This window comes from Mobula hypostoma, chromosome 8, assembly GCF_963921235.1.
Source record: "Mobula hypostoma chromosome 8, sMobHyp1.1, whole genome shotgun sequence".
Classification (NCBI taxonomy): domain Eukaryota; kingdom Metazoa; phylum Chordata; class Chondrichthyes; order Myliobatiformes; family Myliobatidae; genus Mobula; species Mobula hypostoma.
In genome coordinates this window covers 43,790,664-43,934,842 of record NC_086104.1, presented here as the reverse complement: position 1 = coordinate 43,934,842, position 144,179 = coordinate 43,790,664, and the positions used below count along the sequence as shown (strand labels likewise).

General features: G+C 39.4%; 2 protein-coding genes across 2 annotated transcripts; both read left to right on the top strand.

The window, feature by feature from the left end:
• The first annotated feature begins 27,184 nt into the window (after positions 1-27,184).
• Positions 27,185-66,155, top strand: rrp15 (ribosomal RNA processing 15 homolog). The gene is made up of 5 exons (XM_063055039.1): positions 27,185-27,271; positions 31,708-31,952; positions 36,466-36,563; positions 39,975-40,176; positions 65,911-66,155. Exons 1-5 carry the CDS (start codon positions 27,217-27,219, stop codon positions 66,037-66,039), a joined length of 729 nt encoding a protein of 242 aa, XP_062911109.1. The 5' UTR covers positions 27,185-27,216; the 3' UTR covers positions 66,040-66,155.
• Positions 66,156-68,020: 1,865 nt separating this feature from the next.
• Positions 68,021-140,125, top strand: tgfb2 (transforming growth factor, beta 2). The gene is made up of 7 exons (XM_063055749.1): positions 68,021-69,036; positions 83,229-83,392; positions 118,695-118,827; positions 118,958-119,068; positions 126,677-126,851; positions 134,674-134,827; positions 136,170-140,125. Exons 1-7 carry the CDS (start codon positions 68,691-68,693, stop codon positions 136,326-136,328), a joined length of 1,242 nt encoding a protein of 413 aa, XP_062911819.1. The 5' UTR covers positions 68,021-68,690; the 3' UTR covers positions 136,329-140,125.
• Positions 140,126-144,179: the final 4,054 nt, after the last annotated feature.

Here is a 144,179-nt window from a genome sequence, read left to right as displayed (position 1 = left end):
TCCAGTGAGATGGAGGAACTGAGCGAAATACATGTTAGTAGGGAAGTGGTGTTAGGTAAATTGAAGGGATTGAAGGCAGATAAATCCCCAGGGCCAGATGGTCTGCATCCCAGAGTGCTTAAGGAAGTGGCCCAAGAAATAGTGGATGCATTAGTGATAATTTTTCAAAACTCGTTAGATTCTGGACTAGTTCCTGAGGATTGGAGGGTGGCTAATGTAACCCCACTTTTTAAAAAAGGAGGGAGAGAGAAACCGGGGAATTATAGGCCGGTTAGCCTAACGTCGGTGGTGGGGAAACTGCTGGAGTCAGTTATCAAGGATGTGATAACAGCACATTTGGAAAGCGGTGAAATGATCGGACAAAGTCAGCATGGATTTGTGAAAGGAAAATCATGTCTGACGAATCTCATAGAATTTTTTGAGGATGTAACTAGTAGAGTGGATAGGGGAGAACCAGTGGATGTGGTATATTTGGATTTTCAAAAGGCTTTTGACAAGGTCCCACATAGGAGATTAGTGTGCAAACTTAAAGCACACGGTATTGGGGGTAAGGTATTGGTGTGGGTGGAGAATTGGTTAGCAGACAGGAAGCAAAGAGTGGGAATAAACGGGACCTTTTCAGAATGGCAGGCGGTGACTAGTGGGGTACCGCAAGGCTCAGTGCTGGGACCCCAGTTGTTTACAATATATATTAATGACTTGGATGAGGGAATTAAATGCAGCATCTCCAAGTTTGCGGATGACACGAAGCTGGGTGGCAGTGTTAGCAGTGAGGAGGATGCTAAGAGGATGCAGGGTGACTTGGATAGGTTGGGTGAGTGGGCAAACTCATGGCAGATGCAATTTAATGTGGATAAATGTGAAGTTATCCACTTTGGTGGCAAAAATAGGAAAACAGATTATTATCTGAATGGTGGCCGATTAGGAAAAGGGGAGGTGCAACGAGACCTGGGTGTCATTATACACCAGTCATTGAAAGTGGGCATGCAGGTACAGCAGGCGGTGAAAAAGGCGAACGGTATGCTGGCATTTATAGCGAGAGGATTCGAGTACAGGAGCAGGGAGGTACTACTGCAGTTGTACAAGGCCTTGGTGAGACCACACCTGGAGTATTGTGTGCAGTTTTGGTCCCCTAATCTGAGGAAAGACATCTTTGCCATAGAGGGAGTACAAAGAAGGTTCACCAGATTGATTCCTGGGATGGCAGGTCTTTCATATGAAGAAAGACTGGATGAACTGGGCTTGTACTCGTTGGAATTTAGAAGATTGAGGGGGGATCTGATTGAAACGTATAAGATCCTAAAGGGATTGGACAGGCTAGATGCAGGAAGATTGTTCCCGATGTTGGGGAGGTCTAGAACGAGGGGTCACAGTTTGAGGATAGAGGGGAAGCCTTTTAGGACCGAGGTTAGGAAAAACTTCTTCACACAGAGAGTGGTGAATCTGTGGAATTCTCTGCCACAGCAAACTGTTGAGGCCAGTTCATTAGCTATGTTTAAAAGGAAGTTAGATATGGCCCTTGTGGCTACAGGGGTCAGGGGGTATGGAGGGAAGGCTGGGTTCTGAGTTGGATGATCAGCCATGATCATAATAAATGGCGGTGCAGGCTCGAAGGGCCGAATGGCCTACTCCTGCACCTATTTTCTATGTTTCTATGTTTCTAAAAGCTAAATTACAGCTGTTTCTCAACATTTAAAGTTCTATAAAAATAATATAGACACTTAAGTTTGCATCTAACCTATCAACACTAGCCTTTAATACCTGCGTAGAGCAGAGGGAGAAATTATGAAGAGCCACTCAGCATCGAAGAAGTGTCTCAGAGCGTCATTAGAAAATTACATTACAACATTATTCACTTCCATGTTCACAAATTCATCCAAGCCTTTCCCATAATTTGTGTCTCAATATTTTACCATATCCATCTCCTGTAAATTGTTTCCTTTGTAACTTCTAAGGCTGTCCATTATGCTCTACCTAGAAATTAATTTCCAATAATTTAACTGAAGGTAAATGTTAAAGTGTACAATATTTTTCTATACGAGGTGAACTTTATCCTCAACAGGGTCAGTTAGTGCAGTAAGTGAAACTTTCTCAAGTTCATGTATGGCCAGGTCATTTACTGGCATGGGAAGGAGGAGAATTCAGCTGGTAAGTCTGCCACAGAGCCACTGCTGAAGTAAACTCTTAAAAGTGCAAGAGCAGGAATCTGGGAAAGAAGGCACGCAGCAGCCAGCAATGAATAGTAAGGGTCAGGTGAAACTTCTGTTCGTTTTGAAGCATTAGGAAATGGCTCAGAAAAGTGTAGTAGCAATTATATATAATATAATTATGAATTTATGTCCTGATGCTTCTAATAAAATTAAAGCTGACTGGGAAAGAGAACTTGAGATTAATATACCAACTGAAAAATGGGAAAAAATTCTTCAGTTGGTGAGTTTATCCTCAGTAGGTGCTAAGCATAGGTTGATACAGTTTAAAGTAGTGCACAGGGCTCACATGTCCAAAGATAAACTATCTCGTTATTACTCTTGTATTAATCCAATATGTGACAGATGTCATTCCGAGATAGCTTCTTTAATCCACATGTTTTAGTCATGTCCCTTGTTGGAGAAATATTGGAAAAATATTTTTGATATTATTTCAACGGTCCTAAATATAGACTTACAACCTCATCCAATTACTGCTATCTTTGGATTACCAATGATAGATTTAAATAATTTAACCTCTTCATCACGTAGGATGATTGCATTTCTTACTTTAATGGCTAGAAGGTCCATTTTGTTGAATTGGAAAGAGATTAACCCTCCTAATGTATTTCATTGGTTTTCACAAACTATGGTGTGTTTGAATTTGGAGAAAATTAGAAGTACGGTTTATGACCCTTCCATTAAGTTTGAAAAAACTTGGAGGCCATTCATTCAGCATTTTCATTTGATGTAATTTGATCATTTCCAAACTTGTTTTATCTCTCTGTACTGTTGTTGGAGAGGAATGGAGTCGTCAACACTAAGGTTTTCTTCTTTTCCATTTTTAAGGTTTTAGTTTTGCCCAAGTCTTTTAGTTTAGTTGATTAACTCTGCTTTTCTTTGGAGATGGGGTTTGTTTTTTTTTTGTTTTGTTTTTTTTTCTTTTTCATGTCTTTTTTTCCAGTTTTTTTGTTTGCTTTGTATTATCCGTTGTTAGTTCTACATGATTGGGAGCTTTGTTAATTTATACTATTTGGTTTTGCAATTACTTTTTTAAGTGTAACAATATATCTCCTACTATTTGTATTATTGTTATGTTTTGCTTCTATATTTTGAAATTAATAAAAGGATTGAAAAAGAAAGAAAGGAAATGGCTTCCAATAGTTGCATTAACAGATTCATTAAAATAATAAATTGTATTAGGAGTTCTATGGTGAATGCAGGATGCCAATTCAGACATTTCAGTGAGTTGTATAAAAATGAGTTACAATTGCCATTACAATACCCAGGTAAAAATCGGGTCAGGCATATATTTGACAGAAGATATTTGCCTACCCCTATTCGTCATGCCATTGAGTGAGTGGCAAATCAAAATAGCCACATGACAAATGTTAAATTCAATGAGCATCTTACATGAAGCATTATTTCTTCAAAATCTAACAAAGTACCTCAGAAAATCAGAGGCTGCGTATTTTCATCAATGCAAAATATTTACGGTCAGGATTTGAAAGGTACTAAATTTAACTGTTGTGATGCACCCCTGCACAATCCTTTTCCTAACACAGGATATTGTATGGCATATAATCTCAATGAAGTTTGGAAACAGTTTTAACATTCTAATCTGTACTTGGACAACCTATTAGTTCAAGGCTTAGAATCTACACTGTAAAGGAACCTATAGTGTGTCTGTTGGACTGCCAGTTAAGAGAAATATTACATGCACAAATATTTCTAACCACCAAAATATTTACACAGTTCAGTATATTTACTATATGCAGTTTCAGCGGTTGTTCATGAGCCACTAACCTCAGGGTTTAAGTTCTTAAAGTGGTTTTTAACTGGAACTGCCGCTGGAAATGATGAATTATCCTAGGAAGTTTCAGAATGAATGCAGCAATAATGCCCCATTTTTTAAAACACTAGATTGGAGGTTATAGCCACTGAGATGGATATCAAGAGAGAGGAATATAGGACTAGTCAAATAACAGTGTAAAAAGTCTGATCTACTTACTAATAAAAATCTGATCTGTTTCTTAATCAAAGCAGAGTCCATCTGTGGCTGCAATGAACAGCCCATCAAAGACGAAAATAATGTCTCTTCATTTAATTTGTGCATCAATAGGCCTGCTTCTTTCTGTTAACACCAATAGTTTGTTTGTGGTCACACTGTTCTTTAATAACATAACTGAAATCGAATGTTTCTGCAGAAATGTCAATAAAACACTGAATGCTGATTAACATCATTACCCTACACCTGGCATCCCATGCGTGTACATAGGAATGTCACATACATGACAATAAATAAACTAAAGTTTCAACATGAATCATGGGCTTGAAGGTCCCAGACTACATTTCAAATATTGAGTACCTTAAAAATAAAAATGAAGCTGATATGATTACATTTCCAACCAAATGACCTTCTAACATGTCAATGTGTACAGAAATGAAAACAAAACTTCATCTGGCTTCCACAATGTAAAAATGACTGTGCATTGCAAACACTACAAACAAAATTGAAAGAGGTGAAATTAGGACTTCCAACAGGCACCAACACCCATTCCTTCTTCCCCAGTATGCATACCCAGGAAATAACACATTTGGTATTTACCTTCTCCCTCTCCACTATCTTGAATGCCAAATACTCATTCCAGTACATGAGTCATTTACTTATATTTCTTTCAATTTATTATATTTATTTGCTGCTCACATTATCTTCTTGTCTCTGTCAGGGAAGCCATTCTGCACACGAAACGCCTTTCAGTCTCTACCCTCGGATGTTGTTTGAACTCCTGAGTATTTTCTGTTATTTCGATCCTGATGAAGGGTCTCAGTTTGAAACATCTTCTCTTTACTCCCCTCCATAGATGCTGCCTGATTTGCTGAGTTCCTCCATTATTTTTTGTGTGCTGTTTGAGATTCCCGACATCTGCAGAACTGCTTGTACCTTCTGTCATTTTCTGTTTTTTTATCACCACAGTATTAAATTATGTGCTGTACCTCATCTCCAGGTCTCAGGTGAAACTCAGGGATATTATACTCCATGATATAGCATGTGAAAAATTTCTTTCAATTATTTTATAAAAGAACTACCTCAATTGAAATAAATAATTCAAATGCTCAATTAAAAGAGAAGGCAATTGAAGTACACATACAGTACATGAATATACAAATCTGTCTCTTTAATTAAAATGCACGGTGCAATTTAACCCCACAAGTGTCATTGAAGCCTTTTCTAAAAAAATCACAGACATTCACAGTTAACACTACATGATATATATTCCATCATTTTCAGTGACTAGATTTCTAGACCTTTTTAACGTAATGCTCCAAGAGTCTCTGAAGGACACTCCAGGCATCCCAGCTCGAGAATTTAAAAACTCCCCAGTGAATACCCAAGGTGTTATGAATCAAGTTCACGATAGGTATCATACGCAAAAATCCAATGCTTTTTTGTGAGTCTTCAAGAATGCAAGGAACTGGAACATGGTTTTAGCCTTTGTAATAATAGGAACAGTGTTACTGTTCACTGCTGTTGTATTGGAAAACTGGAGTATGCATGTTCATCCCCTGCAGTACTGAAGTTCTTGCACTTTATAAATTGTCAAGGATGTCAACACCTAACACTTTATGCTCGCAATTAAAATTCTTTGAAAACATTAAATTGTTTGAATGAGTTGTAACTTTTAATCGTGCAATAAACTGTAATTTCTGCTGAATACCTCCCAAGCCTTGAGAAACTTAATTTTTTATAGTATTTATTGCTTTCATTATTCAAAATTCCTGCTTTTTACAATTTATTTGTTTGTTTGTAATAGATTTAGATACTGGATACTGGGATTTTGCGGGATTCTGCTCATAGACGTTCTTGTCATATGCTAATGACTTCATTGCAGAGCTGGGGATCAAAATGAATGAACTCTTTTCAGGTTTCCAGCTGGTTAAGGGTGTTGATTTTAACCCATGTTTTGATGATAAACACTGCTATCTTCATCAGGGATGATGCCTGGGCATGTCTTGTCTGGTGGCACATATACCCCTGTCATCCATCTCTCCTCGTTGGTTAGTCCTCATCCAATTAGGTTTCCACTGTCCCACCTTGTTTACAATCAAATTCCAGTTATTACTTAAAGTGAGACCTTCAACTTTGTTAAAATTCTTTTCCACTAGCTTTATTTCAATGGCTTCTTTTACCAGATGATCCCAAAAGCCATTCGCACAGCACAGTAGTTTGGGGATCAAAATGTTTGCCAATGACACCAAATTTCAGATGATGGCTTTATTTCATCCATTTACTCATCCCAACCTATTACTACCCTCTTTCATTGCCATTACCGGTTGTGCAACTTCTTTTACAAGCTACACTTTTGTGTTTTTTTCTCTTTTGTCCTCTTAAGCTATTCTCCATATTCTGTATTTTAATGTTTGTTTATCTCCACTTTCTCCCAGTTTTAAAGAAAGGTCACTGATTTGAAATGTTAACTCTGTTTCTCCACAGCTGCTGCCTGATAAATTTTATCAGCACTTTCTGTTTTTAACGTTTCCTTGTTATGCACTCTTGTAACTCAGCCATGCGTGTGTTTTCAATTGTATTTAATGGCTAGAAATAGAGAGGAATATAAAGTATGTAAATTGATGTCTTGTCATATGTCTACTGTTATGTTTTGCAACTTCAAAGCATTAAACTAATCCAAAGGTAGACACAGGAATCCGGGAATGTGGGTCTAACTTCATATTTACTTTAAGTGAAGTGTGCTTGTGTCACGTGGCAACATGATGACATATGCAATTCTCGTATTTATACATGTGTAAGGGGGCTTCGTCTTTAATGTTACTGTGTAGGCTAATTAAAATGGCTTCTTTGTTATGTTATACTTCGGAATGCTTCTTTGTTATGTTAAACGCTGAGAAAGTTCTTGCACTAGCAGCTTATTTTGGGTTAGAGTGTGATAAGAATATGTTACAAACCAATTGGGATAGTTGTTATGTTTTTGGTGTATTTGAAGATATTGTATGCGCAGGGTTTGGGGGGAGAAGGCGGGAGAGAGAGACAGAGGATGGACCAGGTGCTGTGATGTCCGCCAACGGGGTCGGACCCTGAGCAGAGCGTTTGGCGAGGAGAGGAGATGGAGACGGACTCGTGTGGAACGTCTGGTCGACCACCGTTGTTGGTCCTAGGTGGCCGGTCGAGGTGGTCCGAGGGGTCGCAGGGTGAAGAAGAAGGGTCCTGAGCTCCAACTGTTTGTGCACGAAGAGATTGAACTTTGATAAGTGTGGCGCCTTTTATTTTCCTTTTATATTTTATTCTCTATTAATTATATAGTTCCAGTAATATCTATAAACTGTAAATCATTTAATCGTATCTGGGGTATTGTCTGTTATTTGGGCGGGTTGGGGTACATCACACAACATCCACACAAACTAGTTAACCAGTTTGGCGGGGCCGAGGGCTATTTCCCTAGACGACAGCGAGCCGAGCAACTCTGAGGCTGGCCAGGGGGGTTACTTTGTGGGGGCTCGTCCGGGATTGGATCTACTGGTATGCTGTGTGGGTGCCCTGTTTAAATCAGTAATGTGTGTCTCTGTGCGTTATTTGCTGGTTATTGTATGTGTGGTGGGTGAGGTCTTTGTTCGGGTTCAGACTAGCATTGATGAGTTGGAGGTGGAACTCGGGGCTGTCCATGCTGTTGGGAGAGAGAGGAAAGAGTGGTCTGATTTGGAGGTAGTGTGTGCGAATAAATGTTCTAGCTCTGGCAGGCTCTGCCTGGCGTTTGGGATAGTGTCCACACCAAGAAGGGCGGAGACTTGCGAGACGTGGGCAGAACGGATCTCTCAGTTGTTAGATGAGTGGCAGTGCTCGGCTGAGGGAGAGCGACAGGGAATGGTTGAAAGTTTAAGTAGGCAGGCTGGTGACGGTGTTAGAGCTGTCAGGTTCACTTACACCATAGTGACAGCTGTCAGTTATTTGAAAGAGGGGGGAAAGTTTTCAGTGTGTCTTCTCTGGCTAGAAGGGCAGCTAAGCTGCTTGCAGTGCCAGGAGGATCATTTCAGGGGATCATCCCCTCCTTCAGTTGTTCAGCTGATCAGAGTGGTGTCGGGAAACTTAGTGGAGGCCCAATGGGGAAACGGCTTGGGGTCTCTGGGGAAGCACGTTCCCAGCAATGTACCAATGAACTTCCGAAAGGAAAAGACCCTATTTCTGAAGGCTTAGAGGGATCACGCCCCAGGGAGTCATACGGATAGAGGGAAGCGAGGCTAAAGCCATCCTCGACCCTAGGGCGCAGGTCAAGTTGTTGTACAGTTCATTTCACAACCAGTGTCTGAAGTATTTACGCTTGACAACTGCAAGGGCACCGGAGATTTGGGGTACCAGTGCCAGTAATTATCCAGAAGACGATGATTGGTCAGTGACCCTGGCATTCATGGGGGCATTGTCTGGGCACCCAGCCTGTCGAGGTGCTTCTGAGGACGTGTGTAGCAGCCTTGAGCCGGTACCGAATTTAAACGAGACCCAGCGGTGGTACGGCCTGGGGAAAGTAGCTGAGGGTGAGACCCTCTTAGTAGACGCTCCAAACTACCATGAGGGAGGGGAGTTGACTGCTGAAGACACCTCAATGAGAAAGAGGTCATAGCAACTGGACCCTGGCGCCGTGGAAGATGTAGGCAGCGTGTGTGTGGGTTATGCAACGTGATTTAATGTGCTGGATCTGAGGAGTGGATGTTGCCAGATCCCGAGGAATGTGGCTGTTGAGCCGAAGACGGCAGTTATTAGTTCCCTAGGATTCTTCCGATCTGAAAAGATGCCAAAGGGCATATCCAGAGCCCTTGCATCCTTCCTGCGAGGCATGAGGAAGACCATGGGGGAAGTGAAGGTGTGTGGAGTTTTGGCGTATGTGGATGACCGCCTAGAGCTTGGATTCACCTGGGGGGGGGGGACTATGAGGCGAGGCGAGTGGCTGAGCCCTGGCGACGGAAGCGAAGTGTCAAATGTGGAGGAGTTTTTGGCCGGAGGAGTTTGGTGCGATGCAAGAAAAATGACCCGACATACCAGTTGAACTTCCTGGTGTTGGAACAGATGGTGGTGGACCTGGGGATTGGAAACCCAGGTCGTCAATCCGAATGAGACACAGTGGGGAGAGGGGATTTGCACCGCTGAACTGAGTGCTCAGAAATGCTGGCCGGAGAAAGAGTGCCGCACTTGCGGGACGACCATTGCAGACTTGGAATTCACGCTCGACAACGTGGAGAAGGAGCAACAGAATTCCGAACCGACACTGTGGTCATGTACTGATGAATTAATCCAGTGAGAAGAAACAAGTGACCCACCTTCGAAGGGATCAGCAGTGACATAAAAGACGAAACCCCCTTACACATGTAACTCGTAATTAATTATTTAAACAAAGAATACTTAATCAGCTAATATATATATATATATCAGAATCAGGTTTATTATCACCAGCATGTGACGTGAAATTTGTTAACTTAGCAGCAGCAGTTCAACGCAATACATAATCTAGCAGAGAAAAATAAATAAATAAATAAATACATCAATTACATATATTGAATAAATTTTAAAAAAACATGCAAAAACAGAAATACTATATATTAAAAAAAAGTGAGGCAGTCCAAAGATTCAATGCTTATTTTGGACTCAGATGTCAGAGGGGAAGAAGCTGTTCCTGAATCGCTGAGTGTGTGCCTTCAGGCTTCTGTACCTCCTGCCTGATGGTAACAGTGAGAAAAGGGCATGCTTTGGGTGCTGGAGGTCCTTAATAATGAACGCTGCCTTTCTGAAACACCACTCCCTGAAGATGTCCTGGGTACTTTGTAGGCTAGTACCCAAGATGGAGCTGACTAGATTTACAACCTTCTGCAGCTTCTTTTGGTCCTGTGCAGTAGCCCCTCCATACCAGACAGTGATGCAGCCTGTCAGAATGCTCTCCATGGTGCATCTATAGAAGTTTTTGAGTGTATTTGTTGACATTTCAAGTCTCTTCAAACTTCTAATAAAGTATAGCCACTGTCTTGCCTTCTTTATAATTATATCAATATGTTGGGACCAGGGAAGATTCTCAGAGATCTTGACATCCAGGATCTTGAAGCTGCTCACTCTCTCTACTATTGATCCCTCTATGAGGATTGGTATATACATACCAATGTGTGTGTGTATATATATCAATTGTTTGCCATCAAAGTATAAGGATCAGTTAAAATGCACATTTAGTTAAGTGGAAGGTTTACTGGTAAAGCCTGTCACTGTGGCAATGTACAGACAATATTACAAAATTCATTGGTGATTTAGCAGCAGTTAATTTAGACTGTCAGGATGTAAACCCTTGGCATTCCCTAAATTAATAAATACTCAAAACAGCATTTCATCTTTCAATGAAAATAATTAATTATGTCTCAGCTGACTCAGCAGAGTAATGGTGAGAGAGAGTCTCACAGTTGGAAATGCTAACTTTTACATAAGCTACCATATGTGCTTTTATATTGACATAAATGGTCCTGTCACTGTGTTTTCAATTTCATGTTAGGACACAGAAGAAGGACGTTTAGTCCATCAAGTTTACGCCAGTTTACAGAGCAATCCCACCAATCCTATTCACCCCCTCCCTTATTTTCCTCTTAACAATTCTCTCTCATGTGCCAGTTAATTTCCTCCTAATTCTCTTATCACCCATTTACACAAACAGTAATTTACAATAGACACAGAAGCGTCTCCAGATGCTGGAATCTGGAGCAACAGACAAAATGTTAGAGGAACTCAGTTGGTCAGGCAAAGTTCAAAGTTCAAAGTGCATTAATTATCAAACAACACACATCAAAGTTGCTGATGAACGCAGCAGGCCAGGCAGCATCTCTAGGAAGAGGTGCAGTCGACGTTTCAGGCCGAGACCCTTCGTCAGGACTAACTGAAGGAAGAGTGAGTAAGAGATTTGAAAGTTGGAGGGGGAGGGGGAGATCCAAAATGATAGGAGAAGACAGGAGGGGGAGGGATGGAGTCAAGAGCTGGACAGGTGATTGGCAAAAGGGATACGAGAGGATCATGGGACAGGAGGTCCGGGAAGAAAGGCAAGGAGGGGGGTGGGGGGAACCCAGAGGATGGGAAAGGGGTATATTCAGAGGGACAGAGGGAGAAAAAGGAGAGTGAGAGAAAGAATGTGTGTATAAAAGTAAGTAACAGATGGGGTACGAGGGGGAGGTGGGGCATTAGCGGAAGTTAGAGAAGTCGATGTTCATGCCATCAGGTTGGAGGCTACCCAGACGGAATACAAGGTGTTGTTCCTCCAACCTGAGTGTGGCTTCATCTTTAGAGTAGAGGAGGCCGTGGATAGACATGTCAGAATGGGAATGGGATGTGGAATTAAAATGTGTGGCCACTGGGAGATCCTGCTTTCTCTGGTGGACAGAGCGTAGGTGTTCAGCAAAGTGGTCTCTCAGTCTGTGTCGGGTCTCGCCAATATATAAAAGGCCACATCGGGAGCACCGGACGCAGTATATCACCCCAGCCGACTCACAGGTGAAGTGTCGCCTCACCTGGAAGGACTGTTTGGGGCACTGAATGGTGGTAAGGGAGGAAGTGTAAGGGCATGTGTAGCACTTTTATACAACTTTAAGATACACCTCCTTACAGAAAGCCACAAAACAAAGAAACATCAAAAGAACCCATTAAAAAAGATGTCTATCAAACACTCAATGTGCAGAGAGGAAGAAAAAAACAAATCATGCGAACAATAAAAGTAAGCAAATAGCTTCAGAACTGAAGTTTTACAAATGACGCAAAGCCAGGCGTCACTGCAGCTGGAGCAGGGCCCAGCCTCAGTTCTCTGCGGAGCTGAGTAAACGTTATGGAGCAGCGAGCAGAACCAAGCAAAACCAGCCCTCGCCTCACCTCTGCTTCTGACAACTTGACCTTTTCAATCTGGCCCAGAACTTACATCGTCCAAGCATGGGGTCATTCCTCACTCTCAGACCGCACTGGGGCCTGAACCCTGCTGCCACAGTTTAGCCCATACGCGACCTTTCCAATTTGGCCAGGAAGGGGAGAGAAATGGATAGTCAAAGCTGGATAATCTACAATAGCTATTCAGACTAACAATCAGCGTATCAGTGAGTGTGAGAGGAACCTGAAGCACCCTCGGAAACTAAAGAGATACAGGTAGATTGTGAAACAGCAAAACTATATTTTGAAGAGAAGGTGAATTGTTCCTGTGTACTATTTAATATGTAATTCACACAGCAACTTTTTAAAAGCCAATGTTTTGATCATTATCACATCATCGTTGTAAATATACAAAAATTGGCTTCATTATGTACCTTTCTACATTTCTCCATTGACTATAAAGTCCATTGAAATTGAGTTGTAATGAGATACATAACTGCAAGTATTTCTTTCCCATTGTTAGTTCTTTGTGATTTATTATTTCATTGACAAGATCAGATAATTGATCACAAAATATCAAAGCTTTGTTTTAAAGATTAACTAACTTATGTCATTTAGTGTAAATCATAACAAATCAATTAACGTTCACATTTTTTATCTTAAAATATGGGTATTCTACAAATACACATTGCAGAAATATAACCAAACTGAAGACACTTATGAATTCCAGAGTTACAATTTAGTGCTCAACCCACTGAAATCTTTATTAGCCACAAATGAATACTAAAATGCATTTAGCAGACATTAGTTTCTAATCTCCTTTAACTTGCATATCATATCATAATGATAGAATCTATCCTGCAGCTAGAGAGGGAGAAGCTAAAATCAAATGTATTGATACCATAGTTGAGCAGCAATGGCTGGGGTTTCTGAGAGTAATTCAGAAGACACAGGTTTGGTTCACCCCAAAGAAGAAAAAGCATTGTCAACAATCGCGGCTGACAAGGGAAATCAAAGACAGGAAAAAAGCAAAAGAGAGGGCATACAATATTGCAAAAATTAGTGGGAAATTAGAGGATTGGGAAGCTTTTAAAAAGCAACAGAAAGCAACTAAAAAAAGCAATAAGGAAAGAAAAATGGCAGACAAACTGAATAAGTATTTTACATCAGTCTTCACTGTGAAATATACTAGTAACATGTCGGAAATTCAAAAGTTAGAGAGAGGAGAGGTAAGTGTAGTCACTATTACTAAAGTGAAGATGCTTGGGAAGCTGAAAGGTCTGAGGGTCAGTAAGTCAACTGGACCGGATGGACTACTTCCCAGAGTTCTGAAAAAAGTAGCTGAAGAGATTGTGAAGGCATCAGTAGTGATCACTCAAAAAATCTCTAGATTTTGAAATGGTTACATAGGACTGGAAAATCATAAATGTCACTCCACTCTTTAAAAAGTGAGAGAGGCAAAAGGCAGGAAATTATAGGCCAGTTTGCCTGAAGTCAGTGGTTGTTAAGTTGTTAGTCTATTACTAAGGATGAGGTTTCTGGGTACTTGGAGACAGATGATTAAATAGGCCAAAGTCAGCATGGTTTCTTTAAGGGAAAACCCCAACTGACAAATTTGCTGGAGTTCATTGATCATAAAAATAGGAGCAGAATTAGGCCATTCAGCTCATCAAGTCTGCTTCGCCATTCGATTATAGCTGATGTATTTTCCCCCTCAACCCAATTCTCTATCCTTCTCCCAGTAACCTTTGACATGATTACTATCAAAGAACCAATCAACCTCCACTTTAAATGTATTCAATCATGTTGGATTAGACTGTATAACTTATTTTTATACAGTTTAGTGATATATGCCTATTTGTCTTTCATAAAATTACCTATACACATGCAACTATTTAATGGATTTCCTAGTAGTTACAGTATGTATATGAAATTCTTCAGTGTATTCCCTAGTGGTTACAGTTATTTGCATTAATGTAGAAGCATTTTGCTATCACATTTTTTGAATAGGAGTTGTATGATTGTTTAACTCTTATCTACAAATCTGAATGGAATGTTTCATATCTATGGAGTATAAGAAGATCAGAATGTGTTGCCCTGCCATCTTTAGTTTTTTTTCTGAACTTTGTTCTTAGCTACTGGACTTTTACAACTTTACATTTCTGATTCTCCTTGTTCTATTAGTGCTTAATAAAACAATTGTGAACTAGGTTTTGTGCCACTTTCTTGACTTCCGAAATGACATTGGATCATAATAATCATAGTCAAACAATTTTTGGGATCGTTGGCAGGATGGTTGTGAAAATTTGATGTCTTGGAAAAATCCCTAACGAAGTGGATTTTTTAGCACCCAAGCAGAGGAGGTAAGATCTTCTTTAAATTCCAAATGGTTTGAGACGAAAACGGACTAGTTCTGGCTTTAATACACCATCTGCTGGAAGTGAAGGATTAAGGAAACTACTATACACTACTATTTTGAAAAAAAAACAACAGATCTGTAAAAATTAGATGAACACTGAAATTAATATAGGGCTCGGATTAATTTCATACAAGCCAATATAGTGTGAAGAAAAATCCTGGTTGTAATCTAGTGCTTTAAAAAATCTAGATTGTAATCAAGTGAGAGAAGTTTGCAAACCAAAAAAAAAGATTTCTACTGCAGCTCTATAAAGTTTTAGATGCAATCCTACAATATTTCTGTTGCTATCTAATAATATTTTGAGATTGCGGTCAAGGTAATAAAAAGTATGCTTAAGTTAAGTGTTACACGGGATTGTATCAGAACAATGGCCAAAGTCATGAAACTAAGCTCTCATCTGAATAAAGCATTTGAGTTTGATAAGATTAATGAAAAAATCTGGATGAAATATACCATTAATGTTATTAAGAAGGTGTGTAATAAGATCCATGGTCAATCACATGGCTTTTAGCCCACATCTGAGGAACCTACCAGCCATTGATTCAACTATTATACAATATGTGGATGATGCTCAATTGCACCTGAAGCTACAGACCAGTATGAATTTGCTTTATTTGCTCAATTATCTATCCTCCAAAGGTCACAAAACAAATCTAGACAAGGCACAATTGCAACAAGAAGTAATTTACTTGGGACAGAAAATTTCCCAAGGTAATTGGGAAATAACTGAGGATCATGCAAAAAACATGAAGTCAGCAAAGTCACCTACAAGAGTCCAGCAAATCTGATCATTTCTAGGCTTGTGTAACTATAACAGAGCATGGTTCAATTCAAATGCTGAGATTACTCAGCCACTGAACAATCTGCTAAAATCTTAAAGGCGACATTGTCTCCTGTACCTGCATTATGAATCCCTGATACAGGTAAACCAATTACTATGGATGTTAATGAGAAACACATGATGGCAGTCTTAACTCAAAAACATGGAGTCTGACATTGTCATGTTCATTATTACTCTACCAAAAGTCTGTACTTCGATGGCTCATCAACGATTGAGATAAGAATTCAAACGGCTGGATGGGCTGATGATTTTGAGACTGAAGTGCTGGCTTTAGGAAGCATGGCTGCTGGTACCTCTGCACAAAAAGCAGAACTGAAAGCTCTGATTGAAACAGATTGAATAGTAGCTAATATTTACACCAATTTTTGATATGCTTTTGGAATTGTTCAATATTTTGGAAGCTTATGGAGACCAAGGGGATTTCTTATGACTGTAAGAACCCCAATCAAGAATAGCCAACTAATATAAGAACTCATGAATGTCTTACAATTGCCATCAGAAGTGGCTGTTTTAACATTTAAAAGCCTTTCCAAAATGGCTACAATGGAAAGCCATGGAAATGCATTTGCGGATGAAACTGTGAAAAGGCAAGTGTGGAAAGTAAGAAGTTAAAAAGGTCAAAGAATTGGAAGAAGTACTGAAAACATACACAATTAATCCAATAACTAAAATCACGGAAATGGAGATGGACTCTGTTTCACAGAAGAATATATGAGATATTTGAGAGATGCAAGCTCAGTGCTCCGGAAAAAGTGATTCTGGATAGAGAATGATGGGAAGTTAAACAGTGATGGAGCATGGAGATATGGCACTAGTCATAGACTAGCAGCTCCAACTACATTGATCCCTTATCTAGCACAGCAGATATACTCACTAGGACACTTTGGAGTGGAAAAGATGACCAACAGATTCTCCCAATGTTGTTGGAATCCAAAGTTCAATACATTAGCTCAACAAATATTTGAGGATGCCAAAACATGAATCCTGAAGCAGCAGAAAGGCTACCACAAGTAAATGCTCCTGTCCCACCTTACACTTACAAGTGGACTACATTACTTTGCCAAAGTGTTAAGGATACTCAGATTAACTAGTAATAGTGGACACATTTTCAAGATGAGTGAAAGCTATTCCAGCAAAGCCACTGACAATACAGAGCAAAAACTCTGATCAAGGACTATATTCCTAGATGGTGATTGCCATGTCGTATCAACTCTGACCAAAGAGCACTAAGAATGATTGTCAAGAATTATGTTGACTGATGAACATTGAATTCTTTTTCCATTGTCTACATCACCCAGGGTCATTGGGACAAGTCAAGTGAATGACTGGAACCATCAAACAACAACTGACTAAGTGTCATGAAGAAGGTGTACCATGCTTATGCTTTTCCTATGGTGTTGCATAGCATTAGAGCAACCCCAAATGAGAAAACTAAATTTAAGTCCATTTGAGATAGGAACAGGATGTCACTGACGGGTGTTCTCAATCTCAGAGCAGCTGATAAACACAGTGTAACCAACAGTTGAGATTACAATTGTGTGAAGTTAACCCGAGCTGTCGAGTCTGCTTCTCAGTAGGTTTCTGCACTGGGAGTGATCCAACAGAAGGAGGATACACCCTGATTCCTGGTGAGTGAGTCCCTGATTAAGAAACTGCATAAGAACCATTGAGAGCTTGATAGGTAAGTCCTTACCGAGTTAATTACTAACCCAGCAGTGAAAGTAGAAGGTAAAAGTAAGTGGATACACACCAGCCACTGCAAGCAAGCTAAAGTGGTATCCAACAAGGATGACAAACACAGTGATGATTGTGCTAGTAATCTTTGACCCATGCCTATGTTGCTGGGCTACAGTGAGCAAATCACCAACCAGCCAGAAGACTTCCAGCAGAGTCAACAGCTACTGAACATTATGAAGTTTATTCCAATATTATTTGTTGCTATATTTTTGTCAATTATCCCTACAAACAATGAGTACTAATATTTGTTCTAATATATTTTATCATAATTTACATCATTATTACTTGATGATCATTAACAGATTAGTTTAAACTCACATGTGTGCCTAAACCTACATGTACACCTGTCAATATTTCTATAACTAAGGTAGCTTTTTGATTATTTCATACTTAACTAAGATACTACCAGTTATCATACTACCAGTTTTTTCTGCCTCTAAATTTTCAGATGTAATGATTCTAAATGTGTGATTTAGAATCAAAGGGGGAACGTTAGATTGGGCTGTATAATTGTTACTTTCTATGCAGTTTAACAATTTATGCCTGCTTGTATTTTATGTAATTACCTATATACACATAACTGTTTCATATGTTTCCTAGTGGTCACAGTATGTATATACAGAGCCCCCTATGATGCCATGATTTCAATCTCTGAGGTCGACATGTGAGGATCTTTCAAGCGGGTAAGCCTACGGGAAGCATCCAGCCAAGATTGTGTACCTAGCTGAGTACTAAAGTCTGGCTGGAGCACTCAGAGTTCTATAACCTCTTGCTGAGGTACTGAATTGCTTCAAGCAGGCTTCAATTGTACCGGTGCCTATGAAGAACGTGGTAATCTGCCTCAACGACTATCGTCCAGTAGCACTTACAACCCTCATGAGGTAGTGTTTTGAGAAGTTGGTGATGAAACATATCAAGTCCAGCCTGAGAAGTGACTTGGATCCATTCCAATTTGCCAGAACAACAGGTCCACAACAGATGCCATTTTATTGACTCTTTACTCAACCCTGGAACATCTGAACAGCAAAGATGTATACATCAGAATGCTCTTTATCAACGACAGCTCACTCAGTAGACAATACTATTATCCCCTCAAAGCTAATCAATAAGCTTCAAGAACTTGGCCTCAATAACTCCTTTTGAATTGAATCCTCAATTTCCTCACTTGCAGACCCCAGTCAGAACTTTTTGTAACTCTATGTTTCCAATTCTATTTGTTCTATTAGCGGTGAATAAAATGATCATAAAGTAACATATTTTGTGCCACGTTCTTGACTTCCGAAAGAACATTGGATCAAAAGCATCAGAGTCCAACAATGACTTAGCCTCTACATCCATCAATAGCAAAGTATTCCATAGATTCATCACCTTCTGACTAAAAAAAATTCTTCCTCATCTCTGTTCTAAAGATTCTTTTATTCTGAGATCCTATATTCTCTCACAATAGGAAACATCCTCTTCTCATCAACGCTATTATAGGCCTTTTGATATTTGGTATGTTTGAATGAGGTCCCCCTCCCTCATTCTTCTTAATGCCAACAAGTGTAGGGTCAAAATCTTCTTGAATGTTAACCCTTTCATTCTTGGATTCATTCATGTGAATCTCCTCTGGAGCCTCTCCAATGTCAGCACATCCTTTCTTAGATATGAGGCCCAAAATTGCACACAATACTCTAAATGTGATCTGCCTAATGCCATACAAGCCACAGCACTATGTCCTTGGTGTTATATTCTAGAACTCTTGAAATGAATGCTAACAATGCTTTTGCCTGCCTCATTATTGACTCCACGTGCAAGCTAACATTTAGGGAATCCTGCACGAGCACTCCCAAGTCCCTTTGCACCTCTGATTTCTGAATTCACTCCCTATTTAGAAAATAGTCTGTGCCTTTATTCCTTCTACTAAAGTGCATGACCATACACTTCCATATCCTGAATTCCATCTGCCACTTCTTTGTTCGTTCTCCTAATATGTCCAAGTCCTTCTTCAGACATTCTGCTTCCCTCATTCTACCTGCTGCTTCATCTATCTGTATCTGCAAACTTAGCATAAATCGACAATTCTGTCATCCAGATCATTAATATATAACATGAAAAGTAGCGGTTTGAACACCAGTGCCTGCAGAACACCACTAGTTTCTGACAGCCAACCAAAAAATTTTTCCAGGAAGTAACAGGCAGGATAGACAAAGGAGAGCCAGTGGATGTTGTGTACTTAGATTTTTCTCAAGGCCTTTGACTAGGTGCCACACATGGACCTGTTAAAAAGACAGAAGCCCATGGTATTACAGGAAAGATATTAGCATGGACAGAAGATTGACTTACTGGCAGAAAAAATGAGCTAATGGGGAATTTTCTGGTTGGCTGAAGGTGGCTAGTGGTGTCCACAGGTGTAAGTATTGTGTCCACTACTTTTCAAATTATATGTTAATGCTCTTAACCTGGAAAGTAAAGAGACTTGATTTAAACTTCTTGACTTGTTACTTTTTGTCTCAAGTGAAGACTGCTTCTGCTGCTTAAATAAACTTAAAATAACCTAGTAGTATCATAAGGTGGTGGCTGGGAATGGACCCAAGTGCAAGACACAGACACTGACATACTAGGGACAGGGCTAGGATACAGGCTGAGGGCAAGGACATGGACACGAAAACCAGGAACCTGGAACAGGACTGGACAAGACAGCTAGGAGCCTGGGCTTGGACTCTGAGCCAGAGACTGGACAAGGACCCAGTACCTGGGTCCTGCTTCTGGCTCAGACCCCAGAACCAGGCAAGGATGAGGCTTGGCAGGCAGGATGAAGCTGGAGTCTTCAGGCTTGAGGCTAGAGGCAAGGCTTGGCAGGAGGCAGGAGGCTGGAGTCTTCAGGCTTGAGGCTAGAGGCGAGGCTTGGCAGGAGGCAGGATGGACTCCGAGCCGGAGAATGGACAAGGACCCAGTAACTGGGTCTTGCCTCTGTCTCGGACCCCAGAACTAGACAAGGACGAGGCTTGGCAGGTAGGCAGGACGAGGCTGGAGTCTTCAGGCTTGAAGCTAGAGGCGAGGCTTGGCAGGAGGCTAGAGACTCGAGGCAAGGCTTGGCAGGAGGCTAGAGACTCGAGGCGAGGCTTGGCAGGAGGCTAGAGAAGCCAGAGATGAGGTGAGGCTGGAGGCTGGAGGCAGGAGACTTGAGGCGAGGCTGGAGTCTTCAGGCTTGAGGCTAGGTGGGAGGTTGCAGTCTTCAGGCTTGAGGCTAGGCAGGAGGCTGCAGTCTTCAGGGTTGAGGCTAGGCAGGAGGCTGCAGTCTTCAGGCTCGAGGCTAGGCAGGAGGCTGCAGTCTTCGGGCTCGAGGCTAGGCAGGAGGCTGCAGTCTTCGGGCTCGAGGCTAGGCAGGAGGCTGCAGTCTTCAGGCTTGAGGCTAGGCAGGAGGCTGCAGTCTTCAGGCTTGAGGCTAGGCAGGAGGCTGCAGTCTTCAGGCTTGAGGCTAGGCAGGCTCCTCTGGGGCAGGGCACGGTACTCCTGGGCAGGGCGCGGATCACCTGGGCAGGGCGCAGTACTCCTGGGCAGAGCGCAGTTCACCACCCGATGGAGGCATGGGACAGGAAGGGACAGAACCAACCGCAGGTAATGGCGAGACGGCCTGGCTTACCCGACGGAGGCAAGGGACAGGAAGGGAGCTAGATCCAGGGTGGCTCCAGGACAAGACTGCAGGCGAGACGAGGAGAGAGTTAACAGCAAGACAAGGCAAGGCTTCAGGCAATGCAAGGTGAGATGAGAACTTCAGGAGAGGCGAGAGTTACCGGCAAGACAAGGCAGGGCTTCAGGAGAGGAAAAAGAAGGCAGAGGAAGGGATACAAGGAGAAAGGACAAGAACAATCCAGCAACCACACCCTGGTCTCTGAAGGTATTTATGTAGCCAGCCCCAATGAGCATCAGCTGCCTCAATTAGAGCTAAACAAGAACAGAAACAGGGTAAACAGGAAAACCTGGAGCAAGGGTCAATGGACCGGACCGTGAACCGGAATATGGACTTTACGGACCGGACCATGACAAGTAGTTGTTAAAGGAGTTATTTTGAATATAGAATAAACTAAATATGATTGATTCATTTTATCCATTGAAATAATAACATCATTTTTTGGCAGCATGAAATCAGTTGTAAGAACTCTAAATGTTTCCATGGTCCATTTGAAAATCTCTTATCTCATGACTCACAAGAAACATTTTTTTCATGAATAAGAATGTAAAATCACCATAGCAGCATCTCACTCTATATGGGCTCCTATATGTGTCTCATACTATAGCTGTGTGGACCAGTTGCTGGGCTAACCCTGAACAAGGCATTCAGAATCTTGAACAGCAAACCATTTCACTGTTATATCAGATTAATGGTTTATATCAGAATACCAACTGCAAAAAATGAAACTAGATGGTGCTTATTACGTAACACATTCTTAGCTCCCAGGTAAGTGCCTATAAAATAGAAATTTAAATTTATATTTTAATGTTCCCAGGAGAATTTGCATGCTAATATTCTGATCTTTTCTTAACAGCTGAAATGGACCCTATAAAGTACTGATTATGGAAAATGGAAAGGTAAAGTTTGATCAAACCTTTATGTTGCGTATCATCCAAGCACAAAATTGTACATCTACAAATATATTGCTTTAATTTATAGCTTAAGGGGTTCAGACTGCAGTATATCAAATTACATTCCAAATGTTTTTTTGTTTTTATTTCTCTTTCAATATTTTTACTAGTTTCTACATAGAAGAATACAGAGTACAATAAAGTATATATAAAAGTCAAAAAAAACAACTACCAATTACATTATATCTATTCATAATAACAATCTCATTACCCCGTATTCATGTAGGTTAGTCAAAGTTATATTGAAGTATACTAATTTATTACAATAAAAAGAGTCTAACCCCTACCAAGAACGAAGCTGTTTATTAAGGAGAAAAAAAGGTAAAATACCTACTTGTATAATAAAAATTAATAATAGCCAACATCTAAATTTAAACAACGAATTGAGGGTTTTGAAAGTTTTGAACATAATTCAGAAAGGGTCCCCAAAATGTTTGAGACTCTTGATGAGATTCAGAAATTGAACAATGAATCTTCTCTAAATCTAAGCATGACATAACGTCTCATAACCATTGAGCATGAGTAGGAGGAGAAACATCTTTCCACTTAAACAAAAGCAGCTTCCTAGCTATAAGAGAGCCAAAGGCCAAAATATGTAAATCTGATGTCTTCAACTTGATATCTTGTCCTGCAACAATACTGAATCGGGCCGTCAGAGGATTAGGCTTAAAATTGACTTTGAAAAGTAAAGAAAAAGTTTCAAAAACTTCCAGTATTTTTCAAGACATGGACAAGTCCAAAACATATGAATTAATGAAGCTTCTCCATTATTGCACCTGTCACAGTAGGGAGATATATCTGAATAAAAACGAGATAGCTTACCTTTAGTCATATGGACTCTATGTACCACCTTAAATTGTATGAAGGAATGGCAAGCACATAGCGATGGTATATTAACCAGTTTAAAAATTTCATTCCAAGTTTCCTCAGATATTGATGTCTGTAAGTCTTGTTCCCATTGTTAATACATTTTCTATTATTTCTCTTCTTGGATACTCATTTCCTTTATTTATATGTAAACTAACTGATAATTTAATGGTTAAACATACTCTGAGGATCTGGATACAATTTAGAAAACATTTTGGTTTATTGAGATTTTCCCTTTCTAGTCCCATTTACAGTATTCTAATTTTTTTAAACCCTCCATGACTAATTTAGTTTTTAAAGAATGGGACAAGTTGGGTATTAAATGTTTTTGGGATTTGTTTGTTGGAGGAAATCTTTTTTCATTTGAGCAATTGTCAGCTAAATATAGCCTACCCAAAACTCACTTTTTTAGATATCTACATATTAGAGTCTTTCTAAGATCTCAATTATGCACGTCTCCTATAAGCTCAGATAAGGACTTAATAGATGTAATTTTTCATTTGACACCTTTTTATTATGGTTCAATATCTAATATTTATGGTATGTTACTGGAGACAAAGTATGTTCCTTTAGACAAAATTAAGAATCTCTGGGAACAAGTTTTTATTTCTCATAGAACATTTCCCAAGCTCTTATTCTCAGTCTTACCTCCCATAAAGTGATAAAAGCATTACTTTGTTATGATTATCTGAACTAAGATTGACCATTGGGCATTTCAGTTCATGTTAGTACCATTTCAAAGTTTCTCACTAAATACCTCACTCCAATAAGGTCTAACATAATGAGCTACATTTGCTTCTACACAACTTTGAAAGACCCCATTGACTCCAAAGCAATATAAATTTTAAATACTTTTGGATAAGAATGAAATACTATTTGGCTTTATGTTATTGCCATAGTTCCTGTATGAAAAAGGATCTGGTGCTTTCCCAGTATATATGATGAATAAACTCTTCATGGGCTTCATCCCTGATGAAGATTGGCAGAGCTTGTCATCGAAACATTGGTTATAATAGATGCCTGTAACCATCCACAAGTCCAAGAAAAGTCTATTCATAGTTTCTGTATGTTGAAAAAGTATATTTAATGAAAACAGTAGTCTTCCATGCTAGTAGAGAAAGAGATCATTCAAATTCAATAGTTTTCTAGGAAAGATCATTCTGCTCAGGTAGTGAATTTGATGCTATTGATCTGTTTTTTATAAACATTGAATGCTGGAACACTACAGGAATTGGTTGGTGATATTTCAACTGCATCATCAGGAACTAAATCCTGCACATCTTCCAAATTTGTCGCTTGATTTGAATCCCCTGAGTGAATTATGCAAAAGACAGATTCCGTTTCCTTTTTTTAAAGTTGCTTTGTGAATTTTAGGCTAAAACAAAATCTATTGGTTTTACTTCAAAGTCTAGTTCAAAGAGCTGTAGAGACTAATTCTGGGCACAAAGCTTTAGAATGTCAAGGGTTTAGACAAGGGGGTACATGTGAGATTTATTTGAATGTACTAATGATGTGAGGCTTCTGTCACCTGGAACAACAAATGAACCTCAAATTCGCTTCCTTAATATGTTAAACTCCTTAGTACATTAAAAATATTATTAGTGTCATGATAAACATGAAATTGTCAATGTTTATCAGGGGATAATTATCACAGTCCCAAAACATTACATAGGACTGATGCAAACAAAAACTCTTCAGGGCAGTACGTACAACTGCATGAAACTAGCTCATGTGGGACTTCAGTAAAGTGCAAAGACCAGAGAAATTAGGCTAATTTCTAAACCAAATATGGTTATGAAGGTTTGAGACACAGAAAAGCAGAAACATTTTCCAAATTCAGGAGAGCTGAAAAAACAGGGCACAGATATATTCTGCTGCTGTACCTTGCATGGATCTGGACACATACTGCAAGGGAGAGTTTTACAAGATAATGACGAAAGGACAAGACAATGAGACCAATTATTCAAAGAACATAATACAACTCTTTTGCTGTTCCATTGAATTTATGATAGGCTTTGGAGGCATAATATAAGTTATGCAGCCTGTTAATACTCAGCTTGAAATTGTAATAACATTAAGAAAATTTGAGAGAAGTATTTTGAACTTTCTCCTAGCTTTATAAAGGATTGATGAAACGTAATTCAGTATCCATTCTATCACTATCCTTTCTGCACGTTTCACAAGTATGAAAAAACACATATTTAGTCACACTCCAGCTATCTATGGTAGATGTTTGCAAATGATAGAACACAGAGCATAGAACATAAAGCAGTACAGCACTGGATAGGCCATTCAGCCCACAATGTTGTGCCAATATTGATGCCAACTTATATTAAATGACCTCCTCCATATGTCACATCCATATCCCTCGATTCTTTTCACATTCATCTGCCTATCTAAAAGCCTCTGAAATTGTACCAGATTGCCTGATTCCATTAGTAGCCTTGGTAATCTATTCCAGACACATACCACTCTTTGCATCAAAAACTTCCTCTCTCTCACCTTAAAAGTGTGGATTAGCAATAGTCTTAAGTGGGGAATCAGAAGGGAAAAGAGAGAGTATGAGATGGATCTGACGGGTAAGGTTAAGGAAAATATCAAGAGATTCTAGAACTATATTAATAGTGTGGCTAGGGAGAAAGTAAGTGCCTTTAGAAATCAGAACAATTTGTCTATGTCTCAAGTATACAAATTGTAGTTGGGAGAGTTACTCTCTATTTGCTTTGCCCTTCCATTGTCAGGCCCCATTGTGCAATACAATCTCAACTGATTGCTGCTTATGCTATGTTTTCTTTTGTCAGCTTTCTGGATACTGAGTTCTGCGTTAGCGCCAGCATATTCCAGCCAAAAATGCACGGAGCAATATTAGATAAGGCTCTGCTCTTGTCCCTCTCCTGATCTCCACGTTTCTTGCGGACTTAGAATAACATCCTAGAATCAGTGGTGTATTGATGACGCATGAGAGCAGGTTTTGTGTTGTCTCCTTACATTTTTGTACACTAGTCAATAGCACTACTGAAGTTCAATATCAATACATTTCTGGACAATAATATTCATCTTTTTACATAATGTGCCAATGGCCTTCATTTTCTAATATTTATAAATTTCACAATGTTGGCAGCTTAGATATAAAAGCAAAGCCGGGGAGGTAACATTAAAATAGCATTCCATAGGTAGACACAAGGTTGTACGTCATATCATGTGTCAGAAAAAAAACACGCTTCAAACTCCAAAACTGCAACGATCGCAGTTAAGGAGAAAGACACGTGTTGCAGCACGAAGTAAGACCTAACCCACAATGGCAATAATTTGATTCAGTCTTTTAAGATACCATATTAAGCTTTTTTTTAGAAGTTAGGTTGTTCTGTTTTCTCTCAGCACCCAGATCAATCGAAGTAGTAGTGTCCTACGTAGCAGGTTTTCCATCTGAACTGTTATCTCATTCCTCTTGTCTCTGTTGTTGCCTGCCCTGCCGAATGCTTCCAGCATTTTCTGATTTTCCTTCATATTTCCAATGTCTGCATCCACTCCCCGTTTGCTAGTTTTCAAGGAACTGAATATAAGTTATTCTGAAATGCACAAAACTATAACAATTTCAATCGACCGTCACATTTTGTTTCTGTCGTAATTCAGGATTGCTCTTCAGAGCGGATTGTTGACGCAGAGAAAACTAAAGCCGGAATGGAGAGCTTTCCATCCCAGCATTCATTGTGGTGATAAAAGTCCTACATTGAAACCGCAGCTCTGTCTGCAAATAGAGGGCTTTCAGTCGCGCTGTGGATCCTGGGATTGGCCTATCATGTACAATGTTTGATCGATTCCCCCGCGCTGGGATGTGCCGCAGTTATCCTTTCAAACCGGATTTATTTTCACCTGACGCATCATTCCCAAAGAGGAGAATTAAGACTTTTTATTTATTTATTATTAAAATAGTATATGATTTAAAAATTAATATATGTTTAATAAAGTGTACATGGAAACAGAAAACGTGACATCATGTTAAATTTGTGGCTTGAAACAAAACTGGGTTAAATTCTTAGCAAGTTTTAATAAATCCTTTATTTTGAAGATCAACCTTGTGTCTACCTGTGTAAAGTACCCTTTGGTGTGGGTTAATGTGAACAAAAGAATCGAAGTGGAATTGCTGGACATACGTGGGAGAGAACGCTGCATAGAGTATAGGGGAAGAAGAGTGGACGTGAGTGCAATGACTTCCTCTCCCACCTTCTTTACACCTGCACGAAACCGCAGGAGAATGACTTCGCTTTGGGGCCTTATTGCCCCCATCCCGCTCCACTCACAAATATAAGCCGACAGAACTATAGCAATCTGACAAGATGGTCACCTGCACCTGAATTTCTAAAGCCACCAAGTTACGTATGCTAAACTGTTGTCCTAAGGAAGAACAGTTAAAATTAATTGGGCCATTTACAAAAAGATTCGTTTCAATGTTCATTAGCAATCCTGCTCGCAAATATGAAGTTTGCTGTGGACACAAAAACTGGGCGAAAACGTTCGTTTTTTGGCAAATTGTGAATGCACGCAGTTCTACTAATGTAAAAGTACAGGTCAATTACGGCTGCTTAATGCTCCCGGAACCATCGATTCCAGCTTTTAACGGGGGAACTTTTAAGGCCGCCCTCCGTTTCCTGTCAACATGGCGGCGCAGGTGACGGCAGCTTCGCGTGGGAAAGTCGGAGAGGAATTCAGTGGTAAATGGACGGGGCACTGGTGGGGAGAGTAACCGTGGATCTCGTTGAGAGGACGGAGGGAAGGAAAACGAGGGAGGGAAGGAACGGCTTGAGGGCTAGGAGTTAATTTGATCTTTGAAGCCTCGTTTCCTCAATTCAGATGTCTCCGATCATTTACTTAAAACCTTTCACCATGCTTTCTTTCTGTACTTAGGGTTAGCAACCCCCTGTTAAAGGTTCATTCTGGCTTTTCTCTACATTAATGTTCTACTTTTCGTAACGTTGACAGTCTCCCCCCCCCCCCCCATGTCTATAATGGACACTGATGTTCTCCCGAGTTTCCCGGATTCGAAGCGATGGCAATTTTGATCTTTCTTCTGCTTTGCCGATTTGCCTGCGTGGAATCCGCGCTATCCCCTTACATTTTGTGTGTTACGCCTTGTTACCCTTCGTCAGTTTCCACACGTGCGACTAGATTCCATTTTCATTCCTTTAAACATTGTTGCCATCCAATCCATGTGATTCAAAATCCAACTTAATGCTCAAATTGAGAATAAACCTTTCCGTTTTTACCAACACTTTCTCACGAGTTCCTCAGTCTCCCTACTACGTTCTTAAATTCAGAATCAGATTCCGTTTATTACTACTAACAGGCATTGTGAAATTTGGTTGTTTTGCAGCAGCAGCAGTACAGCAAGACATTAAACATTGCTGTACGCTATACAGTAAAAACTAAAATAAATACTGCAAGAGAGGAATAGTGAGGTAGTGTTCGTGTGTCATGGACCATTCAGAAATCTGATGGTGGAGGGGAAGAAGCTGTTCCTAAAACATTGGGTATGCATCTTCAAGCTCCTGTACCTCCTCCCTCATGGTAATATTGAGAAGTGGGCATGGCCTGGGTGGTGAGGGTCCTTAATGATTGATGCCAACCTTGAGGCAGTTCCTTTTGAAAATATCCTTGATGGTGGGGATCTTGTGCATTGGAACCTCAACAACAGGTGGTGATGCTCTCTAGGGTATATCTGCAGAAATCTACTAGAGTCTTTGGTAATATACCAAATCTGTTCAAAACTTCTATTGAAGTATAGCTGTTGATGTGTCTTCTTCATGATTGCATCGATATTTTGGGCAATATGTGGAAAAATATGATCAGTGGAAGTGTAATGTATGGTTGCATGCATCTTTCCTTGTTATACAAGTATAAGACAAGAGTTTAATATCTTCTAATTTGTCTTCGATAGCCCATGTAATCCTGATTGGACCCACACATAAACTTTTCCTCAGTTCTGTGCCTCTATAGTTGAAAAATACAGTTGAATGCCAGATTTTTTTTTCAAATGGTAACTTGTAAATCAAAGAAGAAGGAGGGCAAGTGAAACAAAGTCAAAGTGAAATTGGCTGGAACTGGCTGTTCCTATATAACTGCCTGTCCAGCACTCACCCTCTTGTGTGCCACTAGCTAAGTAACGGGAATGTGAAAGCTATTTTCTCTAATTCGACTACAATTTCTGCTCCTTTGATCTCCTAGGTTGATATAGGTGGATTATATTTATTCCTGTTTATCACGCATGCTCTTGAAGAACTTGCCTTTTAAGTGTAACGGAAGAAGAAGAAGAATAGTAACAGCTGACACCTTTATGCATGCTTTTCACTTGCTCCAACAATGCAGTCTAAGTCCTCCCTTACACTGACCTGCTCAACCAGAAACATTCACTTAGAAAATTTTTGACTTTAACTAAAAACGCTTTCATGCTTTTCCACATCATAACTATGTTATCTTTATTGTGTCTTGTGTCCCGTAGAATATTCAGTTCCCTAAGACAAACCTTCTGTGCTTTATTACCATCCACCATTTATCAGTTATCTCTGTTACACACTGGAGTTTTCTGTTTTGCACATACAATATATAATTTCCATCTGTTATTGCAGCTATAAAACTCCTGTCAGAAAATTTCTTGTTTGATATCAGTTTTAATTCAACTGATTGTGAATCTCTTGGCATATGTCCATGGGATACTTTATAAGTGAAAGTAATCATAATCATTGTGATAGCTTCAGATCTGTCATTTTGCCTAAAAGAAAAACCCCCAGGTTATAGTGACAAAACATTCATGAGGGCACATTGTCCCACAATAAAAAGGCTGCAGAAAGTTGTTTGGGATTGAAAGAAGCTTTGACTTTATGCTCTGATGGCTTTCTCTGGTGTCCTTTGTATTGTTGGGCCGGTCCAAAAGAAAACCTTGCAAGACACCTGACCAAGAAATGTAAAGGGAGCAAGCATCAGAAGTTCTGTTTCTTTAAAAAATCCTGACAGGGGGTTGATTACCTGTGATCTTGTTGATGCAGGAGCTTACAGTGTGTAGGTAAAGGTTTATTGCCTATTGACAATAAACAGTGAGTAAGTATTTGAAATAGCCTGTTTCTGGGGTTTGTATGTTAGTCAGAGAATAGGGGAGCAAGGGCTCTTTGGCTCAACTCCTCCATGGAGATCAAGGTACCTGTCTTAGTGGGCTGCACTTTTCCACATTTGGCCCATGTTTCTCTAAACCTTTCCTATCCATTTACCTGTACAAGTGTCTTAAATTGTTGTTGTTGTACCTGCCTCAGCCACTTCCACTGGTGGCTTGTTCCATATTCATACTGTCCTTTATGTGAAGAAGCTGCCCCTCAGGTCCATTTCAAATTGTTCCCCTCTCATCTTAAACCCATACCATCTAGTGTTTTTTTTAAATTCCCTTTTCCTGAGAAAAGACTAAGTGGCGTCTTTGTATTTTCTAGGCCATAAGACACAGGGCCAGAATTAGGCCATTCAGTCTATCGACTCTGCTGCACCATTCCATCATGGTTGTTTTATTATCCCTCTCAATCCCATTCTCTTGTCGTCTTCTCACCCTTGCCATTGGAGAACCTACCAACCTCCACTTTTCCTATCATTTTATACACCTCTAATAAGGCCACCCCCTTCTCTTCTTCGTTCCAATGAGTAAAGTCCTATCTGATCCAAGCACAGGCCCTCGAGTCCTGGTGACGTTCTCGTTAGTCTCTGCACTCATTCCAGCTTCATGGTGCCCTTCCTAAAACAGGGTAACCAAAACTGTACATAGTACTTTATGAAATGCCTCACCAACCTCTAACACAATTGCAACATAATCTGCCAACTCTTTTACTCAATACCCTGACTGGCAAGGCCAGTGTGCCAAATGATTTTTGTATCACTCTCTCTGCCTGTGATGTCACTTTCAGAGAATGAAGTGCTTGTAGTTCTAGGTTCCTGTGCTTGGCAATATTCCTCAGGACTTTTCTGTTCCGTATGAAAAATCTGCCTTAGTTTGACTTTCCAAAATGCAGCACTTCACACTTAGCTGGACTGAATGGATTTTGCCGTTTTATCCAGACTGATAAGGTCTCCTTAGAATTTTTGTTAGCCTCCTTCACGGTTGACAATGCCGCCTATTTTAGTGTCATTTGTGTCATCGATGTTAATGAGAAACAACACCAATTCCTATGGCACTCCACTAGTCAAAGTCATCCAGTCCAAAAAGCAATCTTTTTACCATCAAGCTAATTATGTATCTACGCTGACTACCCTGCCCTGCCCTGCCAATGCAGGATCTTATCAAAGTCTGCTTTGTGGAGGAATGCAAATCTAATGCTGTGTGCCTCTGGACTGCTCTTTTATCCGTACCTTTATCTTTGTTAAATCTTCCCAATATGTTTATTACGACGAGTAATCAATTGAGCAGTACCTTTGAATTGTCTCTGAAAATCTAGTGAAAAATATCTCGGGATTGCAAAAGTTGTGTTCAGTGTTATTGTTTTACTCTTTGCACTTTCAAAATTAGACACTAAATTCCAAGGGTTTGATTACACACACTGGTATTGTATATCATTTAACTTGTGTAACTAATAGTTGATCAAAGTTTTAAAACTATCAAGGCTAACTGATATATGGATGGAGAGGAATGTTTTGCTAACAAGATGGTTTATGCAAGAAAGCATTGTCCAAGAGGAAGAGCCAGGAATTTTGGGTCCACTTTTATTACCAAATAGTGGAAAACATTGGACATACTTCTGTGTCCTTTAATTATTGCCACCGTAGATCACTTGTTAAAAAGTTTTAACTTTGAAATTGTTTAACACCATCAGGTTTAAAAACAGGTGACAAACATAAGAGGAATACCTAGAGGTAGGTTTCACCTTCACATGCATCTGTCTTCCTGTTTTGTCCTGATGTCAAGAAGAATTTATCTTTGAAAATACAAGCATCCTTTGTAATGAACTAGTATCTTCGACAATTCTTTAATACATATGAGCTTGAATTTTGTTTGTGGTTGTTGGCTGTTGCAAGTAGATGCTGAATCTCACTTTGACACTAGATGTCAGCACAGGATCAAATGAAAATTGGAATGGGAAAGCATCCTTTATTTTCAGTGAAACCTACCTGTTTCTTTTAGATTCCGATGGAGATCTTTCAAGTGACCACTTCTCTTCAGAGGAAGATGAGAAAAATTGTGACCCATTGGCTGAACCTGGAGAGGAATCAACAGCTTTGAATCCCAATGCTGGCTGGGCAGATGCAATGAGCAGAATTCTAAATAAGAACTTGCCTGGTGACAAGCCAATAATACTTGCCAAAAATAAGGAGAAAAAGAAAGAAAAGGAGAAAAGGAAACAAGAGCTGTCAGAAAGGATGAAAAAGGTATTGCACTGAGCTTTTGAGTTGAAGCAATTATTTCTTTTTTTTCATAGGTCCAAAGGAATTGCATGGAAAATGAATACACAACTCTGTTCTTTACTTGGCTCTAATTCATTACATTACATTGCAATGTTGAATTGAGGAGGCATATTAGAGTGGCATCCAAAGAATTAAAAATAATGGGCTTCTCATTTATAGATGCAAATGCATGTACTGTATAGAAACATAGAAACATAGAAAATAGGTGCAGGAGTAGGCCATTCGGCCCTTCGAGCCTGCACCGCCATTTATTATGATCATGGCTGATCATCCAACTCAGAACCCAGCCTTCCCTCCATACCCCCTGACCCCTGTAGCCACAAGGGCCATATCTAACTTCCTTTTAAACATAGCTAATGAACTGGCCTCAACAGTTTGCTGTGGCAGAGAATTCCACAGATTCACCACTCTCTGTGTGAAGAAGTTTTTCCTAACCTCGGTCCTAAAAGGCTTCCCCTCTATCCTCAAACTGTGACCCCTCGTTCTAGACCTCCCCAACATCGGGAACAATCTTCCCGCATCTAGCCTGTCCAATTCCTTTAGGATCTTATACGTTTCAATCAGATCCCCCCTCAATCTTCTAAATTCCAACGAGTACAAGGCCAGTTCATCCAGTCTTTCTTCATATGAAAGACCTGCCATCCCAGGAATCAATCTGGTGAACCTTCTTTGTACTCCCTCTATGGCAAAGATGTCTTTCCTCAGATTAGGGGACCAAAACTGCACACAATACTCCAGGTGTGGTCTCACCAAGGCCTTGTACAACTGCAGTAGTACCTCCCTGCTCCTGTACTCGAATCCTCTCGCTATAAATGCCAGCATACCGTTCGCCTTTTTCACCGCCTGCTGTACCTGCATGCCCACTTTCAATGACTGGTGTATAATGACACCCAGGTCTCGTTGCACCTCCCCTTTTCCTAATCGGCCACCATTCAGATAATAATCTGTTTTCCTATTTTTGCCACCAAAGTGGATAACTTCACATTTATCCACATTAAATTGCATCTGCCATGAGTTTGCCCACTCACCCAACCTATCCAAGTCACCCTGCATCCTCTTAGCATCCTCCTCACTGCTAACACTGCCACCCAGCTTCGTGTCATCCGCAAACTTGGAGATGCTGCATTTAATTCCCTCATCCAAGTCATTAATATATATTGTAAACAACTGGGGTCCCAGCACTGAGCCTTGCGGTATCCCACTAGTCACTGCCTGCCATTCTGAAAAGGTCCCGTTTATTCCCACTCTTTGCTTCCTGTCTGCTAACCAATTCTCCACCCACACCAATACCTTACCCCCAATACCGTGTGCTTTAAGTTTGCACACTAATCTCCTGTGTGGGACCTTGTCAAAAGCCTTTTGAAAATCCAAATATACCACATCCACTGGTTCTCCCCTATCCACTCTACTAGTTACATCCTCAAAAAATTCTATGAGATTCGTCAGACATGATTTTCCTTTCACAAATCCATGCTGACTTTGTCCGATCATTTCACCGCTTTCCAAATGTGCTGTTATCACATCCTTGATAACTGACTCCAGCAGTTTCCCCACCACCGACGTTAGGCTAACCGGCCTATAATTCCCCGGTTTCTCTCTCCCTCCTTTTTTAAAAAGTGGGGTTACATTAGCCACCCTCCAATCCTCAGGAACTAGTCCAGAATCTAACGAGTTTTGAAAAATTATCACTAATGCATCCACTATTTCTTGGGCTACTTCCTTAAGCACTCTGGGATGCAGACCATCTGGCCCTGGGGATTTATCTGCCTTCAATCCCTTCAATTTACCTAACACCACTTCCCTACTAACATGTATTTCACTCAGTTCCTCCATCTCACTGGACCCTCTGTCCCTTACTATTTCTGGAAGATTATTTATGTCCTCCTTAGTGAAGACAGAACCAAAGTAATTATTCAATTGGTCTGCCATGTCCTTGCTCCCCATAATCAATTCACCTGTTTAGTATGAGATATGGTGAAAGTAATAAATATATTAGTCAGGGGTCCCATTGAAGCTGACGTAGAGTTTACAATTCACTTGTGTTCTGCAGTCAGGAGAAATGAAGAAGGGAAGGTGGTTGGATTGACCAGTGTTTTTAAAAACATGATTTATTGGGCCTAATGCTTTCTGCAAGCTCATGTCAATTGAGAACATAATTGGCTTTCATAACTAGCAAATTTGGTTGACTTTTCTGAACAAATAACACTGCATCATTAGTATTAGCTGCTTATAATGCATAATGTGTTTTAAGATACCTTCCAAACAAATAAGGGCTTCATAGAGTCCTTCAGACAACTTTAAGGGCTGCAAACAACTTTCAGTCCCTGGTCCCAGCCACTTTGTTTTCACCATGAAGTCTACATCTAGTTCCTGTAGACTTCATTGGCAAGGTCTTCATTGTAATCGGTTCCCATTCACCATCACCCTCTTAAGTTTGGCAGAACTGGTGCTTGCCCTCAACAACAGCTTTTGGCTCCACCCATTTTCTCCAGACCATGGGCGTGTGTACGCGCCCCAGTTATACCTGCTTTTTCATTGTCTATGTAGAGCAATCCATGTTCCAAACCTACACCTCTCTGTGCTACATTGACAACTGCATTATAGCTGTTTCCTGCACCTATGCATAGCTCATCAATTTCATCAGCCTTGTTATGAACTTTCATCCCACCACATTGCTGAAACCTGAATAGATTGTGGAATTGCTTTGTTGTGCACCTTTGCTCAGTTGGCCTTAATAGCGAGGATCTCACAGTGGCTAGCCATTTTACTTCCCAATTCCGACACCAACAGGTCTGACCACAGCTTCCTGTATGGCTAAAATGAGATTAGATGCAGATTAGAGGAATGGCACCTTGTATTCTACCTTAGTATTCTCAAACGTGATGGATTGGACATTGATTTTTCTAACTTTGATAACTACCCCCCATCTGTTTTCTCCACTCCCACTTTTTTCATTTATCCCAGAGGCCCTATCACCCTTTCTCTTCCTCTTTCTGCTGTCTCAATCTGCCCATTGTCCACACATTCTGTCCTCCAGTTCTCCTCTCCACCTCCTTTCCTTTATTCCATTTTCTACTGTCCTCTCCTGTCAGATTCCATCTTCTTCAGCATGTTGTCACTTCTACCAATCACCTAGTTTATTTCCATACCCCTCTCCCCGAATCCACCTATCTCCTGCCAGATCTTGCTCATTCCCTTCCCCAACCTTCATTTACTGTCTATTCCCTCCCCACTTTCTTTCCAGTCCTAATGAAGGGTCTTGACCCAAAATGTCAACTGTCCATTTCCCTCCATAGATGCTGCCTGATCTGCTGATTTCTTTAAGTGTTTTGTGTGCTGTTCCAGGTCCCTAAATCATCAGGGTTATATTGTTGAATCTGCTAACTTTTCATTTTTCCTCATGGGTAAAACAGAATGGGTTTACAGTCAAAATGTGGTGGGCACTGGGAATTTTGTCAAATTCTTAACTCCACATGAAGTGAAATGAAACGGTGCTGGTATCACAATTAAGAAAAATTACATCATTGAAGGAGACCTTTTGGTAATGGACCATCCTGTAAATGTTATTATAATATCTTAGAGGATATTATATGAACTGTTGGTGTACATGAGTGAGCCATACTTAAAACAGTAAACAGAAAAAAGTGTTTCCTGTGGACTAATATGGAATTGCAAGCATTTGTCTTGGCCACTGTTTCAACTAGGAGGGTCATATTAGTGAAGCATGCAATACATCTGGAGGCAACAATGTCATTAAATTCAGGGAGTGAATTTCAAAGAGTTTGTCACCGAACTCCCAATATTGGATTGCTGCCAGTAATTCTGGACCAGACCTCGTGTTAATTGTGCTTATTTGTAAATTATATTAAATTTACAAACACTTTAATAACTCTGAAATTTGAATTTGACAGGATGTTTTTCGAAAGTTCTTGTGCTGAGGAGCATGAGTTGACGTATCATTTCAAGCCTCTGGAATCGAATCTGACAGGAGTCAAGTTTTTGTTTCCTTGATTACACAGGCTCCATCTGAAATGCATTTGCCTGTCTGTGCTGCATTTCCTGATGGAAGTGGGCCTACCACATGCATTTCCAATTTCATTAAATGGATCTTGAAAAGACAGGTGTTGGATAAGGAAACCTTACATTTAGCAGAAAAGCATATTGTTAGAATTTGCTCTACTTCCATCCTGAGCTCGACTTGATACAGAGATAAATGAAGCAGACATCGAATGAGGGGAAAACCTCTAACTGATAATAACGTTCATTTAGTCCAGAAATATACCAGTAACAGCCAGGTGCTCAACAAATTTCCACATTTACAAATAAGTAGTAACTGTTTGGCTGAAAGTTTAGTTTTGCTGGATAGTGTCATTAGTATCCAATTTAGAAACTAGAATATTTGATATAGTATTTCATTCATTAAAAATCTTTGAAGTTAAGATTATGCAGCATGTTCTTAAATGAATTTTTTTGGCAGCTGGATGAAAGGAAAGAACGGGAGCAGATGTGCAGAGTGAAACCTGATCTAGTTCGAGACCGGGAGATTGAGAGAAACTTGCAAAGGATAGCCACTAAGTAGGTATTCCTTTGCTTGGCTTGAAGTAATTCTCTAAAGTGGTAAGAAATTTTAATTTCTGATATATATTGCAAACTCACAATTTTATCTAAGGACTTGAAGATGCGTACATAAGTTGGTGTCTTATGATAGGAGAAACAGGATGCTTAATACGTTCTTATTTAAGATGGCACTGATGATTCACAGCAATGACTTGCTGGCAGTAAAAACAAGTATTAATCACTTTACTAATCACACTTGAAGAGGATCACTGCCTGTAACTTCCCTTTCGGAGTCGAGCTGTTGAACCGCCTGTATGACCTAGAATTTTGGTGGTGTGAACTGAAGTCTCGAATGTGCAGGGTGGTTATGGTGAGGCAGCAGGGCCCAGGCCTGAGTGGGGGGAATAAGTCAAGGTTTGAGTGATGTAAGCGGCGGGATGAATCGAAAAGGTCAGTACCCAGGCCCAAGAGCATATCAAAGTGGCAGGGCCTGTGTCCAACAGCGAGGATGACCTGAGATTTGGCCCATTTAAGTGTGGGCCTGATTGAAAAGGTCAGGGTGAAACAGCTGGAGGCAAGGAACAGGCCACTGTTCAGCTTGCTGCTCCACAGAGTTTACTTGTCTCTGTGCTGAACTGAGGCTGTGGCCTGCAACTAATGGGCTTGTGGATTGGCTGCAGTGATGACTGTCTTCTTGGCTGTGGATTCACTTTTGTGAATTTCAGTTCTGAAATGTTATTTGCTAACTTTTATTGTTTGTACTTTTTTTTTGCACTTTTGGGTGGCGGCATTGGGAATGGGTTCTATTGGGTTTCATTGTTTTGTGACTGTAAGGAGCCGAACCACAAGGTTATATAAAGTATACATACTTTGATAATGTTCTTTGAACTTTGAAATTGTGATGTGTTTTAGAAGACCTGTTTGAAATATCTTTTTATTGATTTATATTATGTAAGTATATTGCTTTTTCTCATTAAAGCAAGGGGTCAGTTCTGTGAACTAAACTCTGCCCATCCATCAACAATTTTTTTCTTTTTGGCTACACAGTCTGGAGGCAGATGCTTAAACCTTCACATTCTCATTCCAGCTCCCTGTACTTCGAAGGACAATTATTTATGTTACTTTAGCATAATTAAAATATTTTAAGGCATTTCACATGAGCACAATCAAACATAGAAGTATAAGGTAAAACGTCCAAGACCTTGGCAAAAAAGTTTTAAAGAGCATTTTAAATGGAGAATGAGAGGGAAAATATTCAGAGAGGGGATTTTGGAGGCCAAAACTTCAGCAGGTGAAAGCATAAGCTAACAAAGGTGGAACACTTAGAGTCGAAAATCCGTAGGAGCATATTTGAAGGAGTGCAGTAATAGGACGGGTGAAAGGAGGAAATAAGATTGAGTTTTACTCAATAAGGTAGATGAGAAATAAGATTTACTAGAACTAGGGGATATAACTTCAAGATTCAGGGGAAGTGAGGAGGAACTGCTTTTCCCAGAGAGTGGTGAATCTGTGGAATTATCTGCCCAATGAAACAATGGAAGCTTCCTCAGTAAATATATTTAAGACAAGGTTGGATAGATTTTTGCATAGTAGGGGAATTAAGGGTTATGGGGAAAAGGCAGGTAGGTGGAGATGAGTCCATGGCCAGATCAGCCATGATCTTATTGAATGGCGGAGCAGGCTCAACGGGCCAGGTAGCCTACTCCTGCTCCTATTTCTTATGTTCTTATAAGTTTTGAAGACAAATGCAAATTTGAAATATTGCTTAATTGGAAACTTATGCATTTCATCAAGCAGTGGGGAGATGGTTGACAAGACTTCATTCAACTTGGTTGAGAAATTTTGGGTGATCTCCAGTTTATGAAGGATAAGAGGGACACCAGTCGGAGTGATGGAAAGTCATGTCACATTTTGACAACAGATGAACAAAGACGGGCTAAGTTGGGCAATGTTACAACTGTCTTAGCAGTTTAAGCAAGAGTGCTTTGATTGGATCAAATATATCAAAACTAGGAATTGACTGATTCTGACTTAAACAGTTGCTATGAAGAGGAATAGAATTGATGACTAGAAGGGACTTGAGGTAGTGTTGTTCTGAATTAAGTTCTTCCTTTCACCTGCTGTTTATGTTTCTGTGTTGAAATAACAGATCTTTAAACAAGTCTAAGGATATAAATTTTGAGGATCTGTGGAGAAGTTTCAAAGTTTTGCACATTCATTATGCTATTATACAGAAAAAATCTTCAGTCTTTCAGTAGACTTTGATGCCTTCCTCAGCAAATTTTTATTTCAAAGGATAGAAGTAAATCTCCATTGTGTTAATGAGCAAATTAATCAGGAAGTGCCTTAATCCTTGGCCAACAAATATCTCACATTGCTGCTCTGTGCTCAGTCTGAAAGTCTAGGTTTTGATGTTCTTGGGTCTCAGCCCTTAAATGATCTTTCTAGGGAGTACAAACGAGTAACCTGCTCTGGATGATATTGCACTGTTTCTTCTCAAAAATAAGGGAAAAAATAAATTCTGGACTTGAATTACTCTGATTCACTTTTTTGAGAAAGCCAAGGGTGAATAATTCTCTACTTCTCTCAGAGTAGAGAAGTCTAAAACCAGAGGCATAGGTTTAAGATGATAAGAGAAAGATTTAAAGGAAGCCTGAGGGGCAACTTTTTCCACACGGGGTGGTGGATATATGGAATAAGCTTTTAGGGGTACAATTCAAACATTTAAAAGACAGGTATATGGATAGGAAATACTTTGAAGGTTGCAAGTTTAACCCAGGCAATTAGTACTAACACAAGTAGACAACTTGGTCAGCATACCAATGCTACACTTTAGAATTTTTCACTGCAGTCTATTTATTTGAATCTGTTTGTGGTGGAAATTCATTTAGCATGGTAGAAACTCACTTAACAGTTGTATTCAACAATTAAATTAATAGATATTGAAATCTTGCATTTCCTTCAGTAGTTTGAACAAGGACCAACATTGTATTTGAGGTTCAAGCACATTGCTGTGAAGTTGAGTCAAATGTAGATTTTTAAGATATATATAAAGCCTTGTGAAATTGGTAAGGATTTTACATTTAGCTTGAAAATGGTTATATTATGCAAAGCAATCTGGAATTTCATTTACATTGCAGATTTTGCTATTTGGACTGATTTTTTAAAAATCATTTCATGAAAATATTTCTCTACTTTTTTGTATTGTTGTCCAAGGCAGCTAAAAGTAATGGAAAACACAGTTAAGGTTATAGCTTATCGAGTTGGCAAATCAATACGAAATTATCGCAAATTATAGCTTAGAACAGGCAGAGAATTAAATACTTAAGTATTTCAGTACAACTGAGGATAAAGCAATTGGCTAGAAACTAGGCAAATATTTGCCATCTGTATTGATGAAGATGACTGACCTATTTGTGTAAATTACAGGGGTGTTGTGCAGCTGTTTAATGCTGTGCGAAAGCATCAAACTGTTGTGGATGAAAAGGTTAAAGAAGTGGGTGGGTCTGAACGAAAACGTGCCAAATTGATGTCAACTGTCTCAAAGAAAGACTTTATCAGTGTGCTTCGTGGATCATCACAGGCTGCGCAGCAAGACTCGGCAGAAAAGACACCTAATAGTGAGAAACAGGTGGGAATTTTCTTATGATATCGCAAATTAGCAATTAAATTACTCTTGTGGAAATGAGCAGCATTTTTTATAAAAATAATCAATTCCTTCATGACTAATCTTTGCAATCATTGTAATATGGGGAAATCAATTGACTTTAATCTAATTAGAGTACTGTGATCTTTAATTGGTAAGTAACAACAATTTCCTGTGGTTATTGAAGAAATACTTGCCTTGTTGAAACTGTACTCTCGTGCTGGTTCACCTAACAGCTAGGAGGAGTATGGGTAGAGTTAATGTTAGTTTTACTCCAGTTTTAAGTAGGAATAGGCATCTTAAACACCTTCAGTAAAGGGTGTAAATATGCAAATGAGCTATATAAGCTTTATTTATCTCTGAGCACTATTATAAACTTGTAGCAATTATAAAAGATGTTTTCAAAAATATCTAAGTGTGTAGTTGAGTAAGGAATGCAAATGCATTGTTGGCATTCATTTTGAAAGCATTAAAATATAAAAGCAAGGATGTCATGCTGTGGATTTATAGGGCATTTGGAGTTTTGTGAGCAGTTTGCCCATATTTATGAAAGGATGTGCTGGTATTAGAGACGGTGCAGAGGAGGTTCATGAGAATGATGCTGAGAATGAAAGAATTAAATGTATGAGAAGCATTTGATGGCTCTGGACTCTACTCACTGGAGTTTAGAAGAATTTGGGAGAGATCTCACTGAAACCTACTGAATATTGAAAGGCCTAGATAGCTATGGAGAGGATGTTTCCAATAGTGTGTGACTCTAGGACCAGTGGACGCTGGCTCAGAATAGAAGGGCGACCCTTTTGAACACAAATGTGGAATTTCTTTAGCCACAGGATGGCGAATTTATGGAACTCATTGCCACAAATGGCTGTGGATGTCAAGTCATTAAGTACTGTATATTTAACATGGAGGCTGAGAGTGGCAAGTTCCCAGAATACACTGCCTGATAGAGTGGTGGTAGCAGAGCATTTAAACATTTAAATGACAGCATTTAAGAAGTATTGCGCCAACTACTTAAATTATCTAGACGTAAAAGGTTATGGGCCAGGTGCTGGAAGCTAGGATTAATGTTGATGGGTGTTCACTGTTTCGATTAGACTTACTGGGCTATACAACTCTATGACTATGGCTGTGGAACTGTAATATTATGTGGCTATTTTCCAATTATCTATTGATGCCAGTCTTTTCATAACTTGTATTTGCTTGCACTTGAAGAGGTGTGGACAGATAGCAGGCTGTGACGCAGTAGCGAGAACACCTTTTAGGCTGACTGCTGAACACTGCCTTCATCTATCCACTGCAGATATCCTTGGCTGAGAAATGAAGGAGTGTTCCTTGGCTGAGAAGTGAAAGTGTGTGAAATGTAACTGAAGCTGCACTTGTGGCTGTTAAGCCTTTTGTCATATCTTGTGTTTGTTGCCCAGTCCTTTCTGCTATAGGGGATGTCGCAAAGGCTTCTTTGAGTTTAATTTTTTTGTGTTCTCCTTCAAGTTGCTGTTGTAGCATGCTCTCTGGCTTAAGTTGGATAGAAATCATGCAGCTGTTGCAGTGTGTGATTTGTGCATTGATTGACATATGCTATTGATTGCAGAGCTGAAGGGTGTGAGGCTGCAGTAACACATTGTCAACACTAGTTGAGAGAGTGGTAGCATACTGAGGGTGTCAATTTCATATTGCTAATTAAATCTAAATTTTTCACATGTGTTAAAGTGTCTCTCCATGTGCTGCTGGAGGTATTACTCAGATTGGGATTGTTGCTTCGGAGCTGTTCCATGATGACAGCCTGGCAGACTCCTGTCTTGGCTCACAGACAGGCAAAAACTGTCTTTCAGTGGTTTTGATGCATGCTGTCTATGGATGAGCTCTAGGCATATGACAGCATTAGAAGAAATTGTAAATCCGCTATCCTGTTTGACCCTGCTGTGAACCTTGAGGAATTTTGTTTCTCTCTGGTCTCGACCACAATGAGCAGCATCAGTGGCAGTCTGTTTTACTGAGCAGATTGAATAAACTTGCTATAACCTGACATTTTGAATGCCTTGGTGATGTGTGTGTGAGTGGTGCTTCTCCTGCATTTACCAAGCGAAGATCATTTTCATGATCAAAAAAACTGCAGATATCGGAAATCTAAAATGAAGGAAATGCTCAGCAGGTCAGACTACAGCTGTGAAAAGAACAAACATTTCAGAACAGATCTGACGAAGGATCTTTGACCTGAAGTGCTAGCTCTGTTCCTCTTACCACAGGTGTGTCCTGACTTGCTGAGATCATTTTGATTGTGGATTTTCTGTTGTAAAATCAGATTCTGGGTATATGTGATCAGCTTAGATCTACAGTATGGCCAGGACTACACAAGAAAATACTTTTCTGATGGTACTCAGCAGAAAATAAAGGATTCATAGTTGTATAAAAACAAAGGCCAAAATTATTTTAACAGGTGGTTCTTGTATACATCTCGCTGATCTTGCAGCGTAATCTCTCTGCTAATGCATCAGACAGAAGGTTGAGCAGGTGTTGCTTAAAATTTATACTTTCTTCATTCTGTTACTTCCTCCAACTCCAACCCAGTTAGATTCAGGCTTTCAAGCAGCTTATTGTGTTAACTTGCCTATTCCCTCAGGCAACATGTTTGCTCAAACATTGAGTTGTGCAGGTTCCAGGAGCACTTAGTTATAATTTGTCAAGCCTGGTAGACTGTATGTTTTTGAGCTGTAGTGTGATGTGAATTGCTGAAGCTTGCAATCAATGTTTCTAACAGGAATAGAATATATTTTAGAAACCTAAAATTCAAATTTGAGCTGAGAGACAACATTTTTATTTAGTATAGCACTATATGTTGCCCAGTAAAGCTAAGGGTGAAAATGCAGCATTTGGACTCTTTGTCTCCACAGGAGACGTTTGACAACTGGAAAAATGGTCTAATTATTGCCAGTGATTGCAAAAATGTGCACCAGCCAGCCCAATGTTAGCTCAGAGTAGTACACCATGAAAATGGGCCCATCAAGTCAGTGACAACAATCATATCCTACTTTCTTCTCCTACATTTCCATCTACTCGTTAAGATTCTATAACTCATCTGCATACTACAGACAAAAGATAGTGGAAAAGCAATATAGGTCCTGTCCAGAATATGAATGCCCATTTATGTACAGCTTGTACATACAAACAAGTATTTTGAAGACCCAGCAGAATTGATTTTCCGACTGCTGCAGGGGTGTAGGTGACTGTTCTTGATGTTAGCTGGAATTTTTCCAAAGATTACATTTGAGTTTAACACACTGATGCCCATTGTGCAAATTCTGTCTTGAAACACATCATCCCTTTTAAATCCATCAATAGCATTTAATTTCTCATATGCAATAAAATCTTTTAAAATAATATTATTATTAGCCTGAGATAGACTTGGGCTAAGTTTGTTGATGGCAAAATGAGGTTTTACAATTCTTTTCCACATTATTCCAATGGGTCAGTCAACTTCTGTGGGGGTCTTCTGCCATGTGAGAACTTGGTGGCTATATTTCTAATTTGGAAGCCATGAGCAAGAGTGGAGCAATAATTACAATTATTTTGGCTGCCAATTTGTTTTGTTGCTAAACTGAGTATTAGAAATAATTGAGTCAGATATGGCAGAAATGGGTCATTCACAATGGTGCTCTCTTTTTGTAACTTTCCATTTTTACGGTAACTTTTAGAGGTATGAGCTGCTAGCAGTCTAACTTGGGTAATAGGAAATCTGGGACCTTGGTGAAATTGGGACTGACAAGGAATCACCAAGAATGAAACAGAAGTAACTGAGACTGTGTAAATCTACAGAAGCCTGAAGTCCTACATCAGTAGGCTCAAGAAGTGACTTCCCTTCAACCATTCAGTTCTTAAACTAACTGTGCTTAGCCCTATTCACTACAGCACTGTGATACTCTGCACTAGACTGTTTTATTTGTTCCAATTTTGTTCTATTATAATTTGTTTCTCTTGTGAATACTTTTATATGATATTAAGTGAGGCTGCTGCAAGCACATTTTTCATTACATCTATGCATACATGTACTTGTATGTATGACAAGCTCAACTTTGTCCTTGAAATAGAGTCAAGTATGATGAAGTGAAAGTGGGATGGGATCTTTGAAGTGGCATTTTTGGGTGATGGTGGAACTAGAGGTGAGGAGGAAAAGACAAAGGCAGATGATCAGAAAATTGAAAATACAGTGATTTTCTGTTAATTTGGACTCACCAGGACCAGTACATTTTGGCTCATTAAGCTGTTGTGCTAATTAGCCAAAGCTTCATGGAGATCGTTAAAAAGGTATTAAAAACAGACTACTGTTTAACTGAGTAATGAATTGTGTATTTAAATGAAATATAGAACAAACTAGAACATTATCAATATTTTGATTGTAACTAAACAAAATCAGAATAAACACCTAGTGTAGATAATGGACTGTCTTCATACTATGCTCCAAGATCTTTATTTTCATTGTAATATTTAAGATGATTGGATGATTGTCAATACCCTCAGATTCTTCATAGTTCCAACTTGTTGAAGTAGTAAAATTGTTTCCTTTCACTCTTAGTTGTTTCTGGCATCCCCAAACCCAAAATGCTTCAAACCACAGTGAACAAAACAGTTCTGAATTGTCTTGCTGCTTATTGCTTGCAGCTTATTTCTTGACAAGAGTTACTGCTTTTTGAGCACAAGCACACACAACTGATACTGGTTTAAAAACTTCACTCTAAGCATGTAGTGTCTAACAGTTACACAAGTGCACATGTCTGACACTAGTTATAAACTGTTTGCCAACAGTCTCCTGTCCCAGTTAAGCAGCATCGTGTCCTAAATACATACAGGGAAACATGGCTATTTTCTCGATTAATTTTTGCTCTTTAGGAGTTGTCCCAAATGGTCGCCTGATTAATCGATGGCCTAATTAAACAGAATCCTCTGTATTTGGATTTTATATTTTAAGGTATCAAGCAATTGACTATATTGTAAAATCATAGAACAAAAGAATTGAGCATATTTGAACTATTGTGCATGTGCTTGTTTCTTGAAATACCTCTCCATTTAATCCCCTTTCTCTGTCCTTGTTGCAATTCATTCTACCATTATCAGCATCTTCTATTTCTTACTAAATAAGCTTCTATCCCCGACTGTATACTCCGGTTCCAAAGAAATGAGACAGAATTATTTAACATACTCCCTTGGTGGATTAGAGGTTTATTGACATTGCATTAACAATTAACACATTGTTATGAGAATGCTAGTGTTGTTCATTAGTAGCCTTTACTCTTTGTGGTTTATTTAATACACAATTAAAGTGAAATGAATAAGTTCTCAAAAGTAACAGAGACGATGGATAAGATGTTGGTACCTTTCAAGCGATTTGCAAAATAACATGTATCAATCAGCAAAATATGGAGATTTACAATTTGATGCACATCTATCAATTTTCCAATCTCGCTGTCTGATTGTTCTAATTAATGATGTGTGTGTCATATTAAGGGTGCTCTTATTTTTTTACTGGGATCTGGCTAAGTGTCTAACAAAATAATACAAAAGCAAATTTAGAAAACAACATTTAAATGTCATGTTAAATCTCTTGATGCTTTCCAAAATTATTACACGGTTGGATGCAATGGGGAAACCTTAGTGGTAGGTGAGAACAATCTATTCATCATTTTAACTGTTAGATTCCAGATCCCAGTGAATGGATTGAAAACATCAATATGTTCCCATCCTGTTTCCAAGGTCTGTTGACTTTGTAGGAACAATTAGCACTTTGTTACAAAGGTGCTTGTGTTCTTCATTACCAGTCTCCACTTTTCATGGCTTGTTTAATGGACAATAAATGGATAAAAAGTGCCTAAATATTCCAGCATGTGCTACTCTCATTCTCAATAATTAGTGTATTGTTACTCAAAAGCAGCACTGTATTTGGGCAAAAGGTGGTGTCCTAGCCCAAACTTTCCATTTTATCAGGATTGACTGTTTGAGGGAGATGGACAGATTTGAGCTGCAGATTTATAGAAATCATTCATTGACATATGCTACTCTTTTCTTTCAAGCTTGCATTTCACTATAACTTGCTCTATATAAGAACTTGCTGGAGATGCACATTAAACTTGCAGTAAAATGTGTAATCTGGCAATAGTGTTAGTAGACTTAATGAAGAATGATGATTGCAGTCTTACCTACTCTGGGGATAACCTGTGAAATGATGGCTTTGAGCATGAGAAAACAGTATTACATATTTTCTTTAAAAATTAAAATGACTAACTTTTTATCTTTCTACCTCAGCTGTAAGAAGATGAAAAAAATGTTTATTTAATTGATGTAGATGAAGTGCATTGAACTTCACTTTCTTGGTATATAGTTTTCAGGAAATTCAGTTAGAATTCAATATGTGGATACTTTTTCTCCCTTTGCCCTTTTTTTTCCTTTTTTTTCTTCTCCAGCCTTCCTATCTCCCACACCATAACCTTTGAAGCTTTTGAAAATATTACAGTAATACAGGAAAATAGGAACAGGGTTAAGCCACCTACCCCTTCAAGCCTGATCATGGCTGAACTGTCCCAGGTTTTTGCTCCTTCCCTGTGGCAATCTCCATTGTTCTCGTCCCTTGATTGTTTTCAAAATTTATCTATCTCCAATTTTAAACACCTGGTGAGCTAGCTTCCATAACTTTCTGAAGAAGACAGTTGAAATGATTTGCTATCTTCTGCAAGACTGGTTTTGCATGACTAGTTCCTTGAAACTGTGCTCCCTCATTTGAAACTCTCCAATTAATGAAGGCTTCTCAACATCTACCCAGTCAAGCCCTCTTAGGATCTTTAGAACAATGCAGCCCAGGAATAAGGTCAGTTGTAGTAGGCATTTTACCCCAGCATTTCACATACTTTCTTGAACCTAGACTGTGATTGTTTTAATGGTGTACTCAGTATTGATGGGAAGTTTGTATGTTATTAGTTTAGGCAGATTATATTTGTCTACTATTGCGACTTAGATGAAGATCAGACCACATTTTATGAGTAACTAATTTAGAAAATCGGGTAACTGCAAAGGATTCACGAACTTTTTCTTGCAACTGTATATAAGATCATAATCTTAGAAGCATAGAGTGGACAGCCAGCACCTTTTTCCCGGGGTGACAATTGCCAATATCAGAGATCATCTGCTTAAAGTAAATGGAGGGAGGTTTAGGGGAGATGTCAGAGGTGCTTTTCTTTTTTGTTTTTGCAGAGTGGTAAGACATTCAAAAGATTTTTAAGCCATGGATGTAAGAAAAGTGGAGGGTTATGGGATGTGTTGGAGGGAAGGGTTTGCTTGATTATGGAGAAAGTTTATATAGATTTACTCAACATTATGGGTTGAAAGACCTACACTGTGCTGTATTATTCTATGTATAAGAACACTTAGGTTCCTCTGTACTTCATTCATTTGCAGTATCTTTCCACCTGCATTATAAATTTGCCTTTTCCTATTACTGAGTTGCATGACCTCACACTTTGCCGCATTAAACACCATTTGCCAAGTTTTCCAAAACTCAATCTATCATGTTGCAGATTTAACAAATTCTTTATTTCAGTTTGTCCTTCCATCTATTTTGTGTCAATAGACAAACTTGGTCACCTTGCTTTCTTCCCTTTCCTCAAGGTCATTAATATAAATTGTGAGATAATTGAGGGCAAGGACTGATTCCTGGAGTACTTCACTCGTTGTATCATTCTAGCTCTGTGTGCTGTCTCTCATAGATGTTTTGTTCCTTACTAGTAAAGCTTTACTTGGCTAATTGCAGAAATGGAAACTTGCTTAATCTTATCCAGGTGAAATCCTACTACTGTTTGCTGTGATGTTTGATATATCCTTACAAACAGTTTGCAAAATTGAAAGTAACCCTCTCAGCATTTACACTTGGATGGGAGCAGAAATTAAGAAAAGCATTTTGTATTGCTCTACCGTACTTGTATTTCTCTGTTCGAGTCTGGATGTAGGCCCATTTGGGGGAAAAACGTCTGAATTGAAGTATCATTGATTCCGCGTTTGTTTTAGTAAAGATCAGAACTTGATGGTTCATTGTTAGCAATGTGACTAGTTGTCTGATTTGCATAACTAAAGCCACACAGATTATTGAAGACAAGGACCAAGAATAGATCACGGAATGGATCTTGTTTTTTTTCCATTCAGACTAGATGAGACTAATCACTGTAGAAGGTTTTTTTCCTCTGGGGGGAAAAGTTGAGTAGGCTGAGCTCATATTTGTTAGAGTTCAAAAGATTAGGAGGGTCTTGATTGAAATGCATGGGATCCTGAGAGTGGATGTGAAACAATGTTTCTTCATCTGACAAAAATCTAGAATTAGGAGTTACTATGTGTATTTAAAGAAATAAATAGTGGTCTCCTATTTAAGACTGATAAGGGAATTTTCTTGAAGAGCACTGAATCTTTGGAACTGAATATATAAATTATTGTAAGGCAGAGGTAAATGTTTTCTTGATAAATATTGGACTAATGCAGATGGACAGGAATGTGGAATTGAAGCCTTGATTGCAGTGTGGTAGAGTTGGCTTGAGGGGCCAAGTAGTCTACTTCATTCCTAATGTGTACACTTGGTTAGGTTGGGTTAGATCTGTGTCATGACGTCATCATCTTGTGTTGACTCTATAATCCTTGATGATTCCCTTTCAAGGTAGTATGGTTGCACCTACTTCCATCTGCACTTTTCTTCAGTTGTTGAAGATGTTAAATGAAATCTGAATGCGAAAGTAATGACAAAGAAGTGCTAAAATATTTTCAGGACCACTTCAAGCCAAATTGACGGCACTTTATATCAACCCCAGGCTTTTCGCCCAAACCCCAGAATGATCTAAAGAACTCTTAATTTGTTGTGGGCATCACTTTGAAATTTTTGTTTAGAATCAAGCTTAATTCAAAGCCAGATTTGACAAAAATCTGTATTTTAACTAATTAACTATGTTAAGCACACACTTCTTCACATAGAAGGTAACCTGACAGTGATTCGAAATTTAAAAATGAAAAAAAAATCTGCAAATGCTAGAAATCTAAAACAGAAACAGTGTTAAAAAAGCTGGAAATAACTCAGCAGTTTAGGCAACATCTGTGGTAAGTGAAACAGTTAACATTTTGAGCCAAAGACCCTTGGACTGAAGTTTAGAAGCAGTGTAAATTAAAAGTGCTCTAATTTATGATTGTCAGAAACTTCAGTTGCCTTCGTAAATTACAGTTAATGAAATAATGTGGCTTTATAAACAAAGTGATGCAGTCAATTACTTTTAGATCATAAATTTTACAGTATAGTCTTTTCCATTTTAAAGACCGGTAAGTTATTTTTGTACAATTTTATACAAAGTTGCCTTGGTTACTGATGATTGCACCAGATACTCATTTTTATACCAAGAGCAGAAAATTGCTCTAACAGCACTTTTTTTTTTCAGGTTTCAGACATTGTTTTTCTGTGTCTCTCTCAATAAGCAGTGAGACAAATCAAATAATTGTTACACCTTAAGCAAAATGCCTGCACTTATTCGCCAAAATTAACAGGAATAAAGGGACAATGACAATAGTGATAGAACTTCAAAAATACTCGGGTGCGTTGTTTGATTGTGTCTTGGGATGTCTCATAACAATGCACTGGAATATGGATTCTGTTTCTGTTTATTATCAATTTAGATTTAGGAAGTTTAAGTGATGAACTGGCCTAATTTGGACTACTTTTCTGATATTGCAGCAATTTTTATAATTTAGTGGTTTTGTCATCTTTTTATGACTGGTTAAGAAAATAAAAATAAAATAAATCTCTATTTATAGTTATTCACATAGAAAATAGAAGCAAGAGTAAGCCACTATTTAATGAAGTCATGGTTAATTATTTATCCACCATGCTGCATTCCTGCTCTTGCCACATATCCTTAATATTTGAAATCTATTGATCTCTGCCTTCAATATACAGTCAATGGCCAATTGATTAGGTGCTCCTGTACCCCTGCTCATTAATGCAAATATCTAATCAGCCAATCGTGTGGCAGCAACTCACTGCATAAAAGCATGGAGAAATGTGATCTAGGTGACTGACTGTGGAATGATTATTGGTGTCAGATGGGGTGGTTTGAGTATCTCCGAAACCGCTGATCTCCTAAGATTTTAGTGTACAACAGTCAGAGAATGGTGAAGAAAAACAAAAAATAAAAACATCCAATGAGCAGTAGTCTGTGGTTGAAAACGGTTTGCTAATGAGAGAGATATGAGGAGATTTGGCCTAAATGGTTCAAGCTGACAGGAAGGCAAGGGTAACTCAAATAAGCATGCGTCACAACAGTGGTGTGCAGAAGAGCATCTCTGAACACACAAAATATTGACGCTCGAAGCAGAAGGGTTCCATTCTGGTACCTAGTAAAATGGCCACCAAGTGTACTTGGTGAACAAACTTCTGAAGTCTTGTTGGGTAGAGAAATCTATAGATTCATTACCCTCTGGGTTAAGAAGTTTCTTCTGATCCCTGAATGGTTGACCCAACCAGGGGAATATCAATTCAGTTTCTACTCCACTAAGCCCCTTTAGAAACTTGTATATCTCAAGGAGATCACCTCTGATTATTTTGAATTTTTGAATACTGGGCTAGTCAGCTTAATCTCTCTTCATACAGAAGCTTGCTATCTAAGCAATCAATCTGTTGGACATTTACTGCACTCCCTCTATTGCAAGAATATATTTCCTTTGATAGGCCTGACCTGTCAGCAATATTCCATATGCCTTTTCAACACGGTCTATAAAGTGAAGCAGGATGCCTCCACTCTTGTACTCAAATCTTTCTGCAATAACGGCCTATATATTATTTGTCTTCCTGATTGCTTGCTGAATCTGCATGTTAACTTTTAGTGATTTGTGAAAAAGGATATCCTGATCCGTTTGAACTGATGAGGTCCTGGATTATAATTGATTCATAACTCTTCATGGGTATTTTCAATTGCTATTCAGCAGAAATTTTGAATACTATTCTGGTTAGACATGATGCATCACAATGCATGGGAAATTGGATATATGGGAAATCATATTTGTTTAAAAAGTACTTGGCAAGTTGAGTGGGTAATTATGTTTCAGTCCTTAATTTCTTTCACTGACGGGCCTTGCATTTGATTAAATTGTTTATTCAAATCAATGCAAATACATAACTTGTTTTCTGGTTTAAAATATGGTGTCCAAAATTTTGGAAAAGGTGGGAGAATACATACCTTGGTTATATACATGTTTCTTCTAGATTTTATGGCTAGAAATGCTCTTCAATAATTTGAGGTTTGACTGTTTATTTTGCAAGCAGTTGTGATTGAAAGAGCTGTGGGCTGAAGTCAAATATTTGCTTTCATGGCTTGAAACTGTAGTCTTTTTGCAGAATTTGTATGCCCAGATGGAAATGATTACCTCTGAATGCAAGCCAGAATAGTTTTTTAAAACTAACTTAAGGTGTCTTTTTCTCCGTAAATGACTTAAACTTGGCATTCGGAGATCTATTTTATTTTGTCCATAATTTTGTAGTTTTAAAGTAACACTTAATTGGTTACATGTTCATTACAACTTGTATTTTTATTCTCTTTTAAAACAATGTCAATATGGAGACTTTAGAAGATTATGGAAGGATTCCCCCCCCCCCCCAATTAAGATTGGGTGTTGTAATTAAATGCTTCACACTCCTAAAGCTTAACTTGTGTACTAATACTGAAGTATTTGGAAAGATTTGATGTGTTACTTAGCAACATAAGAGAACTGAGTCTTAGCTGAGCTCATTTCTTTGTGGCGGTGTTTAGCTATAAGCCAATACAGAAGAATACTTTTTGAACAGTGGACAACACAAACAATAAGCAAACCAGCTAGATTACGTATATATTCGCGGTGAAGTAAACAAATCCATTTTTTTTATTGATTTTAACTTGTATAATATGTTGAAGCAACACATAATTTGGAAGTTTGTTAAAGAGATAAAGTTCATTTTGACGGATTTTTGGCAGCACTTCAACACCATTAGAAAGAAAGTTTACACAAGTCTGTCAAATGCATACACTTCTTTCTTACCATAACAAAAAGATAAAAATGCTTTATGGTGGCATTTTAAAACAAGTGTTCTGGACATCTTCATAATGTGTGAGACTTCACCAAAGTGCAGGTTAGATCTGTACTTGAATGATGATGAACCAGGTTAACTTGGAAGTCAAAGGCACTTTCAGTTTCATTAACATTTTGTTGTGGAGCTGTGCACATCAGTACACAAAACCCACTGATTTCTCACATTGACAAATGGCACAGCTAATCCCAGAAGACTGAGGGGGATACATTTTGGTATCTGACACAAAGGGATTGTGCGGTTGGGCTTGATAAATTGTCCAAAGAATTGTCAGATCACATAATCAAAATAAAAGCTATCTTTTTATTTTTAAGATAAAATAGTAGACTTTGAACAAGCACTAACGAATAGGGTGCAACTCCCACCCATCACTAACAGACTTTGCTTAACGAACATTTTCTCTCCTGTTTTGTGTAAGACATTGAGTAGGTACTATAGGCCTGCCTAAAATAGGTCTGCTCATCTGCATCATTTTCCCAGCAGACGATTGGTTGCTAGTTGTTTGTTTTTGTTTGCGGATGGTTTTGAAAATCTGCCCATGTTCCATAGTTTCCAAATGGAAGAACTTTTAAGATTGCAAGTTTAAAATATTAAATGGAAAGTCTATTCTTTTCAGCTTAATTCTGTCACCTTTCTTTGGCCTACTAATGAAGATGTGCAATTAATGGAAATTATTAATGAATATGTCAGGAGGTAGATGGCAGATTTGCATTTCTTTGTATTTTGGTGAGAAACTAAAGCCATAAATGTCAAATATCCCATTATATATGAAGCCATTCTTTTGGGTTAAACAATCACAGTTTTACATTATATTATTCGTAAATAATGAAATCCAGCTGGCTCTAAGTTTTTTTTCAACTAATTGATAGTTAGCCAGCCACCAAACCAAAGACTTAAATTGCATAATTGTGCTTGTTTTGCTGGCCTTTAGTTGAATGGAATCTAAACAATTGAGTAAATGTATATGCAGCACTTTCCTGGGCTAGTACCCATGTAATTGTGTCAACACACAGAATAAAACTGACTGTTATTTGAATAAAGTGAGTCATTTTGTTAAATTATCACATTCTATTTAAAAAGAATTCAACAGCTGACAAGTTTGGCTTTTCATTTTCTTACCCTCCATTTTCCTTCCCTTCCAAGGCATCTAGCCTCTGCCAATAGCTGACTAATTCTTAACATGCTTAACAATTGATTCAAAAATCAGTTCTAATGTTCAGGTAGAACTTACTAGACTCTATTTTCAATCACTATGGCTTTTATTTTATTAATGAGCTTGCTAACAAAATCTCTCCTTTGTTTTTGCTTTAATCTCCTATATTATTTTTTGGTACCACTAATAGCATGGAACAAATGTGCTGTACTGCATTTTCTTTTGGAAAAGTGATTCTTTTTTAAATTTATTCATTCTTAATGATCAAGGCCCGTATTTATTGCTTGTCTTTAATTGGCCTTGAGAAGGCCGGCTCAGAACACTAAAGGTCTCATATCTATATGTGTGAGAAACTTATATTTGTCATTGTGATTTTTGCATCTCCGCTCCATCTCACAGAAGTGGGATTTCCCAGTGGCCAACCATTTTAATTCCTATCCCCATTCCTGTTCCGGCACGTCGGTCCACAACCTCCTCCTCTGCATAATGAGGCCACTCTCATATTGAAGGAGCAACATCGTAAATTCTGTCAGTGGCCTCCAACTTGATGGCGTGAACATCGATTTCTCCAACTTCCGGTAATTTTTCCCGTTCCCTCTTCTTCAGTTTCTCACTCTGCCACTTCTTCTCACCTGCCTACCACCTCCCCCGGTTCTCTTCCTCCTTCCCTTTCCCCCACAATCCATTTTCCTCTCCTATCAGATTTCTCCTCCTTTACTCCTTTACATTTTCCACTTATCACCTCCAAAGTTCTTGTTTCATTCCCCTCTCCCACCCACCTACTTCACCTATCACCTTCTAGCTTGTCCTCTTTCCCACCCCCCACCCCCATCTTTTTATTCTGGCATTTTACTCCCTCCCTTCCAGCCCTGATGAACATTCTTGGCCGGAAACATGGCTGTTTTTTTTCATTTCTATAGACACAAGAGTTCTTCAGCATTTTGTGTGTGTTGCTCTGTGATTTATAGTGCGTCTTCAAGAAATACACTCGTAACCATCATCACATGAATGACTAGTTTCCAGTAGTACTATTTAAGGAATACCTCTTTCACATACGTTTCTTCAAGTAGTGTCATAGGATCTAAAAGAAGCATGCAGAGCTTTGGCTTGGTGTCTTATTCCCAAGGCAGCAAGACTATCTCTTCAAGATTGTGTGCCTAGAAGGGTACTGAAAACTTGTGCTGACCAACTGGCTGAAGTACTGGAGGACATCTTCAACTTATTACAGTCATTGTCTGAGGTTCCCACCTGCTTCGAAAGGGTAGTAATCATCCTGGAGGACTAGCAAGTAGCTCATATTGTTTCATTATTCAAGAAGGGAACCATGGATAATCCTGGAAAATATAGACTGGTGGGTCTCACATCAGTATAGTGCAGTTACTGGAGAGAATTTTGGGGGTTGGGATTTATGAGCATTTGGAAAACCGTGACCTAATTAGGGAAAGCCAGCATGGCTTTGTGCAGGGCAAGTCAAATCTTACTTGATTGAGCTTTTTGACAAGGTGACAATGTTGACCAATTTAAGCTTGAACTGTGGATGATGCCTTCATGGATTTTAGTAAGGCATTTGACAAAGATCCTTATAGGAGGCTCATCCAGAGGATTAAGATGTATGGGATCCGTGGTGAATTGGCCGTTTAAATTCAGAACTGGCTTGCCCACAGAAGACAGAGGGTAATGTTGGAAGGGTTTTATTCTAGCTCAATGTCTGTAATTAGTGGTGTTTTTAGCAGGGATTTGTCCTGGGACCTCTGCAGTTTGTGATGTGTATAAATGACCTGGATGTAAACATAGTGGGTGGGTTAGTAAGTTTGCAGATGATACAAAGAGTGGTGGTGTTGTGAATAGTGTAGATGACTGGCAAAGAATGCAGTGGGATATAAATCAGTTACAGACGTGGGTGGAGAAATGGCAGATGAAGTTTAACCTGGCAAAATGTGAAGTGGTGCATCTCTTGTAGGTCAAATGTAAAGACTCAGCACATCATTAAGGGCAAGATCCTTAACAGTGTTGAGGAGCAGGGGGCTCTTCGAATCCAACTTCATAGCTGTCTGAAAATGGTTACACAGTTTGAAAGGGTGGTTAGGAAGGCATATAGCATTCTTGCCTTTATTAGTTGAGGCATTGAGTTCAAAAGTCCGGAAGTTATGCTGCAACTTTATAAAACTCTAGTTAGACTGCGTATGGAGTATTGCATGCAGTTCTGGTCACCCCATTATAGGAAGGATGTTGAGGCTTTAGACGAGGGTGCAGAAGAAGTTTACCAGGATGCTGTCTGAATTAGAGGGTATGTGCCAGAACAAGAAGTTGGTCAACGTTGGGTTGTTTTCTCTGGAGTGGCAGGGACTGAGGGGATATCTGACAGAGGTTTCTAAGATTATGAGAGGTATAGATGGAGTATTTTTATCTACTTAGCAATACGGGACAGAATAGGCCCTTCCAGCCCCTACAACCCCCAACAAACCTGATTAACCATAACCTAATGCTGCCCTCAACTACATCTCTTCCATTTCATGCACATCTGCTCTTACCCCCATCCTCCTGCCACCCTACCAGGGATAGCGTTCTTGTCCTCACCTACCACCTGCCAGGCTCCGTGTCCAGCACATAATTCTCCAAAACTTCTGCCACCTCTAACTGGATCCCACCACCAAGCACATCTTTCCCCCCCCCCCCCCACTTTCTGTTGTCTGCAGAGATCTCTCCCTTGTCCATTGGTCCCTCCCCACTGATCTCCCTCCTGGCATTTATCCTTGCAAGCACAACAAGTGCTACATCTGCCCCTACACCACCTCCCTCACTACCATTCAGGACCTTAAACAGTCCTTCCAGGTGAGGTGACACTTCACCTGTGAGTCTGTTGGAGTCGTATACTGTTCGGTGCTCCTTGTGTGGCCTCCTGTATTTGGCGAGACCTGACGTAAATTGGGAGACTGCTTTGCAGAGCAGCTATGCCCTTTCCACCAGAAAAAGTGGGATTTCCCAGTGGCCACCCATTTTAATTCCACTTCCCATTTCCATTCCGGATATGTCAATCCATGGCCTCCTCCACTGTTGTGATGAGGCCCCTCTTAGGTTGGAGGACAACGCCTTATATTCTGTTTGGGTAGCCTCCAACCTGATGGCATGAACATTGATTTCTCAAACTTCCAGTAACCTCCCTCCCCCCCACCCCCACCCACCTTCACCATTTTGCATCCCCTTTTCCTTCCTTCACCTTATCTCCTTGCCTGCCCATCGTCTCCCTGTGGTGCTCCTTCCTCCACCTTTTTCTTTCTTCCATGGTCTTCTGTCTCTTTCACCAATCAACTTCCCAGCTCTTTACTTCATCCCTCCCCCTCCTAGTTTCACCAATCACCTGGTGTTTCTCGCTCCTTTCCCTACCTTTTAAATCTACACCTCAGCTTTTTTTTCTCTAGTCCTGCTGAAGGATTTCAGCTCGAATTGTTGACTGTACTTTTTTCCATAAAAGCTGCCTGACCTGCTGAGTTTCTCCAGCATTTTTGTGTGTAGTGCTCAGATTTCCAGCATCTGCAGATTTTCTCTTGTTTGTAACCATAACCTAATCACAGGACAATTTACAATGACGAGTTAACCTACCCGGTATGTCTCTACTGTGTGAGGAAACCAGAGGACCTGGAGAAAAGACGGGGAGGACGTACAGAGACTGCTCACAGTCTGTCACTGGAATTCAACTCCGAGCACCAGCACGCCCGGAGCGGTAAGCGTCGCACTGACTCTGAGCGCCAGAATGTCCAGAGCTGTCAGTGTCGCACTGACTCCGAGCGCCAGAACTTCCGGAGCGGTGAGCGTCGCACTGACTCTGAGCGCCAGGACGCCCGGAGCGGTGAGCGTCGCACTGACTCCGAGCGCCAGCACGCCCGGAGTGGTGAGCGTCGCACTGACTCCGAGCGCCAGCACGCCCGGAGCGGTGAGCGTCGCACTGACTCCGAGCGCCAGGACGCCCGGAGCGGTGAGCGTCGCACTGACTCCGAGCGCCAGGACGCCCGGAGCGGTGAGCGTCGCACTGACTCCGAGCGCCAGGACGCCCGGAGCGGTGAGCGTTGCACTGACTCCGAGCGCCAGCACGCCCGGAGCGGTGAGCGTCGCACTGACTCCGAGCGCCAGCACGCCCGGAGCCGTAAGCATGAACATTGCACTAACCGCCACGAGATTGTGACACCCAACAGAAGACAGTATGTTTTTCTCAGGTTGAAATCTCTTAAACCAGAGGGTATGCAGTTAAGGTGAGGGGGCTAATTTCAAAGGAGTGTGAGGAGCAAGTGTGTTTTTTTTACACAGAAGAGTGGATGCCTGGAATGCATTGCTTGGGGTGGTGGTAGAGGCAGATATATGAGAGATTTTTTAAGAGTTGTTTAGCTAGGCTCATCAATGTAAGGAGGTTCGAAGGATATGGAACTTGTGTAGGCCGAGAAGATTAGCTTAGTTGATTACTCAGTTAACTGGTTTGGCACAACATTGTGTGCCGAAGGACCTGTTCCTGTCCTGTACTATTCTGTGTTTTAATGTTTGTGATTTGGTTAACAGCATATACAGCACTGGAGTAATTCTGTACATTGCATTGTACTGCTGCTGCAAAAGTAAACAAATTTCATGACCCGTGAGTTATGCTAAACCTGAATCTGATATGGGTTCTGTTGTGGACTGCGAGTGGGAAGGGGGCAGGGAAAGGCAGATTATGGTTGGGAAAAGGGGAAAGGAGAGGGACATTCTGTATTGATCAATAAACCAATTGTTTGCAATCAAGTGGCCTTGCCTGATTTGTTTGAAGTATTTCTATATTATTCATGGGCATTTTGAGATGCAAGTATTTCAATGAAAAGTATTCCAAATTTATTTTAAAATTTGCAGGAAAAGTTGTTTATGCTTCCAATCACCATTAATAGTAAATATATAATAAATCTATTTATTTTATCTGTTTTATATAGACCTAAGTTTAACTTGAGAGTCATGCCTCTGCACTTAATTAAAATGAAATGAACTGCTGGGGACACTCGGGAAGTCAGGAAGCACTTTTGGAGGCAAAAGGATGATTGACATTTCAGAATGAGAATCTGTATTAGGACAGGGTGTAGAGGGATGATAGCCAGTGTGAAAGGGTGAGGATGGCTGGTAGCTGAGAGATGGAACAAAATGCAGTGGAAGACAATAGAGTTGAGGGATAAGGAGTTTTTTTGACAAAGACAATGACAATGGGTGGAAACTGAGGTTTTTTTTTAAAAAAAATGAGCAAGTGGAGCCCTTTTGGGGTGGGGAAGGTGTGTGGTTGGTGAAGGTGGGGACAAGTTGTGAATAAGTAGGCACACAAAGGCTACAAGTGCTGGAATCAGATGATGGCAAGATGATGGTGGGAACCATTGAGGGAGATGAAGGGCAGATAGAACCAGATGGCGGGGGGGGGGGGGGAATATGGTAGGTGAAGTGTATAGCTACATGGTGAATGGAACCAGGAGGAGGAGAGGGATGAAAACGGTTGATGAGAGCTAGGAAGGACAATGATGGAAATGGAAAACTCGATGTTCATACCACTGGGTTGCAGACTGCCCAGATGGAATGAGGTGCTGCTGCTCTAGTATGTGTAGTGCCTCACTCTCGCAGTGAAAAAAGTGTTGGATGGAGTTGAGAAGTTTTTGAGTTCTGTTTTTGTCCATCACCCACCAGCCTCTGCCTTTGAAACTCCTCCTCTCTTATCTCCACTGGAAGTCGACTGGAGGAAGGGGAGTTTAATTGTCATGCATCTGGGATGTCAGGATGGCTATTAAGGACAGAGTGCAGGTGCCTGCAAGTTGGTCACCTGATCAGCACTTGGTGTCGCAAACATAGAGGAAGGCACATCAGGAGCAGCGAATGCATAACCGAGGTTGGAAGAGGTGCATGTGTATCTTGGCCTAGCCTGGAAAGGCTGATTAGGTCCCTGGATGGTGATAGTGGATGAGGTGTAGGGACAAGTGTTGTGGTTGTGGGATGGCCACAGCAAAACTGAATTCTGTGGAAGGTCAGAAAGGATGGGGGAGGGTAAGAAGGGGCTGTGGAAGGCTCAGTGATAAAGGACGATGTGCTGGTAGTGGAAGCCGGCAGGGTGAAAGCTGAGGACTTGGGGAAACTTTCTATCTCTGTTTGGGGGCAGCGGCGGTGGGGGGGGGTGTTTAGGAATTGGGCTGTGACAGAAGAAATCTGGAAAACAGACCTAAGTGCATGAGAATTTCCTAAACAATACTGGCATTACAGATCTGGAATAGAAGGCCCATTTGAGAGCAGATGAAGTGGTGACAGAAACTTGGAGAAGGATATGGCCTGTCTTTCCTTTACAAGAGACAGGATGGGAAAAGATGTCGTCTACATTGGATGTGAGAGTTGGTGGGTGTATAATGAGTGGTTACTGTAAACTCCATCTCTCTGGAGATGAAGATACAAAGATTCAGAAAAGGAAATGATTCAGGTGAATTTGAGGTCACAGTGGAAGTTCATAGTTATTCCAAATTGCATTGGACCCAAAGACAGTAAAGCTGATTTTCAGAGTAGTGTCAACTTTTTATCTGTCATCTCATGAAACTGAAAACACCCAAATTTACAAATCTGCATTGCTGTCGATACCAAATGCTGTTTATGCATTTGTAATTAGAACAAACATTCAGCAATCAATCTAATCACATGAGGTATTAACGTTATAAATGTATTTCAAAAAGTTTAAGTTTGGCACAACATTGCATTTAATTGAAGTTGTGATTTATGATATTATTCAATTAGTTGGAAATAAACATTGGCAAAGAGATTCTTGCAGCTTGTGGGCTTTACACATTGTTTTAATGTATTAGAGGTCAGCCCCTTCAATCAGCATCAAGAGAAAAGTAAGGTCTTGTTACTGGCTTCTGATTAGAGCAACTATAACTGTTGTGCTTTTCATTTGATCTGTTCATAAAGTTTTGGCATGGATCCTGATATAAGGGAAAGAATGTATAAACCCATGAATGAAACTCAGATATTGGAAAAATAGTTGCAGAAGATCGGTAAAGAAAGGAAATGAAATTAAGTTGGTATTCTTGTCATTGAAATATCTAATGGAACCCAAGAATAATAATTGGCTTAAGTAACCACCAAGAAAACTGATTTCTTTGCATTTAATATGTTTGTGACATTCAAAAAGCAAATTAACCTGACATTTAGGAACTTGTCAGTTACCAATAGGCATGTACTTCAGAGCCACACAATTAAGTTGTTTCTTTTTTTTCCTCAAACCAAATAATCTGGAATTGCCAATCGCAACCGATCAAACCTTTCCTAGTTCCTTCTTTATATTTAGACATGACTTTCCTGTGGTCATATCAATGTATAAAATTACCATTTCTAACATAATGCAAGATGCTGGAGAGAAGTGTGGTAAATACACTTAAAATTGGAAATTCCCTGCAAGTAATTTCAAAAGTCTAAGTTTGAAACTTTACTCCGAGTATGGTGAAGAGTCAGAGAATAGTATGGAAGATGGAGAAGGAGATGCAGATATTAAAGATCCTAAAGTTTGAGGAATTGCTAATCTTGGCTCTCTCATTGATTTAAAATTTAATCTCAGGTATGTTTGCCATATCTTGCTGATCTTGACATTCCCCCACCCATCCACCAAACATAAAAACATACAAATAGGAGCCCTCAAACCTGTCCCACCATTCAGTAAGATTATGGCTGATTGGATTGTGACCTCAATTGTGCAATCCTGTACACATCCTGTAACCTTTTACCAATCCCCACCTTAAAAATATTCAAAGACTGTGCCTCCACTATTCCTTGAAGAGGCATCTAAATATTTGTAACCCACTGAATGATGATCTTTTTATCTCATCTGTCTCAAATGGGTGACCATTTAATTTTGAACAGTGACACTTATCTTTAAACTCTCCCTTGGGAGAAAACTTCCTCTGCATATCCACTCTCAGATTCATATGTTTTAATAAAGTCCCCTCTCTTTAGTAGATGCAAGCCTAGTCTGTCAGATTTTCTTATAAAACCACTGCATTCCAGGTGTCGGGGTACTAAACCTCTGAACTGCTCACAAGGCATCAATATCTCTTCTTAAATAAGGATGTCAGTATTGTTTGCAGTACTCCAGATCTGATCTCACCAGTGTCCTGTGCAGCTGAACTTAATGTATAACTAAAGCATAAAGCATAAAACCTCCCTATTTTGTATTCTAGTCATCCAGCAATAAGTATTGATATTACCTTTCCTAGTTACTTACTGTGTTTGCGTTTTGTGAGGGATGCACCAAGACGCTCAGAGGCTGCTTCACAAACAAAGAAAGAATATGCAGATGCTAGAAATCCGAGCAACACCCACAAAGTGCTGGAGCAACTCAGCAGGCCAGGCAGCTTCTAGGAAAAAAGTACTGTACAGTCAACATTTCAGCCCGAATCGTCAACCATACTCTTTTCCTAGGTGCTGCCTGGCCTGCTGCGTTCCTCCAGCATTTAGTCTGTGCTGCTGAGATGCTGCTTCAGCTGTGTTCTGTTCTCACCATTTAAATTGTATGAATTTATTTTCTACCAAAACAGATGATTTCAAATGTTCCCATATTATTCTCTTAATTGTCAAATCATTACTCACTCACTTAACCCATTTCTATCCCTTTTTTCAGTCTTGTGTTCTCTTCACAGCTTTCCTGCCTTTCTTTGAGTTGTCAGACAATTTGCCTGCCAGCCTCCTGTCCACATCAATATGTGATCTCCTTCACCATGAGTTTTTATTTTCCACAATTACTTACTTATTCCCTCCTCTCCATTCCATCTCCTCACTCCAACCCATCAATGTCAGCTTGGTCTGCAATCACCTTCTGCAGTACTCCCTTGTCTATCTGCAAGCTCTGTATTATCTGGACTTGCTATCTTGTTATCCCCTGTAAAAAATGCTTGTAATATTTTTGTCCCTCCTTCAGAGACAATTATTTCAATGTATTGGTTTCAAGGGAAATTAATTCAAAAGAATCTTAACATTTATACAGAGATACACTAAATTATTTCTTATAAATGTAAAACAAAAACAAAATGCTGGTAACACCTAGCAGGTTAGGCAACCTCCACAGGAAGAGAAACATTTTGATTTTCCAGGATTTGCTGTTGGGATTTACAGCATCTACAGATTTTTTTATTTCACATGTATGTTAATCCACCTTCCTCTTTACCAAAAATTTAAGGTTGGTGGAATATCAGATCCCTTACTAGGCCTGAGGAAAATTGGATTCATCCTGCTGAATTCTGGAGTCAAACAGAGGAGTGCCCTTGCAGATTTAGCACTGAGAGTCTGATAAAATCGTGGACTTCAGCTTTCAACTGATCAAGCATGAAAGTGTTGCCAGCTAATGAGATTGACCCACAAGACTAAGGAAGTTCGTCTAATTAGGATTTGTCCAGTGTATATGATAATATAACTACAAAGATGAAAATGTGGGTCTCTCTGTCCCATAGGGTAAAGGTACCCTCTGTTACAATAGTAACACGTAGACTAGAAGGTTGCAGATAAATTTTAGTCTAGGCTGAATTGGCTTATGTTAGCTGGGGTAATATATGGAATGCTAGGAATTGGAAAAAATTGGGACGATCTGAAATAGAAAGTGTAGCTATTAATACGTACAGTCTTTTTTTCAGTGGAGCTTTTCTTTTTTTCATCAAGAAAGCTGCTTGTGCTAGATATTGACTGGGGTACCACTGTCTGTGGCTGTGTGCAGTAAAGAGGTGTTGCTTCTGGTACAGATTGTCTTTCTGGAGCTAGTCAGCTTCCTGATATTTATTTAATTGGGTCCTTATTCCTGTTACAGCTCTGGCCACGACTGGAAAATTAATGGTTACAACTTTACAATCCATCTGAGGGAAAAAAATGTTCACAATTTGTCTATTTTTCCCCATTTATAACTGCTCCAATTTTGATTTTTAATATTTTGCAGTTGCCTTGATCGCAAAAATGTATTTTCCATTTGTTATACACAGTCATAAAATGCTGATTTTTTCAGTTTATAACTATGGTGAAGAACGAAATAATAGAACTGAATCAACATGGATTTATGAATTGGAAATGATATGTGGCTGGTAAACTGGGTTGTAGACTCAGTCAGCTGCACTTTCTAATTTATAGCAATCTTGTGTCTTTGAACTATACTGCTGCTGGACAACAAGATTCACATCAAGAGTGATAATTCAGTGATAATTGTGATTCTCATTCTCAAAGATGTGAATAATATGGGTGAACCAATGGATATGAGCTGTTTATTTTTCAGTAGGTTTTTAGTAAGGATCCCCATAAGAAATTGATCAACAAGGTTTGAGAATGTGGCTTTGGGGTAATACAATGCCATGGTCTCAGAACTGGATATTAAATAGAAGACAAAGAATGGGAATAAACAGGTTTTTTTCACAGGTTGTGGGCAAGGATCAGTGCTTAGATCCCATCTACTCATATTCAACATCGAATGATTTGACCTGGAATCCTAATATTAATACAGAACCATGTGTCATTAAGGATAAGGTGGAGGATGTAAAGGGCCTATGGACAATCAAGATGAGTGGGTAAGAACATGAATGAGGGAGTCAGTGATATAATGTGGCAAGTTAGGAGATGAACTGCTTAGACAGGGGAATTTTTAAATGTTTTTTGGGAAAATGCTGAAAGTGTCATGGGTATCCAAATCACTGAAAACTATAGTGTGTGTAATTAATTAGATTGGCAGATGGTATATTATACTTGGTTAAAGAGGATTTAGATACATAAATATAGATGTCTGGTTACACTTATAAAGACCTTGATGAAATGACACCTGGAGTTTTAGTCCTCTTACCTATGAAAATATATATTTCCTATAGATCAAAGGATCATGACAAAGATTCACAGATTGACTCTTGGGGTTTGCAGGTTCGCTGCATGAGGACAGGCTTTAGACTGGGCCTTCTCAGATTTTCTTTATTTTCTGGAGTTGGGCAGAATGAAAGGAGATTCCATTGAAACTTTCTGGATGCTGAGGGACAGGAAGATGGTTTGGGAAAATAGCACTGGTATTTCATCGGCCACGTTCTTGATGCATGGTGGAACAGGTTCAAAAAGCAAGGTTGTCGTCTTCTAATTATGTTCTTCCTCTTTAACACTGTAACAGCTAAAGTAGATAATGTTAACTCCAAAATAGCAATAGTTATATGTATAAACTTTCTAAATTATACCAACCCTAGACCCAGTAACTTCACAGTTCCTATAGAATCCTAATTCAAAGCCCATCATTATCGCATGGGCTATGTTATCATAAGAGTATTAATATCGTTACTAATTCCCAATCCTGAATATTGGAAAAAATGGTGCAGTGTTGTGAGATGTTATTTTGAAATATGCTGAATTTTCAGAAACTTCAATGAGCTCTATAGTTCTTCTAAACTGCATGCAGTACCAAGTTTTGCAGGTGTGTGGGATGTTGTAAGGATATTTGGGGATAATTTTTGAACTGCTCATTCATGGTCAAGTACTAACAATTCTTGGTGAATGCCAAAATCCATTTTTTTTCACATTCATATTTTAAAGTGAAGGTACTTTGTTATTGAAGGTGAATGATAGCAGAATTAACCTGCAGCTATGTAAGAATGTGCAAAACTTGTTGGATGGTACAGTGAAAAAGGATTCTTTCCACAGCAAGATGAATGGAAGGCCAGTGAGCGGAGTTGAATCCCAAAAAAGAACATTTCTTCTCATGAAAAGAGACTTTTATTTTTATTTAGCCACGAATATATTAAGCATCTAACAAGGTTATCCTCTATTGTTTCAAAGTCGTGCCACTTTGTAATTCCAAAGGTGCATGGGAAAGGCTGTTGATGGTTGGTGGTGTACGACTGCAAAGCGCCTCAGGGTGGCGCTCCAGCTCCACTGGAATGGACAGCCTGTTTAGTGAGTGAGTTGTAAAATTCTACATACTCGTGATGCACAGCCTTGTTTAAATAGGAACTCCTGAAAGCGAGTTGAGAGGGAGCTTACGGCTGATTCCAGCTACTGAGCCGGATGCCTCGAGTTTTAAACACAAATATAGGAAATGTTGTACAAGATTGTTTCCGTTTTAACCAACCGACCGCAAGAAAATGAATTAATGCCACGATAACAATGTTTGACGGGTTCCAAAGACACATGTATTCTGTAGTCATCAAATTTCCTAAAAGTCAGCTTTGTGCCATACGAGTTGATGTAGTGCATAATGGGGAGTTGGTTCAAAGATCAAAAGAAATATCATGTTTCAAAACATTTATTAAGGCCATATTTGTATTGAAGTTGTGTGCCAAGAACTATTCTAATGAGTCAGCACCGGGGGTGGGGTGGGTTAAAATTACATCAGATGGGTATATAAACGGGATCATGTGTTAATTTTGTGTTTTTGATTATATTTGGTAATCAGCTGGTTTATTTTCAGGTTGTGGTTAAATCAGAAGAAGTTGCAGCATGGAACATATTACGCGATGACTTCATGATGGGAGCTACCATGAAAGACTGGGATAAGGAGAGTGATGTTGCTGGCGAGGAAAGTGCTTCGGACCGCTGATCCTTCTCAGCAGAAGCTCTCCTCGGTTTGAAATGTAAAGTACAGCGATGCTCATTCTGTGAATGCAAGGAATTGTATAATATATGGCTTTTTTTTCTAAAATAAAGCAAACTATTTCTTTCCAATGTCTTTTTAATCGTTTCCCAAATCCAAACACGTCACGGTGTCTTCTGAAATGTATGTGATTACCTGGAATGCGGGAGAAATGTTGATGCTTATTAAGACCACACCAAATTGGGCTGACTGGAAATAATGGTGGACCAAGTCTATTATTTAACATAATCTGGTCTTTCGGGGTTGATCTGTGTGGCAGCCGCACAGGTGAGGTGCTTAAACGCCTCAGATCTTCAGGCAGCGCTTTACTCTTTCTGAAGTTCTATGAACAGTTGATCCAGGGGATGCATTTTACGAAGGTTCCGTTCGCATAGCAATGAGACAAGTGGGCGAGGAATCTCGTCAGTGGGGAGAAGCAGCCATCGCACCTGGTACTTGTGTGAAATATAGCCACGTTACTTTCAGACCGGACAGTGTACGGTTTAAATCTACCTTGTGTTGGTAGGGCTTGCTTTATTTTATACCTCAAATAACAGTATCTGTTTGTAATGTTTATGCATATGTGCATGACAGATCTTATAAATTAATAGCGAACGGAGAAACTCTCGACCAGATACTGCTGGTGGGGGAGGTGGGGAGTTGCTGGAGCAACAGACATTAACTCTCTGTGACCTATGTCCTTTACTGCTTATTTTTGACGGGAGAATTCCAATTGTGCTGCCGGGTCTGAATCACTTAATTTTCCTCTGCGATGTGGAACGATTTGCCTGTCTGTCTGTTAGTTTAAAGACCGAGTTCCTTGTCTAACTGCCTACTCTGATTTTTTTTTTGAGTCACGTCGGGTGACTCGGATGCTGAAAATAGTAAAGTAACCGGGCACACAATGACCCTCGCTATAGAGGGGATGCCTCCTGCTTCAGAATTGGAGTCCACCCGGGCCCTAGTGCTCCTTTATAGTGTTCGTTTATAGAACGCTTTATTTTCTCAGTCGTTTTTTATTGTTTGTAATTCAATCCAATTTGAACTGCGGTGTTTGCTTAGAAAGAAGCAAAAACGACAGTTTCCTCTCACTAACACTCCACCTCCAACTTCCCGTTTCGCCAGATATTATGCTTGGAAATATTTATACCTGAGCTGTAAGCGGTAGCGGAGTACCCGCTGACTCCAAGTGGGAAGGTTTCGGATGATGATCTTGATGACGTATCACGCACTGAAGTTCACCTTCTCCCGGCTCTCTCCAAAGTGCTTTGATCTCACGCCCCGTGCTTTGTAAACTTGTTTGAACGTTCGGCTTCGCATATATTTATTTCAGATCACTTTATAAACCAGGTGGCCTCAACGATTGTAATTTTCTCACAAGCCTCAAGGTATCCCTGGTCCATTCTTTTCAATGGACAGATTACTTAATTACGATGTATATTGGTTTTGGGGACTTGGGCGGAAATCACTTTACAGCATAAGCAGCATCAGCACTTCTGTTATTGTCGTATAACCTGTATGTGTTACAAAGGTCGGGTTGTTTTTTTCTCGCATTTTAATTCCCAGCACTCGTCAATATGCAAGATGGCGGGATAGAAATGCAAACATTCTCCTAAAATTGTATATAAATGAACGACGGTCCATATTCTAAGAAACCCCGACCCGTTTTGAAATGGTAGATCTCCTGCCCCGCACCCCCCCCCACCCCCGTCGTTATCCTCCTGTTTCTTAAAATTTGGACGAAAGTCGAAAGTAAGTTGCGGAAAGTGGGAGCAGACGGCAGGCACTAAGACAGCGCGGAATACCAGCGACGCCTGTATGTGGACAGCCTGGTAACGGCGGCGAGGAAACCTCGGACCCCACGTCACTCGATGGAGGTAACACGTGGTCAAGTAGGACATTATAAATGCCTCCCGTGTGCGAGCCTGATGTTATCTGCTGGCAACTCTCTCCCTCACACGCACACACACACTCTCACTCTCTCTCTCTCTCTCCCCCACTCACTCACTTCCAGCCTGGGATCCTTTACTAGCATGGGGCAGCGAAAATAACGGTTCACTGCTTCAGACTTTTTTAAGTATAATAAGTTAATTTCATATAAGAAAAAATCTAATCTTTCTGCCTCTACAAAAACCTAACGTAGCATTTGACAAATTAATAGTTTTTTTTGGCAAAATTGTATTTTTTTTAAAATCTCCGTGGATCTAAAATCTCATCGTGGTGGAATAAAGCTGGTATTTTATTGGCATTTCACTGGAGAAAAGCAGAGGGGTCAGAGAGAAAGAGAGAGAGAGAGCGAGAGAGAGAGAGAGAGAAGTTGGGCGAAGTTTAAAGACTTGGTGCGGATTGCAATGAAGTGAAGGTGTGTTTATCTTCGGCAGTAGCAGTGTTGGTGCCGGGACTGGCGCTGCAGCGAGGAGGCAGCGCTTGGCAAGTCTGTGAACTGCACAAGGCTTGAGAATCAAGAATAAGCAACTAGAAAGAGCCTTTATGCCTTTTTTTATTGTAAATATCTAATCTGGTGCTTTTTTTTCGCGTGAAGATTACGATCTGCAGCTGCTTTTCTTCCCCCTCTCCTCTCCCTCCTCCCTTCAACTTCCAACTTACCAACTTTGAAAATGCACCACTCCATTTTCACTGTGTTTCTCACGCTGGATTTGGCGATGATCGGCGCTTGCTTATCGACCTGCAACACCCTCGACATCAACCAGTTCAAGGATAAGAGGATCAAAGCCATCCGAGGGCAAATCCTCAGCAAACTGAAACTTACAAAACCCCCGGAACATTACCCGGAGCCAGAAGAGGTGCCGGCAGAGGTAATCGCGATTTACAACAGCACCAGGGATTTGCTTCAGGAGAAGGCAAACGAGAGGGCTGCCACTTGTGAGCGAGAAAGGAGTGAAGAAGAATATTACGCAAAAGAAGTTTACAGGATTGATACGAATCCATATAGCTCCCGTGAAAGTAAGCCTTAAAAGTAGCTTAAAGAGACCACATCCCTTTTTGTCAGCTTATGTATGTATTTTACCAAGCATTAAGACGACATAAATCTGCTTACTTCAAATGCCCATTAGTTTGGCTCCAGATGTATGATTGGCAATGCTTCGTCTAAAGCGAGGATTTAATAGTTGTAATACCCACCCTGTGCCAGCAAAAAGGGATGTCATTCCTCCTTAAGAATTACTTAAACGTTTTTTGCACGGGTAATCAACGCGACCAAAGAAACACCCTGGTTCCTCGCCAGTTTTTTTTTTGTATGATGTAGATATTATGATATATAAAGCATGAGAGGTATTCGCCTATTTGGACAGAGCATACTGACGTGACTGGAAAAAATAATAATGACATATTTTGGTCCTGTTTATTTTTGTAGCGGTAAAGTTGAGTTTTGAGCGGCGTGCACAGCCGCCCGACCACCAACTGATTTGGGATAATACTCGTGGAAATCATATCTAAAATGTTCAGCTCAGAATCTAGAACCTGCTATCTTCAGTGGAAATGCAGAAATTCCAAGACAGGTGCTTTGTAAACAAACACGACAGTCAGGCATGGGGTTGAATATTCGATAGTCGACTACTATTTAACTCATTGTGTGCTGAATCATATTTTGTCAGTTTCCAAATACGCCTTTAGGCGATGTGACAGAGTAAATAAAACTGGAACGTGCGTACACGGTAAAACGCCGAATGGTGCAGAAGGTAAAATGGGTCCAATGGGATAAGCTCAATAAATGTTTTTTTTAAAGTTAAAATGATTTTCTCTGGGCCGGTGCCCATAGAGTTAACAAATCGATCTTGATTTTGGATGAAAACAGCAGTTAATGTCAAGAAAATATATCTAAAAAATCTAGTAAGTGTTGTAAACAAAGAAAAGTTGTTTCTGGGAGGAATAGGCCGTAGAAAGTGATTTAGAAGATTGTCCCAATATCTCACACCTTAGAGGCAGGTTTAAGATGTTTGTTGAAATGATTTATAAAGTGTTAAAGCAATTAGTTATTTATCAACAGGCCGAAAATATAACATGGCATTCTAAAAAAACTGTCAGTCGAAACCGAAGTTATTAATAATAGCCTACAAATGCGAATGGGTGCGAAGTGAGGGATCATTCCAGTGCTTTTTGGTTAAAATGATTTTGACTAGCTCTTTGCAACCCCTTTCACCGCAAATGGAGGGAGATTCGTTCTTATTAAGTTGCTTCTCACCAGGTTAACGGAGGACAATGTCAGGCCCCACAGCCCTCAGAGGGCAGTTTCACATGCAGACCTATCCTTGGCGGTTGCTGTCAGCCTCCAGGTTGGGCCGAGTGCCAAAATCATTACACAATAAACGGGTCAAAAGGGTAGTTGTGAGATATAAACCGAGGTATCGTAGCGATTATATACATAAAACAGTCTAGTTTCAACAGTCTAGTCGGTTGCTTCTATTGACCTGAATCTTGTTATTCGGATTTAGGGCAATTGTATTGTCCAATAAACTACAGCATTATTTAGAAACCACGAATCCAATATCAAAGGTATTTTATAGTGTAGTTTTTAAATAACGAAACAGGAAAAGGCAACTCAGTTTGCAGTAGCCTTTACTTGCCTTGGAAAAAAAATAGATTTTTTCTTAACTTTTACCTTAGTGTGAGTGGTCGGGAGAGCGTATTGTTTAACGGGAAGCTCTGCCAAACTCTCCACTTGATTTTTTGCAGACGTTTGTAACGCAAACCCTAAAACGTTTACTTTGAATCACTTAGTGTCAAGTTTTCAAGTTAAAGATTGCAATTTACGGTTGTGAGCATGTCTTTCTCATTTTGAGAGTTTTCAACCCCGGAATATAGGACAAGGAAATCGGATTGCTGGGAAAGAAAGTACCATGTTATGAAATCTGTGAACAAGAATTTTGCTGGATAATTGAAAGTGAAATAACCCAAGAGAGAGGAGGGGCGATATTCCTTGGGGCTCCCCAGCGCGTTCGACCACTTTAAAACGCGTATCTTGTTTCGATTTGCCTAATTTGGCACAATGGCAACCTGGCTCCTAACTGCATGCACTGTTTTCCTGATACAGTGTCCATATTAATTACATCTGGCTTTGAAATGCGTGTTCTGTGCGGAGCTCCTGGTCCTAAAGTCTGCAGGCAAGAGTCTGAACCTTTTGTATACGGTGCCCCTAAACACCCAACTTCGTGCTGTTGCCTGTGTGTGTGTATACTGGACCTGACTGAGCTCCAGGCTCCGTCCCAAAAGGCTCGTTTTCCAAGCAGTTGCATGTACAGTATCTCTATGAACAAGATTCGACCAATCGGAAGCCAGGAAGAAAACAAAGACAACTCTGCTATCGCTGCAATTTCCGAACAGCCAGAATGCATCTATATTAGCAGGAAATGTGAGCTAGTACTCTCCACAGAGGACCCTACATACTGCTCACGAATTGATACTGTGGCGCTTGAAAGAATTCTGGGAGATCAAGCGGACGAAGAAGTATGCAATGTACCGATCGCTCACAATAGGCACTGCTGTAATAAAACCCAGAGGAAATGCAATGACCTCCCAACATTAAGAGCAGCGAACTTTGTACGTACTTACTTTTCTCGAACTGAAAGCGCATGCTAGATTGGGGCGTAAGGAGTTGGACCTTGGCGAATCACAGATTTTCACAAGTTTGTTCTGACTAACCATTGGCCACGTACTTAAAATGCGTTTGGCTGCAGGATGTTAGCGCTGCCTGATTTGCTTATATTCATTGTAATTTCACGAAGGCGTTCGGAAGAGACATGTTTCTGTTAAAAAAAATGCAGAACCAAAATAAAACAAGACGAGATGATTCAACCATTCATAGTAAAACGATGCTTAAAGGCCTCATCTTACTTGCATCCACATCAAACCAGCTCAGGATTGCGGCTGGAAACGGCGGGGTTGTTTTAGAAGCACTTGTTTTACCGGGGAGAAATGCCATATGCCTGAAATATTGGAATCTCCTGAATCAGCATTTCACTGAAGTTACCGAACCTCATAGGAATTTTGAGCAAAGTTACGGAGCATCATAACTGGAACAAAGGAAGGGCAGATACAGAGTTACAAATAAGTAATGCCAGCGACGCTCCATTCTCACAGGATTTTGCCTGTTGTCCCCCTGATCTCTTGAATTAAAATGCAGAACATGGTTTTGTTGACCCGGAGGTCATTAGCCGCGCAGTTTTCTTACGTTGAGTCTTGCTGAAGTACAGTGCAGCCTTTAGTAAGTTTGTATTGAAGAAAGTCCATTATCAAATTCCAGAAATCTCAGTTTCGTTAACACCAAGCTACACATAGCAGTGCTGTGCCCAAATCTAGCCCCGAAGCATTCTAATTTTTCCCGTGCTGTATGACTGCGACGCGCGAATTGGTCGTGGATACAGCAATGTAGGTGAGCGGCAGTGAGGCTGGACAGAATGAGTGAAAAGCTGGGGCTATTTGCACATAGCGATATGACATGTGATACAGGTGCGCAAATCTTTGAAAAATCTGGTGCATCTTCAGTCGTATACCACAGTTTCAGAGGATCGTTCCAGGAAATTCCAGACCGGCATTCATCATTAAGTTGTGGGAATTATTTGCCATTTTACAAATCTGCAGATTTGAAGAGAGAGAAAATCTGCAAATGCCGGAAATCAAAGCAATACACACAAAATGATGGAGGAACTCAGCAGTCCAAGCAGCATCTATGGAAAAGAGTAAACAGTCGACGTTTCGGGCCGAGACCCTTCGTTAGGATTGAGCTTTCTTCCAACCTGTTTCATTGCGGTATTTTCTCTCTTTTTTTTGGCCCAGGAGGGAGTTTTTCATTTTTTTTAATCCATAGTTGGACTTGGCAGCTTCTATTTACTGGAATATTTTGCACGGGATGAAGAATGGACATTGCTTTAAAACTCGAGGATCTGCCATACAACGTACTTTCTAAACAAAAACGTGGAAAATAATTCCCACAGCGTAATGATCATACCTTGAGCTCCCTGATTAAGAGATTATTTAGGTAATAGTAATGTAAATTTTTAACAAACTGCATTGTGGTTTTCAGAGAAGAATTAGTGAAATTCTGATAAGATGTTCCCAGAAACTCTTTTAATGTAAACACAGTTTGTTTCCAGCCTTTGGAAACCATTCATCCTAAATAGAGAATGTAAATCTGTCGCAAATTCAAAAATAAAATGTCACAACATTCCATGGAAGCAAATAGTTTGAGCTAATTAAGACATTGTAAATAAATACGTTAGCAAATCAAAATTAGAAAAAAAAAGAAATTAAAGAAGGGCTAAAACACTATTCTCAAAGTTGCAGATCTAAATATTGTTAACAGCATGACATAGTTGACAGGAGAAATGAAAACCATGGCTAGCTTATTGAACCTGATCTCCAAATGCAGTGTTATCGAATCATTGTTTTGTTCTGGTACAGAGGGTATGATGACAAATAATGTTTCTGATAGCTGATGTTGCTAATCAAAATGTATACAAACTATATCATCATTTTATATTTTACAAATCATCTAAAACAATAGAAAATCCAAAAATTGAACACAGTGGAATATAAAAGAAATAGATTAAAGGTAGGAAATGTGCAAAAGTTTTTCTAATTTTCCTACTAAGTTAAATGTTAATCTAATTATACAGAAAATTTCCACAATGATTATCAAATTAAATTTTTCCTGAGTGGAATATTGATACGGCTCTAGTAATTCTTGTTCAGGAAAGTAAATATTCTTAGAAGATGCAGATTTTTTTTGGGGGGGGGTTCTGAATTAAAATGCTTAGGTGGTTCATTGGAACAGCAGAGCACTTTGTAAATTTAGGAGTGAGTAATTCTTATGCTTGAAGGAGAAGTGGATTCTAAGTCCACTTGCCCTGTACCATGACTGTGCAAGAAGCACACATGCACTTAACTCTTTCCTGTTCAGCAGAATACAGTTTCTGTCGTGTGTAATGCACACTTTGAGTTGAGCATTACTGGCTGGATTTCACACTCCACAATTACAGGCCTCGGATGGTAATACAGTCCAACTGAAGATGCACTGAGAAGAACAATAGTGGCTAGTTTATATCTGTGCCTTTCTGTGTGAGGTTTTATTAAGATCTTTTCAAGTGCACATATTTCTTTTGGCAAGACACATGGCCACACTAAGTTCAATGATTCGCAGATGATGAAATGGATTGTGACTGTAGTCTGTATGATGACTTCCTGGTATTTGCAAGTTCTTGCAATGAGGAAGTAATTTTGGGCAAACTTGCCCTCATCCAATTCTAATACCCTGCCAAGCACTTCCTTAATGCAGTGCACCACTAATAATATCTATCAGTCTTACAGGAATTAACAGATCTATCTGTGGAACAAGCTCATTGTATTCAGGCTGAGATTCAACAGGAGTACACTTATGCAACTTTCCAGTTGTACACAATCCCAGTGTATTAAGGGTATTGTATTAAGGACATAGATGGTATTGACCAGGTGACTGACAGAGCCCGAACACCTCATTTTTAGAAGCTTTCGGAGCTACCTGCATGCATTCCTTGGAATTCTGATTGCCTAAACATCTTGGCATTAGTAGTAGATGTATTCCTAAAAGTTGTTACTCATTCTCCGATTCATAACTTCTAACTAGCTCCTAACCACCGAAGAGATAGACGGAGGGAACATAAATCAAATAAAAGGAGCACCATCTTTGAATCGTATTCCCTTCCTTTCATAAAATACCAGCCAGGCTTTTTAGTTCTTTTTGTTACTTATTTTTTTTCCCTATTATCTCAGCAATTTCAGTAGGCACGTGGATGTAAGGAAGATGGATGGATATGGACGTTGTGTAGGTAGAAGGGAATAGTGTTTGGGTGTTTTTTGCTTTGCCTTTTAGCTGGTTTGGCACAACAATGTGGGCCAAATAGCCTGTTCCTGTGCTGTTCTATATTCTATGAGCAACATGTAAGTATACAATAGTTACTGTTAATGATCTTTTCCTCAAAAGAGATGTTAATTTTCATTTTCCATTCCAAAAGGGGAAAAGTGGGTGTTGATTAAAACCAAAAGTAGTAATGAGATTTGCAGTATGTTTAGGCATACTGTAGTCTGAGACACTCTGTCAGCACTAGTACAGAATAGTATAATTTTCTAACCAAAGCAGTATTTAATGTGTTACAATTATATAATTAATGGTCTGTTCAATTGGCTCACAATAATGCATTTGCCTGATTGCTTTTCGAATGAGCATAGTTCCCATCAAGGAAGTGAATGTCAATATTAAAGAGTCGTTCATTTTACTTGGGAATCATTCTGTATCAATATCAAACGATGTGAAGCCTGCTGCAGCATGGTCAGACAAAGAACAATGTTTTCCCTCCTATGCCTAATGACGCACTTAAGACCAATCCTAAGCAATGTGAATTGAACCGCTGTGCCGTCTTTCTAATCACCCACACCAGGCATACTGTGCCTTTGCTATCCATGATTGCCATGGAGGCATTGGAGATAAGATCCTGAATTTATCTTTGCATTAGGAACTAGATTCAACCAATGATTTTGACAGTATATGAACATGTATAACAGGCAATGGCATACAGATGATTTCATAGACTAGGAAGTTCCTTGGAGCTTGCTTTGCCAATGATACTTTTCTGATAAAGAGTTAGTAAACCTGAGTGTTGTGTTGGGGAACTCTCCCATTCTTTGTAAAGCTACATTATGAATCAGAGCTTTATAGTGGCATTAATAAATAATTTTTTTCAAGGAAGTTGCATTGGAGTAGATTTGAGCTTTGAGCAATAAGTGAAAAGTACTTTTTCCCCTTTTGCATATTTCCTAAAGGAGAAATTTGAATGGAACATGAAATGGATGTCCACTCTACTATTTCTTATCTCCTATACAAAAATAAAAACAAAAACCCATTCTATTTCAGCCAGAACAACCAACTTTGAGTGCAGATTCTAACATTTAAGGGTAATCATTCCTGTAGCTAAGAACAGGTCAATAGTTCCTAAGAAGCACCACAAATAATTTATTCTAATGTTAATCCAAAACATTCACTCTCCGAACAGTAAAATAATCCCAATCTTTTGAATGGACTCTTGAAGAATACTTAGAGTTCATATAGTTTAATGAAAAAAAAGTGTATAGAAACTGAAATCATCAAATGAAGTTTCCAAAATAAATGCAAGCAGCATAACTTTCACATGCCCCACCAGTTCTCGAATAATGGCATCTGAAATATTTTCCAGTCAGTCAGAAAGGCAACAGGAAACAGTTGTCTTCACTTGTCTGCTGTAAGTTTACTTTCCATTGTCCAGTTTAATTGTTGATTGAAATGATCTAGAAATTCTTGACAAGTACCATGACCTTGACATTTGATAATTTGATTTATATTGTCTTTGTAGTTGAGATTAATTTTAAAGGATAATGCCACAAGGGAGATACTGACACTTGAGATATGTTTAATGATGTCCGCATTGGTATCCATTGTTCTTTCTTCATTTATTCTGCTTTCCTTCTGATGCAGTCATAAGATGGGATCTTGATGTTCTTACATATCTTTGCCTTTAATGTTTGTTTTGTTAAGGGCACGCTTTATTTGGAATTTAGCATCTAGGGCCATGGTACAGTGTGAGTGGACCAGGACATGTTGTACAGCATTGCACCACCAAGACCTCAACTTTCAAAGGGATAAAGTAATATTTTCTGAACCACATCCATTAGAAACATCAAATTGCAGCTTTCAGTTTTTTTCATGTCTACAATAGTCAAAACAAAGTGCCAGGTTTTGCACTACAATTTGAAACTAGACAGCTTGGCCTAAAATATTAGTCTGGTTGTTAAATTTCTGCAACTCTAAACCTTGGCTGTCAGATTTCTCCTTTAACAAAATCACCTGCAAGTGTAATGGATGTTTGATCCAGATGCTTGCTGATCATATAGAAAAAAAAAGCTGTAATGTTTGTGGATAATTGAATCAGGTTATGAGGAGAAAAGCTAAGTGATATGTTTTTATTCTATCACCCAGTTTAGCACATGTTATAGCAATGATGCAGATGTTAACTAAATGTGACAACTAATCACTATCAATGTCTGCCATTTAGTCAGACATGAATTGAGGAAAACCCTCAGTGGTGGAAAATTCTGGGAGCCATAGATCAAAAATCCACTGGCCCTTGCGAGTATGCTCTGTTAACCATATGCCATAGTATCAAATTGTCTGTATTTATCAAATTAAGACTGGAACTTGCACACATGTATAATTGATGGCATAAATTTTAAACTTATTCTCACACAATTGTCATCTTAGCTTTCAATATGCTTCAACGTTGGTGTCCTCATGGAATCCAGTGGTGGAGCTGGATCTTACTGAATTCTCTAGCATGGTCCACAAATTCATTGAGTTCTATGGAGATTGTGGGGCTGAAAAGAAGAAAAGTGAGAAGTTAAGACATTTAAGAAAATTATTTGTAGCTTGTTCAGTGTTTTTAAGGTCTTTTGTCTTGTATCTTAGTCCTCTTCCCAGCTCTGTTATGAAAGCTAAATCTTTCCTCAATTCTGAAGAAGGGCTACTGATTCAAAATGTTGGCCAGTTTCCTTTCCATAGATGCTGTTCTACTGGCTGAATTTTTTCAACATTTCCATTTCTGTTTTCTATACCAGCATCTGCAGTTTTACTTGCTTTTTTATTATTCTACTTTAAAAATCATTTTAATTGACTTGTTAAGAATCTGTGACTTACTTTATTTTTTGAAATTGAAATATTTAAAACCTTGATAGGTTTGAAAGCAGGTTAAGTTATGTGGGGTGGGATGGGGGCGCTTTTGTGGCTGTTGAGTTTGAAAAGAGAATTTTCAGGGTTAGACTTTTCCAACAGGTTTATGGGCCCTGTTGCTGCACTCTGCACTGTTTTGGACCAGTGATATAGTCCCTATTTTGGATTATTGCAGGCAGTGGTTGTAAGTTATTTTACTCCAAAATATAATTAGATAAAATATGTCCAATATAACTGAAAACATAAATCTCAAATTAGTTATTCAGATGTACTGAAAGATTAACATTTTCCTTATAACTATAGTAATTAGTTTAAGATACATAGCAAAGGATTAAATTTGACTCTGGTGATATTATTGATGCTGTGGTTTAGTTGGTCACTGTACATGTGGCTCATCTAACTGGAAGTCCTTAGTATTTTTGAATTTCATATTTGCAAGATGGAGAATTTGCTGAAATAATTAATAGGTTTATAATCTATAATTTATAATAGGTCATCACATGCATTTTTTTTTCAAATGCTATAATTGACCATATTGATTGCAGTTCAGAAGGTGCTAATTCTATACATTGTGAGTGAACTCCCTGTATTGGTGAGGAGGTAAATCACTCCTACCCACTGGGCAAAAGTATCATAGAGGCATACAACTGCAGAGTTTATAAACATCAGCATCTACTTTTCAGAACCCATGTTTAAAACTCTAAAGCAGAGGTTCCCAACCTTTTCTATGCCATAGACCTCTACCATTAACTGAGGGATCTGTGGACCCCTGGTTGTGAGCACCTGCTGTAGAGAGAAGTATCAGTTTTGCACCTCTGTATAAAGAAAAGAACTGTTACTTTTGAACCTAATACTTGAACACGATACTTTAAGTGAAATTTTTACCTTTCTATGGTCTTGTTGAAAGAATCTTTCAGTGTTTACCATAATTGCTCTGTGAAACTGACAACAATTTTAAGATTTCTGTGCATCTTAAGTTTATTTAAAGTAGAGATATCAATATTGTAGGCTGTTATTCAACACTCCCCCATAGACTTCACTATATTAGAGACTTCTACACCATCATCAAAGGATATATATGGATTGATGAGAAAGATAGATTTTATAAACATTGCATCAGAGCTAAGTGAGTTTTGAATGGTTTATTAAACCATAATTACTGTGTAGAAAATTCTCTGATCCTAATCTTGTATATAATTTAAATGCTGTAGATGTAATTTTAAATATTCTCAAATAATTACATTAATTCTTTATAATTTATATAAGGTATTTTAACTTGTATCTTAATTTTAAAAAAACGTAGAAACAGAAATCTTCAGCCCATTACAGGCCCTTCGGCCCACACTGTTGTGCCGACCATGCACGCTACACTGGAAACTGCCTGGAATTTCCCTGCCGCGTAGCTCTCTATCTTTCTAAGCTCCACGTAACTATCTAAGAGTCTCTTAAAAGACCCTACTGTATCCGCCTCTACCATCTTCGCTGGCAGTGCATTCCACGCACCCACCTCTCTCTCTGTGAAAAACTTGCCTCTGACATCCCCCTTGTATCTATTTCCAAGCACCTTAAAACTAGGCCCCTGAATTTTAGAAAGACTCTGTATTTCTTGCTCTGTAAAATGTTTCTTTGAGTGTGTAATAGCTTCCTCAGTGACATCACCTGGGTCGTTATACTGTAAGTTCAAGTAAAATAAAACAAATTTTCTAGGAAAAATTGAAGTTCAGTTATGAAACAGTTAAACATGAGTCCCAATGAAGTGGAAAGAAAAAAATAATTTTATATGCAATTTTGTGCAAAGAAACTAAAATATGTTAGTTAATGTTGTTGTCATGGTGACCTCTATATCCAAAATCATATTTCATATGGGTCGGATAAACATGCTGGCCACTTACAGCTCTTTATATCGACCAACTTATTTGAGGGCACCTGGACCCTGTAGATTGCTGAAAACAATCCAGAATGTCATTGCCAAGATTTCTGTGGAAACATTTCAAAGCCTGTATTTGGAGGACTGCTGTTGACAGTGACCACATTGTTGGGTTACTAACTAGCATAGACAGCAATGTCAAGGAGCTTTATTCTATCAGTCCAAATGATGACTCATGACAGCCCTGGTTTCCCTGTGCAGACTACAACTAATATATTGGAAGACAACCAGGGCTTTCGGCCCCTCAAGCCTTTTCTGCTTTTCAATTAGATCATGGCTGCAGTGTATGTGAGCCTCATTACCTCACTCAATCTGAGATCCTTTAATATTCCTGCCTAGTATGTATTATTGTTCTCAATTGGCCAGAGTTCCATCCTTTATGTGAAGGTGTGCTTCTTGACTTTGTCCCTAAATAGCGTAGCTGTAATTTTAAGGTTGTGCCCCTTTTGTTTTCAGTTCTCCTACCACGAGTATAGACTCATAGTAAACAGCAGTAATTTATTATTTTGTGTTGCTCTGTATTATCTCTTGAGCTTACTTGGATGGTGTACTGCTGAACTGTGCCATCTTGTATGGGACTTCACTCAGAGGCTTCAGTAAACAGTATTGCTGTAGTTTCATATTTTCCTTTAAGTCTAACTAAAATATTCAGGGTTTGAAATGTACAGGTCAGCTCTTTCACATGTTGGAAGGATGGATTTTGTGACATCAGTGTTGGAGAATGAAACATTATTCTGCTCTTCCCTGATAATGTTTCACCTTCTACTCAGATACCATGTTGTCCATCTTTTTAAATTTGGATATGCGATGCGTTAAACAGGTTGACCATTCCCCGCTTTCCTCTAGAAGGTAGCACATCACTGCATATGCATAAATGGGAGATGGTAAAGGATTCTGATATACAAAGTGATGCACAGAAATCTGGTTATATTTGTTCCACTGAGCAAAAAGAGTGATCTCCCAGCCTGCCTTGGTTTCTGGGTCACTTCTTCATCTCTAGCCATTACATTGGATATGGCACCGTTGTTCTAATATCTATCCACTACTCAAGAAATTCTCTCCAAAGTACCTGAATCAACTTGTAACTGCAACTGTACTAAGGCATCTAAATTAAAGTTATTTTGAATGGTGTAAATGTGAAGTGAAAATTCCAAGTATGTCTACTTCCATCATGCATTCGCGATAAAGAGTTGAACAAACACAGATCCAGAATTCAGTACCTGCATAAATAAATGAAATAAATAAATAAGGCATGCCCAATCCAATGTTTTTTGTAGAAGTATCATAAAGAGATCTCCGAGGTACTGATGAGAGATTTTTGGATAGTTCAAGGTAACTGCAATTTAAAACATTGCTGTTCAAAAAGAATGAAATAAGTGCAAATAATGATCACATATTAGTCACTGCAACTTCTGTGCATAAATAGAACTGAACATCAGAGTAATTTTGAGGATTATCTAACCAAAATTTAACCTGTTAATCAACAGTGAACACAGCTTTATCAAGCCTGATCTAAATCCTGAGTATAAAATGTCATGTTCAGCACTAACCTCATATCATAGCAGATGGTTCTTGTTGACTTCGGTAGAACCTGAATTTCTGAAGTGGATTTGAGTGCACAGTTGCTGCTCTATATTAATAACAGAGGACAAATTTCTATCCCTCTGCCTTAGAAGTAACTACAAAATGCTCAATTTTAATAAAATACCATATTGAAAAAGGCAATTAAATCATTGATGTACAGAATGTGAATTGTCAAAATATGTGAGTGACAGGATGAAATCTATTCCAAACAGATGGAACATTCAAACTAAGCTAAAACAAAGTAGGGTAAATAAAAAAAACAAACAAGTAAAATTTAAAATTACTGAAGGTATTTAGCACAACAGGCAGCATCAGTGGTAAGAGAAACAGTGTTAATATTTGAGGCTGATAGCCTTTTATCGTGAATGGATAAAGTTAGAAATTAATGAAGTTTTCAGTTGCAAGGAAAGAGGAAGGGTTGAGACTAGAAAGGGAATGTTTGTGATCTCTCTTGTCCTTACCCCACCATAAACATTCCCTTCCTTCACTGCAGCTTGGAACATTTTGATACCTAGTTTTATTGAAAATGTCATTGACTGAAAAGTTAACTCTTTTTCCCACTCCATAGATGCTGCTTGATCTGCAGTCTATTTTCGGTATTTTCTGTTTTTATTTCTGATTTCCATCACCTATCGGTTTGTTTCTGAATAGAAATAGATCTTTGAGTTCAATTACCAAGCTGATAGGCATTAGAGGAAGTAACTGTTTGGACAGCGCACATCTTGAGTAGTATGTCCAGTTCTGCTCATTAAGAAATAGAAGAAATATTTAATTCCCGGAATTATGAAAGGAAACAATATAGGCCAATCCCCAACATGGGTGCTTAAATTTTGAGAAAAGGCTGAACAAGACACGGCTTTATAGTTTGTGAAGTCTCAGAGATTTTAATGTGGAAGTGAACATCCAGCAATGTCAAGATTATTCTGCAATTCTGTTGAAAATCAAAGCACGGGATTGGTGTACAGAGAGACAGAATCAATCTAATAAAAGCTAATGCTTTGCAAATTGGTTTCTGGTTGGAGTAGAGATGCAAAAGTTTGGAATCTGTTCAGAAAAATCTAGATGCAGGTATCAGGAGAGGTTAAGGTTGCTGGAAGTGGGTGAATTGAAATAAGCCGAACAGTCTTCCTCACCTGCAGTCATGTAATCTTGTAGTGGCAGAATTACTATTCCCTTGTTTTCATGTTAACCTCATTCCTTACTAGCTGTGTTCACTTTTCCTGAAAGGAAGTCAAATAACAAAGTTGCAAGAAGAAACCAACAAGTTGTTAACCGAAAAATGCAAACACCATCATTAGTAGCATGATGACAACTCACATTCTTCAGGGAATTTTGGTGATCAAATTAAAACCTGTAAATTCACAACAATGATGTTATTCATTACTCAATACTTCATTGAAATAACTCACATTAAAGCCTGATATCTTGGATAAGGTGAATAAATTCAGTGCACATCTGTTGCAGTGATTCAGCTAAGCTGAACTACTAATGTTATAGCTACATTAATTCAGAGAGTTTACAAATATTCCATACATCTTATATAATGTATTATCTTAAAAACTGCAATGTTCTGTAGAACATAGAAAGCCAAAGTATGATGGGTATTGGCTCAAAATTCTAAGGCAAAATTACTTGCAATTTGAAGCCCAGTGTGCCAGCACTCTAGAGTTATAAGAACCAGGTTGAAGCAGGTTGTTATTAAATAATACCAGCCTTGGAACAATTTAATAATTTAGAGTCAAATAGATTTTTTGATTAGGAGACACTTACTATGAACTCTTTAAACAGGGAAATCTAGGATTACTGATTGAAATTAATACTTTGTATATTTGCATCATTTGGAGCCATAGTAATGTTTGCTGATCTTTGCTGATAATTGTTCCGTACATTTCCTTGCAGATGTCATCTCCGTCCCACAATACAACCGATACTTCAGACATGTGCCTTTTGACGTCAGCTCAATGGAGAGAAATGTTTCCAACCTGGTGAAGGCAGAGTTCAGAGTGTTTCGTTTACAGAATCCAAAGGCAAAAGTAGAGGAACAACGAATAGAACTGTATCAGGTAGTGTTTGATATAAAATATTATTGCATTTAATATTTATTTTAATAGATGTTAATGTAAATGTTCAGTAATTGTGCTACTTTAGTCCAATGAATACACTATGTTTGTAGCCAAGTAAGGCTACAAATGGGTAAAGTTTATCATAATTACTTATTTGTTTGTTTACTGTAGGCATTGTTGTGAGGTTGGCATTTATTCCCCATTCCAGATTGCCACTTAACTGCTTGACTTGCTAAGCCATTTCAAAGTATATTGAAAAGCCAACTGTATTATTTCATGTTTGAAGTTACATATAGACCAGATGAATAATGAGAGCAGGTTTTCTTTCCTGTGGTACATTAGCAAATCTGGTGTGTGTTTATTACCTTTGCAGATTCTTCATTAGAGATAAACTGTGCCAGTGAGTAGCAAAGTCATTCTTTTTGGTTAATGGACTTTTTGATAAATCAGTTTAGAATACCCAAAAGACGTGAGAAGACTATGTGGACATGCAGAGGTTAAAAGAATGCATGGATCCCAAAATGGTTCAGTGATGAGTGAGTGGAATTAGTGTTCACTTGTCATAATTTCACCCGGTGAGTCTTGTGAGGTGAAACTAGAGCTTCGCCATTTCTGGCATATTACAAACTTCTGGTTTTTTGGAGTAAATCAGAATCTGGCTCGTAAATTCATTCTGCATTCTGTATTGTACACAGAAATGAAGAGTCAGTTGTAACTTTCAACTGTAGTTAAATTTAATATTCAAAAACTTTAAAAACTGACCATGACACACTTCAAAATGTTAAAAAGGTTACCAATAATAGGTCAACAACTCATGTATCTTGGGTGAGACAGAGGCTATGTACCCAGACTCTGTAATTAAAAACATTATATTTTCAGTGCACAGAAATGTTTAGTTCCATCAATGAAAATAAAAATTTCTGTATTGTGATTGTCACAACGAAAAGTTATGGTTGCATTTCATAAATCAGTAGTGTAGTTACAATAAGAATCTCTCCCACTGCACACAGCATAATTAATTTTAATGCAATAGGAAAACATATTTTGCTTCTGATGGAAAAGGATCTGAAATTTTTTGATGTGATTGCAAAACATTCTTGAAAATCTTGGAATCATATTCAGTGGAATAAGTTTTCCCATACAATTTAATCACCATAAAGCAGTAGCTCTCATACTAAACCAGTTTTCAAGGCTTCCTTTTGAGTTATTGAATGTTACTTAAATTATAAGTATATGTGTCTGAGGGATTTTGCTCTGGGCTGCTGAGTTTGGGTTTGACATAATACCAGTTTCTTATGGGAGCATGGGGGCAGAATTTTCTCTGCAAGAATAGAAGGTAGAAGGAAACAAACAAAAATGAGACACTAGTTAGTGAGGTCAAAGCTGGAGTATTGTGCACAGTTCTGGTCACCGCACCGTAGGAAGGATGTGAACGCATTGGAGAAAGTGCAAAGGAAGTCCACCAGGATGTTGCCTAGGATGGAGTGTTTCAACTGTGAGGGGAGACTGGACAGGCTGGTGAAGGATCTGATTGGAATATACTGTACAAAATTAATAAGAACATAGTACAAAACTTCATTTTTTCTCCCTGGACAGAGACATTTACCAGATGGCACAGGTTTAAAGTAAGGATAGCAGAGTTAGAAAGAATTTGAAAAAGTTTTTGTTGAGTGCAATTGAAATCTTGAAACTGAGGGGCAGGTGTGTGCAATTATTCTTACTGAGAAATGGTAAGGGTGAGACCTTGAAATGCCACTGCTTGGAAGGCTACAGGCTGAGTGCTGGGAAGCAGATTCATACAGAAAGGTATCTGACAGCTGGTGTAAACAATGTGGGCCTAAGGGCTTTTTCTATGGCCCTGAAACTCTACGATTCTACAGTATATGAATGTGTATTCTGATTCTGGATCTTCAGTGTGATCATATGCAGTTGTTATATTTAACTTCAAGAAATGCACAGAAAATACCAACCTGCCTGCGTGGTTTCTAGCTAAAGCACAACATCTGAATGCAATAGTTGTCAATGGGGACTGTTGCTTCAAATAGTATAATTGAATCTGAAGATGAACTGTAGAAATAACCATCTGTACCTTTGAAGGCTGATTTGATTGGAAAATTCGGCATTTAATTCATTTTGTTAGCAAAAAGGGAAAGATGATCGCAGGTATCAACAATGGATAAGGATAGGTACTGAGTAGCTGGTTGGATCTAGACATGTGGCCATGGACCAAACTGGGATATTGAATTTGCCGCATTTATCCTTCTGTGACTCAGATGAGTGAATAGACAGGGTTAAATATCCTAGTTAAGCGGCATTAAGGTTCTGAGTAGCACTGATGGGGGAAATGAAGCTACTTAGAGACTGAGGTGATTTAATGCCAGGAAGCATATGGGAAACTTGAAACTGCAAAGGGCAGCAAATATATTTGATTGTTAACACAAGTTGCAAAAATGGGAAGAAAAAAGACATAATTATTTAGGATTAGCTGGAATATATGGGTTAGAAACAGGCCATACTATCCAACCAGTCCATCCTAATATGTAGACAATAAGACCATAAGATATAGGAGCAGGATTAGTCTATTTGGCCCAATAAGTCTGCTGTGCCATTTCATCATGGCTGATCTACTTTTCCTCACAACCCTAATCTCTGGCCTTCTCCCTATATCCTTTCCTGCCATAACTAATCAAGAATCTATCAACCTCTTCCTTAAATATATCCAATGACTTGGCTTCCACGGCCACTTGTGGTAACTAATTCCACAGATATGCCACTCTCTCATTTAATGCTTCACTTAAGCTTCTTCCATCCTTCCTTGGATAAGTCCAAAAGTGTAACCCACTATTCCCTTCTTTGTCGCATAGTTACCCAGCCTCTGCTTTAATACTCAATAATTATACAATGAAACTCTTGTTTTTACTTCGAGTAGCCTCACACAGGAAGGAGGTGTTTGTGCTTCTGTTCTGCAGACCTGTGATCAGACCTCATCTGGGGTATTGTTTCCATCCTGGGTGTTCTGCATAGCAACAAGCATATATTAAACTTGATGCAATAAAAAATTCACCAGAAATTGTTGTTGTTTAATGGTTTAAATTTTGCTGGTAGCTTATGTACATATAAATTTGTGTTTCCTTGAGTGCTGAAGGATAAGGTGAGATTTAATTGAAATTATTTTAAAGTATAGCTACTTCCTCTACTTCGAGAGCTTAGAGCAAGGAAATGTGATCTTAAAATTAGAAGCTATTCAAAAGTGACTTGAGACACTTTTCTTCCAGGGAAAATACACCATAGGTTGAGTTTTAATTGAAACTGTTGAGAATTTGATCAATAGTTTTTTGTCATTGAGGGTACCAGGCAAGGTCAGGAAAATGAACTTAAGGGAGTGAAAGACCTCTGCCATTGGAACGTCCCTGTATAAGGGTGTCCAATATTGTTCACTGTGGACTCAACTCTACAATTCCATGTATTTCTGCAGCACATTCTAAAGCTTAGGGGCAGGGAAAGGAATTTCTCCCTTGTGAATGCCACCCAAATAACAAATTGACACAAAATCTCCTCTCATTGCTGCGTATTGTTTCTTCTGTGCCCATTGTATGTAACTGAAAGGCTAGAAGGGGGAACCTGGGCTCCTTATGATATTGATCCTGCCTGCCCAACTTTTCCTGGTTCCTGGGGAGTCTTGGAGGTTGAAGCTAAATTCTAGGAACAGTTCTCTTCCTTCTTTCTGGAAACTAATGAGGATTTTGTTCTAGATCAAGAAATTTCATTCCCAATTTTTTTGCACATTTTTAGCCCTTCACTCTATTTGTTCTCACTTGGTAGACTCTATCTTAATGGAAGAAATTCTGATCGGCGCCAACCATGAAGAAATTATATACCCAATTTAAAGGAATAATCGGCATAGCATCTTGCAGTGCTTTACATATACACACTTGTTATTCTGTAGGAACTTTTATTTGTTGGACAGTGCTGTTTTAGCAATTTTTATTACAAATAATTTATCTGCAATAGAAAGCTTTTGTGAGACCATCAAAGGTTTGTTTTGATTATCTAAAATTCTGTTGTGGGTATTCATCTTGTTTTAGTAGAAAGCAAATTGACTGTGGATAGGATGGGATTTGTTTATTTCCTTAGGGCTACTGCTTAATAGTCTGCATTAAATTCTCTCTTTCTATAATGCCAGAACCAAGCACATCAGCGCCATGTTTATTTTGGAGATTGGAAAATCTCCTGATGTGGTGCTGAGAATATAATCTAATCATTGTTTGAGTGCCAGATGGCACAATGCCATCCATCTCTTTATACTTTAAAAAAATCAAAAATGGCACTGTGGAAGAGTGGTGATACTTTACAGTGCATTTAAGCCCCAGGATACAACATCAGAAAATGAAAGATATGACTTAAGCACAGGACAGGACCAGACTATTAGGCCCCTCAGGCTTGTTCTGGCATTGAATTAGACCATTTGCTTCAGTTTCTCATTTAGCAAGTTCCAGAGCACATCAAAGAGAGGACGTCACACATACATTTCACAAGAGGAAAATCCACTGGACCTTCAGAGTGAATTGTTTTGTAATTTTGAATTTGAACTCAAATCCTTTTCAGATTGCTTGGAGCAGGCTTCCCACCCTCCTGTCCCCAAATCAATAGTTGGAGATTCTTACTGATAATCAAAATAGGAGATGAAAATCAATACCTTGCTGAATCCAGAGAGCTGAAATATGAGCAGAGACTAATGAAAATACTCAGCCAATATGTCAGCATTTGTGGACAGTGAAAGAGAATTTGTGTTTCAGGTCAATGATCTTTTGGCAAAATTCTGTAGGTAGAATATTGACCTGAAAATATTCATCTGATACTTCCCCCTTCATGGTTTCTTTCTGACTGTCACATTATTTAAAGAAATTATACTTGCTTTCCCATCAATCCTCTCTCCCCATCAGCAACCCGCAAAAAAAATACATATTTAGAGCTGAGAAATTCTGTTGTCTGGTGCATGTTTTTGAAATTGATCTATGATTAATGTTGAGTGTATGATCAATTGTGAAACACATTTTCAAATTAATAATGTTGATTACATAAAATGCAAGCTTCTTTCAGAAACCTGGGAATGGAGCACATTCAATACCCTAATGGCACTTGCCTGTGAAACTATATCACCACAGGATTAATGCGCAATGCAGAGAGGATGCAGTCTAAGCTGCAGGTGCAGGCAACGCACCTGCACTATAGAAAGAGATTATCAGTCACATGCAAGCCAGTGGCGGAGTTAGTAATAGTTTCTTCGGCAGACCAGGAGTTGTGTGCAGAGCCTGTGTTTGTTTTACTGCTTGTTAGGAGTGTTCCAAAGGTGATTATGTTGGCTCTGCAGCATTATCAGGAATAAGGCAAGAGGGAGCAAAGGCAAGAATGTCTTGCCTGAAGCTGAAGAATGAGGGGAAAAAAGGCTTTGATTAGAAATTCCTATCCCTTAAGAGTTTCCTGAGAAGCATGCTAAGGTATCAGTGATGAAGATCTGACATTTTTTTAGGCAGTGCTCCCATCAAGCATCCATTTCAGCAGAGGGGAAGTTACTACTACAGGACCAGTAGCTAATGTATTTCACATTTCTTGGCTCTAAAGTATACAATATGATAAATGTTCTGTATTCAAGGAGAGAGGAATTAATATTGTTTTTCTTGATTAAAGAGTAGCAGATGTTACAGGCACATCGATTTTCCCAGATCCAAGCTTCTTGAATGTTCAGGGATTTGGGGTGAATGCACGCAACCTTTTTCCCAGTGAAAAGGATTTAAAAAAAGAACGCAAGGAGAAGTTTTAAAATGAGAGGGGAAAGAATTGAAAGGGACCTGAGGAGCACCATCTTCATTGTAGTGGGTGGAATGTGTATGGAACAAGCTGCCAGAGGAAGTGGTTGAGGCAGATGGTATAACTGTATTTAAAACACATTTGGACAGCTTTGTAAATAGTGAAAGGTTTAGAGCATGGGTTCCCAACCTTTTTTATGCCATAGACTGGTAACATTGAGCAAGGGTTGTGTGGGCCCCAGGTTAGGGACCTCTGGTTTAGAGAGCTATGGCCAAATGTGGGCAAATGGGAGTTAGAGCATCTTGGTTTGCCCGAATGCGTTGAGCTGAAGGGTCTCTTTCCATGCTGTATTACCCTATGACTCTAATTGTACACATATGGTATCTTAGGCTCTTTGGATGAGCTGGCCCCTCACCATGAACTGCAGAGTTTATCACTCATTGAATGCACAGATGACATGAAAACTCTAGTAATAAATGCCAGAAGTCAACATTCAGTGAGCTTGCATGACATCTTCATCAAACGAATGCTCACCTTGCCTGCAATATTTCAGACCATACACTGGCCAGCTGGATTGGATAATTCTTGTGGGTCAAAGGGTATCCCTTTCTGTCTTGGCTCCTCACCACAGACCTAATCACGCAGAAGCATGTAATTGCAACGGCAGTTATGCAAGCTGCAAGACTCTTTAGCTCTTCAGGCGTCTGTTACAGACAGAAGCTCTCTATGTGTTTGTCGCTTCCATCAAAGTTTTTAGACATGCACTAATGGATCAGGGGTTCTGATACTTTGCCTTTTCTGGCATCATTCTTTTCAATGTTTCCTAAGCTGGCCAGTGACCTCTTGCAGTGTTCAGATTCAGTACTGATCTTTTTTTAAGACATAAAGACACAGTGTCAGTCAGTAGTTCTTGTAGAATTTTGGCACTCATGAAATTGCTTGCTGTCAATGGGAAAATACTTCTTTGTAAGAAGTGTGTGTAGTGAAATCGGGTACATATGGCATTGGGACAGACTGGGGCGGGTCTCATGTTTAGCATCACTTTTGGACTTGTTTAGTTTTTGGGCAACATAACTCACCATGGATCCTGATCAGGCAGATGATTTCTGATTGGTACTTGGGTTTCTTTAGCAGTAAATACATAATTTTAAACTGTCACATGTTAATGTAACAAGTAGTAAAAATAGTATAATCTTATTTACACAGTGCCATTCATTACTATCTTCCTACCAACATGATGTTATGTGAGAACTGTTATACAAAAAGGTTGAATTCATCCACACTGTTAGCCACCAACCACAGGCGTCTGGCTTGCTTCATTATAAATGTGTAAAAATGATGGTTTGTTGATTTTGTTAACATATATTTCAAGAAGCTTATTAAGTCTTCAAGATGGAAGTTAGACAGTGTCCTTTTCCTTTTCATTGGGAGGCAGGATGGATTTGTGGCAAATAGAAGGAGCATCAAAGCTGAATTATGTTAATAATCCTCCTGGCAACCAAACCGGAATATGCTAAGATTTTTTTAATAATGTATTTTTATGGCTTGAAGAAACATTTAAAGTAGCGATTTATATCTGATAATAGGAAAAGTGTGAGGACTGTCTTGCAGAAGCTGCAGTCTTTTTTCCATTTTTCAAAGGATTTCATAAAATCAAAGGAATGAAAATAATATTTTAGAGTTAATAGTGGTGGTAATTTTAGATCTGAAGTTCAATCAGGAATAAAATATTGTCACAAGTATCCAGCTTTGTATGGTAGTAGAAAGAAAGAAAGGATTGTGTTTCTGTGACATCTTTCACATTTCTTTCAAAACATCCCTAAATGCTTTACAGCCAATTAAGTATTTTTGAGATGTAGTCACTGCTAACGTCATCATGAGAATAACCCAGTAATCTGTTACAGAAATATAAGTCAAAGCATGGAGAGCCACAGTAGAGTGAGCGGTTAGCGCATCGCTATTACAGCTCGGTGTGCCGGATTCAGTTCTGGTGCTGTTTGTAAGGAGCTTGTATGTTCTTCCCGTGATTCATGGGTTTCCTCCCACAGTCCAAAGAGGTACTGATGTACTGGTTAGTGGGTTAATTGGTCATTGTAAATTTTCCTGTGATTAAGCTAGTGTTAAATAAGTGGATTGCTGGGGGGCACGGCTCATTGGGTTGGAAAGGCCTTTTCTGTGCTGTATCTCAAAATAAAATAACAGATGCCATGCTATGGATACTCCCCTGCTTGCTTCAAAATAGTGTTGTGGAATCTTTTACATCTACCTGAGAGAGTAGACAAGACTTTGGCAGACCTTGACCTTATAAGATCAGACCATAAATCTGATATTGTGGCCCACCAATACCAGGAGGGCAATTTCTGAGAGAGCCTCATTTAACTGTGGGAATATTTTGAGTCACTAATCATATAGACAAAGCTGGAATATAATTCAGAATAGCACTTATTGGACAGTTTAAATTGTTATTAGCTTGCTATATTCCATAGTTAACCTGAGCTGCTAGCATAGCTTTTGATTAGCCTGGCTGTGCTTTGCATTACTGCCATAAATAATAATTTCCCAAAGCTCAAGCAGTAAAGCTGATAGTCTTGCTGTTTCTTGAAATATGGAATGTCTGAAGCTAGCCAGTATCACAGGAAACTAAGCTCTTGACTCCCAACCAAAAGGCTGAAATATTTTGAGTCCTTTTAGCTGATTGATTTCTTTGGAAGAGTATTGTTCATTGTCAGTGGGATTGCTAGATAAAAGTACCACACAAAAGTGAGTCTGTTCGGTTGTGATGAGAGCCAAGTAGAAAATACTTAGACAGTTCGTTTTGTTGAAAGCAGTTAAGAAGTGTCTGCAGCCTAAATCATTCCAGCCCTGTTCTATCACAGAATGTGGAAGTGGAGAATGTGAATGAGAATGTTTATTGTGGGATTTGGGGAGATAGGGTGGGGAGGATGTGATTGTGGGTGAAGGAGAAAATATTGAAGGTGGATTAAACAATAAATTAATATTTATCTTTTATGTTGCATATCCACATTTGTAAATCTTTTTTTTTTGCTTCTGCTGGTAATGGAAGGTCCCTTAAGTATGACATGCAATACAAGCTAGAATGCCCTCACTGTCAGGAAAGGGTCTGTGATCTATGGTTTCTACATAAATGGAATGGAAAGTTTGACAATAATACTGCCATACCATTGATTTTATTAACTCCAACACCCAGCTTGAATAACTTCTCCACTTGCCTTATGTAAATTGATGTGGAGACAGACAGTGAAGTGGTTATGGGAAGGTGTCAGTAGACCTGAGCTAGCTTTGGAGAGGGCCTTAAAATAACTTGAAAGGACAGACAAGGTCTACAGAGGCTTTGTTTCCTATCTGCCTGTTTAAACCTTGCATCTCATATGGGTTATTCTAGGCTGCATGAACTTTTATATAATTCAATGGTGCTTCCTGCCTTTTTGTGTACTGCAGCAGTGATCCTGCTGTAGTGCCATCTGATTTATCTCACAGACTGCTGGTCAGTACTTGCTCACTAGTGGAGATCACAGCGAACCTTAAAATGAATACATATTTACCCCAAGTCTATGAAACCCAGTGGAGCTAATGAAAGAGATGACAGGTTTTTAGAATTGAATAAAAATACATGTATAAACTGATAGGAAAATGAAACATAGAGAACAGTGAAAGAAATCAAAAGCAACATTTGTCTCTCTGATGAATTTACTAAATGTATGCAATCTCCAATATGTAGTGTCACCATAGTTAGAGCGCATGCCTTTCTCTTCACATTCCTCAATTTTTGAAGCAGAACCAGAATCAGGTTTATTTTCAATGTCATAAGACCATAAGACATAGGAGCAGAATGAGGCCATTCAGCCCATTGAGTCTGTTCCGCCATTCCATCATGGCTGATCCCAGATCCCACTCAGCTCCATACACCTGACTTCTTGCCAAAACATTTGATGACCTGACCAATCAGGAAGTTATCAACTTTCACTTTAAATATACCCATGGTGTTGGCCTCCATAACTGTCTGTGGCAGAGCAATCCACAGTTCACTACTAAAAAAAATCTAAAAAATCCTCCTTACCTCTGTTCTAAATTGTGGCCCCTCAATTCTTAGGCTGTGCCCTCTAGTTCTGGAGACTCCCACCATAGGAGACAACCTCTCCACATCTACCTCATCTAGTCCTTTCAACATTCGGTAGGTTTTAATGAGATCCTTTCCCCGCCCACCCCCATTCTTCTATATTCCAGTGAGTACAGGACAAAGCTGCCAAATGCTTCTCATATGTTAACCCCTTCATTCCCAGAATAATCGTCGTGAACCTCCTCTGGACTCCCCCAATGAAAACACATCCTTTCTGAGATATAGGGATCAAAACTGTTGACAATACTCCAAGTGCAACTTGACCAATGTCTTATAAAACTTCAGCATTACTTTCTTGTTTTTATATTCTATTCCCCTTGAAATGAATGCCAGCATTACATTCTTTACCACAGATTCAACCTGTAAATTAACTTCTGGGAGTCTTGCACCTCTGATGTTTGAATTTTCTCCCCATTTAGATAATGGTCCGCACTATTGTTCCTTTTACCAAAATGCATTATCATACATTTCCCAAATATGTATTCCATATGCCACTTTTTGCCCATTTTCCAATTTGTTTAAGTCCTTCTGCAATCACATTACTTCTTCAACACTACCTACCCCTCCACCTATCTTTGTATCATCTACAAATTTTGCCACAAAGCCAGCAATTCCATTATCTAAGTCATTGGCAAACAATGTGAAAAATAGCAGCCCCAATACTGACCCCTGAGGAACATCACTGGCCGCAGGCAGCCAACCAGGAAAGGCCCTCTTTATTCTCGGTCCTGCCTCCTGCCTGTCAGCCAGTCCTCTATCCATGTCAGTATCTTTCCTGTCATGACTATGTCATCAAATTCTGGAGTACAAGTTCATTTGTTATAGAACATAGAACATAGAATAGTACAGCACAGTACAAGCCCTTTGGCCCACAATGTTGTGCTGACCCTCAAACCCTGCCTCCCATATAAGCCCCCACCTTAAATTCCTCCATATACCTGTCTAGTAGTCTCTTAAACTTCACTAGTGTATCTGGCTCAGGCAGTGCATTCCACGCACCAACCACTCTCTGAGTAAAAAACCTTCCTCTGATATCCCCCTTGAACTTCCCACCCTTACCTTAAAGCCATGTCCTCTTGTATTGAGCAATGGTGCCCTGGGGAAGAGGCACTGGCTATCCACTCTATCTATTCTTCTTATTATCTTGTACATCTCTATCATGTCTCCTCTCATCCTCCTTCTCTCCAAAGAGTAAAGCCCGAGCTCCCTTAATCTTCTGAGCATAATGCATACTCTCTAAACCAGGCAGCATCCTGGTAAATCTCCTCTGTCTATCTTATCTATGGAATAAAATCAGATCAGCTTAGTGGCAGTAACTGAATTCATTTAAGGTACACTGCCACTCAAGTAATCTGACATCAGTTCTGGGGATAATACTAGAGCCCATAATTAAAGATGTAATAGCAGAGCTTTTGGTAAACTGTGACGGGATTGGTCAGAATCAGTATAGTTTACAAAAGGGAAACCTCGTTTGACAGACTTACTGAAGGTTTTTGAGGATGTAACTGTAGCACGGATATGGTGTATTAGGACTTTCAGAAGGCTTTTGACAATATCCTATTTAAGAGACTGTCATTCAAAACTAAAGCATCTGGTTGCTGGTAATGTGCTGACTTGGTTGGACAGTTTGTTCATAGATGGGATCTGGAGAGCAGGAATAAATTATTCAGCCAATTGTCAGTGTGGCGAGATAGGACACACATGCCTCCACAGCATTTCTGAGTGGCAGGCAGTGACAGATTGGGTACCACACGATTAACTGCTTCCGGCACAGGTATTTACAGTAGACCATAAGACATAGGAGCAGAATTAGGCCATTCAGCCCACTGAGTCTGTTCCACTATTCCATCATGGCTGATCCCAGATCCCACTCAACCCCATACAGCTGCCTTCTCACCATACCCTTTGATGCCCTGAACAATCAATAAGTAAATGATTTAAACAAAAGAATTAAATGTAATACTCCAAAGTTTGCAGATAAAACAAACCTGGATGGGAAGGTAAGCTATGAGGAAGATACAGATAGGTCCAGTCTCACTTAGGTAGGTTTGAATGAGTGGCCAAATGCATGGCAGATGCAGTAAAACACGTGAAGTTATCCACATTGGTGGCAAGAACAGGAATGCAACTTATTATCTGAGCAATAATAGATTAGGAAAGGGAGAATTGCAAGAAGAACTAGATGTCCTTATCAAAGTAAGGATGCACATGAGCAGGTGGTTATGAAGGCAACTGGCTTATGGGCCTCCGTAGTAACAGGATTCGAGTGAAGAAGCAGAAATCAATAACCGCAGATATGTCTAGCCTTGGTGAGATCACACTTTATATTGTGCATGTAGTTCTGGTTTTATCTAAGGAAGGATCTTCCTACATTGGAGGGAGAATAGCAAGGTTGACCAGACTGATTCCTAGGGGATGGAAGCAATGGCATATCAAGAGAGATTCGAATGACTGGGCTTATCATTCATGTTTCCATGAATGTGACGAGACTTCTTCCAAACATAGAAAATACTGAAACAATTGAGCAGACTAGTTGCAGGAACAGTATGATAGGGGTGTGATTAATGTAATTTCCCACATGATTAGTGGTAAGCTACAACACAGAAACAAACTCTGTGTATATTCCTTTTGCAACTAATAATTGATATTGGGAGATTGCACTAAAGCTTACAAACCTAAGGATGAACGCTATGACTGACTGCCGTAATTGTTAATAATTGTTGGGTTTGAGAGGTGGAGTAGAAAATATAACTCCTGACAGGGCTTCAGGATGTGTTGCCTAGAACATCTACAGGCAAAAAGACAAGACTTAATCAGTCTCTCATTGAAAGCCTTGCTAATATTCCCATCTGTTCCAGATGGGATCTTTCAACACAGACTCTGGACATAATCCTATAACAGAGAAGAGCTAAAATTAAATGGTAAAGCTGCTGAGCTGATTTCCTCTGGATTCCAAACTCTGGTATGCTCCCTTTGCAGCTTAAACAGGGCATGTCGGGTCTTAGAATCCATTTGTTTATGAAGGACTTTATTTGGTTTCTATTCACAGAAATTACAAAAGTTTTTTTTTCAGTTTAAGAGACTAACTAAAGGTAGGTTATCTGTTTGTTGAAAATTAAGAAGAATTTGTGCATTATGTTTCCAGTATACTTGAGTGAATGGATTCACCAGAGATGATGTGATTCAATAACCTTTTTACCTGTTATCTGTCGATACTTGATTCCTCTGTCTCTGAACTTTGATACAAATGACCTTCCATTAGCTTTAGTATCATTAGAGCAGTTGTGTTCTTCATACACAGTAAGTCATACTGAAATCCCAAATATATGAGACTTTTTTATGGGTTGTTTTTTTAAAACAGCCTAATTTCATAGCAAGCATTCTACTTTATTTAATGGACTGCATAATGCTAACAATTCCAGTCTTATGGCTGGGTATTTGACTCTATCTAATCATTATGTAACTCTAGGTTGATGAATGTAACAAAAAAAGACATAAAAAGTGATTAGAGCAAAGCCCTCATTCATGCCCTTGTACTTTTAGACTTGATTATTCCAATGAATTACCATCCTTTCTGATTCAAACCTCCATAATGCGGTCATCCAAAACTCCATTCAAGTATCTTAAGTTAGATGGAGCCTCATTCACCTGTCATCACCATGCATCCTGATGAAATCAAGCCCTGATATAAAATTCTAAAATCTTTTATGATCTCACATTTCCATACCTTAGAACATAGAACGGTACAGCATAGGAACTGCCACTTCTGTCCACAATGTTGCAACAAACCAATTAAAGTAGCAATCTAACTTATACTTAAGGGTGGAAGTTAGAGGCAATGCTGATGAAATTGATGACCTCAGCATGGGTGCATAAAGCATTATCAACGCAGTTTAAAATCTAAATACGGCAAACCAAATGTGGCTGATTACTCCATATTTAGTCTAAAGATGTTCCTCCATTTACCATTGTTCTCGTTGGGAATTTCTGCTATCACGTCTTTGACTTGCTCTTGTTTCCACAAATACATCTATGTCATAAATTGAAGAATATCTGCAATCTTAATCATTAACAAAGGACAGTATCCACCGACATTGGCATCTTGTGGTGGTTACCTACCAATGATCTGCATAAAAATTCCCAGTTCATATTTTGCCAAGTCCCAAATTTATCACAGCCTAGATCCAAAAATGGACTAAAGAACTGAATTCCAGAGATGAGATTGGAGTAACTGATTTCGACATTAGTATTTGCCCAGGTCTGACATTGAGAAATCCAAGTCAAACTGTAGTCAATAGGACTCGAGGGGAGAACTCTCCAGCATGTAACCTTACAGAAAGTTTATCATTGTTAGAAATCAATATTCACAATTACATATTTTCACTGTAGGAGATTATTCGAGCAGTGTCCTTGTCCTAGCCGTTTTAACCTGCTTCTTCCTTCTATCATCATATCAGAAGTGTGAATGTTTGATTACACAATGTTCATGTCCATTTGCAACACCAGAGCAGATGAAGTGGTCCATTGCTACATGCCACAGTCGTAGTGCGATCACCTGAGTCGAGTATGATGCTCTCCAACAGCGTTGTTTTTGGGTGTGTCCTCAGGTGGATGTAGAAGCCATTTGGGATCCTGATAACTGGAATATTAGGGTGGATTCCCTTAAAGGGGAACACTGTGCATTCTCCATTCATTTAACATGGGGAGTCTGATGCATAAGCTACACAGTACTTGCCAGATCAGTGTAGGGTCCAGTGATGTTGAGTGCCAGATGATTGGGGACCCTTCACTGCTGCATCATTCTTCAGCCTTCACTGCCATTATGATGAGTCATCATCTTCCACCAGCTCCATTGTTGAGGCCTTAGTTGGATTGATCTTCGTCTGGAGCCTCCACAGGAGCTAAATGCCAGATGGCTGAACTCCCGTCAGCGTCACTCTTGGGAGTCAGGAACTCATAAGCCTCTCCACCAAAACAAGGTGATGATCTTCAGAGACTAGTTGCAACAAGAGCCAAAAAGACCCTGGATGAGTGTAGCTCCAACAATACTCAAGAAAATCAACAACTTCCAGAACAAAGCAATCTCCTTGAATGATATCTCAGACCCTAAATATTCATCTCCTCCGCCACTAGTGCACAGTAACTGCAGGGTTTACCTCATATGAAATGTTACTCATCTAGACAATCTCCCAATCCAATGACCTCTGTACCAAGGATTTCAGGTGCATGAGAACACCACAACCTGCAGGTTCCCTTCCAAGTCAAACACCCTTTTCTCTTGGAAATACATCAGCAGTCCATCGATGGTGGGTACAAATCTTGGAACTTCCTCTCAACAGTACTGCTGTGCAGCAGTTCAAGAATATAGCTCACCACCTCTTTCTCAAGGGAAATTAAAGATGGGCTGTATATGCTGGGCTTGCCAGAAATACCCACATCCTGAGAAATTAATAAAATTAAAATGCCTCTCTTTTATGTTGTTGCTACTGCTCCAGCCACACTGACATAGATATTTTAGAGGTGTTTATACTGGCTTATTGTTCTTCCAATTTTTAAATAGCTTTTTAAACTCATGTTGGGATGTAGGCAGGAAGATGTTTGCAGTGAATGTGGCAATTTCTGTCACTGAATATACGCAGATCTGCTTGCATTCGATTTTCTCGCCCCTTCCAGTCATTTGCCAGCCATTTATCAAGATTAAGAAAGGCTCAGCCAGTCTGTTCTGACTCACACACCCAACCCATAGTGGAAAAGGTATTACATGTGTGCGCCACATTGGCATGAACTGACTCCAGCTCAAGAGAAATATAACGGAGGCATGTGCGTCCTGTCTCGCCACACTGACACTTGGCTGAACGATTGCAAGAACAGACTCCTAACTCTTCAGACTGCCAGTTGTCCCTGAAGTGAAGAAGAACCAGGAGTACGTATATTACACAGCAAGCCCATTACCATCTTCTTTGCAGACTATTTAATTGTTTGTATTCTGTGTACTCCTCTTTTTGTCAGGATCTTTTTTCATAGTCCCAGCTGTCTTCTCTGTGGAATGTACTTTAGTATTAAAACATTCTTTTCTCAAACACCCTCAGCTGTCCTTTCGTGGAGCTTTCCAGCTTCTAAAGCTAGGGTTGCCACCCATGCAGTTTTAGATTAGACGGTCCTGTTTTTGGAGGACTGTCCGGAAGGTTCTAAGACATAAACCAGACATCTAAAGTCTGATTTTTAAAGTATGCTCCAATTCTTTCCATACATTCTGCATCTTATAATGTGGGTCCATTAATTGTTCAGTTTATTAAGACTATTTTCTTCAGCAACACATTGTGTCTTAAGTTTTCAAGCTTTGGTCCCACGCTCCCTCCTGCCCCAATTCCACCCCCTGTCTGGTTTTGGTCTTGGCAAGAGAAGTCCTAATCTGTTTCATTTGTCTAAAATGCAAAATGAAAGTCTGCTTCTTTGGACCATTAGTTTCTTATTGGGAAGGAAGCAAATATCATTAAAATACTAAATAAATATAGAATAGCTTAGGAGATAGCATTGAAGTGCTAAACTTTCTATTTCCAACCATTATTATCTTTGCATATCTGGACCTAGGGCCACAGTTCTTTACTGTTTTAACTTTACTCTACAACGTCATATCTCATACTTGGCCAGCAGCTGCAGAGTATCATTGTGTTACAGCACAACAACTGCCCTACTGAATCTATTTAACACACAGGAGTGCTTCATTTTGGAGGATATGGTTTGGCAAAGCATAAATTTGGGTGGCACAGTGTTACTGCCAGTGCTCCTGGTACACTTTTAATCTCCAATTCTGTTTGTGTTCCGTCTGTGATCACATGCATTCCCCATGGTGCTCCAGTTTCCCTTGATATTCCTAAAACGTGTGTAATGTAAATTACCCTTTGAGTAGCAGATGGGAATCGACATGTGTGAGAGAAGAGGTCATGCCAAAATAGGTGGGTACAAGGGACTCACATATTGATGACTGGTCTCCTCTTATTTAGAAAATATGAACATATGGAAGTTCGCATTTCATTTCATTACTTATCACTTGCTAGGCCCTTGCTTTCTGTAGTATATCAAACTGAATTGAGCATTGTTGAGCAATTTGACAGGGATATCAAAACTGGTGGTATGTCTGCTGCTGAGGAGGAAAGTTCTAGGGTATAGAAAAATATAAATAAATTGATTAAATGGCATGAGATTTTCAAATGGAATTCATTCCAGTGAAGTGTGAGAAATTAGTTTGGAGAAGCACAAAGAGATAAAGGAATTGCGGTTCTGGTCACCGCAGTACAGAAAGGATGTGGAGGCTTTGGAGAGGGTACAAAAGAGGTTCACTGGGATGTTGGCTGGTTCAGTGAACATGAGCAATAAGAACGCATTTGACAAACTTGTCTGGTTTATTGGAGACTGGAGGGGGAGAGGGTGGGTGACCTGATATAAGTATATCGTACTTACGGGGAAGCGACGTGTTACTATAGCGGTGAGCACCATGCCAGTACAGCTTAGGGCGTTGAAGTTTGCAGTTCAACCCTGACATCTTCTGTAGGGAATATGTATGACATCACCATGGAATACATGGGTTTTCACTGGGTCATCTGGTTCCCTCCCACAGTCCAAATACATACCAGTAAGTTAATTGGTCATTGTAAATTGTGTCGTGATTGGGGTAGGGTTAAATTGGCGTTGTCGGGGGTTGCTTGAAGGCCCTGATTTTCCTATTCCATGCTGTATCACTAAATAAATAATAAAATTATAAGAGGAAGAGTATTTTTCCCAGGATGGAAGTATCAAATACTAAAGACATAGCCTTAAGATGAGAGGAGAAAAGTTTAAAGGTTATTTATGTTATTTACACATAAAGCAGTCAGTGCCTGGAATGTACTGCCAAGGAAATTAGTGGAAGCAGATGCAATGTCAATGTCTAAGATGCATTTAGCCAGACACATGAACAGAGAAGGAATGGAGGGATTTACACTGTGTGCAAGCAATGTGTTGTTGAAACTGCCATCATGGTTGACAAAGATATCATGGGCTTGTTCCTATGTTGTACTGTTCTAGGTAGGTTCATGAATATTTAATGAAAAGCACAATATTATGAAGTGAACAGGGCAATTTTATTTGTTTTATTTAGAAAATAAAAGGAATCTTGGAATACTCATTCACAGTTCCTTGAAAGCAGGTGGAAAGGGAGATAAGATGTTTACGAAGGCAAAAGGGTTACTCCTACAACTGGTTGAGGCATAATTACAAGCATAGGAAAATAATGCTGAAAGTACAAAAAATCATCTAGGCCACAAAAGCAGTAAGCACGTGATTTCAGGAGGGGGGTGGAGAGGGAGATATATACATATATATATATATTCAGGAGCATGTTGCTGGAATTGGAGAGGTGAAATTATGAGAAAGAAACAGGTTATTTTCTTTGAGACAAAGGAGACATAGGAGTGATTTAATTATTATGCATTAATGTATTAGAAGTTCTACGTCTACACATAGGAAGAACATGTAATCCCTTATCAAAGATCCTAAAACAAAAACAGAGAGTGGCAAAGATCACTCTAAGAGTGAGCTATGGATCTAGTGATTGAAAATGTGTCTAGGTGGGGAGAAGGGAGGGAGCAGCCAAAATCATCACACGTTTAGTAACGACTTGGATGGGAACTTGAAAAGTCCTAACCTGCAAGGATGCGGATCAACTGTTGAAACATGACTGGTATGAATTTGATGGACAAAATTGCTTTTTTCTGTGTCATCATGTTCTATGATCTTAACATACACCGTGTATACCTTGTTAATTTCCCAACGTGAAAGGTTTCAAGTTCTTCCTTCTTTTGCAGTGACACCAACCTAACATCTATGTAGATGAATTGCCAGACATAGACATATGGGCTATGTTTTTGAAATATGGTAGGAAAATAAGTAGCTGAAATCCAATGTGTGATACTTTCAGGAAAAGAGGGAGTCTTTCAGAAGATAACTGGGGAGCTCATTGAAAGCAGTGTTGAAATGAATCAATTAAAATTATATTTGTTTTTGTACAGTCAGACTAAGGTACAAATTTTTGCAAGTGTCAGGTTAGTAATGTCTCTACTAGAAGAGCTGCTATGAAATTGAAGTCAGACTCGTGCAGTTTTTAAATTTAGATCACTAATTTATGCCAAAGGAGGATATTTAGCATGTATCGGGACGCTTTTTCTATTTAAGAAGCAAAGTAAAACATATTGGGAGAATTACTATTTCTGTGTTCTACTTTGTATATTCATATCATCTCTGTTCCACCATGTATATTCATTTAGCTCTATCTGTTTGTCTATACCTCTATTTCTTTTTTTGTACCCTGCTAACCTGATTCACTGATGAGGCAATCAGATTTAATTTCAGTCCACTGGACCAAGACCAGGATGTGTAACATTGGCCAGTGATAATCAGAACGTAAGTGATTCAAAGTTTTATTTAGTGACTATCAACTTGGATTTTGCTGAAGCACATCCAGACACAGACACAGACACAAACAGACACACACAGACACACACATACACACGCACATAAGGCACTCCTATACATCTATCAGATATAGTAAGAGAACTACAATTATGTGAGCCAAAGATATTCTACAGCTGCTGTTTTTTTTCCCCCTGGTAGTGTTATATATTCAAGTACTAATCCTGCTCATACTTAACTGATAGTTGACTGCTATTCCAAACACTGATAATCAAAATATAAACATCAATTTTCACTAGAATCATAAAATATTCTCTCTTAAAAGGGACAGAATAATTTGAAATTCTTCCTGAGGAAGTGTTGTCATGAAGAGTCTCAAGTGCAAGGTTTAAAATGTTTTGATGACTTACATATTTCCAATTGAGAGACCTTTTATTGGAACAGAATAGATGGAAGATCAGGCAGGAGGATTCTTTTTAACTATGTACACACCTTGTACATTTCATTCTGTGCTAATATTAGTCGAAGGCCTTCATGAAGGAAAAACAAATTCATTCTTAATGTGTGTTTCAACTCAACAGCTCCACGTTTGTTTTCTGAACTGCATTCCAATTCTTGTGAGACCATGTCCTTATGCGTTGTAAGAATGAAATGCCAGGAACGCCATTCATATCAGGTGGGGGGGGGGGGTTGGTGGTGGTGGTGGTTGGAAATAGGCTCTGTTGTGCTCTCGGAAGGAAAACTTTTGTATTCACAGGCGGCCACAAATATTCATACGTGGCTATAGTGTCTAAGTGAATTTGCCAAAAAGATTTAACCATTGTGGAACTAAATTATGTAACATTCAGTAATAATATGTGGATATGTGAAAACAGGGAAGGATATACATCATTAGTTTCTATTGCTAGATATGGCAGAATTTAAAAACCATTTAGAGTTGGGAAAATTCTTAGCTCACAGCATTGATCAAACAAAAAGAGGCATTCTTTATATTTTGGCACCAGAGTAATATCCAAATCTCAGAAAATCTTGGGTGTTCCACAAGAAGGTTGTGGGGATAAGTCCAAATAAATGTACTTATTGTTGCTGTAATGACAGTAAATGAAATTGATTTGTATTTGCAAGTGTGTAGCTTAGCAAAAGGAAGTACCCAACCACAATAAAAGGGAGAGCACAGGGGGAGAAAACTGTCAAAGCATGAAGCTCTTGACTTATATCATTCCTATTTGAGAAGACAGATAATTAATCCTCTCCAGCTCCCTAGACCTGACCTTCAGTGGAATCACTCACTTAGAAATAAATGGAATGTATTTTCTTTCTGGATATTAGATATCAGGAAATCTATGTATATCTTATGACCCCGCAATGGAAACATTGTTTACAAATAGATAAATATTATTAGCACGGTTAGTCAAACGCTACAGCCACATGTGATTATCCTTGTGTGCCAAAGCACAGAATGATGATTTGCTTCATATATTCCTATGTTGAAATGAAATTAATTTTTACTTAAATGGTAAATGTCAAACTTCTTTAGTAAGCCTGCATTTATTGGCCTTAATTATCCTTGAGAAGTTGATGTCAATCTGTCTTCTCAAATCGCCATAGCCTATCTAGTGAAAATATTCCCACAGTGCTTTTGGTGAGTGTTTCAGAACCATTTGTTTAATGACATGCAAATCAACAAACATTGGCTATTAAGCCACAAGGTGAGACAATGACGTTTATCTAGATGGACAGTGATTTTTGAAATAATTATAATATGAATATCTTATAATACTGAATGATAGTATTGTAACTTTCTGATTGCTGGGTAGTTCAGTTTATTGCTTGTAATGACACCAAATCAAACTGATTAGGTTGTTCATAGGCCCAAGATCCTCAGATGTGTTGAGTTAGCAGACACTAACCAAATAAGGACAGATAAGGCACACTTGGGCAACTTTGACCAAGAAAGGGAAAAATAAATTTATTGTTTCTCAGAGATTCCTGCTGGACGTGTATGTGTATGAATATGACAGAGCTCAGCTGTGAGATGGTCAAAAATGTAATAGTTGGTCAGTCCTATCAACAGTCACTTGCCTGATGCAGATATGAAGAATGCTTGTTAATACCATTGAATCAATACTAGAGAGACAAGAAGAGAAAGCCAACAGAATAACCCTTGTCTGTTGTATATCAAAGTAACCAATATTACTTAAGGCAGATGTTATATCCTGAAGTACAGAGCTACATTCCAATGTGTTTTCAGGCATTTTATAACTCCAATCAAATTCCTAGATTTCAAAAAAAAATCATAATTCCTGAGGAACAAGATGCCACAAATATTGATCTGTGTAGGTAAGGACATGAGGTAATTCAAGTGGGAGATTGTCTTAGAGGTTAAATTAAAAAAAATACTTGTGGGTAAAAGAGGAACGAAGGATAGGGAGATGAAAGGCATTTGACAAGGTGGATGCCTTGAAAAACATGAGTCAGACAGGGAGAAAGTGTGGTAAGTTGATTTCAACACCACAAGGCACAGAAAATAGAAAGATTGTGTTGGATGCTTTATATGCAACTTAAGAAGAAAAGGAGTGACTAATAATTCACCCATAGGTATCTATTATCTTATAACAAATGACATACTCAGGCACAGATAACGTTCTGTTTAGATTATGTGTGTGGTCTTGAGTTTTCTAGTGTGTGGCTGCAGGATGACTTTGAGCCATTCTTGTAAGCATTGAGAGCTTGGCTCCACATCCCTGTCTCCTCTCCCTTTTTTCCTACAAACATCAATTAGCATCACAGCTGGAATCCTCCCATACTCCAAATTCCACTTCTGCATGTAAACCTAAATGAGTTGCACTTTCATAGGAAAGTTCATGCAGTAATATCTGAAAAGAGCATATCCATCGAAGCTATCTATAAACGGTTCAGGGTTTGGTCTGATTCTTCTCTTCTTCACACTAAGTCCAGTAACACTGTGAGTTTAACTAAAAAATCACTAGTTGATGAAGGCCTGAAGCATATTTGCACTGGGTAATTTTGTAAGGTGATGGAGGAATATGGTCGTTAAAGTCCTTTCATGATTTGATCAGCCTTCAAGAGTACCTTCTGAGATATTTTCTATACATGGTGATTGCCATTTTATGATTGCAAAGAATCATAAAAGGTGATATATATTTAAAGAAGGCCATTTAGCCTACTGTGTTTGCGTGAGTCAAAAAAGAGCTTCCCAAAGTAATCCCACCTTCAAGTATCAGGTTGCTGCCCTACAGGTCGTAGCACTTCAGATGTGTATCCGAGTACTTTTGATCCTTTTTGTCTTCTAATTAGAGCACTGGTCTTTTTATTGGAGCAGTTCCTGAGATCTATTGACTTTAATGGAAAGCACAGCACAGGCTGTATGTTAATACCAACCATCGAGCCTTTCTAATACTGTAATAGCACTTTCCTGTTCCCATATTATATCATTGCCAAAAGTAATAGTTATGAAGGCCAATAATAACATTTTTGCAGTTAGTAAATGTAAAAACATGTGACCTTTAAATGCAAAAATGAATACTAAAAGGAAAAAATATTAAATACAGTGGTAATGAATTAAGGTAATAACTTGTGTCTTTCTTCATCTCTAAATACCTACATTTCTGTTCTGTAAACAGATTCAAGACAGCATTTTTCTTTTGTGTTTGTTTAAAGCTACATCTTAAAATCCTGTTTATCCCCTTATCACTAATAAGTAATCCACTACATTTTGTCTAATTGGAGCATGCCCCTATGTTTTAGAATTTTTTAAAAATTTCTACCCTTCCTTTGGTCCCATTTTCAGTTTTCCATTTGTTGCTTTTTGCTCCACTTTATCATAATTTGAGAGATAAAGTTAGTATGTGTAAAGCTGAAAAGCATTTCTGGTGATTATTTTCTCCACATTCAAGAAGACTATATGTATATGTGTGTGTGTGTGTGTGTGTTTGTGTGTGTATATATCTTTGGGTGATAACTGAGTTGATTTAAATGTTTGAATTTTCCCATTTAGATCCAGTAAAGGCAGTCACATTTGCTCTGGTTTTTCTTTTCTTACTCTTTTATAAAGTCCAATTGAAGATTTGTTTTGGCATTGTTTCAACCCAAATTGACATCAGTTCCTCCCTCTACTTTTCGTTCCCCTCCCCCACCACCACCTTCCCCCCTTCCCCCCCCCCCCAAGATGCTGCTTGACTCACTGATTTCTATTAACCAATTGTTATACTATTTTATCCTTGCCCTGAGGGGAAAATTCTCAAAGTGCCATTTTTGCAAAATGCCTTTCAAGGTTTTCTCATAGAGGACAGGATGATAATGGATCTAACCTAGTAACTAAACTTGCCACCCTCAATATCCATGTGCACCAGACCGAAGTGAATGTGGACTAAGTTCTCTTTCCACATATGAACGTTATCCTACAAAGCACTGAAGGCTATGAACAGCAACTATTGAGATCCCATGTTGTCCTACCATAAAGCCTTGGTGTGCTTTTGATAACATATTAAAGGTCTTTGCCATGTTTGATAATTATGGATATATAAAAATAGTTCAAATGAGAAAACAGTGAAAAAATGTCTATATAATTAAAATATCCATCAATGCACCTGTCCAACTGTCTTTTAAATGCTGTTAGGCAGGTACATGAACAGGAAAAGTTTTAGAAACATACAGGCCAAACACTGACAAACGGGAGTGGCTTTGAATGGCAAGTTGGTCAGCATAGACCTATGGATCGAAGGGTTTGTTTACGTGTATGACTTCATGACCTTAAAGTAAGGTGGTGATGAATCAGCATACAGGAGGGAGTTTGAAAATCTAGGTGAGTGGTGCCCTAACAACAAACTCTTACTCACTGTTAAAAAGACTGAGGAGCTGATTATGGACTTCAGGAGAAGGAAACTAGAGTTTCATGAGCTAGTCTTCATCGGAGGATCGGAGCTGGAGAAGGTCAACAGCTTTAAGTTCCTCAATGTTATCATTTCAGATGATCTGTCCTGGACTCAGTATGTAAGTGCAATCATGAAAAAAGAACAGCAGTGCCCCTACTTCCTTGTTTGCAAAGATTCAGCATAACATCTAGAACTTCTATAGATGGGTAGTGGAAAGTATGTTCATTAGTTGGGATGGAAACACTAATGCCCTTGAATGGAAAATCCTACAAAGAGTAGTGGATATGGCCCAATCTATCACCGGTAAAGCCCTCCCCACCTTTGAGCACATCTAAATGAAGTGTTGTTGCAGGAAGGCAGCATCCATCATCAGGGACCCCAGCAGCAGGACATGCTCTCTTTTTGCTGCTGCCTTCAGGAAGGAAGTACAGGAGCCACATGTTTCTGTAACAGTTATTATCCCTTCTCTATTGGGCTCTTAAACCAAAGGGATTAACTTCACTCAACTTCACTTGCCTCATCATTGAAACGTTCCCACAACCTATGGAGCCACTTTCATCTCATGTTCTCGATATTTATTGTTTATTTATGTTTTTAAAATTATTTCTTTCTTTTTGTATTTACAGTTTTCTGTCTTTTACACACTTGTTCGATGCCCAAGTTGGTGCAACATTTCATTGATTCTATTATGGTTATTATTCTATTAAGGAGTTATTGAGTATGCCCACAAGAAAATTAACCTCAGTGTTGTATATGGTGATGTATACTATATCTACTTTGATAATAGATTTACTTTGAACTTTACAGTTTAATTTAAGACATAAACAATGAAAAATAAATAAACCATTTTCTATACTGAGGTATGACAGTTCCAGGAAAATGAAAGGAATCTCCATATACCAGCTATGGTCAGAGTAAAGCTGAGGTAAAGAAACCCAGTGCCTTTCTGCTGGTCTCAGTGGGGAGTTCAGTGGTGAAACAGGAGGTATGATATGCTGGTAGCTGACCTCCAGCTTATTTCTGACTTTTATATTTCAATCTACAGGGAGGAGATAACCTAATGCTTTCAGTGAAACCATTGGCTAGAGGTGAGCAGGATATGGGCTGGAGCCAAACTTGAAATCCAAACACCTGTGTCTCAAAGATAAACCAAAGGGTGTTTTTACAACTACATTCTGAAAATATTGATGTCAGTCCATTGTTCCCTTGTCTCCCGAAGGCTGAATATTTTCTAGATCAGAGAACAATTTCAGCAATAGGAAGTACAATATTTATAGGAAAAATAGATTGGAAAAATCCAGCCAATCGCAGTGCCAGCATCATTATCTTATTCTTTCCAAGAACTTCCAGAGTTTATAAAGTTTTAAGGTATTTATTTCTTCTATTTGTTTTCCTCTCTTCACAAGCTTCTGAACAATGCTATTTTAAAAATAGAGAGGAACATTTAAAAAATACATTTAACCATGTACATATGTGTAGACTTGCCCATTTTGTTTAACTGGAACAGACTGTGGGAGAGGAAATGGAAAATAGAAAAATGACTGGAAGAAAAGCTGGAACCAGAAAAGAATTCTGCACTTCCCTTAAAATTTTTGCTTTAGTTGTCAGCTGCATGTACAAATTCTATTTGCCGTTCTTGAATAAGAAAATGAACCTTCATTTCTTGGACTGCTGCTGCTGCAGACACTGTCTGCCTACCAGATGTTTTTCCTAATTTCCAAAAAGAAATGCCGAATCAGTCGTTAGTTGGATATTTCACTATTTGAGTTGTACTTTAAGTGTGCTTCAGTCTGATTCTTTGTCTTGTGTAAAGAAAGGGAGAGTGCAGCATTAGCTCAGAGAGAAAGAGAGAGTGTGTATCTGTGTTTGTGAGAGTGAGTGTATGTGTGTGAGCGAGAGAGATAAAAATGAAAAAGCTTAAAATAGAAAGGTTTTTTTCTTCCTGGTCAACTGAAGATAGCTCTGGGTGGTGAAACATTTAGAACAGGGATAAGCGAGGCAGGCGTTGGGAGGTACTGGTAACATAAATCTTGCTACACCAGCACTTACAGTGTTTACCGATATATAGCAAATGCCATGCTTGTTGAAATAGAAACCAGGCTTACATTGAAGTCACATTTTTGTTCTTTTGAGCAATCCTGTACACTGAATTAACTCTTTCATTGGTGATTTTTGTTTTTGTCTGGCCGCTTAAGGACCCTGTGCAGTCCTTCTGAGTTTTAAATAAATATTTGCACCAGTTTAAGAAAGCCCAGGTTATCTCAGGTTCTAACAAAGGAATTTTGATCTGAATTACTAGCTCTGTTGCTCTTTCCACAGTTGCTGCCTAACTTGCTGAGTGTTTCCAGCATTTTCTCTTTTTTGTTCAGATTTTGAGCAACTGCAGTGCAGTAGTGTTTAAAGACAGTGTTTTAGATGGGTACACAACCAACGTATTTCACTGTATGTTTCGATGTAAATGTGACAAATTAATCTTTTTGTTCTATGGGCAAGCCAATTCTGAAACCAAATAACTTCCCTACCACCGAAATGAAACTTACCAGTCTATAGTTTCCAAATTTATCCCTATTTCTCTTCTTGAATAGTGGAACAAATGTTAACTACTCTCCAGTCCTCTGGAATCTTGCCAGTGACTAGAGAGGACATGATGATATTGGTCAAGGTCCCAGTGATCTTCTTTCTTGCCTCTCTCTATAACCTGGGATATATCCCATCAAGTGCTAGGATCTTATCCACCTTAATGTTCTTTGAGTGACCCAACATTACCTCATTTTTCATCTCAAAACACCCTAGCATTCTGTTAAGCTCCCTCCTCTGACCTCCCTATCCTTCAGATCCTTCTCTTTGTTAAATACTGATGCAAAGTACTCATTTAGGGCCTCACCCACATCCTTCACCTCCAAACATATGTTCCTCCAGTATCCTTCAGTAGTCCTAGTTGCTCTCTAGGTAACCCCTTGGTTATGATGTACTGTATGTCTAAAATGCCTTGGGATTCTCTTTAATTCTACTTGGCAAGGACATTTTATGAGACTTCCTGGCTTTCCTAATTCCTTTCCTCAGTTCTTTTCTGGCTTCTTTATAATTCTCAGGGGCTCTGTTTGATGTTAGCTTCCTAAACCTTACAAACGCTTCCTTTTTTCATTTTAGTTAGAGATACTATATTATATGGTAATAAGTCCTTCAGGTCCAATGAGCTCATGCTGGCAAATCACAACTATGAATCTATTAACCCATTTATCTTTGGAATGTGGGAGGAAACTGGAGCACCCAGAGGAAACCCACATGGTCACGGGGAGAACATGCATATTCCTTACAGACAGTGATGGAATTGAAGCCAGGTTGTTGGTGCTATAATTTTGCTGCATTTACCACTACACTACCATGCCACCACCATCACGGTAGCATAGCAGTTTTTCTTCTTAACTAAATTCATCACCTCTCTCAACATCCAGGATTGCCTTGCCTTGACGTCCTTCTCCTTCTTTCCTACTGGGACATCCTGTAGTCCATGCGGTTGATTTTTAAATAGTTGTTTTTGGACAAGTCTACATCTGACATGTGGAGCTTCCCAAAGCCAACTGTTCCCAATTAACTCTTCTTATGTGCTGCCTACTACTCTGGTAATTCACTTGCTCCAATTTAATTATCTCCCACAAGGTTGATACTTATTCTTATGTTTAGCTATCCTAAAACTTCAGGGATCATGATCATTGTTCCCTAACTGTCCTCCACTGTAAGGTCAGTTACCTGGGCTGGCTTATTACCCAACACCAGGCCCAATATAGCCTCTCCTCTTGTTATACTCTCTACATATTGATTTAAGAAATCCTCTTGGGTGCACCTAACAAATTCTGCCCCACCTAAACCTCTTTCACCAACGAGGAACCAGTCAAAATTAGGGAAGCTGAAGTCACCAACTACAAAATCCTGTTGTTTGTAGACTTTTCTTTAATATGCCTGCAGATGTGTTCCTCAATATCCCATGGGCTATTAGGGTATAGAAGGCCAGTTTGGTGGTATAATTCCATCAGAGTGATTGCACCTTTCTTATTTTTGAGTTCTATCCAGAGATACCTGTGAATGAACCCTTCATTATATCCCCTCAAAGTTCAGCTGTCGTATTGTCCCTGATTAACAGCACAAGTCCCCTCCCACTCGACTTTTACCTCCATCTCTATTTTTTCTATAGCATCAAAACCAAGGAATACTTAACTTCCATTCCTGTTCCTCTCTCAACCAAGTCTCTGTTATGGCCACAACATCAGAGTTCCACGGACTGATTAATGCTATGTTCATCACCCTTACCTATGATACTCCATGTGTTATTCTCAGTAAATTGAATTATACATTCCAAGATGCTTCAAAACAGTCTGTCTCCATTCAAATGAATCCTGGTGGTGCTTCTGTGGGAAGATTCTCCAATGAACAAATAAGTTTGGGACGTCAATGATTTCACATATGGAGTTGCTATTATTTCCAGCCAAATTTCAGCTCATTGTGTTGGTCCTATGCCCATTTGTGGGACTGTGAGATGACTTTATTTTACTTGCCAAGTGCAGAAGACCACAATTATACTTATGTAGTATTTCTTTAATGACATTTGATCATCATTGAATTCAACTCGGGTCCATCATCAACACCGGCCTTCAAACAGAATTCTGCAACGGGTCCTTTGTCATGTTCATACTAATCACTGTATTTATCTGTGCTAGTCCCATTATCCCACATTTGATCCATGGTTCTCTCTGCTTTGCTATATGAAGTGTTTGCTTAGATCATTCTTCAATTTTGTGAGAGTATCTGTTTCTGTAGTTCCTTAGACACTGCATTCCAAATTCTGGCCACCCTCTGAGTGAAATATAATCCACCTCAGATCACCTCTAAACCTCCTATCCCTCACTTTATACCTATGGCCTCTTGCTTAAGACAAACCTTTCCCCACCAAGGGGGAAAAAACCTTTTACTATCCACCCTACCTAACACACTCATAATTTCATAATTTCTATCACATCTCCCCTCGGGCTCCTCCGCCCCAGGGAGAACAAACCCAGTCTACCCAAATAACTAAAATATTCTAATCCAGGCAACATACTGGCAAATCTCCTCTGCAAGTTCTCCAAGAAAATTACACCCCTCTGTAGTCTTGTGCTCAGAAATGCACACAGTACTCCAGGTAGGGTCTAGCCAATATTTTATAAAGAAGCAACATGATATCCCAACCATTATGTTCTATTCCTCAGCTAATGGAATCTAACATCCTATATGCCTTTCTCAGCACCCTAGCTACCAGTGCTGCTACTTTCAGGAATCACAGGCTTTGTACCCCAAGGTTCCTTTGTACATCAACACTTCCTATGGCCTTGCCATATACTATGTGTATCTAACCCTTATTTGACCTTCCAAAAAGCATTGCCGTACATTTGTCAAGATTAAATTCCATCGGCCATGGCTCTGCCCAAGTTTCCTACTGATCCTCATCATGTTATAGCTTAACACAATCCTCATCACTATCTGCAAAACCACAAATTTTCACGTCATTTACAACTTACCTATCATTCCCCTACATCAATATCTATGTGGTTAATGTATATCACAGACATTAAGGATGCCAGCACTAATCCTCATGATGCACAATTAACTATGTTTTATCACCGGTGAATGAACTTAAGGAGACAGATTTTATTTTTATTCTCACAACCATCAGGGTGCTACAGTCTGTGTCAATTTTATTGACCATCTCACATCGTTCTTCAATTCCGCCTTCTTCATACTTACAGCTTTACTTCATACTTACAGCTGCTTTCCTGCCTGTGTCCAATTACTTCCCACTCTCTAAGCTTGCCAAGCCTGAAAACTGTTTATTCACAACATTACCTTCTCCAAAGTCTTGTCAATGTTTTCTCAAAATCTTAATGCTGGGAGGTACTAGAAGGCACAACAGTTGAAATGTGATGGACTGAAGATTCACACTAACTGAAGCATTATAGGCAAACAGTCAGAAACTGACTGAACTGGCAAAGTTGAAACACGTGTTCTGGGGTCACTTTATGTCTATCCACATCCCTACACCTTTTACCTTGTAACATGCAGATGGAATTTCCACTTGGTGCAAGCTTTACCAGAAACTTCCTGAAGTAGAAGAGACAAAATGCAGCCACTTCTCCATTGGATTCTGCTCACTTCCCTTTGGAGTGGTATGAAGACAATACCACCACAATTGTCCGATAGAATTTTAGGATTACAGTGGATTCTGGCTAATTGGGTTATCAGTTAATCAGGGCAGCCACTTAGTTGGGAAAACACTTAAACAAAAACTAATCAATGAAATGTATGGGATTCCCTCCGTATATTTGGGACATTGTGCTACTTAATTGGACCAGGAAGCTGTTGCTGGACAGTTCCTATCTAGCGACAGGCATGTGCACGTATGAGGCCATTAGACACTACACCATGCTTAGAAGGAACAGTTTTTAAATAGTGCCAGATATGTCAGCTTCTGTTCAGAAAACAGTGATTTTTGTCACTGATAGTTGGTGAGAAATAAGCAGTAAGACAATTCAGAATTGCTCTGCTTGCTGCTGTTTGAAGCATTCAGGCTTGGAGATGTCACAAATGACCAGGAGTGAAAACGAAACTGTTTCACTACTTCAAGAGCTATGAAGAATTTGAAGGTATCAACAATCATCTTGAATGTTACAATGAAAATGAAGATTTGAAGTTTGCAATTGTTGATAGAATTGTATGAAGGTAGTCCATTATCTACACCAGGTGTCTGCACTGACTTTGTTTATTAACAGTCAATCAAAAGAATGCTGTAGCGTACAATGGATGAATTCCTCCATCAATAAATATTAGGAACTAATATACAGTTTTATAGGCACAAACACATGAGAATCTGTTGTTGCTGGAAATCCAAAGCAACATACACAAAAATGCTGGATGAACTCAGTAGGCCAAGCAGCATCCAAGGGAAAGAGAAAACAGTTGATGTTTTAGTTCAAGACCCTTCATCAGTCCTGATGAAGGGCCTCAGCCTGAAACATCAACTGTTTGCTCTTTTCATGGATTATGCCTCACTGCCAAGTTCCTTCAGCATTTTGTATGTGTTGCCACAGTTTTATCGTACTGTAGTTGTATTGAGAGTGTTCTAATTAGTTCTGTATTTCATTTAAATACATAATTTGTTAAACAGTAGTTTGTCTTTTTTTATACCTTTCTAACTATTTCCATGAAACTTCAGCTAATTGGGGCAGCCGCTTTATTGGGCCAAAAACTTCTGGTCCCAATGTGTCTCAGTTAACTGGAATCCACTATATAGAATTTCATGGCTCAAGCTCATGAAGAAATACAATTCTACAATTCACACATGTCGTTGGTCTCAGGACCTCAACACACACAATTGACAATTAGCTTTGAAGCGAGTGACTATATTTCACTATCCACTAATGCAGGTTGTACCATTAGGCAATTCCCATAATGTCAAAAGAGAAGCAACACTCACAACACGCTGGAGGAACTCAGCAGGTTGGGCAGCATCTGTGGAAACGTCGACTTATCGTTTCCACAGATGCTGCCCGACCTGCTGAGTTCCTCCCACGTGTTGTGAGTGTTGCTTTGACCCCAGCATCTGCAGAGTATTTTGTGTTTATGTCAAAAGAGAAACCTGATAATAATCCTGCATTGAAATTATAATCTTCTCCAGAATATGCAAAGCAAGAATCCTACTATCTAATGTACTTGTATGTCCTTGATTATGGAACAATTAACATTACTCTTCTTACCAGGATTATTTTCTTTTCTCCTGAAATCCTGAAATCCATAACGTAGAAGTTAATTTGCTTAAGGAAAAATAGTATATCATTTTGTATAAATAACTATAGTAGGTAATAATAAATTTTTACATCATTAGATGAAGAATAAGTTCTATATTTTAAAATATAGTCTGCAAATATAAAACACAATGAAGAATTTATCACACAGTTTGGGGTCTCAGATTAGCAGTGTCTGAAGAGAACAGAATCACTCTTAGCCCAGCACAAAATTGATATATACAATTGAGTTAAGATGAATGGTTGAAATTTACTAATTTGGCAACTCCACCTAATTTCTCAAGCTTTCTCCAGGAAAGCAAAGATACCTTGAAATAATCGTAGAGCAAGTGCTGTAGGCAACACTGTTTTTTCCTCCTATGTGGAGAGTCCTTCAAATCATGTATGATCTACTTACGCTGTATACTTTATACTTTATTGTCGCCAGACAATTGATACTAGAACTTACAATCACCACAGCAATATTTGATTCTGCGCTTCCTACTCCCTGGATTACAAATCGATAGTAAATATTAAAAATTTAAATTATAAATCATAAATAGGTAATAGAAAAATGGAAAGTAAGGTAGTGCAAAAGAATCCGAGAGGCAGGTCCGGATATTTGGAGGGTACGGCCCAGATCCGGGTCAGGATCCATTCAACAGTCTTATCACAGTTGGAAAGAAGCTGTTCCCAAATCTGGCCATACGAGTCTTCAAGCTCCTGAGCCTTCTCCCGGAGGGAAGAGGGATGAAAAGTGTGTTGGCTGGGTGGGTCATGTCCTTGATTATCCTGGCAGCACTGCTCCGACAGCGGTGTAAAGTGAGTCCAAGGACAGAAGATTGGTTTATGTGATGTGCTGCGCCGTGTTCACTATCTTCTGCAGCTTATTCCGGTCTTGGACAAGACAACTTCCATACCAGGTTGTGATGCGCCCTAGAAGAATGCTTTCGACGGTGCATCTATAAAAATTAGTGAGGGTTTTAGGGGACAGGCCAAATTTCTTTAGTTTTCTCAGGAAGTAAAGGCACTTTCTTAGCAGTGGACTCTGGTTGGACCAAGTCAGGTCGTTTGTGATATTGACCCCGAGGAACTTAAAGCTTTTGACCTGTTCCACTTGCGCACCACCGATGTAAATTGGGTCGTGCGGTCCGCTACTCCTTCTGAAGTCAACAACCAATTCCTTCATCTTGCTGACGTTGAGGGATAGGTTATTGTCTTCGCACCGTGCCACCAGGTTCTTAATTTCCTCTCTGTGCTCAAATCCATTATTACCCGAGACACGGCCTACAATTGTTGTGTCATCAGCAAACTTATATATTGAGTTTGATGGAAACTTGGCTACACAATCATGGGTGTACAGTGAGTGCAGCAGGGGGCTGAGTACACAGCCTTGTGGGGCACCGGTGCTCAGAGTGATTGTAGAGGAGAGCTTGTCTCCTATTTTTACAGCCTGGGTCCTGTCTGTGTGGAAGTTGAAGATCCAGCTGCAGATCTGAATGCTAAGACCCAGGTTCTGGAGCTTAGGAATCAGTTTATTTGGAATGATGGTATTAAAGGCAGAGTTGTAGTTAATGAAAAGGAGCCTTACGTATGCGTCTTTATTCTCCAGGTGTTCTAAGGAGGAACGTAGGGCCAGAGAGATGGCATCTGCCATTGACCTGTTGCTCCGGTAGGCGAATTGCAAAGCGTCGAGTTTGACCGGTAGTAATCAATGTAGAGAGGATGATAGAATTTACTCTTTAATAAATGTATTCCTTTCTTGAATGTTTATAATCCAAAGGTCTCTGGTTTCTATCTCTCATGGTCTTGTGGGGGAATGGGCTTGAGAGGAAGATATATCAGCCATGATGAAATAGCAAAGCAGACTCAATGGGCCAGATGATCTAATTCTGTTCCTATCTTTTATGGTCTTATGATCAAGTTCAAATTGTAAATAGCAGAAACTTAACAGAATGTGTTAAAGCATCTTAATCTAAAATGCTATTCTGCAATACAACTCTAACAGAGAAATATTTACAGATGTCCTACTCGTAACTCCTGTGATGTTACAACATCTTGATGGATATACCAAGCGGATTCATTACTTAGTATAGTAAAGACTGCAGAGATATAGGTATTGTTGTAATGTGAGCATTACTAAAAGTAAGTTAATACTAATTAGGATAATGGGGGGCTTCTACTTTCATTCTTTTTACTTCCGGTGGGCTTTGTATGTAGTGTGCCTGCCATGCCATACGGGTTGTGAAAGCCTCTGTACATACATAACGGTTTTGAAGTTCGACATAAAGTTGTTTCTTTGGCATGAAGTTGTCGAGTGTGCCTTTTTCAAAGTAGAAGTTACCACAGGTATTATCCATAAAAACCAGACACGTCACCATTTGGATGTCTTCCAGCATTTCTGTTTTTGTTTCAGGTTGCAACATCTTCAGATTTATTTGTTTTCCAGGCCATGTTACAGTAACTTTGGGGATGAATAGAAGAATGGTGTCATGAGCACTGAATATTTTTTATATACTCTATGACCTGCATCAGTTTGCCTTCAGCATTTATAGAAAACAGGAGGGAGAATATAAAGCCAAAGATGTAGGATATTTTTAACCTATTGCTGAACACAGAAGTCCTTTTGACTCTCCTCATTCCTATCTGGCGAAAGGGATGAAGTGATTCATATCAGTCCACACATTAGAATATAAGAGCATGAATCATCCTGCAGAATGTGAGCCACTTTAATAGGAAAAATAATAGTTCAGATCCACTCACACTAATTTTTGTCCTACAAATTATAAAGGCAAAATGTAGTCATAAAGAAAGGACGGAGGATCAAGAGTATTCAGCAAGACTGATGATTCTGTACCTCAAAGCAACACATACAAAATGCTGAAGGAACTCAGCAGGCCAGATTTCCAGCAAATGCGGATTTTCTTGTGTTTATGTACTTCAAATCTGTTCATTATCTTTTCCTGATATCCTTTAGCATACAGTGCATAAAGAAAAAACACACAAACCCCTCCACAACTTGTACGATAGTGGTAGTTCCAGAATTATATTGCACATTTTATTATACCTATATTTTGCATAATATTTCAATTACTGGCTGAGAATTTTGTTCCTTTGCTGCTCTCTCTTGATATCCATGAGGTTGGCTGACTCTTATTCATAGAAAGTGATCCGATTAATTTGCATTGCATTTTTATTCTCAGATTCTAAAGCACAAAGACATATCATCTCCAAGCCATCGGTATATTGATAGTAAAGTTGTACGGACGAGAACTGAAGGCGAATGGCTTTCCTTTGATGTTACAGAGACAGTCAATGAATGGTTACTCCATCGAGGTAAAACCCTGTGGTTTTTATCTCCATTTAGGTACTAAAATTGCCTAAAATTATTTTTAAATAAAATTTTGATTCTGTAATATATGTGTGGTAATATACATTTATTAATTTAATATTTTGTCTTTTGTAGAGAGAAACAGTGGCTTTAAAATAAGTCTACATTGCCCATGTTGCACATTTGTGCCTTCAAGTAATTATATTATACCAAATAAGAGTGAAGAGCTGGAAGTTCGATTTGCAGGTAAATGACAGTTTATAATGTTATAAAAGAAGTTTTTGTGACATTTTGGCCTATCATGGTCCACACCGCTTGATAAATATAACTGGATAACTTTGGGTTCAGTTTCTGTAAATAAGCTATTTGTTAATTGATCCACATCTTTTGCCTTGTTGTTTTCATTTATCTCGATGTTGTATTATTGAAGCCAAAATTGCGATATCTGTATCTTGAATCAATATAGGTGAAAAATATCAATGGCATTTACTGGGAGACAATGGCATAATGTATTTCTCAATAGAGCTGGGAATGAGAGTGGAAAACAAATGTGTGTTTTTAAATTTTGAATCTAACTTTTGACGAAGGGTCAGAGGTAATGACAGAAAATCTACATCATGAAATTTCTTTCTTGGGTGTCACTTTTAAGTGAAATGATCTAACTCCATGCTGTGAGATGCTCATAAACCTTGCCTTTTGTAGGCATTCATTAAAATACTTCAAATTTCTTATAGAAAAAGCAACATGTATGAATAATGACTTCAAAATGTTCCTTATCACAGTGATCAGGCAGATTGAGTCCACAGAGGAAATTCTCTTGATACCAAAATAGTCTTGACTTTTACATACATTTTAAAAACAGATCATTTGCACAGCTTAGAATTTTTATAAAATTCCCCAAATATTGATTTTGTAACTGTTTTGGGGCAAGGACATGCATTCTCCAATATCATCAACTATAAAGTCTTAAAAAAGAAATGGATGATTAGTTTAAAAATGTTTTTGGAGACTGTGAGATCAAAGGTGAATGCTAATGGAAATATTTTTCTGTTTGGTTAATATATTACCATTCTTTGTTCCTTTGATAAATAGTATTCGTTTAACACTTCATAGCATAACAATTTGAATTAAGCAAAACTAATGAATCAACTATGCCACTTAATAATAATGAGAAAGTGGTAATAAAAGGGGCTCAAAGCCAAAATAATATCTGTATATGAAAGCTTTAATATTCTTACATTTAAGAGGACCCAGTACTATATTTTAAAAAATAAAAAACACTTCGTTTGATGCCCAAATTGCAACTAAAACAATGTTTAGAAACTTAGTTCTTTCCTAAATCTTAATTTTATTGACCTAACCTCTCCCTATCATTGCTGGGACCACCACTGGAATTCAGGACTTTGAGCAGCTGTAACTGCACTTAGTACACCACCTCAGTAAAGTGCATTACAGTTGCTGGAAAAAATTGATCTTGCTACTGGAAACAGTAAGCATTCCAGAGATTCCTTAAGTTATCAGACCCTGGTTAGGTCATATTTATGGAATTTCACAGTAATGTTATATTAGATCTTTAAGTTCTAACAATAAAGCAAAGTATTTTAGTTACTATTGTGACACCAAAATCCGACTAAAAATCTAAGCACTCTGATCTGTGGCATTTCAGTGCCTTTCATTAGCATTATCAGTTTGTGAAATGAGAATTGTAGTGAGAACCTTAACACCAAAGGAGAACTGAGAACCTAGGGATGAAGTGCCTCTGGTTTGCTTTTATTTCAGGAGTTGTTATGGCAATCGCTTTGAGAACTTTTACAGCTTGTGTTACCTCATAAATAGTGCATTTTACCCATTTAAAGCCTTCCTAAATTTGAGATAATGGGTTTTCTAAAAAGAAACACTTACACCCAGGGAAAATGGGGCCAATTTTCATGCTGGCCTCTGCTCCAGAACATGGCAAATTGTGGAGTGCCTGGTCTGTGGCTTGCGTCACTTCAAAAGCACTGTATGGTCAGAATTGGTGATAGAAAGAGGATGATGATGCCAAATGCTGGGCTGGCTTTGGGGACCTTTTTTTAGCAACTAGCTGCTAAGAGGATAATTAGGCTTGAAAACCAAATTGGTGATTCAGTGAAAGGTAGGCACTGACCTTTTATCGATCTTTTGTTATCTAGTACCTCAGAATTATTAACCTGAAAGATTTCGGGTTCATTGTCAATGTCTTGGGGTGCCAGTAGAAATGGAGCCTTGGGTATGCAAGCATGGGTCACCTAATGGCTTAGGCTATGTCCACGCTACGCCGCATAATTTTGAAAATGAAGCTTTTTCTCTTCATTTTGACCCTCTGTCCACACTAAAACGGCGTTTTCATCACCCGAAAATGGAGATTTTCAGAAATTGTCACCAGAGTGAATAAATCTGAAAATGCCTAATATCCGTTGCAGTGTGTACGTGGTAACCGGAGCTTTTGAAAACCACTGTCATGATGTGCCAGAACAGATGGCGACAGTGCAGCATTTGATTGTCTTCTTCTTATTATTATTATTATTACTACTTTATTTTCACCAAACAATTGATACTAGAGCGTACAATCATCACAGCAATATTTGATTCTGCGCTTCGCAGAACCTAACAATTTCAGAACAGACGGCAACGAGACTGAAGCCAGAAGAGTTAGAAATGTGCTCACCAAATACTTTGACCCATAGCTTACTGAATAAATAAGTATACTCACTTTGCCCTGTTTTCTGTCCTTGCTTGTATGAAGGTGGTTTACCTATTTATGCAAGTTCTTCTCTGACAATAGATGTGTAACAGCCTAATGTAACATTGTATGGAAATACAAGATAACACTGATGCAGACATGTTTTATACACTTAACAAGGTGCTTTATTAATGCAACAGAGTTGGTCAGTTTTTCAATGTTTGTCGTCAGCCAGGTCATACTGTCCGTGAGCTCTCTGTCGGTTGCCTCCATATGCTCCAGTATTTGTTTTTTTAAATTTTAAGTCCTCCTACGCGAGAGCCAAGAGCAATTCCTTTTAAGTTTTTCTACTCTGTAACTGGACAAACGCGCACCAAGTATACCGTTTCCTCTTCGCTTGTTTTCTGTGTGTCCTGTGCATGCCCAGTAGAGGAGATTCACCCAAATATCCGTCTAATGTGGACAGAGATATTTTGAAAAACGCTTAGTGTGGACACCTATTGTTTTTTTCTCGAAACCGGCATTTTCGAAATTATCTGGCGTAGTGAGGATGTAGCCTTAAGCTACTTTTCTAACTCATTATTATGTACATGCTGAGCCTGCAGCTATCTTTGGTGCCAATGCCCATTGTTATGGAAATCTGATGTTAAATAAAAGCATTGGAATCATACATAGCAGAGGACTCAAACAGCTCCCTGAGGAGACTTCCCATTTCATTCCTTTCAAGAGTGGTTCTGTGCACCATCGTCAGAATAGAATAACAGATATATCCTTTGAACCATGTTTTTTTTAATTTGTTTATAATGAAAACAATGCAAATAGTAGAATGTTATCACCAGTGGAAAATCTACAGCTCCCAAAGGGCTGTTGCAGACATGGCCTGGGATAATGCTGATCTGAAAATACTGAAACTGAAAGCACAGAGTAGCATGAACCACTAAGAAGCTGGTTGGTACAAACCCAAGCATATCAACATTGATTTCTGTAAGTTTAGCTTGTAAGGCTAGTGGTGGATGGGTTGATAGGGAACTAAATTTTAGAACAACTTTTCATCTCATTCATAGCCATGATAAGCCGATATTATATAGTTGTCATTGATGAAAGATTTTCCATGAATTAAAATGCAGTTCACTTCTGTATTGACTTGCCTAGAGAGATCTGAGATCCCACTTTCCCTCCTACTTACAGCAGAACATTTATCTCAATCACTCAGCTTTTAAAGTCGGCAAGAAGATGGTAGTGCAACCAAGGAGCCCTCTGGACTGGACATGACAGTGCTAACAGACTGAATTTTATCAACCAAGAGAAAATCTGCTGATGCTGGAAATCCGAGGAACGCACACAAAATGCTGGAGGAACTCAGCAGGTCAGGCAGTATCTATGGAACAGTCAACGTCTCGGGCTGAGACCCTTCAGCAGGACTGGTGTAATAAAGATGAGGAGTCAGAGTTAGAAGGGAGGGAGGAAGAAACACAAGATGATAGGTGAAGTTAGGAGGTGGGGAGTGAAGTGAAGAGCTGGGAAGGTGATTGGTGAAAGAGATACAGGGCTGGAGAAGCGAGAATCTAATAGGAGAGGACAGAGGACCTTGGAAGAAAGAAGAAGTGGGAGGAGCACCAGAGGGAGGTGATAGGCAGGCAAGGAGATGCGGTGAGAGAGGGAAAAGGAGATGGGGAATAGAGAAGGTGTGGGGGGGCATTATTGGAAGTTCAAGAAATCGACATTCATGCCTTCCAGTTAGAGGCTACCCAGATGGATGTAAGATGTTGCTCCTCCAACCTGAGTGTGGCCTCATTGCGACCATAGAGGAAGCCATGGATGGACGTGTCAGAATGGGAATGAGGAGTGGAATTAAAATGGGTGGCTACTGGGAGATCCCATTTTTCTGGCAGAGCGTAGGTGCTCATTGAAGCGGTCTCCCAATCTATATCAGGTCTCACCGATATATAGGCGGCCATACTGGGAGCATCAGATACAATAAATGACCCCAGCAGACTGGCAGGTGAAGTGCCGCCTCACCTGGAAGGACTGTTTGGGGCCCTGAATGGTAGTGAGGGAGGAGGCATAGGGGCAGGTGAAACACTTGTTCTGCTTGCAAGTATATGTGCCAGGAGGGAGATCAGTGGAGAGGGACGACTGGACGAATGAGTCGTGTAGGGAAAGATCCTTGCGGAAAGCAGAAAGTGGGGTGGAGTGAAAGATGTGCTTGGTGGTGCAATCCAGCTGGAGATGGCGGAAGTGCTCTCAGGAAGAGGCTTTTCATTTCAGAACGAAGGAGATGTCCTCCTTCAAAGAAAGGGGCTTCCCCTTCCTCCACCATCAGCACTGCCTTCAACTGCTTTTCTTGTGTTTCTTCGTCCCGTCCCTTCTAACCCTGACTCCTCATCTTTTTGTCTCCAGTCCTGCTGAAGGGTCTCAGCCCAAAACGTCGACTGTACTCTTTTCCATAGATGCTGCCTGGCCTGATGAGTTCCTCCAGCATTTTGTGGGTGTTGCTCGTGGAAGCCTGAATTGTACAAATGGACAATCCCCATCTACCTCTAGCGTCATTCATTTTTCTCCCTCAGCTGTACTGAAACCAGTCAGAATGCACTCAGTATTAAAAGCAAGCTCAATGTTTGGAGAGTGCAGAATTCTGCAGCATCTAATTTATATCCAAAAGACAGGTGAAATTTATTTCAAGTACAAACCCCATTTCCAGAAAAGTTGGGATATTTTCCAAAATGCAATAAAAACAAAAATCTGTGATATGTTAATTCACGTGAACCTTTATTTAACTGACAAAAGTACAAAGAAAAGATTTTCAATAGTCTTACTGACCAACTTAATTGTATTTTGTAAACATACACAAATTTAGAATTTGATGGCTGCAACACACTCAACAAAAGTTGGGACAGAGGCATGTTTACCATTGTGTTACATCACCTTTCATTTTAATAACACTTTTAAATCATTTTGGAACTGAGAATACAAACTGTAGTAGATTTGCAATTGGAAATTTTGTCCATTCTCTCTTGATATAAGACTTCAGCTGCTCAACAGTCCGTGGTCTCTGTTGTCTGATTCTCCTCTTCATGATGCGCCATACATTTTCAATAGGAGATAGATCTGGACTGGCAGCAGGCCAGTCAAGCACACGCACTCTGTGTCTACAAAGCCACGCTGTTGTAGCCCGTGCAGAATGTGGTCTGGTATTGTCCTGCTGAAATAAGCATGGATGTCCCGGGAAGAGACGTCGCTTTGATGGCAACATATGTCTCTCTAAAATCCTAATATACGCCTCAGAGTCAATGGTACCTTCACATACATGCAACTCACCCATGCCGTGGGCACTGATGCACCCCCATACCATCACAGGTGCTGGCTTTTACACCTTTCACTGATAACAATCTGGATGGTCGTTTTCATCTTTGGCACGGAGAACTCGACTCCTGTTTTTTCCGAAAACGAGCTGAAATGTGGACTCATCTGACCACAGCACACAGTTCCACAGTCTTTCGGTCCATCTGAGATGAGCTCAGGCCCAGAGAACTCGCCGGCGTTTCTACATGGAGTTGATGTATGGCTTCCTCCTTGCGTAATACAGTTTCAAGTTGCAGGTGGCTATAATTGTCACAGTAGCATGACAGTTTCTTAGGCAGTGCCGCCTGAGGGCTCGAAGATCACGTGCATTCAACAGTGGTTTCCGACCTTGCCCTTTACTCACTGAGATGTCTCTGAATTCTCTGAATCTCTGAATCTTTTCACAATATTATGTACTGTAGATGTTGAAAGACCTAAATTCTCTGCAATCTTGCGTTGAGAAATGTTCCTGTTGAACTGACTAACAATTCTCTCATGAATTTTGGCACAAAGGGGTGAGCCACGACCCATCCTTGCTTGCAAATTCTGAGCCTTTGATGGATGCTACTTTTATACCCACTCATGATACCTCACCTGCTACCAATTAGCCTGCTTAATGTAACACACATAAAAGTTGCTGGTGAACGCAGCAGGCCAGGCAGCATCTCTAGGAAGAGGTGCAGTCGACGTTTCAGGCCGAGATCCTTCGTCAGGACTAACTGAAGGAAAAGTGAGTAAGGGATTTGAAAGTTGGAGGGGGAGGGGGAGATCCAAAATGATAGGAGAAGACAGGAGGGGGAGGGATGGAGCCAAGAGCTGGACAGGTGATAGGCAAAAGGGATAAGAGAGGATCATGGGACGGGAGGTCCGGGAAGAAAGACAAGGGGGGGGGACCCAGAGGATGGGCAAGGGGTATATTCAGAGGGACAGAGGGAGAAAAAGGAGAGTGAGAGAAAGAATGTGTGTATGAAAATAAGTAAAAGATGGGGTATGAGGGGGAGGTGGGGCATTAGCGGAAGTTAGAGGTCAATGTTCATGCCATCAGGTTGGAGGCTACCCAGACGGAATATAAGGTGTTGTTCCTCCAACCTGAGTGTGGCTTCATCTTTACAGTAGAGGAGGCCGTGGATAGACATGTCAGAATGGGAATGGGATGTGGAATTAAAATGTGTGGCCACTGGGAGATCCTGCTTTCTCTGGCGGACAGAGCGTAGATGTTCAGCAAAGTGGTCTCCCAGTCTGCGTCGGGTCTCGCCAATATATAAAAGGCCACATCGGGAGCACCGGACGCAGTATATCACCCCAGCCTGAAACGTCGACTGCACCTCTTCCTAGAGATGCTGCCTGGCCTGCTGTGTTCACCAGCAACTTTTATGTGTGTTGCTTGAATTTCCAGCATCTGCAGAATTCCTGTTGTAGCCTGCTTAATGTGGAGTCTTCCAAACCGGTGTTACTTGAATATTCTGTGCACTTTTCAATCTTATATTAACTCTGTCCCAACTTTTGTTGAGTGTGTTGCAGCCAGCAAATTCTAAATTTGCGTATATTTACAAAATACAATTAAGTTGGTCAGTAAAACTACTGAAAATCTTTTCTTTGTACTTTTGTCAGTTAAATAAAGGTTCACGTGAATTAACATATCACAGATTTTTGTTTTTATTGCATTTTGGAAAATATCCCAACTTTTCTGGAAATGGGGTTTGTAATTAGGATATAGTGTATGGAAGATATTTTTGAAAGCCTTTTAGAGATGTGCTGAAGTTACCAACTTGCATTGAAATCTTCTCTAATTTGAGCTGTTTGTTTTAAAGGAATTCCTGACAACTACCCAGGAGATTATTCTGGCGTGGATAAGGGAAAAAAGGGTAAGGACCAAATTGGGAAGACAGCACATCTCCTCCTCATGCTATTACCAACCTACAGACTTGAGTCACAGCAATCTAGCCGACGGAAGAAGCGTGCACTGGATGCCACATTTTGCTTTAGGTAATATGTACATGCATTGCACTTTGCTCCATGTGTCTTTGGAAGCACAAAAATGCCTTAAGGCTTAAATCATTTATAACATGTAAAAGGCAGATAATACTGTCCCCTCAATCTGATCTGATAGGTTGCTAAGTCTTTTAAGCCTTCATGCAAGTTTATTTTCCAAAGATATAAGGATATATTTTGCATTCATGAATATGATCTAGACATCAGGTAAATTAAAGTTATCATCTTAGTTACAAAGTACAAACTCTGTTCTCTGGTCACTGATGCCATGCCCTCTGTCACCCACACCTCACAGCACCCACAGCTCATCTTTCTCCATCTCAACCACTGAACCACACTTTGTCCCCAGCTCTTTTATGAGTCATAGAGAAGTACAGCATAGAATCCTTCAATTTCGAGATAAACGCCCTGTCTGCCCTTTCTATAGCAGGCGGCTTTGATAGAATGGTAGGAAATAAAGTGTGGAAAAGCTTACCAAAGTAGGCAGTTAAATCTCCATCTTCAGCTTCTTCTTGCAGCCCAACAATTCGTATATTCTTTCATTGAGACCTAGTTTCCAGGTCTATAATCTTATTTTGATATCTTTCCAAACGAGTTGTAGCTTCAGATAACTTTTGCTTAGTTATCTTCATTTCCTCTTCATGCGAAATAACTTGAGTTTCCAGGTCTTTAAGTTTTCCCAGAAATGACTTCATTTCATTACTATTCTTTTCCAGTTGGTCTTTAATTGATCCATTCTGATCCTTAATTGAATTCAGTGTCCGAACGATATCTTCAGCCCACTATGGCATTTCATCAGATCTTTCCTTTTGCACCTTTCCTTTCCCATTACCTTTATCACTAGGTTCAGGTAAATTCTTCCCGCTTCTTGTAGACATGGACATATTGTTCCCCCTCAAGAATCAGCAAGCCTAAAAATTTTAAATTCAAAGCTTAAACTAGGGGGAGAGAAAGAAAACTAAGAGCAGCACAAATATACTGCTACTCCATTTGCAGACAGGGGCGGTCTTCGAAGTACAGCATAGAAACAGGCCCTTCAGCCCATCTAGTCCATCTCAAAACTATTTAAACTGCCCACTCCCATCAACCTGCACAGGGGCCCCCATATCCTTGCTATCCATGTACCTATCCAAACTTCACTTAAACATCAAAATCGAGCTCCCATGCACCACTTCTGCTGGCAGATGATTTCACACTCTCATGACATTCTGAGTGAAGGTTCCCCTTAAAGTTTTCACCTTTCACCCTTAAGCCATGACCTCTGGTTGTAGACCGACTCAACCTCAGTGGAAGAAGCCAGCTTGCGTTTACCCTATCTATGCCCCTCATAATTTTGTATACCTCACAAATCTCCTCTCAATCTTCTGTGTTCTGAGGAATAAAGTCTTAACCTATTCAATGTTTCTGTATAACTCAGGTCCTCCAGAGCCAGCAACATCCTTGTAAGCTGTCTTTATATTCTTTCAACCTTATTTACATACTTCTTGTAGGTAGGTGACGGAAACGGCACACAATACTCCAAGTTAGGCCTTACTGGCATCTTATTCAACCTCAATATAACAACTCATCTCCTCTATTCAACACATTGATTTATAAAGGCCAATGTGCCAAAAGTTTCCTTTATGATCCTGTCGACCTGTGACACTACTTTCAATGAATTACGTACCTGTATTCCCAGATCCCTTTGTTCTACCACACCCCTCAGTGCCCCACCGTTCACTGTGTAAGATCTACACAGTCGGTCCAACCGTAGAGCAACACCTCGCACTTGTCTGCATTAAATTCCATCAGCCATTTTTTAGCCCATTTCTGGTGATCTGCTTGATCACAGATCCATATTCTCTTTAGCACAACTCTGATACCATTATAACACTGTCTACTTCTGTTCTCTTGTTTCCCTTTGGGTGAGATGTGGGGTGCATTTTCTAAGTTCAAAGAAAATTTATTATCAAAGTACATGTATGTTACTATATACAAAACTGAGATTAGTTTTCTTGCGGGCTTACTCAGTAAATTCAAAAAAACACAATAGAATCAATGAAAGATCACACCCAACAGGATTGACAAGCAACCAGTGGGCAAAAGACAACAAAAAATAAAAAGAAATAATGATTTTAAAAATACGTATCGAGGACAGTTGTGGTAACAGTTCAGTGATGGGGAAGTTATTCCCTCTGGTTCAAGAGCCTGATGTTTGAAGGTAATGGCTGTTCCTGAACCTGGTGATATGGGTCCTGAGGCTCCTGTACCATCTTCCTAATGACAGCAACAAGAAGAGAGCATGGTCTGGGTAGTGGGGGTCCTTGATGAAGGATGCTGCTTTCCTGTACAGCACTCCATGTAGATGCGCTCATTGGTGGGGAGGGCTTTATCCATGGTGGGCCGAGCTGCATCTACTACTATTTGTTGGATTTTCCGTTCAAGGGCATTTGTGTTTCCATACCAGGCCATGATGCAACCAGTTAATATACTCTCCACCACACATCTATAAAGTTTGTCAATGTTTTCGATGTCATGACAAATCTACACAAACTTATAAGGAATTAAAGGCATTGAAACACTTTCTTCATAATCGCACTTACATGTTGGGCCTAGGACAGATCCTCTGAAATGATAACACCAAGAAAGTTAAAGTTGCTGAGCCTCTCCATCTCTAATTCCCCCATTAGGGACTGGCTCATGGACATCCGGTTTCCTTCTCCTAAAGTCGATGACCAGCTCCTTGGTCTTGCTGACATCGAGCGAGAGGTGGTTGTAGCACCGCTCAGCCAGATTTTCAATCTCCCTCCTATTTGCTGATTCGTCTCCACCTTTGATTTGGCCAATAACAGTGGTGTCATCAGCAAACTTAAATACGGCTTTGGAGCTGTGCTTAGCCTCGTAATCATGAGTATAAAACGAGTAGAGCAGAAGGTCACGCACACAGCCTTGGGGTGCACCTGTGCTGACGGAGGTCGTGGAGGAGATGTTGTTGCCAATCCAAACTGTCTGGGGTCTGCAAATGAGGAAATTGAGGATCCAATTGCACAGGGAGGTATTGAAGCCAAGGTCTTGCAGCTTAATGGTTGGCCGTAGTTTCATGATAATGGGGCACCCATTTTAGTGGGTTGCAGGAGATCACAGATACATGAAATTTGGTACAACATTGAATTGTGGAGACAGTTATCAAACACATATTAAATGCTGATCCTTTGAATCTGTTCTGCCATTCACATATCTCCTGTTGATGTGTGACCTATTTAGCCCTGTATACTTTAATAGTTTAGAACAACAGATTTCAAATTAGGAATTGACCCCACGTCAATTGCCATTTGTGACAGAGAGCCTCAAGGATCTACAAGACATTGAGTGCTCTAGTTTTATAAATCATATTGTCTAATTTTCATAGAACTCTGCACAGGCCTTAGAGTCATAGTGTCACGGAGGGAATATAGCACGGAAACAGGCCCTTCAGCCCAACTGGTCGATGCCAGCCGTAGCACCTTCCCTATTAGTTCCAGTTGCCCACATTTGGCCTTTAACTGTCCAAGCCATCCCGTCCATGTACCTATCCAGATGCCTCTTAATTTTTGCAGTTGTGCCTGCCTCAACCACTTACTCTGGTAGGTGGATCCAGATACTCACTATTCTCTGTGAAAAAAAGTTTCACCTAAAACTCCGTTGCCCATGGTTCTAGCTGTAGCTTATTCTGCTTTTCGTTTCATTTTCCTTTGTGGAACTCTATATAACTTATCACCATTTACAATGAAGCATTTCACATTCCCATAATTTCTCACTCTTTTATCATTTTTTTACTTTTGTTGGATTTAATGTTTACCCCGTATCATAATATATGGTCTCTAATGAAAAAGAGAATTAACTCTTTTTCTCATCATCATTATCTTTATTCTTCTATCATGCTTCAATCAAATGTATTTTCAGTCTTCTCCATTTTGGAGAATACACACTTTAAGGTATTTGTTCTAGATCTTCTCAGTAATTTATATTGTTTACTCAGTGCATGGTATCCGGTGAAAGCTCTGCTGATATAATGCCCTCAATCTTAATCCTCCTGTCAGACGGTTAAGTCCTAAAAAAGGAAGATTGTGTGGTGTTAGTTTATAAGGAAGGACATTTTGAGCTGTGTTACTATACTGTCTTGGCAAAGCTGGAGAAATCTCTTCATTTTTTTCATACTTATTTTTATTTGGGTGACATTGTGGTATAGTGGTTAGCATGATGACAGTGCAGCAACCGGGTTCAGTTTCTGCTGCTATCTATTGCAGATCAGTACATTCTCCCCATGACTGCGGGGGTTGGCTCAGGGTGCTCCAGGTTCCTCCCACATTCCAAAGACATACAGGTTAGAGGGTTAATTGGTGACATTGGTGTAACTGGGCGACACAGACTCATGGGCCAGAGGGCCTGTTACTCTGCTGTATCCCTAAATAAAACAATGAAAATCCATTAAATTCCACCGCTGTCTGCAATTCGAACCTGACCAGAGGGCTTAAAAAGAGGATCTTCATAGCAGTCATAGAGTCCATTCTCACATACGGATGCGAGACGTGGACACTCACCAAGACGATGCGAAAGTCTCTAGATGGTTGCTATACACGAATGTTCCGGATGGCTCATGACGTGAGTTGGCAACAGCACATGACAAACGTCGAGCTCTGTGTTGACCTACCAATGCTCACCACTAAAATCGAGGTGAGAAGACTGCAACTAGCGGGGCACTGTCTACGCCACCCCGCGCTACCTGCCAGCCTAGTCATCATATGGGAGCCCAAGCACGGGAGGATGAACCCTGGGCGCCCTCCCAAGACTGTGGTCAACACGCTCCTAGAAGACAGCAGCGTGGCTAATGTAGATGAACTGAACACACTGATGAGGGAGAGGGAGAAGTGGAGAGTCTGTCATCGTGCCCAATGCCGTCCCCCTAGGCCTGAGTCGACATAGTAGTAGTAGTAGCTGTCTGCAATGAGTATGTACAATCTCCCTATGACTGCATGCATTTCCTACGGGTGGCCTGGTTTCCTTCCACATTACAACACTGTACCGCTTAGTTGGTGTAATTGGGCAGTGCAGGCTCAATTGGGTTGGAAGGTCTTGTTATTGTGCTGTATCTCCAAATAAAATACAATAGATAAAATTAGCCATCTCCCATTATTCTTTCAGTTAATAAATTTAGATAGTAGTATGTTGGGTGTCAAAGGACAAACTAGGGTCTGTTATTAAATTTTGTAGGACCTCTGTGTCCCAATGTTTGATGTTTTTCTTGCTACCCTAGACTTCCCCAGTAAATATAATGTTTATATTATATACTAAGTAAAGACTACAATTCCACACAGAATTTTCAATTTGTTAGCAAATATCTTTGTGTGCAGATTGAATTCTCACTATAAATGGCAAATTCCATTTTAGCCCACTTTTTATAACTTGTATCTCCACTTTCAATTTCATCTACTCTCATTCCACTTGTTCAGCAAGAGTAGTGTTAGTAGCGGTTTTGTGGTGGGTTTGGATGACTGGGAATGGCTTCATTGTCTGGAGATGGCGTCAGTAACCTAGAGGGCGGGGAAATGGGTCCAGGAATGGGATAGTGGATGAAGTCAGACAATTGGGTAGGGTAACAGGTCTAGTTAGGATAGGTGGTCAGAAGGTATGATTGGAAGTCAGGAACGTGGCGTTTATAGTTAGTGATGGCGTCTATGTTCAGGTAGTTGGGTCGGTGGTCAGGCAAAGAGTGTCAGACGTAGAGGATAAGTTGTGTTTGATTAGAAGACAAGTAGGCGGATGGGTGTGTGAATCGGGTGAAGTGTATGAACTCAGGGAGGTTAGGATCTGTAACTAGCATGCTGTGGCTCAGAGGGAGTGTCGGCTAAGTGAATCACCGAGAGGATGTTTGTTCAAGTAGGTTCTCTACTCCAACAGGGCACCTGCTCAGGGAAATTCCCCTTGGGTCACTTTGAAGTTTGTTCATAGGTACTGTTGTAACTGTCAACAATATCACTGGAAAAGTACTGAAGCTAGTGTATATAGAAGTGTTTTATTCAGCTGAAACGAGCAGCAGGCAATAAGTTAGACTGTAAGATATAGGAGCAGAATTAGGCCATTTGGCCCATCAAGTCTGCTCTGCTATTTCATCATGGCTTATATGATTTTCCTTGCCTTGACCAATCAGGAATATTGAGACACTGTTGGAAGAAGAGGCCTGCTCAACCCAATATTACATGACATTTTTACATGCTAAAGATCAAAGGTAACAGCAGGACAATTCTATAACTACAATGGGACAAAACTTCAAGATTCAGGGAAGTAGATTTAGGATGGAGATAAGGAGGAACTGCTTTTCCCAGAGAGTGGTGAATCTGTGGAACTCTCTGCCCAAAAAAGCCGTGGAGGCTACCTCAGTAAATATATTTAAGACAAGGTTGGATAGATTTTTGTAAGTAGGGGAATTAAGGGTTCAGAGGGAAAGGCAGGTAGGTGGAGATGAGTCCATCGCCAGATCATCCATGATCTTATTGAATGGCAAAGCAGGCTCGACAGGCCAGATGGCCTGCTCCTGCTCCTATTTCTTATGTTTTTATGTATCTTATGCTTCCTTTGAGTTACATATAGTTTTCAAACAGTACCTTCTTTGTACCCACACTCCAGACATCCAAAATGAATATTAATTCTCACTGACCATAGGCCATATTCATGAATATGCAGGCATCTGAGGTCTAAATGGAGAGTTAGCAACACACACAAAATGTTGGAGGAGCTCAGCAGGCCAGGCAGCATCTATGGGAAAAAAAGTAAACCGTCAATGTTCTGGGCCAAGACCCTTCAGTCCTAAGCTGAATTTTAAAATCAAGCTGCAATCCACATTCAAATCTGAAAAAATGGCTGCTGTTGAACTTAATATTTGCTGTATGCCCTAACTCCAGAGTAGGCCATACCAACTGCTGTGACTTCATGTTTCTACACTCCCAGTCTGCAGATAGATTGGGAGTACATCAGGACTCAAAGATTCAGAACAAAAGTCACAGACTTCATCATGCATGCATCTTACCATGAATTTGAATTACTTTTTATTTTTCAAACAGATTACATAACACAGTACAGGAAAACTTGATGTTATGTGGTTCAATTTCTAGTAGCTATGCCAACAGTTGAGTTTGTGTACGATCTGCCTGGATTCTTCAAATATGAATGTCCTAAATTAATAAAGTGCTACATTTAATACTAGATGTGGTAATCCCCTGAACTTCAATTGCACTTTTGAAAGAATTGATGAAAATCAGCTGCCTGAATGTTACAAACAAGGGAGCCAAGATGCACCCAGCAAGATCACACTAAAGTAATCGAGATGATTCCGGCCAACACCTTGTATTGGAATGATACCATCTCCTTTCGTTTGTACTCTATGCTAATACAAAACACAAATTTCTTTGCCCCTTTTTAATTGTAGCTAAGCACTGGGTTGATAGTTTTATCATAATTTCCACAGCTGTAGATAATTATCCATTGTGTCTAAATAGATATAGGTAAAAATATGTATTTAAACTGATTTTGTTTTACATTTACTGCCGAATAATTGAAAGCACCTCTGAAGTTGTTTTACAAGCAACTCAGTATTATCAGTTCTTGGCAGATTGTGATGGGCAACAAATGCCAACCTTTGATCACACCCACATCCCAAGTGAAAAATGAATCCTGCTTTAGCCATACTCTTGCATGCTTAAAATTCTGGCTATTATCAGGAAAACAGAACAGAAATTGGAAAGAAGAGAGCAACATTTTACATATTTCTGACATTTAATTGAGAATTTTTATTCATTGACAGAAATTTACAGGATAATTGCTGTTTACGCCCACTGTACATTGACTTCCGAAGAGATCTAGGGTGGAAATGGATTCATGAACCCAAGGGCTACAATGCCAACTTCTGTGCTGGAGCCTGTCCTTACCTGTGGAGTTCAGACACTCAACACAGTCAGGTAAGTACCACCTTTGACAACATGACCATATTAACACCATTATATTAAACAGTTTTGATGTTTAGATCTTTTACAATATTGTTAATTGCATGTAATATCCAGTTTGATCTATTTATTATGCTGGAAAATAGCAGTATGTTATTCATTTTTAAAATATTTTTTCAAAGAAAGTATGAACCATTGGAAAATTAGTCAATAGAAGTATACAAGTAAAGATTATGTATTGCAAATGCTCTTTTATCTGCTAATGTCTGCACATTCGCAAGTGAAAAAAGAAAAGGTTGTGGTCTGCACCATCTTTGCCTGATTCTGATGAGATTTCCGTAATTGGGAACCATTTGATACCTATGAATTTTATCATTTTCTTTTAATGCATTGCTCCATAAATTCCTTTTGAATCAAAATGTCTTTTGGTAAATTATAATAAATAGGACTACGTATTTATTTGACAAGCTACACCATGATATGGTTCATTCACTGAGTGAGAAAACACAAAAAGGCTGAGGAGGAAGGATGTGGGAGCTGCAGTCTTTGTCCCTGGCAGGGTCAGATTGTGGGCAGTTTGGGAAATGGGTCGCTGCTTCCACCAGTTACTCTGGGTTTCCAGGTTCTTTCGATGAAAGGACTCCAGGTTCATAATATCACCCCTAGTAGTCCACCTGATCAGTTTTTATAAAACCATTTTACAGCTAATAAACATAAATTCTATGCAATTGAGCATTATCCCATGATAGCTCATTGCTGGGTAGAATGGTAGCAGTTAAATCTTTTGTGTCACCAAAGTTTCGCAAGACAGTCTGAGCACATTGAAGTCCCGAATGATATTAGAACATTTAAGTGCAGTCAGCCCATTATGCAATTTTTTTTGATGAAAATCTACTTGTGAGAAGAATCTATTAAGAGATATATCAGGGTTTTGTTTAATCTCTGGGAGGCATCCAAAATATTTACAGATGCCTAAAGAGAGCAAGCTGGTGTAACGGCAGCATTTTACACATTGCCATAGAATTATATTAAATACACCACGGCCATCTGGTTTGGGCTGGGTATCAACTAAAAATCAAGTGCCACATTTTTCTTGGAAGAAACATTACTGTAATGTTGCTTTATTAAGTTACAAAGCACAAAAACAATTCTCTTTTGCCTATTCAATGGAGCAGTGTTCAACAACTGTACCTTTCTTTCTCCCAGTTAGGCTGTGTTTGTTTAAGATATTTCTCAAGTGACTATTTATTCTTTCAGTCATATATAAACTTCCTACTAGAATGACCACAGGCCATATGACTGTTTTTTTTTCCTGAAAGATTACTTGGCAGACTAAAGGATGTTTTCTTTATTTCAGATACTTGGCCTGTACAACAATATAAACCCCGAAGCTTCCGCCTCTCCTTGCTGTGTTTCTCAAGACCTGGAGCCACTCACTATCCTCTATTTCATTGGCAAAAATCCCAAAATTGAACACCTTTCAAATATGATAGTTAAGTCCTGCAAATGCAGCTAAGAATGAATACATCCCTTGAAAATCCCAGGTTCATCAGTGTTAAACAAAAGAACAATACACGGTACTAGTTTGAACTATTCGGAAACTATTTTCTTGTTTAACTACCAACAGAAACAAAAGAAGCAAAAAATGTACATTGAAGGCTTTAATTCTATCCTTCACTTACTATTTTAGTGTGATAGATGAGACACAGAACCTTTAATTTTTTTAAAAAAATAAAACACTGGAAGAATTGTAAGTGTTAATATGTGAAATAAAAGGAGTCCCACTTAGTGGAAATGCTGTACAGGTCCCGTGCCTTACTTGATCTCTTGTGTATTGTTATGCAGTTGGCATCCTATAAAATTCTTTCTAAGGGCACAAGTATAATAAAATATATTGCTGATCTGTTCATCGAGGGATGTGTTATTGGGTCAATATGGCAGAATATGGCAAGAAAATTTGAAATCATTTTGAATGGTCAAATATCATATTGGCTTGAAATGCTATCAGTAAGCACTTGGGCCTAAAAATCAGAGTGACAGGAGAAAGAAGGAAATGTTAAGTGAAACACATAGAATCCAAATGTTAGGATACTTTATCGAAGAAGTGCCTTCATAGTAAAGAATATCAGGCAAAATAAAGATTAGCATAATTTGGTGAGAAGGGGTTAACTTTTCAAAATAATAGTCAGATAACACTTTCCTTTCTCCCTCTGCATTAGTTTTAACATCTGTAAACATGTTAACCTCAGAAATGTAGTGGTACATAGTCTGTGTGCTGATTGGGTAATTAGCTGCAGTGATCAGCGATCAGAGGGTAGCAGATATTGAATACAGTAATTGCAAGTTTTATCTACTACTTGGTTTGGGTTTACAGATTTTCATGCGCAATTGTGATGGTCCTGTTCCTGTGCAGGGGGGCAGGTCAGAAGTTCAGAGGTCAGCATTCACAATCAGTGGGACTTATAGTATTATGGCCTCTATTTTTAATATCTGAAAAAAACTGGCTAAGCATTAACTCAGGTGCAGTGATCTTTCTACCATCTCTTCAATCTGCCCTCCTGTTGAGCAAGTCAGTGCAGCGGGAGCAGATTCCTCCAAATCCAGGGCAAATGTATTTGCAGAAAATAAAGTATTGGGGGCTTATTTTCATTGCGCTCTCAGGTGTCTGGGCTCTATCCTTAGATTTCATCTTTAAAAGCAGTTAAATAAATGTCCCTTGCTCCCACATATCAAACAGAAAGTGTTAAATAACATTAGCTTTCTCCTTTCTCCAAACTGATCATCAATTTGTATACAAAATTTCAACTCTAACTCTGCTATAATTTCTGTTTTTAAATTTGTTAGTGTGATGCTTTATTGTTGCCAGTTACATATGAGTGAACAATTAGCAAACACAAAACTGAAATGTGTACAGTATTGTTTAAAAAAAATAAAGAAATTAGAACTACAACGTGAAATTGATGCTTCTGTTTACACCAAGGTTATAACATTTTGTCTGCAAGAGTAGCCAAATACCCATTCTGTTTTGGGCTTGAATCGGGTCGACAGTAAAATTCTAGGATTGTGTCTTTATTATCATGTTATATTAGGGATGCTATAAGATGCTGCAACATGGAATAAGAGGGTATGGTTCTGTGTCTGCAGTTCTTCATTTGGTGTTGCTCTCATTTCAAGTGGAGACCAAGTATTTTTTCAACAGAATAAAAATCATTAGGGTTCGTTGATCCATTAAACCCCATGCTTTTCTGTCATTAACAGAGTTCCTTCATGTGCCTTTTGAACACTGGGATGGGTCTTCCTTCCAGGAGAGCTTCATTTCTTTCTTTCATTGTATAACCACAGAAGACAAAATAATAGTGCTAAATCCTTTGATACTACTTTGCTGGTGAATGAGCCATGAGGCATGTCTGTTTAGGCTAAAAGGTGGCAAATCTCAGATTTCCTCTGCCCATCACATTAAAACATTTCTTCTAGAATAGAAGATCCATGATTTAATCTTCCTTTACAAAGTGCTACATTCTTAATTAGGATTTCTGAACTTTCTACCTTTGTTAGCCCAGTATCCCTGGCTGCTGGATAATGCCTTCCTTGGGCAAATGCTATTTAAATCTTCATCAATAAACATTGTAATAACTGGCAGAGTGACTATGAACTAACTTAAAATAATAGCTTAGAATAGGTTATTGCGGACAAATTCATGCGACAGCAACCATTGCTTTAGGAAAATAGCAATGATGTGGATCAATTTTTTCAAAAAAATACAATGGAGGCAAGATAGGTTCCCTTCTATACAGCATGATGATTACCAAGGGAGAGGTGCCTTTCTACATTGCCTCAGGAGTATCCCTGGTCAGTAACTAGGGTGCAGCTAGAAAACAGCATGTATGCTCCACATGGTAACACCTCACAGCTGATAACAGCAGGAATATTCATGTGTTAGGTATTGCTTGGAGAGTTATAATAAAAAGTCAGTTTTATCATAATGTATGTTTTTTTTTACTTTTATGAATTTTAATTGTGAAAAACCTACCTTAATTATTAATTTCAAAAGTCTTTTATTATTATACCATGGGAATATCCCAGTGTTGTGACTATTTCCATTCATATCATAAGTGCAAACTAAATATAAGGTCACTAGAAAAATATGCAAGAAACTCCGTGCTAAACTTTCACAAGTTAACTCATGGAAATAACAATGACCTTTGACAGCTTCCTTAAGATATACAGTGGAAAATATGCTGATGTAGTTTTATAAATAAAATAAATATCCAGATTCTCCTCATTACTTCTTATGACTCATTGATGTGGATAGGACATTCATTTAAGCCATTTAAAAATCCTTGTGCCTGTGATGCTCATCATACTAGATGATGAAACCATGTTAACTATTTTATAATACTGCCTGTTCATTTTACATATTTTCCCATATGATTTACATTGTTCATTGAGATATAAAGTGTAAATCATTTTAAAGGATCAGTGCCTTCAAAAAAAAAGTAGTTGGCAAAATGTCTTATTTGGCAAGTGTGAAGACTCATGCATCATCTTCATTATTGTAATATTGCCTGCAATGATACATTTTGGCTGGATTTACATCTATGAGGTAATTGTGTCATGTGTTTCAGACAAATGAAAAAATTGTTTGCCAAATACCTTTTTCATGAAGACAGTGGGCTCAATTTAGTTCTCTTCTAACACTTTTTAAACAGCAGTTGAAATTCGCAAAATATGTATTGTGGATAAATACACGGAAATAGCTTCTGACATGTTGAAGCACTTTGGTGAGGGGTAACCTATCTTTAACACTCTGAGTATCATTCATTGTGGATGGTATGAGGATCTCCGTATGAATGGCATAATTTGTCTTTTAGCTGTAATGGAAGGCGATGGGATGCCAGAGTTAGTTTGATTAATCAAACCAATCTTGACTGCGCTGGACGCAGCCAAATATTGAATACATTAAAAAAAAGACCTATCTCTGTATTCTGCTCAATATTTCTTTCTGCTGCTTTTTTTGCCCCATTAGGATGAAGTTTCTTTTCCTCGGGATTGCACTGATACTATTATAAAGCTTTCTCTTGTAATGCTGAAGTCTCTGAATCTATTGTTTTTTTTAAAATTGTATACTTATTTCTTGATCCTTCGTAAATGTTGGACATTTTATGATCTTACCATTTAGGTGGGAGGGTGGGTGCTTTTTCCTTGTTTTATCTTACAAACATACATTTTTGGTCAAACATACATATTTGTTGGCTAATTACTATGTATCTTAACACATGGTGTGTCTGTGAAGCCTGCAAATCTTGTGGTGCTCTGGTGGTTAAATAAATTATTTCAGTTTTACTTTTTTGGCAGTCCTTGACTTATTGGAGAAACTATTTTACAGATGTACAGCAGCCTAGCATCCAAAATGTTCTTACTCAGATTATGGGGAGATCATAATCCAGATATCTGTTGGCTGAAAACTGGGTTGATATACACAATTAAGATCCTTTTTACCATTGCTCTCAAAGACTGTTATTGTTGGAAAAGACTAAAGTAACCAATACACTGTATTTTAGTTAAATATTTTAAGCAGAATATAATTCACCAGCATTTAAGTGAATCATTCACTGAGATGCATTGAATGACTAATTACCATTGATAACCCATATTTAAAAGAGAAACTGGGAAGATCTTTTGCAAATTTTTGCAGAATCCGTGGGAAGTCCCCAGAATATCCGAGAAATTACAGTTTATATTTTAAATATATTTTAAAATAAAGGAAATATAGAAACCTTTCTGACTTTTCAATTGCTGGTGTTTGTCAGGCTTTTAATATTTCTTTTGGTTAGAGCCTGACTAGTCAGAGAAATAGTTCAAATTTTTCACTGCAGTACAATTGACAGATGGGTATGTAACAGGTGGTAATACATGATAATAATGCCAAGATAAGAAAGACAAGTAAGTGACAGATGTGTGAATGTAGGTGGTGACCAAATTAAGAATGTGATCTCAATCGTGTACAATTGAAATAAACACTGTTTCTGCTTTTAATATGCTTCAAAATGAATGCATTCTTCTGTAGGGAGAACTAATCCAAATGTTTGAGATATGGGCCCTGAGAACCAAGCCAGCTATTAGCCTGATTATGTACTGCTGCCAATTTGGAAATATTTATCACTTCATTTTATTATAACAAAGCAGCTGTTTGAGTGTCAATTGTATCAAAACTTGTCAAATTTTTTAATGGTTGATGGAAATCTAGGAGCAAAAAATATTTGAGTAAGCAAAATAAATAGTGCTGTTTAGGCAGAGTAAATAAAACTTAAAAGTAATATTGGATCAAAGAAAGAGATATGTGACAGAAAGAAAAGAATGAAGATGCCAGACCTTTGCTTAATCAAGGAACGATGCTTAAGTTTAATGCCGGCACAAGAGATTGCAGATGCTAGGATTAAGAGCAAAAAAGAAACTGCTGATCATGGATCCTGATGTAGGGTCTCAACCCAAGATGTTGCTTGACCTGCTAAATTACTCCCAACAGTTTGTTTTTTAACTTGAGTGTAGTTGGCTTAGTTGGAAAGTACAAAAACCATATATCGCTGATCCTTCCAAAATGACAGTTACCTGCCACATGTCCACCTTCGCCTGGGATGTCATTTAGATCCCAAGCACAAGAATTATTTAGAAAATGGATGGTGCTGAACGTTCTACGATTGGTGGTAAACAACCCCACTCATAACTTTGATGGGATGTTATAAAAAGATCAACCAGCAAGTTGAGGCTAAAAAATCAAGCGCAAAAATCTCCTGCAGTGATATTTGCAAATATTGCCCTTTAAAGCACCATACTGATATTGTTAATATTTATTATATGACCTCAGTTATGTCAGGGCTTTTAATAACTTCCTTTGTAAAATTCTGTTTTGATGTTGGGTGCTGCAACTATTACTTCTCCTTTGGCAATCAGTTGTTTGAGTCCATGTTTAATTGAGAATGCTAAGAATTGGAGTTAAGTGTCTTTAGTGGAACTGATCTGTGTTTGGTATTGAATTGGTTTATTGTTGTCACATGTAGCAAGATACAATGAAAAGCTTGTCTTGATACTGTTTATACAGATCAAATCATTATACAGTGCATTGAGGTAGAATAGCAAAGCAATAAAAATGCAGAATAAAGTGTAAAAGTTACCAAAGAAATTCAGTGCAAGTAACCAATAAAGTGCAAGATCATACGAGGTAAATTGTGAGGCCAAGCATCCATCTTATCATACAAGAGGTCCATTCAAGAGTCTAAAACAGTGGAACAGAAGCTTGATGACATGTGCTTTCAAGCTTTCATATCTTCTGTCCAACAGAGAGGTGTAATAGACGGAACAAATAGAACACCCGTTGTATGGTGAAATGTGGTCTCTACATGGGCAATAGAACCGTTTCTTTCTGTGCAATATTTCTGCTACTTGTTGTGAAGTCAAAGTGATGTAAAATCTGGTCTACTGTGATGGGCCCAACATGGCTGGATGTACCCCCCACCCCCAGCACTACAGCCAGCCCCTGGTAGCCCAGGATGATCTGGATGGGTCCAGTGCAACCCCTCAATGAATGCTGGATCCAAGATGTAACTGGGGTAGCACCTCTCATCCAGGTGGTTCCCTTCCCAGTTGACCGGATACTGCGCACTCCACCAACAGTGACGTGAATCCAGCAACTGGCGAACTGTGTACACTGGGCCACCTCCCACCATCCTAGGTTGAGTGATCCATGGATAATGGGCTTAAGGCAGGACATATGGAAGGTAGGTGTGATCCTGAGGAACGGTGGCAGCTGGAGATGGTAAGTGTGACCGGATTGACGCCATGGGTGATTTTGAAGGGACCAATGAACCAGGGCAAGAGCTTGTGGGAGTTGCTGTGCAGGGACAGATCTCGGGTGGACAGCCAGACAGTTTCCAGGCCAGGGTAGTCTGGCTGGGCTGGGCGCTGACAGTGGTCAGCCTGGCGGCAGTAGGCGCAGTTGTCGGTTAGGATGGTCCTCCGTGCCCTCCTTCAAGCATTCTGGGAGTAGCGAACGAGGGACCTGGTGGACAGGACCACCACCATTAGCTCCTCCATGGGGAACAGAGTGTTGGTAGCCATGAAGCACTTCTAAGTGTTGCATACATGTGGCAGAGGAGCTACGTAGGTAGAGGGACGGCTTAGCCCACAGAAGACACTTCTTCCATGTGGAAGGCTTAGAAATGATGAAGCACCACAAAACTTTCTCCACTTGCCGACTGGCTCTTTCTGACTGACTGTTGGTCTGCAGATGATAGCCAGAGGACAAATCATTGAGGTGTAGAGGAAGGAATAGAAGGTTTGCCGGAAGTGGGAGATGAATTATGGGCTCTGGTCTGACACAATGTCTTGAGGGAAGCTGTGGAGGCAAACTACATGTTGAAGAACCAGGTTCGCTGTCTCAGCAGCTGATGGAAGCTTGGTGAGGGCAATGATGTGGGATGCTATGGAGAAATGGTTTCACCATGGTTCCATCGGAGGGCAGCAATCCCATGGCAAAATCCATGGCAATGTGGAACCATGGGGTTCAAGGGACTGGTCGAGACCACAGGAGCCCAAAGGCCCACTGGTGAGAGAAATTGGTCTGGGTGCACTGAGGGCAGGCAGTGATGAACGAGCATACGTCTGTACCACAGTGGGCCACCAGAACTGGCATCACAGAAAATCCCGAGTCCGCCGTGCACCTGGATGGCCGGAGAGCAGTAAGGAGTGGGTCCACTGGAGTGTGTCAGAGTGCACGGCCACTGGCAATTGTCAGGGGAGACAGCCAGAGCAGGTTTGTGCTGTAGGACCTGGTAGATCTGGTTCTCCAGGCCCCAGATAATCGGGGCAAGGATGGAATGATGGTCCGAGCGTCGATCTCCATTTCAGCTGGGTCAAACTGTCGTGACAGGGTGTCCACTTTTGGAATTCTTGGAATCGGATCGATAGGAGCTTGAATTGTTCGAAGAAGAGGACTCAGCGAGTCTGACGTGGGTTGAATCTGTCGGATGGATGTGAAGTTCTGGTGGTCAGTCCAGATCAGAAATGGCTCGATGTTTCCCATCAACCAATGTCTCCATTCCTCCGAGGTCCATTTGAGTAGCTCCCTGTTTCCTACATAATGGCACTGTGTACATTGAACATGCACAAGAAGAAGGCACAAAGATGTATCTTCCCATCTGGTCCTCGCTGGGAGAGGATGGCCCCAGTGCCTATGTCAGATGTGTTCTCCTCTACCACAAAAGACCTGGAAGGGTTCAGATGGCAGAGAATGGGAGCGGTGGTGAAGTATCTCCTGAGCTCCTCAAAAGCATGGTGTGTAGCAGCAGACCAGATTATCTGTGAGATAGAT

Coding starts and splice junctions, on each gene's coding strand:
- rrp15 (XM_063055039.1), top strand. CDS start 27,217: ATGGCGGCGCAGGTGACGGCAGCTTCGCGTGGGAAAGTCGGAGAGGAA. Junction 27,272..31,707: donor AGTCGGAGAGGAATTCAGTG/GTAAATGGACGG, acceptor TGTTTCTTTTAG/ATTCCGATGGAGATCTTTCA. Junction 36,564..39,974: donor TTGCAAAGGATAGCCACTAA/GTAGGTATTCCT, acceptor TGTAAATTACAG/GGGTGTTGTGCAGCTGTTTA.
- tgfb2 (XM_063055749.1), top strand. CDS start 68,691: ATGCACCACTCCATTTTCACTGTGTTTCTCACGCTGGATTTGGCGATG. Junction 119,069..126,676: donor GCTGGAAGTTCGATTTGCAG/GTAAATGACAGT, acceptor TTTGTTTTAAAG/GAATTCCTGACAACTACCCA. Junction 126,852..134,673: donor GATGCCACATTTTGCTTTAG/GTAATATGTACA, acceptor ATTCATTGACAG/AAATTTACAGGATAATTGCT.